General features: G+C 37.1%; 1 protein-coding gene across 2 annotated transcripts; it reads right to left on the reverse strand.

The window, feature by feature from the left end:
* Positions 1–2,933: 2,933 nt before the first annotated feature.
* PLPPR5 (phospholipid phosphatase related 5) lies at positions 2,934–117,399 on the reverse strand. Of its 2 annotated transcripts, none has more exons than XM_012769934.2 (6): positions 116,974–117,399; positions 72,662–72,794; positions 69,228–69,478; positions 33,605–33,781; positions 28,426–28,545; positions 2,934–7,295 (listed from the first exon to the last, which is right to left on the reverse strand). In XM_012769934.2, exons 1-6 carry the CDS (start codon positions 117,208–117,210, stop codon positions 7,263–7,265), a joined length of 951 nt encoding a protein of 316 aa, XP_012625388.2. In that variant the 5' UTR covers positions 117,211–117,399; the 3' UTR covers positions 2,934–7,262. The 2 variants fall into 2 exon arrangements, with proteins under 2 accessions (XP_012625388.2, XP_012625387.2); XM_012769933.2 differs by having other exon boundaries at positions 28,411–28,545.
* Between the last annotated feature and the right edge of the window lie 26,780 nt (positions 117,400–144,179).

Here is a 144,179-nt window from a genome sequence, read left to right on the forward strand (position 1 = left end):
TATCCTATTTCCAAATAAGGTCATATTCTGAGGTACTGAGGGCTAGGACTTTAAACATATGAATTTTGGGGGAATACATTCAACATATGGCAAAAGGAATCAAAGTGCTTGCTTGGTCTATTACCTAGAATGAAATTTTATATATATCTACTAAAATTTAAAAATAAATAACATGAGTTTATATCAGAAAATAAATAGTATAAGCAATTCCACGACAGCATCTAGATTAACCTGGATAGAAAGGTATTTAGCTTGGTATTGTTTCTATTATCCTTACAATGTTCCTGGAAATTCAGTGAATTAGAAAGAGCCAGCAATAGTGAAAAAATAAACGGGAGTTGAAAAACAGCAATGTTATTTTTTTAAATATATATTGTTAAAGTGAACAGTGTTAGAGTTTCAATTGATGTTGGCCCAGCTGTTCTGTGTATATATCTCCAGCATTTCAAGATTAGAACCAAGTATTCAGAATAAATATAAAGGCGTCTGAAATGATATGGATCTGATCCCAGAGGCTGTCACCATATGTCTTATGAATTTCCCATTTAAAAATACCTAGTTCATATCATTAGACTCATCTCGTATAATATACGAGTTGTTCTCCTGTAATACAAAGCGCTGAATCATAAATAAAACAAGCTAGCTAAAGGAGCTTGAACTTTTCCTAGCATTGAAGTTTCACTTTTAATCACTGCAATTTAGGATCCCAAAGGTTTAAATTTCATTTATAGTATTATAAAACTGTTTTCACATTGAACCACATGCTGAAATAATTCTCTGAGAGAGCAAACATTATTATTTAACATCTATTTGGGCTCTTGCAGATTATGCTTCAAAAATCTCATGTTTCACTTTTTACTTTTCATAGTGAGAGAAAAAATAACCCTACTTCAAGATATACTTACCCACAACAAATATATAATCATGGCCCCACTTTTGATGATCAGATGACCTTAATTTTAACCATAGTGAACCATCTGAAATCAGAAGTACAGCAGATAAGTCAGAGTAACAGCAGGGAAAACATCTATTACAAAGACCAAGCATTTCATTTTATAAAAGAGAAGTACAGTACACTTCAGCCTAATTGACTTAATTTTATATATATTAATAATAAAACCAGATTGTCTGTGTTACCTTGACATCCTTTAGTTCTTCTGCAGGACATAACTGTAGGAGATGGAATTTAAGGCAGTGGGTAGCTATTATGGACTGAATCGTGTTCCCCCACACAAATTAATATGTTGAAGCCCTAATCTCCAATGTAACTGTGTTTGGAGACTGGGCCTTTAGGGAGGCGTTTGGGAGGCGATTAAGGTTAAATAAGGTCATAAGAATGGAGCCCTAATCCTGTAGAACTTGTTTCCTTATAAAAAGAGGAAGAGACACCATAGATCTATCTCTCTCTCTCTCTCTCTCTCTCTCTCTCTCTCTCTCTCTCTCTCTCTCTCTCTCTCTCTCTCTCTCCCTCTCCTTTTCTCTCCTCTCCTCCTTTCCTCCCCTTTGCTGTCATTGTCTCCATTTGTGCCTGGACAAGGCAGGACAAAGCAGGGCAAGGCAGATGTCTGCAACTCAAGGAGAGGGCCCTCACAAGACCCCAACCCTGCTGGCACCTTGATCTTGGACTTTCAGTCTCCGTAACTGGGAGAAATAAATTTGTTCTTTAAGCCATTCAGTCTGTGGTATTCTCTTATGGTAGCCTGAGCTGACAAATACAATAGCAGACCTGAAGCAGGTGAGAACGTTTCTAGGAGAATTTTCAAAACAAGAAAAAAATGAGAATCAACAGTAGAGGGCAGAGAAAGCCTTAAAAAAGGTGAACAGAAAAAAAATCAGATAAACAATAATAGCTTCTGAGATTCTTTGTATTAAGGGAATAAACTCCCCTATATAGCTCTTTATAATTCTCAAGAGCTTTACTTAATTAGTTCACCAAAAAATAATTCATGTTCAAAATGCTTAGTGGATTAAATTTTGTATATTTATGTACTAAGTTAGAATGTGAGCAATATGATTTTATAAGATTGCTTAAAATCTCAAGCTCAAAAAACTGGGGGGAAAAAACACTTTTCCAGATCCCTCTTCCTCTTCTTCCAATGAGTACTCTAATACAAATACTTTCTATCCTTTGATATGACCAGTAATTTTTTATTTGGCCATGGAAAGATAAGTGACTAACAATCACAATAAAAATGAATCTAATAATTAACAGTCATTATTTCTTATTTCTCTATATTAATAGAAAGTATAGACAAAATTACTCTTAAAAAATAAATTTTACATGGGGTTTTACACATATACAGGGGTATGTATGTGTGTGTGTATATATAAACATTCATATATATATATGTTTATATATACATAAAGAGGAAGTTCTCCCTTTATACAGTACTGTGGGACCAAAGAGATGACCATGCAATCTGAAACTATTCCAAGTGATCTTAACAAGCAATGGGAAAAATTACAGTTAATCTGTTACTTTTAAACATTTTTGCCCAAACATTAAAAGCTCTCTTACTTACAGTTTGGAATGTATAGAAAAATGAAGACATAGCTAAGTTAATATTTATTTGGTACCCTGTAATTTAAAATAGAAACATTGAGAATTAAATGTTTTATTTCTTTGTAAAAATTTTATCAAGAGTAGTTTTATTATGGACTGAACATTTGTGTGCCCTGAATATCTTCTATGTTGATGATTTAATCTCCAATGTGATGGCATTAGGAGGTGGGGCCTTTGACAGGTAATTAGGTTTAGATTAGGCCTTGAGGGTGGGGCCCTCATGGTGGGATTATAGCTTTATAAGTAAAGGAAAAGACCCGAGTGCGCTTTCACTCTCTCTCCACCATGTATGTACACATCCAGAAGGCACCTTCATGTCTGCCAGCAAGAGGGCACTCACCAGAGCCCAACCCTGCTAGCTGGCACCTTGATTTCAGACTTCCTTGCCTCTGGAGCTGTGAGAACTAGTCAATCATGCACTGCTTACCGACATTCCGGCCAATGAGAGACTGCATATATGAGGGTGCTGGTCCCATAGGTCAAAATACCATATTTTTACTGTGACTTTTTGTGTTTAGATACACAAATCCTTACCACTGTGTTACAATTACCTACAGTATTCAGTACAATAACAAGCTTTATAGGTTTGTAGCCTAGGAGCAGTAAGGCATATCATGTAGCCTAGGTGTGTAGTGGGCTAGACTATCTAGGTTTGTGTAAGTAAGCTCTATGACGTTCACACAATGACAAAATCGCCTAACAATGCATTTCTCAGAATATGTCCCTGTCATTACAGCAATGCTTGACTGTATTTAAGCCACTCGGTCTATGGTAGTTTGTCATAGCAGGCCAAGCTAAGCCAAGTTCGAACAATGTTTTCTGTCACCTTCTTGTCATCTAACTTAGGGTATGGGGCCAGCATCCTTTTTCATGACTTGGCTAATTGTCATATTCCTTTGTAAGTTTGGATCAGTTACTAATATTTTGTCCTTTGCACTTTCAATGTTGTGAAATATCTCTAAGAGTTCTTTTAATGTGAAGTGATTTTTTTTTTTGTCGGAATCACTTCCTCTAGGACGTCTTCGTCATCACAACCTTTCCCCTCATTTATATCAATGTGCTCGCATTTGCTAAGTTTTTCTGGTTTCATGTCTAGAGTGTCTCAGATGGTGATGGTAGTGTCAGCATTTTCAAGGTCAGCTATGCCTTCTATAACTCTAGTTTTGTTCAATTCAAATTTCATTTTTGGTATTATCACCTTTTTTTTATTTGCTGCTGTTCCATTTTGTTTTGACCAGATTCTCTTTAAATCATGAATTAAAAAAAAAAAAAAGTCATGTGCATTTATTACTGGGAAACAAGAAGTCAACATAACCACACGCTTTGCTGAGTATGAAGAGAATGATAAATGTGCAGTGACCGGTCACTGGCAGACTCTGACAGAAGTGACATGACTGGTTACTGACCATATGTACATGTGTTATTTATACAGTGACTTGTGGACTGAAGAGCTGGCCGCAAATTGTGAGAAGATCACAAGGCATAAATAGAGTCATTGGGTATATTTCCAGGGCAACTTTTGATGCAACCAAAATTTAATACATGGTGCCATAAAGGCAGAAACAAGATAATTTACATCCATACTTTTGTGCTTTTTTCATACACAGGAGGCAGATTATATAGTTGACCATATACCTGCTCAGTGTCCCAAATAGTTTTCTGAGGGTTTTGATTTGGAAATAAGAAGATTGACAAGATCCCAGGATGGCCCAAGGGATCTGGGGTCATCGAGCTTCCCAAACAAAGAACTGGCCTAATCCGACCCACTGTGATCCATTTCCAAGCATTCGTCAGACACTCTGAGAATTCTGCCTTTCACACACATGGACGAGCATTCATTATTCCTTCACTCCCAATACAGACCAGCACATGGGGAAAAATCAAAATTCACTTTTTAAATTTAATTTTTTAAGATTTTATTTGAAAAATACAATACACAGCAGAGAATTATTTCCTCCCCTACTGCTCTTTCACAAAGGAAACTGTATGGTAAATGTAACTGAGATATTTGGCTAGGATAGATCCTGAGAAAAGAGAGGCCCAGTTAGAAGTGGAATAGACAAAGTCTGTCAAAGAAGTTTCACCTCTCTTTTAACATAAAAGAGCCTTTTAAGTTATCATAAGAATCAGATAAAACATGTGCAGAATTTCTGCCATGCAAACAGAGACTACTGAAATTTTCAGGTTGACCAATTTATGCTGACCTGGGCCCCAAGTAAGTAGAATAAAAAGGAGATGTCTTTATCAGAAAGATATGTGTTTGCCTGCTTTTTACTAGACTATCTATGTACATATTTACATATTAATATTTTCTTAAGTGTGTTTTTCATTATTCTCAGTAACAGCATCATGACTAAAGGCTCTTTGCTGGCTTTTACTTTATTCATATGTATCTTTTTTTTAATGAATTTCCTTCATGACAGGCTTATTTATTGCACAGTCTTGGGCCCATGATGTTTAAATATTAGAGATGATCTTACTCTGATCCTGGGTTAAATCTAGGCTTTTGAGGAATTTATAACTCCTGCATTCAGACCAGGTTTAGCAAAGTGCAATGGTACAACATTGATATACCACTGTATAGCCAAGGCTTCCAGTAGGAAAACAATCTTGCTTGGCTCCTTGGAAAACTGATGTAGAGTCAATAGAACTAATCGAACACTGGAAGCCTTACTGGTAATCCCACCTTCTAAAACATTATGATCATCGCTTTACTTCCATTCTAAGTAAGTGAATTGCACATTGCTGTTATTGCCTAAAATGTCTTTAAAGAGGGTCAAGGCATTAAAAGCTTTTTCATGTTCTAAATTCCCAAAAGAATTGAATTGCTATAAAGGTCTGAAATGAGTAGATATGTGGATTTATTTATTTATTTATTTTTAGCCTTCATAGAAATGTTTTAATTCCCACAGTGATGGAAATGGGCAAGTAAGTATTAATATATTTTGAAAGTAATGGACAGTCTTTGGTTATATTTATTTGCTGATTTCTGTTGAAATTACAGAGAAAATTAGAAGTTTACTTTCTTTAGTACTGTCAAGGTTAGGAAGATTCATTTCAGTCAATTAACTACTGTTTATATAAGCCAAAGTCACTGGGGTAGGTTTGAGGATTGTAAAGTGATTGTTGAGGAGACTGCCTTCCTTCTATCACGGTGATTTCCATCCTTAATTCCACGTGCTCAATGTAAGGTGTGCCCCTCGGCCCTCGCCTGAGTTGGGACTGGGGTCTGGGAGTGAAGGCAGAAAGAGAGATGCTGACTTCAGGCTTCACTTTTACAAAGGGCTTCACGTCTGGACCCTCGATGTTCACTATTTTTAAAAAGGTTTATAAATAGGTTACTATGTATTTGTTTATTTAAAAAGTGCTCATTCTTTAAACATAAACATTTATAATACAGCACAGCTTTCATAACTCTATTTTGGCATTTCCTCATTTTTTAGACCATAGGTAGTTGCCCAGGACTCTCCTGACCTCTGGAAGGCCTCGATGTCCAAAATGACACGGCAGCTGTGGTATATTTGAAAGGGAAACGGGTTTTGGGTCAGACAACCTGAATTTAAGTTTCAATGATGCCTCTTCTAGTTTGGGGTTAGGCATATTATTTACCCTGTCTTGGCTTCATTTTTCTCATCTACAAAAATAAAGCCATCCTCTTAACATTTACAGTGGGCTTAAACGAAATACTTTGTAAACTATAAAGTACTACACGAATGCAAAGTAAAATACATGAACTATATTTTTAGCATTTATATAATTCAAATTATGTGTCAGGGTGTGGTTCTTTCCCACTTTAATTACGCAGCCTATTGACTAGTAAAAAAGCCTCAGAATAGAGCCTTTGACAACTTTCGAGACACTGTTACCAATGGAAATTTGCTCAATAATAAGGTACCAGTGCAAGATTTACTCACTTGAACTATCCTAAATAAAATACTGCCTGCATTCAAACCTACAAGTTATCGATTAAACCACAATTGTCAGGAGAGGAAGTCCAAATAAATAATTTTTAATTATGATACATTACTTATTACAGTAAAAATTGGCATTTTTCCCCTTCAAAAGCAGAAGCACCAGTCTTAGAATGTATATAGTATGAATGATATTTAAGTGAAATATAGCATAATATAATGTGCAAACATTATTTTAGTACTTTCTAAAAGTAAAGTAATTTCACACACTGAAATCTGTTAGAATGGAAATAATGTCATGCTGAATAATAAAATAAAAACCCCCATGACTTTCAAAGTCCACTTCAAATTAAATATGGCATATTGTTGAATAGATATATGAAAAATTAAAAAAACTTAACTAGCCCAAAATAGAGGGTTTTCATATACAAATATGATTCATGTAGTGGTTTCTTTTAACATAGGTACAGTGATTCTGTGAGAAACTAAAATGAATGTATTATTTCAGAATTAATTTGTTCACCCGATCATCACATTTTTATTGAACACCTACCCTGTACTAGGCTTTTCAGTAGGTGCCAGGGATATGGAAAAGAACGACACAGTCCTGCCCTCGAGGAGCTCACAGTCTAGGGGGGGAAACAGATAGGTTGATGTTGATTTTAAAATTATAAAAATTATTAGACAACTATATAAACTTCTTTTGTAATCAAACAAACTTTGGGTGTTATGAATGAATGCTAAAAAGAGATGATGTCCAATGCAGTGAGAAACCATCTGCTTCAATATCATGTGACTTCCGCGAAGGCGGTGATGTGGTTCTGCAAAGAGAAAAAAGAATTACAAAGTGAGAGGCTTGGGAAAATTGGCTTTGTGAATTAGTGACTGCTCTTACAAATAATCATTAGCCCATATACTGTATGTTTAAGTTGCCAAAACATACAGCGCTCTTAAACTAAATTCTGTGTGTTATTATATAATTTTAGCTGCTAATTATATATTTTATTTAATACTCTTAATTAACCAAAGAGATTAAAATGTTATACCTGCTTTATTCAAAATTAACACTGAAATTTGGAGAGATAAAAATGGCAATGCCAGATACCTTAATATTCTGTTCAGTGTTAATGGAATTTTAATGCTGCATATTAGAGTTTCAGATTAATTGCTCCCTGTGAGACAGATGGTGTAGAATGAAGTGGTGAAATGCTCAGACTGAAATGGCATTTGCTAGTTGACAAAAATCTACTTAAACACTTCATTTCTGATGCATGAATCCAGACTCCAGACTGCAATCCCTGTTGTTTACCTCTACCATAGAATTATTTACAGAGATTTTACATTTTTTTATAGCAATGGAATTATTTACAAAGAAATTCTGTGGAAGGGTTAATATTTAAATAAATTTAGGCATGCAACAGGTCCTGTCATAGCTGCTGAAATACTGCAGTGAAAAATTGATTTACATAATTAATCATGCTACCTATGGGATTATGTCAAGCTCTAACATGACAGACAGTCCTACCAAATAACAGCAACATTACAAATGGATTCTACCATCACAATACCTGTTTTGAATGTTTTTTGTAGTAGTTTTTGCATATGAAGAGTAGTGGCTCTTCACGTACAATGATATCATCAATAGAATTTCATGTAATGAATGTATGCCATGAAATTTTTCAGTGCACATGTAGCTCTTTTCAAGTTAAAGTGTTTTAACTAGTTAAAACATATTTAAAATGTGTGTGAAGAAATAAAAATTCATTTTCATTGACTTTAGGCATATTAAACCACACCAGGAGAATATCATTGACTATAGTTTAGGACATTGTTTTCTAGGCTTAAGCCACTCAATACCAGAGAAAAACAATATTAATAAAAATAAAATCGGTAGTGAGCAGACATGCTGGCTTTTTCCTTAATGCCTGATAACACTTTAGAAACTTTAATTTCCCATTTTAAAAAATCCATAATAAAAATGTCACGAAATTCAACAGCTCATCTCTAAGTTTTCTTGAATTCTCCTTACAAAAGCACAGGCATGACTTTAGGACAAAGAAGACTTGTCAGAGTTATATAATGCACTATGATTGAATAAAAAACACAAGAACTGTGGAAATAATACATCACAGTTTTATTTCCAGTGGCCCCATAGGGGCTTGGAACCAGTGAACTGAGAAAATGCAATTTGATATAGAGTGTTTCAGCACAAAACTGCCATAAGCATTACACCTCTGGCCAGGACCTAGCACAAAATAATTGCTGGAAAGATATGAAAATAGAAATTGAAGATGAATCGGTCAGTAGCAACTGGTGGGCAGAGAACAAGTGAAGAAGGGGCAGTAGAGAGAAAGGAAAAGATATAAACAAAGAAAAGGGATAGTGTCCCAAAGGCCCATGCCTTGTATTCCTGTCATTGACCGAGATAAAGAACAGTCCACAAGGCTCACTAAATTTGCTGAAGATGACCTTAAGGGGACATCCATCACTCTGGAAGGTAGAATTAAATACTAAAAGAGCTTTAAAAAGCATAGAAGTGATCAGAAACAGCCTGCCGATGATCAATGCAAAGCTTCACAGAAGCAGAGGAGAAACCATGCTTAATAAGTGCAAGCTGGACAGTGGGACAAAGGAGTGATGACTGTAGGGTGACTACATCATCTATCATCTCGCCCTGGACATGGGGAAGGGGAAAAGGGGTGCTATCAATACACAAGGACAACAGGCTTAAATAAGGACTGCCCTACATAAAGATGTAAGGTCACCATATGCGATGGTTTGAATGTGTTGGAAACACAGTGCAAGTGTTGAGAGGTGGAACCTAATGTGTGGTGATTAGGCCATGCAGGCTTCTGCCCTCAAGAATGAATTAATGTCATGATCTCAGGAGTGGAGTCATTATAAAAGGGCAAGTTCAGTCCCCTTTGTTTCTTGTTCTCTCTCCCTCACTCTCTCTTTGCTCTTCCACCATGGAATGAGGCAACAAGAAGGCCCTCTCCAAATGCCAGCCCCTTGATCTTGGACATTCCAGCCTCCAGAATTATGAACCAATACATTTCTGTTCCTTATAAATTACCCAGTATGTGGTATTCTGTTATAGCAGCACATAATGGTCTAAGATACCTTAAAAATGAGGCACAGAACATGTAGGTGTGCTATTGAGATGAAGAAAATACTGGAATTCAGTCTCTACATTTAAAATTACGTGCTTCTGTGGCCACTTCCTTTCACTGCTCATAAATTCCAAACCATATTACCCTTTTCTTCATGCCAAATCATTACCACGTTAAACTATAAGGGTAACAGTTTGTTTCTAGACTAACTACATTTCTAGATCCCAGTGTTCTGTGGAAAACTCCTGCTGTTTCCCCCCCCCCAATTAGCACCTTTCCATTTCACAGGACATTTACTTTTTTTTTTAAATTTTTTTTTATTTTGGCATATTATGGGGGTACAGATTTTAATTGTGAGATAATTTTTCCTATTTACTGGAATTAGAAGGATCCTGCTCCAGGCTCATCATTTTAAGGTGGTCGTGGTTAGCAGAGAGATAAACACATGAAAATAAGACACTGAAGTGACTTTCCATAGGGAAGAGAAAATTAAGGGGAAATTTGATCGTAGCACATTCTAAGCACATGAAAAGAGTACACAGAGAGGACAGGGACCTCCTGTTCATTTACTTCACTGTCTGAGAGCAAATAAACCTATATCATAAATGAAGTAGATGGATTATTTATTTTAGTAGGCTTTAAAAAAATAAGATGTATTGTATTCTAGCACAGGGGTGATTTTTCTCTGAATCTAGAGAAGGGACAAAATAATTATTTAAGGTTCTTCTTGTCTATAAGCCTCTACAATTCCATATTATACAATTTATATTAGTAAGGTATGTAAATGCACAATTTGAAACATACAGATGGCATACTTCCCATGCAGGAAGCTATGATATTGTTTATTCCCCACCAGCATTTTTCTCAGTAATATAAAAACCAGAATTGCATTTAATATTTTCAGATCACTTATCTTAAGAAATGGCCTCCCTAGGAAGCAAACTAGCTGACAAAAGGTTTCTCTTTTTAATCTGGCTGAATTCTTAATATTCACTACTAGAGTTTATTAGCAGATGCTAGTGCAAACATGCAATAGGCAAACCAAAAATTCCAAGCACAAAAGTTTAATTCTGAGTCACAAGAAGAAACTGGTTGTATAATTTATCAGCACACTTCCTGGTACTTTCTACAATCACACATACAGAGGTTTATAGTGAAGATGACAAAACTTGAGTCCAAATATTAAATAGCTGAAGGTTAGAATATGCTACATGACTTATCCATTAGAAAATGTTCATTTAAGTCCACAGCAAACCAGGGAGCAAAGTACTGAGTCTAGTCCTTGAGTGCAGGTGTTCCATGGGAAAACAAGTACTTTGTTTCTGAAAAGTTGTTCTGGATTCTTAAATTTGGTAAATTCTAGAGTGTATTTTGAAAACTCCAAGTTCTACTCTAATATTCATTCTATATCTCCACTCATAGGAATGATACTCTATAATTTTAAAATATGTTTTTAAAACAAAACTGTCATATATTTATGACATAAAACCTGGTGATGACTGTAACCTGACAAGATCTGTCACTCACCATTTTCCTTTGAAAAAATAGAGGAAATGCAAAAAAAAAAAAAAAAAAAAAAGAACTCTAGGGAAGTGTTCAGAATTACAACTACAGGAAAACAAACAAACACACACAAAAAACAGCCATTATTAACAGCTAGTTAAGGAATGCACAGTTCCCGTTGAGTGAAAAATAAAGTGTATGTGAAAGATTAATAATAATAACAGTAACAACAATGACAGGCTCTAGTTCCTAGATCCCTTTTGGTTGTAAGGGAAACCTGCACAGAAGGACACATTTTTCTGTATTTGCCTTAGCTTTGCAACCCAACTCCACACCAGTGCGCTCCAGCGCACATACGTTTATTGCCTTAATTGAAGGTGTTCACAGTGGCTTATTCCCATTATCCAGCTGAAGAGCCTGGCAAGACAGTCTTTAAAAGGCCTTCCCTGTGAATTTTCTTCTTGACCATTCTCAGCAGGTTGGTTTCTGGACACCTACAAAATGTGTTTTACATATCATTTAAATATTCATTTAAATATCGACTTAATTTACTTAAAGCACTAGTTTATTTCAAGTTCTATGATGTTATATTGTTAGGACAAATGCTGAGATTAAATATTGTTCCAGTTCCATTCTTTCAAGATGGTTGATGATAAAAAGCTTTTGTGTTAACAGCAAGCTGTCAATAATCAGCTTAGGTTTTTAACCTAAACATAAAATGAGTCTGTGCACATGATGTCTTTTATTCAATGATTTATGTCTTTAGCTCCACACATAGCTGTGTAGTACTGTGGACTTTGCAATCAAGTAGTTTGCATATCAAGTGTTTGAATGAGGGCTCCATCACAACTGAAATTTTCACAAACAATTTAACCTTTCACAGGTTCAGCTTTCTCCTCTGTAAAATGGAGATAATAATCCCTATTTGAATGAGTATTTATTAAAATTAAATGAGTTTATATATAAAATGGTACCTATCCTTACTCTAACATATCTATCTGCTCGTCATTTATAGTTGCTTATAAAAGCCACAGAAAGAAGCTAAAAAAGAAAGTTAAAAAAATAAAGAAATTCAGAAGAATTTTTTAATAATTAATTGGAATTTTACAAGTAAAGCTCATTATTTGTTTCTTTGATCAAAAAGTACAAAATTCTACCAATCTATATCTCTAACAGCCAAACAAACTTTAAAACCAAAAAAATGTTTCTTACAAAATTGGTGCAAACCCATTTGGTGGCAAAAACATGACTGTTTTGCTATGACTGAACTGATGAGGTAATTTATGTTCTGTTTTGCTGCAGAAATATCCATCTTTGATTATAAATTGCTGTCCAGACCATGCTTGTGTAACAGAATACACATATTCCTAAATATAAAATACTTTGAAATCTGAAAAACATCTGGCACTAAGGAATTTGGATAAAAAAATCATGGTCTTATAATTAAAATAATAATCTTAATGCTATGTAGATGAAGCCTACATTTTTATCAGGAAAAGATAGATGAATGCCATGATTCTGAATGTTGTCCCTTGTTATTTTGCATCCATTGTGTCCTTTCAGGAAAGAAAAGATAAAGCATAGTACATGGACTATGTGCTCCAAGATTCTCCTTTGTCACGTGAAGTCTTCCTTCTGATAGGTTGTGAAGTTGCTGAGTATTTTAGTAGTGTCAGAACCATGTAATAAGAAATTAGTGAAATTTAAGCTTGAAGCTATGAAATTAATTGTGAAAATCACATCAAGCAAGTTCTCGTAAGAAGTTGGTGATGTGGAGACATAAAAGCTAAAATGTGACAGAACCACAGTTCTCTTGGGAAAGAAGACTTTTTGGGACTATTTATTTCTTTATAGTGGTTCTGTTTCAGTTTAGGGTTTTATATTAGTTCAGAGTTTTGCTTCCATTCAGAAAATTCCCTTTTGTACTGTTCAGAGAAAGGGGCTAAGAGCTACTTTCTGAAAGAATCCTTTCTCCCCCAAGAAAGGAGAAATCTCTAGGCAGCTGTCTCTGATAAGCTAATTAAGCCAGAGGCAGGCCCAGCTTTTACCGGAGCATTAGCTACAGACCTCATGAAGTATTTCCAAGTCCTGAGAAGCCAAAGAGGCTTAAAGTTTTCCACACCAAATCTTTAGGGGCACTGGTTCTCTACTGTGACTTCATGTTGGAATCACCTGGGAGCTTTAAGAAACTACTGATGCACCCCCAGAGACTTGGATTTAATTGGTCTGAGGCATGGCCTGGCTGTTGGAATTTTTAAAGGCTCTCTGATGATTCTAATATTCAGCCAATAAGCTCTACAGGCCCAGCTGGATCTAGGCCACGCGTTGGCTCCATATCCAAATCACCTGACATGCCTGATGCAGTACAGACCTCCAGGCCCCGGCCCAGGCCTACTGGATCAGAGTCTCTTGGCATGCAACCCAGATATTTCTGCTTTTGCAAGTGCCGCAAGTGATGGATTCCCTTTACAGCAGTCTGAGTACTACTGCCTAAAGCTGCAGAAAAGTGATTAATGGAGTAAGCCTTATCAGGGATATAAAATCAATTCTTTCTTTAAAATGCTGTCCTTTCACTGGTATAAGACTGCCTTAAAAACCAGTCAATCTGAGTGATTCTAAAAAAAAAAAATCTTTAAATTCAAACCTTTTGGGATCAAATGCACATTATATGCCTTGCTTAGAGCTTCACAATGCATAAGTTGTTGAGAAGGCCGGCAGCAAGGACTCATTTCACTTTAACTCAATGTTTTCCAAATGTATTGATATGAAACTCCATATAATTCTATCAATACTAATGTGTCTGTGTTATTTGGTGGATGTGCAAATTCATGCACTCTGTCCTCTTAACCTCCGTAAATCCAATGACTTTCCTGTCTACCACACTTTTATCCCACATTCACAGCTCTATTCTCCACCATCAACCCTATTAACAATATAAAACCCCAGTTTACCTCCTGCCATGCCTCCATCACACTACAAGGCTTCTTTGGCCATGTACTACTTTCCTGACTGCTAATTTATCCATCCCTTCCAGTCTACCTCGCTCCTTATGAATTCTATGTCTCTTCCACTCACCTTGGACCCCATGGTTCATCAGTTGAACAATCTTCAAGAGCACTCTCAAGTCTGTTGCTCCTGTGCCCTTATCTCACCTGCCAAACAAACCCTTTGCACAAGCTAGTCCCTCTATCTGGAACATTCTTCTTTCTCCCCTTCTCTTGGCTAATGGTCCTTCAGATCTCCCCTTCAATGATGTTGCAAGAATTGCCCAGTTTAGACATGTCCCTCTCTATTTGCTCCTCTAGCATAGGCATCCCCAGCCTCTTCTGTATATGATTACATTTCCTCTCTCCCCATCAGCTGTACCACACTGCTTCTTATATGGTATCTGTTATATGTTTCATTTATTACAAATCTGATGATAAAATTTCACTGTGCATAACAACCAATGATAAAGGTAACTCATCAGTAAATTGTACCAATGCTTTGTTTTATACTAGTATTTTGACCTATACACTTGAATTGCTTTTAGTTATTTCGTTTTTCTTTAACTTTTTAAAATGCTTTAGATTTGCTAAGAAAGCATTCTGATGCTACTTTATAGAGAAGAATCAGAGAATGTGGATAATGGACCCAACTGCATGATAAATTCTTGTCTAACCGGTAACTGATTAAAGCTCCTCATTTAAAAACTTTCCTATTTTCACCAAGAGGCGCCAGTTGGTAAAAATCTGAATGATCCAGATCAAGATTCATTTCAGAACCATTCAAAATCATAAGGCCCATTAGACATGACACAGTTTGGAAAAGTTTTTATAAAAGTTAATATATATTTGCCATACAGCCCAGCAATCTCACTCCTAGGTATTTATCCAAAAGAAAGAAAAATATATATTCATAAACAAACCTGTACATGAACGTTTATTTCAACTTTATTCATAATTTCCAAGAAATGGAGACAACTGAAATGTCCTTCAATTGGTGACTAAATAAACAGATTGTGGTACATCCATATAACAGGATACTATTCAGCAATAAAATGGGGAACCCTCCCCCAAACTACTGATACATGTAACAAAGAACTCAGACTCAAAACCCCAAAAGGCTACATCCTATATGTGTCCATTTATATAACATCCCTATAAAGACAAAGCTCTAGGAACAGAAAGCAGATCAGTGGTTTCTAGAGGTTGGGGGCTAAAGGAGGGATTGACTACAAAAGGGAAGGAAAGAACTTTGGGGAGTCATAAAAACGTTCTACGTTCTATAACTTGATTATGGTCATTATATGACAATATACATTTGTCAAAACTCATGAAACTGTATGCCAAAAGTGGATAATTTTACAGGATGTAAATTATGCCTTAATAAACCTGTATTTTTTTTTAAGTTAGGACCACTAGCCATGGCATGAATCAAGTCTTAAGGCAGCCAGCAGGTATCTAAAATTTGGTTTTTCAGTTATTAAAATATTGTTCCAACATTTGATTGTTTAAGTGACAAAAGAAAAATAAATGTATTGAAAAATATTCAAAATATACAAATTAAAATGAGTTACTTATAAGATTGGTGAAGATTATGAAAAACAACTATTCTCCACAGAGGATATAAGGATATGAATCAAACCAAAAATTTCAAGAGTATTCATCCTCTTTGTGTCAGCATTTCCACTTCTATGAATTTATCTTAAATTATTAGTTGACCTCACAAAGATATATATATTTTAGGGATATTCACTCTAGTATTATTTATAATTGTGGGAAATTGGAAGTGGCAACAATCTTCTGTGTTTAACAAATGTAATGGTTAGATAATTTATATGCATTATAGCTTTTTAAAATATAATTTTATAACATTATATAACACAGTGATTATGAGTTTGAGCTCTGAAGTGATCTTTCCATGAAAATGGAAAAAATTGGTTCCATATTATTATTTCAGGATACAGACCAGTTTTGTGACCTTGGGCATGTTACTTAACCCCTCCATGCCTCTTTGTAAAAGGGATATAATACACACTCCAATGACTACTATACAAACCAAAATGCTATTTTATGTGTGAAATTCTCTGCATAGTTTCAGGCTCATATAAAGCTCTAATTGAAGATTAGCTTTTACTGTTAAGTTTGATATGACTATTACATTTACTGATCTGTAATCATACCTATGATGCAATGTTCTGTAAGCGAAAGCAGAAAGAGGATATATAGGGAGACATAGACGTATTATTTATACACAAACCCATATACACATTCATGGGTCTGGAAGCCTATTTTAAAAAAATGTTTCCAGTGATTACTGTAATGCCATATGGAGACTTCCTATTCGTTATTTGTTTTGCTTACCCAGGTTTCAGATTTTTAACAATATAAACAGATTATTTATTAATTGCTTCTTAAAAAAACAAACCAGGATTGTTTCATAAGACTGTGATCTTAAATTCCTAATTTTAGTCAAATAAAATTTCACATTTTTTTTTTTTTTTTGCAAAATATTTTCATAGGATTGTGGTGTTGTGATTGCTTTTGAAGTCCTCAATAGTATCTCCAGGATGGTCCACCACAGGCCAAGAGATCGGAGAGAAGAGTGAGTGAATGCTATGGGCAGTTTCCCTTGTGAAACTAATTATGTGTGCATTGGCAATGATTTTTAAATCTATCACCGTTTATTCTCTTCCTAACTAATGACTGAAAGAATCACATAATTTAAAGATGTAGTCATCAAATCTATATTTATTCACACAAATGAGATGAGAAGGCTTCCTATCTATATTCAAAAGTAATTTACTGAAAGATTCTTTTATAAAAGGCCTTTCAGATAACTGGGGTAAAAATCTGGCTTTTATTCTTCATGTAGCATATTATAATTCACAAACAGTGTGGAAAAATAAATACCGAATATACGGGAGCACAAATAGGAAAATGACATATGGCAAAGTAATAACAGAATGTGCCAGTATTTTTAAGCTAAAATTGTCGATGCCTGTTGGAAATTTTTGAGTTTCCATTTTCAATTTACTCTTTTAAAATGCAGTTAAATTTAATAAATGAGAACAGAGTACGGCATGTAAACATTGACTTACTTCAAATATTTTTTTGTAAATGCTCAAATCTTAGATTAAGGAAAAATGCCTAAAATATGAATATATTTAGTTCCATTAACTATTCCAATATCTAATCACTAATAAGGTTGTTTTGACAAGATCCTATATAACATTTATATTACAGTTCAGCAGCTCTGTAAAACAAAGATTTGCACTACAGAAAAGCAACTGAATCTTAGACTGCCAGAGTTATTCACACAAAACATTCTGAAACCTCAAAGGAATTTATTACAGGGAGCAGGGTAATGTATAATCATATTTGTCTTGGCAAGAAACCATAGGATTGTTTTGCTGTTGCTATGACACAAATGTATGCCACATTTTATACTATAATATTTTCTGCCACATGTGTTATGTATGAAACAATCTGTATAAACTTTCAAATCCATGAAATATTCGTATTGAGTTATACTAGTCTGATATTAAAAAAAATCCCATTAAGGGAATTATTATTTTTTCAGGAGGGAACTATAATATGCGTGAAGCACCCACTATGTGCCAAGAAGTTTATCTGTGAACTGTTAATTCCAACAATTACCCTGCAGGGGAACCATCATTGTATCAATTTTTCAGGTAAGGAGAGGAAGAGTGATTTGTCTAATGCCATCTAGTTATTATGCAGCTGAACCAGGCTTCAAACCCAGGATTTCCAGTTGCAAAAGCTGAGCTCTCTTTCCACCCACCACTCTTCGTATATTTCAGTTCATGCTTTACCTTGACCCCTGTAATCTTATAATCTGCAAGTGTCAATGTAGATGTCAATGCTTATGTTTCCCTGGGTCACTGTGAGTTCTCTTAGAACTGTCCTATTCGTATTTTTCTTTGCAGTTGCCCTGAAAATGTTCATCTAGAATAGCACATATTCATTATGATATTTCTAGATTTTTGGAGCTGTCATCACCACTTACCACTTTCATTCAGCTGATGCTTCTGTTATGAAGCGTGGACTTTTACATTCTGAGCTTTCTTGGGTAGTACAGGCTAGTGAAAAGTCCCTTACCCCAAATATAAAACTGGAATCTTATGAACATCTTATGAACTATTCCTATCATTACTTTCCCTTGCTTGTTGGCAAGAGGGAATTCCCTTTGGTTCAATTGATTAAGATCGTATCAGCCTAAGAGAAAATAATGCCTGGGTTTAGATGGAAAAAAATTATTTTCTCAGAAAGCCTTTTCTACATTTGGCTTTATTCACTTTAGCTGTCAAAGTTATCCCAAATAAGCCACGAGTGGCTATAGTGGCCTGTTGTAACTGCTTTAACATTAATTCTCTTTGGATCTATTTGAAATATTCCATTTTCAAACAAATTCTATCCATCCCTAATTTATTTTTAAATAATTTTGTTCCTTTGCCAGATAAATTTTCCCTTTTCTCAGATTTTCTGTACGGCATCAATTAACATCAATACCGCGTACATTATTTCCATGTGCTTACCTATGCCAGTCTCAATGTCGGTACTGGTCCTTACAGTGAGAACAAGCAGGGTCAAGCGAGAGGAAAGAAGAAAAGAGCTCAGTGCTTCGCTGTTGGGATGAATAAAGTTTGACCTGAGAGGATCCTCTGGAAGGAATGCCAATGTACACGGTACCCATTAGTTATGAGCAAGAGAAGTCTCTGAAGAACGCATAGGGAAATGCCATAGAGGAAGGATCAGCATGTTCTTTGGTGGTGGAGAGAGGAATGGGTTTCTTTGTGACACCCTGTCTAACAGCGCTATTCTACTGTAAATCATGAGGATAGCTAATAAGTCCTCGGAATCAACACTGGAGTGAAACAGTCTTTTCCAAGTGATAGTTGGCCAGTCAAAATGGCATGATGTGGCTTCATTGAGATCTAGTAAACATCAAACTGGATTTCTTCAATAGCCTCCCAGAATTTTTTGTTGTTGTTCTGTGTTACTCTCCTTTAATTTATTCTCCTTTCTGAACATGCCATTTCCTTCCATAAACTCTTTAATGGCTCCCAATTCCTTACAGGGTGAGAAACAACGTCTCAATATTGCAAAAAAAGACCCTTCAGGAATTTTCATCCAAAGTGACAGAGAGGTTCTCCATGTATTTATTTCCCAGTTGTATTTGATCTCTAATGATTTGCCAACTCATGGGCTTTATCCATTTTTCAATTAGGATGTTTTATATGTTACAGACATCAACTCTTTGACATGTGTGTTGTTTGTATTTATACTTTGCGATTGGCCTTTTAGAAACTCTTTTAAACTACTCTTTGTAACCTTTATTTTTCAAAAGTCTTGAACATTTTTCTAGTTAGCAATCTAAGAATGAGGCGGTAATACTGAGTCCCTCCTATATGAAATGTGACAAACCTCATACCTCTATATTTTTACCAACTCCAAATCCTAGGTATTATTTAAGGTTTCTATCTCATTTTGTCATTTTACATTATTTTCTTTTGTTACATATTTCTTTAAATAAAATTTATAATTTTGTACTGTTTCTGTTACTGTATTTTATCACAGCTAATTCTAATTAGCTTTATATTTAAATGGTTTCCACTCTTTCTACCAATTCTTCTATATCATTGTTTTCCTAATTTGATTTCTGGATACTGGTATATAACTCACTTAGTTGGTAAACATTTCTGGTAACTTTTCATAAGTAGTACAATTCTTGAATTCTTATATAGTTGATTTTTTGTGGTTATTTGAATACTTAAATGACCTTTTGGGTGGATAGAATTCTTATGTCACAAATTATTCCTTGAAAACTCTGAATACATTACTTCATCTAGGATATATCTTGCATCTCACATTATGAAGGTACACGCCTTAGGCCAGCATGCTATCAGTATTGAGTAGGTAAACTACATTTTCTGCCTTGGTGTTTATATCGGTTTTCACTAGATATACTGTATAATAACCTCAAAAGCTCAGTGGCTTCCAACAATAAATATCTATTTCTCCCTCATCCTACATGTTGGTGGCCAGGTTCTATGGATCTGCTCTAGGCTATAGGTTGGGTGCAGGTCTGTTTCCCCTGCCTTTCTAATTCTGGCGTCCAGGCTGGGGGAATAGTACTTATCTGGAAAATGGCCTTCTCCTGCAAGAAAGGGAAGGACCAATAAGGCTGGCAGAAACTCGGGATGGCTCCACCAGTTTCTGATTGATAAGGAATATATCAGGTCTATTCAGACGTTACTGACCAACTCCAAAGTACTTGGGCAGGAAGATAGTCTGCCTATGGAAAGAGGTAGATAATAATTGGGAACAATACTACAAAATACCACAGAATTTATAGGATTCTTTCCTCAGTTTTGAAATTCAAAACTTTCACTGAGAAAGATCTACTTTTTTGGTACATGTTTCAATTTTTACCTTGTATCTAGTTAACTCTTCTAGCTTAAAAGATTTAAGTATTTATTTAGAAGTTTTTCCTTCAAGAATCTCTCTGAATTTTGCTATTGCTCCATTTTTCCTCTTCTTCGGGACATATGATGATTCATATGCTAGGTCTCTGTGGTATGTCCTCTGTATCTATCATCTTTCCTCCAGCATCAATTTAATTCTTTTGTTCTTTCATTACAAAACCTGTCAGTAACACAGCTGATTTGACGTTCTCCAGTGTGGATTTAGTTCTTTATGATTTCTGGTGTTGGTTTAAATCCTGCCATGGCATTATCTGTTTTCTTACATTACTTTTTTGATTGTGTAAACTATCTTTCATCTCTCACTTCACATGTTTTCTTTAATTTCCTTGACTATGGAAAGGAGATACTATCTACAATAAAGTTAATTAAATTTCTTACATTTAATCTTTAAAAAATGTGCTATCTCTTGAAGTATGTCTTTCCCTCTCTTCTGTGTCAAGAAATCATTTTAAAGAATTTAAGTTTTTGTCTGATTATTCATGTTTGAAACAGGATAGATTTAGCTCAGTTCATTTTCCTAAAATGAGTGGGAGAGAATTCACCAACGATCTCTTAACCATTCCCATGAATAGTGAGGGAATCCTCTACTTAGATCTTGAGTGGAAGAGCTGGAGGATGCAGTTTTGTGTCATCATATGGACGATTTACCAGCCTGAGTGGACTGTGAGAAGATGCTGAGACCATGGGCATTTCCAAGAAGGTCACTTTGTTTCTATATAGTTTCCTTCATTCCTATGTTTGTTGAAATCCCAGAAAGACTGCTGTTTAGTTTAGTCTAACTTCTACTCCATGAGGATGGTGCAGTCCTTGGACACAGTTTTTGGTTTTGTTTTTTGAATGAAGGTGACTCCTTCTCCAGCTGTAGGGTACCCACTGGGTTTAGAAAAGGGTTTAGAAAAGGTTCATCTGGCAGGAACCCATATTAATGAGAACCCTGATCCGAGGATAGCTTCTTGTCTGAAGGCTTTCTGTGGGTGAGCATTTGCCTGTTTGCTAACTGTGTCTCAAATGGTGTTGGCCCCAGGGGTGCAGCATGCTAACTGGAATGGGCTCCTCACTCTCTTAGACACTGCTCCAGTCCCTCATCTTCACTATTTGAAATTTTGAGGTATTAGTGGGACTCTATAGGATTTTAGCTATACCCACAATATAGTACTTCTTAAATAGCAAAAAAAGAATTTAATTGTTCTTTGGAGGATTCCCTCAAAATAGATTTAGTTATACTATGTCTAGTTGAAATGCCAAAATTTTACTCTATCTAGTTCTCACTCTTGGTGACACAGTTATTGAGATATTAATCCCTACTTTTTTTTTTTTTTTGCTAATATAGGAGGTTAAAGATAAAGAAATGTAAATGCCTCCACCCCACCTCCTGGAAGGAGAGTCAGACCTTTGTTTCTTTAGACTCCTCAGGGTGATTAATCGGGTCTTTGTGTTTTGGAGACATCCTGAAGACAGTAACACTGAAGCTTATGGTTGAGATACATGGGCCCTTGAAGGCAGGAGCCAGAAAAGCAGGAGTTTGAGAGGAAGGGGTGGTGTGACCTACGAAGAAGAGATTTGGCTCCCTGGATGTTTGGGTTGGTGGGAGCTTTGTGGATCCTATACATGAGAGGCATCTGCACACAGCTCGTATGCAGTGCCGCGGGGCCCATGCTATCTAAAGTGGAGAAGGCTGTGGTAGCAGGGAAAGCTGGACCCTGGGCGTGAAGGCCTGGGAGCTACCACCTAGATTTCCATGCCCAATTTGGTAGAGAAAAGAAATCAAGCACTTTCAGAAAGATCATGTGAGTCATAAGAAAGGAGCACAGGGATTTAGATTATCCTGGTGAAATTTAGCCAAGGGACTTTGGTCAATCTGAACACATTATTTGTCAATAAAATGAAGAAACATTAGAACCACTTTAGAAAACAGCTTAAGAAAATTAAATAGTTTCTTAAAATTGTAATTTTTTAGTTATAAAATTAATCATGAATAGTAAAATATTTTGTTATAGAAGGAAAGAAGAGAGAGAGAGAAGAAAAAAAAAAGAGAGAGGAAGAATGAATTAGGAATACAGATAAAGTCATGGTGCCCTATCTCAATTGCCTCCTTAGGTTTAAGTATTGCTCTGGCTTGTGTCTGTTTCTCTCTCTCCTCTCTCTCTCTCTCTCTCTCTCTCATCCACATGCACCTTTCTAGCCTACTAAAGATAAATAGCTTGTGTGGTATTTTAAATAACTGTTTTCATTATACATATACATACACATTTTATATGTCTATATAAAATTTTTTAAAAAAACTTTACAATATATATTGGAAAAATTTCCACATCTTGATCTACCTCATCTATCTTAACTGTTAAATGGTAATAATAATTATAGTTGGCAATTATTTAGGGTTTCACAGGTGCCAGACACTATTCTAAGTGCTTTACTATTAGCTTATTGAACCCTCATACTGATCAACTTATGAAAGAGAATACTGAGTCACCAAGCACCTTAAGAGTTGCCTAAGGTCAAAATTACCCAAAACTCCCAGCCAGTCTGCCTCCAAGACCTGTGAGCAGAAGCACCACATATAATGTACTGGATCCCATTGTACAAATGTGCCACAACTGATTTAGCAATTCACTACTGATGTACATTCAGGCTTTTCATGATTTGATATGACAAACAGCCATAAAGAATTTAGTGGACATTGGGATATAATGAGCCGGTTTCCACAGATGACTAATTCTTTTCAAAATCCAAATGTAATGAATGTTCCAATTTACTTAGCTTTCAGAAAAATCATGACTTTTCCTAATAAACTATGGTAATTAACTATATGACAAACTCCCTGTAATTAAGGGATAAATTGCTAGCATAAAAATAAAGAATGCTTGCATGCTATAATTATTCTGTAGCTTATAGTTTATCAAACATGTGCTTTGAACATAAAAGGTTATGTAAGTACATAACTTCTAAAAGAAATCCTCTACCTTCTCCACACAAAAGTGACAACCAGAAAAGGGTAGTTTGGCATAATAATATTGTAACTATCGGGTATGCCTGCATCCCTTACACTCCTCGGGAGGCCAGCTTCGAGGATCTAATGTCACTCTCCAACTATCAGTTATGAAGATCAAAGTACTGGGAAGAATTTTTCAGGACATGAACAGAAACTTTTCAAAAGAAGACAGAATAATGGTCAGCAAACATATAAAAAATTGCTCAGCACCTCTAATCATTAGGGAAATGCAAATCAAAATCACAATGAGATATCATCTAACTCCAGTAAGATTGGCCTGTATCAAAAAATTCCAAAGCAACAAATGCTGGCGAGGATGTGGAGAGATAGGAACCCTCTTATACTGCTGGTGGGACTGCAAATTAGTGCAGCCTCTGTGGAAAAGAATTTGGAGATACCTCAAACAACTACAAGTAGAACTACCATTTGATCTGGCAATACCACTATTAGGTATCTACCCAAAGGAAAAGTAATTCTATAATAAAGACATTTGCACTCAAATGTTTCTGACAGTACAATTCACTATAGCAAGGATGTGGAAACAACCCAAGTGCCCATCAATCCATGAGTGGATTAAAAAATATGGTATATGTATACAATGGAATAGTACTAAATTATAAGAAACAACGGTGATCTAGCACCTCTTATATTTTCCTGGATAGAACTTGAGCCCATCCTCCGAAGTGAGGTATCACAAGAATGGAAGAATAGGCTCCATATGTACTCGCCGTCAAACTGGCACTGACTGATCAACACTAAGGGGCTCACAAAGTAGTAATATTCTTTGGGGGTAGGTGGGTTGGGGGTGGGTAAACTGACAACTAATGGACGCAGTGAGCATTTTAGGGGGGAAAGGGCACACCTCAAATCATGGTTTGGGTGTGGCAAAGTCATAACATGTAACTAAAATGTTTGTACCCCATAATTTCCTGAAATAAAATAAATAAACAGATAAATAAGTAAAAGAATTTTGCATTTACTTGTTTACTAATATGAACTATTGATGACAATAATACAGTAAATCCTCATTTAATGTTGTTGATAGGCTCTTGGAAACTGTGACTTTAAGCAAAATGACATATAACGAAACCGATTTTACCATAGGCTAATTGATGTAAAGAAGAGTTAAGATCCTAATGCATAGTCGTGGTCACAAAAATGTCACCAAACTTCTAAATAAAGACCAAAAGACTTCAAATATTAAGCATTGAAACAAATGTGACTGAAAGATGAAAAAACACAAGATTTACCCAATGATGATAGTTCAGACTTGTGAGCGGCCAAAGCCTATCCCAGCAGCTCAGCGCACGAAGCAGGTGCCGACCCCAGCCAGAACAGCTCCCGTCACAGGGCGCACTCACACCCGCACCCACGCTGGCCACAGTGGGGCCATGCAGACACGCGGTTCACCTAACCTGCAGAGCTTTGGGAAGTGGGAGGAAACTGGAGCACCCGAAGAAAACCCACACAGACCTAGGGAGAACATGCAGACGGTGGCCCTGGCCTGAAGTCAATTGTATTTTTTCTCAACAATGTTGGAATGAAACATGTTGAATGAAATGATGAAGTGATGATATTCAAGGACTGCTGTGTATTTACTCCAAATACTCCTTATTGTGAAAAGAAAAGGAGAGAGCTCTTATAGGCTTCCCTTAAGTGATGTCCTGCCTTCCTTTCTGGCTGATGAGCACCAATGCATATCTCTCAGCAGCAGAGTTCCAACAGGAAGGCTGAGATGCATCCCAGCACCTGGCCCCCATCTTCCTGTGGTTTGCGTGAGTTCAGGGCAAACAGCATGCGCTGCCAGGGAACAGAAATGGAAAGACAGAAGAGGAAGCTGGAGCCCAGCAGGGTGTGGTGCCAGAGCACCTTGGTGAGTAAGGGGAGAATGGAATCAGGTTCTCACCATCTGCATTCCCTAACTACAGAGTGAAAGCAAAGCATAAGAGTTTGACAAACAAACAAAAAAATATTAATAAAGAACTTAAGAAACACTCAACTCCAGCAATTTATAGATTCCAGTAGAATATTTCTGCATTTACCATCTACTACGTTAACACTGGGAATAAAAATGAGCTATTAGCATAAAATCAACAATAGGAATTTTGAAATCATCTAATATATAGAATGCTGTAATGGTATATAAGAATATTAGGTAATACTAGGAAGCTACTAAAGAATGCTCATGCAAATAAATATGTTAAAAAGCAGAAGATTGTGATTATTATTAAAGTTAATATCAGAGGTATATAAGAGAAAAAAACTGTTATCCTGACTATATGTTTCAAAATGTTTCAGATCTCTTTCTAAATTCCACTGCTTTCTATCCTTATTTATTAAGTTAAACATGATCTAATTTTATACATATTATTCAGTTTTTATTTTATTTATTTATTTTTGGGGGGACAGAGTCTCATTCTATTGCCCAGGCTAGAGTGCCGTGGCGTCAGCCCAGCTCACAGCAACTTCAAACTCCTGAGCTCAGGCAATCCTCCTGCCTCATCTTCCCAAGTAGCTGGGACTACAGGCATGCGCCACCATGTCCATCTAATTTTTTTCTATTTTTTGGTAGAGACGGGGCCTTGCTCTTGCTCAGGCTGGTCTTGAACTCCTGAGCTCAAACGATCTGCCCACCTCGGCCTCCAAGAGTGCTAGGATTACAGGCATGAGCCACCACACCCGGCCTATTATTCAGTTTTTAAAACATGTATTTCTCATATAGGTATGAATCTCAAGCATTATATTGCATATTTTTTCTCTGCTGCTTATCAACAATGTGTACTTTTGTAAATTACTTAACCATTTGGAAGTCCAGTTTTCATAACTGTAAAATGGAGACATTCATTGTAATAGGACATCAGCTAAGCTACTATAGAAGAGAAATTAAAACAATTCAATGGCTTAGAGGAGAAAGTAGCTCATTTCTTTGTTAGAACCCTCTAAGGCGGGTATATGGACTCTGTTCCATGAGCTCATCCAGAGACCCAGGCTGGCAGAGTAGATCAGTCATCTTACAAAGGTTGCTCCAGTCAGTACTTTTTCCATTTGGTGAGAAAGGGTAGAGAATATCCAGGGCAAGAGTCTTCAAAGAGATAAACCAGAGGTTACACTTCCCTTCTTGGCCACATAGTTACACCAAAATGCAAGGCAAGCTGGGAAATACTGACTGTAGCTGGGTAGTCATAGGTGTAGCTAAAATTGGGGGATTCAATTACTACAGTGAAGAAGGCAAGAAGGAATACTGGTGGACTATTAGCAGTTGTTGCCACTATAATGAGATCCAGCTTTAAAAATTTCTGTGAGGATTGAAATTATAGAGCATAGATATGTTTTGAAGGAATTGATATAAACCATCAACACAGTACTTGACATATACTGATGATCATTAAATGGTAGCCACTATTAATATTTGTATAATTATTATTATTTAGTACTATATCTATCTATCTATTATCTATCCTTACCTGAATGCTCGAATTTCCTCCAAAGTATCATGGATAAGTGATTATTTAGCTATTCTGGAATCTCTATAGTAAAAGGAAATTTCATCTCTCTTAAGGCTGCCATTCTATTTTCAGAAAGTTTTTTTTCTTCTTTCTAGTCATTATTTATCTTCTTATATTCATTTTCCTTCTTTTGTTGTAATTGTGATCTCTGACACTCTCCAGAACACATCTCTGTCATATAATAGTCTTTCAGATACTTGTGGGAAGCTATTGCTTCTTTCCTGAGTTTTCTTTTTTGCTACACTAATCATTTGTTTTGTTCCTCCAAAAGTCCCTCCTAATGTATGACATTGAGTCTAGATACATCCATTCACTCATTTAACAAATATTTACTGAGTGCCGGCTATTCCATCAAAGCCCATTTTAAAACTGTATTGTCGAGGTCAGTACACAGTATTCCAAGTTCGTTTGACCAGAGCTATAATCCAAATATGACACATTTCCTTTATTTCTAGTTAATTATTGTTTCTTATTGCAGTCTCTCAAGAATTTTTATTCTTTATCCAATGCATTATCTCTCACAACTTCACACCATGTGAACACCCGATTAGCATGAAACTGAACCGTTCATCTAAGATATTGATCAAAATGTGGAAATGAACAAGCCTGAGGAGAATCTCTAGTAATGACCTTCTGAGCGGTCATTTAACTAGTTACAATTCACATAACTGCATCGACATTTAGCAAATATCCTAACTGGTTCACAAAAGTCTCTAGAAAAGTTTTTGTCAGGTTTCTGTGCTCACTGTCATGCTCAGTGAGGCCTCAACCTGCTGGTCAAAGCGCCACCTGGTCTGGCTGCATTCGTCCCAGCCTGACCCTCAGTACCTCCCTGACTAGGAGAGCACAGCTGGTGTTCTCCTGCTGTCAGGACTTTGTACATCGAGATTCAACAACTATTTCTTGAGCCCTGATTGTGTGCCAGGCATTGTACTAGGACCTAGTACTTTCTCATAGAAATGGAGCATGGAAGAAATGGAATATATTTTGTGAAAAATGTATATATTCTCAAGTAAAACTACCTTATTATTTTACTTACATGCATGACCAGTGCACAATGTTCTTTATTTAGAATCTATGACAAAGTACTAAATGGATTCTTTGTATACGTGCTCAGCTTTCAAATGAGGGATACAAAGAGATACTGTAAATGTGATATGCATTTTCCTAAGGTGATCCTTTCAGTGACTAAATTCTTGCTAAATATCACATTAGAATTTGGGGGTTAAGTAAATCAACAAAAACTGTGCAGGCACTCTCCATATATGAACATAAGAATAATTATTCACTTGCTCTAGATAATCACGTTTTAGGATTTAAACTATGAATCACCTGTACAGATGTTACCTTTTCCAAAGGACTTTCTACTCGAGGGATGCTGACCATTGGCATCTGTGCCAGATTATCCATGTGTATGTGCTCATTTTCTGGTTGTCTTCCTTTGAAATTGTTTACCACGCATACGACCTAAAATTTTAGAAAACAATTACAGTTAAATCGAAACTGTGCTCCCTGTGACTACCATCACCCTTTTGAGGAGCTTAATAGATATAAACATGTAATAAAGTATTAAAATTATTTACATATTACTTACATAAATTTATATCCAAGTTTATCTTGTGTAAATTTTAATAGCTACTCCAATGCAGTTATGTTCAAGAAAATGCATCAAATAATATGTAGCTCAATTAATGACAATTTTATTATTCTAAAATTTTCATTACATTACAGTCAATGCTCAAATCTATACAAAAATGACATCATAACCTTATAAAAATTCATAGCCAGCTAACCTTTCCCTAATGTGGCTAACCTACAACTTAATTTAAATGATAATTATTTTCCATTGCTTCAATATCATTACATTCATAATAAACCTTCTACAATTGGCAATCTCTAATTTAGTAGCATCCCTTTAATTAACCTAGTTTATCATCTATTATTGTGTCCTATATATACTCGGCATTTCAACAATAGCTTTCTGGGGTTACTACTGAAATAGAAGACCTTTTACATAAAAGAAATTGACCCTTGTTTCAATTGATTATATCCCATAAGTGACAGAATTTGAACTAAACCAGAGATTCTCACACTTTGGTATGCATAAAAATAAAGTTCCAGCGTTGTTAAGAAATGCACACTCCTAAACAGTCCCCTAAGGATTCTGATTTAGTAAATAAAGAATGAAAATGCATTTCAGAAGGTTCTGATGCAAGTGGGTCATATTTTAAGAAATAATGAGTTAAACAAACCAAGAAAATTATTTTCTATATTAACTGGTAAGGTATTCTTGAATTTTCTTTTTCTGGGTTTTATATTATATTATAAATTGAAATACAGACCTTACAGTTACAACCTAACATTCATTTCACTAAAAAGCATTTAATATACAACTGTATATTCACATTGCACACTGTCACAAATGCTCCATTAGAAATCTTTTTCTTTAGTAGGACTCATTACTGAATATCTTCAAAGGCCAGTTAGATCTTGGTTACTCTCTGGTTTTTAAATGAATTTTAAAATCTTCAAAATAATAACACATACTATGAGACTCTATGTCAGGAAAATATTTCCTTGCAAATTGTTACCTACTTCTCCTTCCACTTCCCAGAAGAATTAGAGACTGCAAGCATAGGTCAAAGCCTGATGATAACTAGATACCTCAACTTCACCACTGCCACCAAAATCTTTAAAGTAAGGAATGGTAAGGGCTTGGCGATGAATACATGATAAACCTACTAGTAAATAATGTTGCCAGCTTCATGACCCCACAAAAGACTAATAGATACTGATTGCCCTAGAAATAGGGTCAGCAAATTTTGTCTGTGAAGGGAAGATAGTAAATATTATTGGCTTTGCAGGCTTATACTCTCTGCAATAACTACTCAACTCTTCCCTTTGGTGCAAAAGCAGCCATTGGCAGTTCACGAATGAATGAATGTGTCAATGTGTCATATAACTTTCTTTCTAAAATAGGCAGCATGCCAAATTTGGTCTGTGGGCTGTACTTTGGTGACTGACCAGTGCTCTAGAATACAAAGGATGTAATCAAGAATTTTAGCCACAATAACAACAATGAAACAGTCAAGCAGTTTCACATCTATTCCATGAAACACACACACACATGTTCCTACGTTTCCCTTTTCATTGGTATTATAAATTATTGGAAAATTGGGCAGATGGAAAAATGCTAGTAATTCTTCTGAAGTAAAATTCGTTGAAATGAAATAACTATGTACATAGACATATGGAACTAATGGGATGAAGAAAAGTTCCTCTAGAGTTAATATGGGCTTCTGAAATTAGTATAATTATGTTTTATATTATTTAGCTTTGAAAAACTCTTTGAAAGGCTGATCAGTTATCTCTTTGCCTTAATTACAGGTCAGGATGATACCACTGAAGCAGCTGAGAATTCATATGTGAAATACTTAAGCACTTAACACATAGTTGATACTTACTAAACAGTATCAATTAGCGAAATGATGATTCTTCATTTCTCTTATTATTTAAATTATTATAGGGAAGAAATTGCCAAAACTTCTTTAGAATCATATTACATATTTAATAAGTCTTGTCTGCTAACATTCACAGGTATGGAACTGATTTTCTATTAGTAAAGATGCTGATAAGAAAAAGCAAGGAAACCTGGTTTTTGATCCTGAGCATTCCTGAGTCTATATGTTCTTGGACAGTTCTCTGGGTCTTAGTTTTCTCAATTAAAAGTGAAGATATTTCAATAGATCACTAAGTTAACTTTATTTCCTGGGTTGGCAAAGGTATGACGAATTCAACAAAAATTAAAAACTAAACTCAAGATCTGCCCATCCCCTGCCCCCCCTTCAAACCTCTATCTTTTTCTGGACCCTCTCAAGGAGAGGCAACTCTCCCGACCACACACACACACACACACACACACACACACACACACACACACACACGCCTCCACTCCAATACAGTTTCACAAGGCTGAAAAGCTGGATTTATCCTTTATGACTCTTATACTTGGCCAATAACTGAATCTGCTCAATTTTACTTTCTAACTATCTTGATCTCTAGATATTTTGATTTCTCATATCTGCTCCATTCTATCTCCACCACTAACTCCAGGGACTAAGCAGCCAACACCACTACCTCTTGCCTGGATTCCTGCATAGCTTTCTAAACTGTCCCTCTAAATCCAATCTTGGCCACTCCGATCTATTTTCTACAATGATGTGAGAATGATCTTTCCAAATGTAAATTGAATTATGTCATCTCCTTAAAGCCATTTGGAGCTTGGCTTTCCATTTCTATTAAAGTGAATCTCTGGCCCACCTTCGCAGCCTTCCTTGTCTCAATTCCAAACGCTTCTGTTCCCTTTCACTTCCTGCCATTTGAAATCCTCCTCATCCCCGCTATCTCTGATGCCATATCCAAGTGGGCCACTATCTCATCTCAGCATCATTTCCTTATGGAAGCCTTCCCTGAACTCCTAGCTGAGACAGTTATTTTGTTTCTGTTTGCTTTTTGCTCATATGAAACTGTAATTCTTTTTATCAAAGCACTTATCTCAGTATGAAATTATACCCTGAGTAATATTTTGATTGACACATGTCTCTTCCAAGGCTGTAAACACCATCCTACTAAGATGATACTAATAAATCACCACTATCCATATATTTTTCTTTTTCCAGAAGGGATAATAAATTAATCTGATCATTTGATCATGTGTTCACTTCCTCTCTTCCTTTGTGGCAAATGAAACATCATATTGCATGGGGTTAAATGCATGGGCTTTGGGGTCAAACAGGACTAGATCTTAATCCTGGGCTCTCTCGTGTACTCATTTTATGAACGTGGGCAGGCTACTTAATATAATCAGGCCTTAAGTTTTTTTCCTGCAAAATGAGGACAATAATAACTACATCTCAAGGAGCTGTTGTGAAGATGAGTTAATGTAGTAAAGTGCAAATAACTATTATTATTATTTTATATATATTTTAAATACATGACCAGCTATTGTGGTGGCTTGATAAACTTGAACTATTCTGCCTGACATTGTCATATATACCATTTTTGGAAGTGTTTTAAAGCAGAGACTTTAATAAAATAATATTAATCGATCTATAACTATTGTTCAACTAGTATTTTGCTAAGCATGAGGATTCTGCTCTCTTATCTGAAACGAAATGCACATGGGATAAGAGTGATACATTTAAAATAGAATATATTTCCGTATTATACGGTAACAGAAAAGACTGAGAGAGTGGTAGAAATTCAGGAAAATGAGAGAACAAGCTAATCAGAGAAACTTCCTGGAAAAATTAGGACTTATCTGAGCCAAATCTCAATTGTGTAAAGGATTTGAAGATAGTCATCAAAGGTGAGGACCATGATACCCAGTGCCTTCTCTGTACCAGGCCCTTCCTACACGTGGGAGTTCACTTAACCCTCAAAAGGGTTCTGGGAAGCAAATTAAACAGTACTTAATTCACCCATTCATGCATTCATTCATTCATCAAGTATTTGCTAAGTATTTCCTAGTCACTACACAGTGAACAAAAAGCAACACAGGACGCGGTGCAGAGGTGAGATCATGATCACTACTTTACTACAGGAGTTTCTAGAGGAAATAACTTAGAGTGCCCAATACGTAAATTGTACTCCAACATTTGGTAGCTGGAAAGGTTCGCATACGTTTTTACTTACTAGTTACAAATATTAACCAGTAAAAGGTGGCTGAGGGAGGAAAATTACATCCAAGTAGCAATTTAGATATAATCAAAATGTAAATAAAACATTTCTTCAATTATAATGCATCGATGTAAAAATATGTCGTGATTTGCAGTCTACACATCGTTTTTTCCAGGCAAAATGTTACATACCCATACTTATAGAGGACCAATGCACATCAAAGTCAGAGTAAAACATATTTTCCAACAACCAAAACCTATGGGAATATTCCTAGGAGATTTAATGAGAGTATAGATGGCATGCTTACTTCATTAGAAGTCACTGTGTATGCTCTTCACTACTTGGTAAAATATGATTTGACATGGTAAGGTCTTGGTAACTGTTGATGAATTTTTAGTTCCTGATGTGAAGTGGCTCATCTCATAGGTGAGGTTACCTGTTAGAGAGTACTGTGACATGGGGGCTCATGAAAAGGACGGCAGGGAGTCACTAGGGTACTTTGTGATGCTCCAAATACTCCAGAACACCAACTACTCTCAGGAAATTTTTAAAATCTCCTAACAACCCAATCTCAAAAGCTATCTGGGGAGGACTGGGTGTGTTCAGCCATGTTCCAATTTATAGGAAAATGTTTATATTTTTTTCATCCCCCAACCTGACTTTAGGCAGAACATATGAAGAGAAGAGGAAGAAATGAATAGTTTGATAATATATGCATATATATTTAATATGTATATTATTGTTTGATATACCACATTTAGACAGTGATGCATACTTGTATTTTCTTATAGGTGGTTATGCAAATTTAATTAAAAATCTAATCACATCCAAGTAACTTTGTACTTACCAGAAATACTGCTATAGATATTCCAACCAGAAAGCCTGCTATCACATCTGACCAGTGATTTCGATATTCTGCTACTCTGTTGAGTCCAGTAAGAAAGGCCAAACACATTAAGCCCAAGCACAGAACTGGCTTAGCAAGTCTGGTTCCTTTGGCTTTGATTGTGTTGGTAATATACATCTGAAATATTAAATAAAAAATATGAGTTTTCATGAAGGTATTTCCTTTATATGCATAGCATATTTTATGTATGTATACATAGAGAAAGAGAGAGAATTATATATGGCTATATGGTTCAAATCATTAACCATAGTTTATGAATTATTGAAGAAAATTCTTAAAGTCGAACTCAAAAATAGCAATTATTTAACTTTATTTACTTGATATGGCAATTTCTTACTAATGGCCAATTTTATGTAACATTATTAATCATCTAGGAACATTGAGTATAAATATTCCAAGTGACCCTTTTTGTTTTTACTTTTACTGTACCTATTCTTATTTTATCTGAGTTTTTATTTTAGAACAATCTCAACAATATTGTGAGAAGGGGAAAACTAATGAACTGTTTTAATGTTTACCGTTGTGTATGCCATATTGAGAGAATGCATATTTGATAAAACCTGAATTGTGAATATAGCTACAAAAAATGAAATGGAGTATATTTCTACCAAATAGATATTACTTTGAAGAAAGAATAGGTTCAATACAGTGCCAAGGTTTGCTTTTATGCTGTTATATGAAATTGTGGAATCACTTTAACTAAATTTTATCAGCCAGAATTAGTACAACCAAAAACTTAATACAATAAGAGAAATGTGTCAACTAAAACCAAAACAAAACAATGAATAGATACCTATGTTTTTGGTATCTTCACATATGCTAATGAAGAACAAATAGTGTCAACTGGTTGCAGTGAAAGAAATGCCTCCAGATTATGAGTCACCATCCTCAAGAGAAACTTGGTCCTTCCTCATATGATTTATTCTGTAGCTCAGTTGCTTATTTAAACCATGTATTACTCTATCAGCAAATCTGTTGACTGCAAGTGGGATGCGTCAATTATTATTTCATGAGTAGAGTAATTATAAAAGAGTTGGCTTTGACCGCACAATCAGATTTTATGGTATTAATGTTAGTTAAGAATCTGGTACTTAATATAATATACTCAGAAAACATAATATAACATAACATAACATAATATACTCAGAAAAATACTGAGAAATGCATATATACAGTTGACTATTTTCCTCAGTTAAATAAACAATATATCTGCTTAAGACAGTAAACCAAAATCAAATTATTAGTCCATAGCAGCCATTTTGGTAATTATCTTCTCTCTTTTCTTTTTTTGGACAAAGTTTTCCAGCCAAGTTCTAGCCTTTTGCAATCTATCTCAGGGCCTAATACTCCAGGGGAAAAATAGAAGCTTAATTGTCTCCATTGTGGCCCATGACCTTCGGAGCTAGGTCTGTGTATTATAAACCTGTGCTTGGAAGAGCTTAATAATTTCAGTTATGAAGGATAAGTATACATGAGAGGGAAACAAGAGGAGATGAAAAATAGAAAATGATGCTTTTACCATTCATAGAGAAGGTGTTAAAGAGCTCTGCCTACATGAATAACAAGGTGCAGATATCACTCCATTTCAGGTTTCCAGTGATGCAGCTAATAGAGCAATTCCCCTTGTATGACGAGTACACGTGAGTAGAGAGTGAAATTTGGGCTGCTTGTGAGATTTTCTTTAACACAGCTATAAGGTTGGTTAATGATTTCTTACCTTTGCATTTATTCACATCTGCCAAAACTCTAAAGATATCCTATTCTCATTAAGACAAAATAAATGTGGGATGATAAGTGAATAATATTAATACTTTAATATTAATTATAGCTACCATTTAATGAGTGATCACTGTTCAAGGCAATGTAAAACAACTCTTTAAGTTAGGCATTATTATTACCTTCATTAGGTGAAAAAATTAAATCAGGATAAAGTTTATTATGAAGACTATGTGAACTTGATGATGGGGATGGCACTTTTGAGAAGGGAAAGATGTAAATGGAAGTAAGGGGAAGGCACTTAGGTACCTCTTAACCTTCCTTCGTTCTTTCTTTATTGATTTCTTGCCTGGAGGAAATGGCCAATGAACATAGGCTGAGTATCAGTGAATGCAAGAGGGTTGGAATTAAAGTTAGGAGAAAGAAGGCCACCATAGGATCATAGGGGTAAGACTACATTTATCCTCTGCTATTAGGGAGAAGTAGAAAGTAGTGTTAAGTGTGATTTGTGCGCAAAATCTCCTAAAGAATCTATATGGCTTTGGAAAACATTTGCCTTCCTCTCATCCCCAAAAGTCCTCTCAGATACAGCCCAGCCCCTATATGTCCATCTAACCTGTGGCCTTGGGCTACAACCTTCTGAAGTTTCTCTTGAATTTGAGTTGATTCCTCAATTGCAGTAATGACTCAAGCAAGGTATATAAGGAGCCCAAAGACAGTCTGGTTACAATGAAAACTCATGAGGAAGCTTCCATATTAGGAATAGCCTGGAAGTTGGCTTTTTTTCCAACAGATCCACACATTACATCCAGATCCAGAGTGTAAAGTGAACAGTGACTGAATTTCAAGGGTTATAGATTTAACTTTAAGGCAGATTACAGTAGTACTTTATAACGCACAGCTTTTTCTAGAGCATAATCAGTTGGCATACATTTCACAAGAGAAAAATTAAAGAGTTTTCACTTGTACTCAGCAACTCTTTAGTATTTTATGAATATAAGTGCCTTTTAACCAGTCTAATTGTGTTATCTTTACAGGAAGTCTATTATTTCTCATTTGCAGAAGAGGAAATTATGGCATAATGATCTATTAAGCAAGTTGGATACAGGACAAGAATTGATTATTTATGCTTTCTTGGTTTTTAATTCACTTATGAAACCATCTAGGATAACCAGATGTCAAAATGTAGCTAAAATAAAATGCAAACAGAAGGGTGTGTAATTTGGGCAGGATGATATTAATATTTACTCAGTTCTCTAGGTCAGTGGATGCTCACCATATTACAGGACAACCTATTTAACCATTATTAGTAGTCCTTATTCATCCATTCTATCTTAGTGCAAATACCTATTAGCACTAATATACAGAAAGCCAAAGCTGATCATTTGCTCCCTGTTAATAGCCTGGTGTATTTTCTTCTATACTTTTCTCTTTGCTTATACAAATATATACAATTATTAACACATATATAAAGGGGTTTTGTTTACTTGTTTGCCTTTACTAAAATATAATCACAATGCCCTGTAATGTGAATTGACTCATTTGTTAGAATAAATATCCAACTTTTGGGTAAATTGAGAAAGCAATGTTCTATTTGTTAAAAATACTATTATAAAAATAAAAACACACAAATGTTTGTTAAGCACCTACTATGCACCAGAGGTTGAGGTAGGTTTCTGCAAAGAGGAGACCCCAAAGGCTAGATCCTGAAGGATGAGCATGAGAGTCACAGGCAAAGGGGAAGTGGTGAGGGAAGGTGTCCTAGACATAGGTGACAGCAGAGGTTATCCTGCTCTGTGTCTCAAAGCACTGCTTGTCCTCTCCCAGAACACTTGCCAAAATGTATTTATTATTTATTTTTGTTGTTTCCTTTGCTAGACTGAGGACAAGCCAAGTTTGGGTTCTTCACGGTCAGCCCTGTGTTTAGCACTGTGCCTCACACACAGTAAGCACTCAATAAAGACTAGAATTACTAAATAAAAGAATGAATAAAGAAAAAATGCAAAGGTACAAGGGAGAGAGAATAGAATATTCTTCATAGCACTAGTCACTATCTAAAATCATGGTCTCCATTTATATGTACATATGTTTGTTCTCTCCATTAGAACAGAAACTCAGTGCTCTATTTGCAATGCATAGAATGCCTTTTACATAATAAGAATTCAAAAATTACTGAATGAATAAAGCATAAATGGCATGCTTAAGGAAAAGTGAATTCTTCAACTTTTATTGTCTGTAAGTACTTATCAGTATTGGAAATTCTCTTGCATATTTTCTTGTTGTCTGCCTCATGTTGCCTGGAGCAATCTCTGGTACAGAATAAGCACTTGTGATAGGAAGAATATCACCCCCCTAAAGATGCCCATGTCCTAGAAACATGCGAATATATTACCTAAAGACAGGAGTCCCTAAAAGTACAGAACATTCCCTGGCTATAGCCAGTGAGAGATCTGAAGATGCTATGTTGCTGCTTTTGAAGATGGAGGAAGGGAACACAAACCAAGGAATGCAGGCAGCCTTTAGAAGTTGGAAAAGGCAAGAAATAAATTCTTCCCCTAGACTCTCCTGAAGGGATGCAGCTGGGTGACAACTTGATTTTAGCCTAATGAGATCTATGTTGGACTGATCTACAGAACTCTTAAGATAACAAAGTTGTGTCTTAAGTCACTGAGTTTGTAGTAATTTGTCATGGTGTCAATAGAAAACTACCACACTCAATTAATACCTGTTTAATGTGTGAATGAACGAACATATTGAATTTTGTAATAACATTCCACAGGATGAGATAACAGGCATAGTGCTTAGAATATCCACTTTAGAAACAGAAAGATCTAGTTTGATTCCTAGCTCTGCCACTTACTCATGAGAAGTTTTTCAAACATCTAAGCCTTGTGCTCCCTATGTATAAAATTAAGTGACAATTAGAATGCTGACATACCGTGTTGTAAGGATTAAGTGCCATAGTATAGATAAAGTATTTAGCACAAAGTTTGGTCCACAGTGAATCCTCAGTAACTGCCAGGGTCAAGTCAAGGCCAGACTGGAGAACACAACGGGACCAGGACCTCGATTCTGTGGGCAGTGCCTGGCGAATGGAGTAGACCTAGTGGAGATCATTAGGTTTACGGGGGCATTTGGCCTAACACCTGGAGCACTTTGTTCCTTCTCTCATTTTCATGCTTCTTTCACTTTTTCTGTATGTTATTTCGTCATCCCCCACCCCTTTACATCCTCTATTTTAAGACGTTCACTAATTATTCATTGGCAGGTGATTGTTATGTACTCTCTTACCATTTGCCTCTTCTTTCCTACAGACTAGATGGCCTCAATTCCATCCATCAGTATGGGAATGACTTAGTGGTCAGATCCCTCAGTAGCTTGGACACTAGTGCTTTTGACATTTGTTAGTCCTTCTCCCAAAATTCAACCCATTGGGGCACATATCTTCAGTGCAGCTGTTGACTTTCCTGGATTGCACCCTATAGTCTTCCTCATTGATCCATATCTCATAGTCAGTTTAGGATCAGATTATCTTTAAACTCATTTCTGAGTTTTGACAACTTTAGTTAATACAATCTAATAAAGTACTAGGTTTGTTGGTTTTTTAAATAACCTCTTGACATTATTGGTCATATTGTTTGTGGTCTACTAAATCCTGCATGACTTCCTCACAGGAACTGATGCCCTTTCAAGTTCCCCTTAGCCTGGACCCTTAAAATCATTCTCAAAAATAAAAGAAGTTTCTTACTGTTTTCAAAATAATATCCCACCCTGTCAAGACTATTCTGAACTTTTATATTAGCATTTATCATACTAGTATTCTCACTTCCAGCCTGTAACTAGTCAGCTCCAGACAGATCGCCAATAACAAGATAGCAACAAGGACAGAACCTCATGACACTCCACTAGAGATTGTTTTACAAATTGGTACAGTGACATTTTTGTCCAAAAATTTTTTGGACAAAAAAATAAAAAAAATTCAGGGGTTCATTTGTTAAGCCAACTGTGCAGTGTCCTGAAAGTCTAATTATTGTGCCCACACTTGATATTTTTATTCACATTCATAAATTTGCCAAATAGTAAAATAAAGGTGTCAGGGGTATATAACAGAACTGTGATGCAATGGTGAACTGTACCAGACAGATTGGTGTTCACATAATTCAAACCTTTCAGGGCTGTCATGGGAGTTGGAAGTCATGGTAGTGGTGGTGCAATAAATGGCAGTATAGTGAAGTCACAAATTTTAAATACAGTACTGTGGTCTAGACTATGTAAAACCTGTAGCTACTCTAGTTTGCACAACTGACCTAAACTTCATCATGAGCACCCATCTTACAATGAGCAGGAACAAGATGGGCAAGGGAGGAATTCTGAATAGAGGCACAATTGCTCTCAGTTTCTCACCGCTCCCTTCTCTGGCGGAAAATAAAAAAACACTGGGGAGACCTGCAGACCTCATAGCCACTATGGGAAGGCAACCCACCAGCCCTCGCTGGCCACCACTACCATGTGCGTGTCCCACTGCATCACTGGTGCCCTGCTAACAACCAATACTAAAGTCCTTGTGGCCCCATGCTGACTGGGTCCATCTAGACTCAAAGACTATAAAGATTCTATCGTCTCCAGCACATCCTCCTTCTGGCTCCTGGCAGCTGACTGCCCTCTCAAGCTCTGCTGCAGGGTCCTCGGGCTCTCACGGCAGCTATCGTCTCTGTTGCCTGATACCTGCTACAGAGGCACACTGAGAGGAGCTCTCCCAGTTTTAGGAGGTGTCCTTCTGCTTTCTGTTATTTCTACAATGCCTCTGGAGTTTCTGTTATCCAGTGACCAACTTCCTTCTCAGAGTTTCTAACCTAAGGATGCTAATCCACATGTGCACATCTGCCATTCTGTCCTTCCCTCTCCTCCAATCTCTCACTGCCCAGGCCAGGGAGGACTCCCTTCCCCTCCCCTAGGTTGGTGGGTACCAGCCATTTCATCTTGCGTTCTCTTATTGGCTTATAATCAAATACGCAGGTCTTCAAATTTTGCTTTTGGTATGGAAAAATAGCTTTGAGATTTAGAAATTCATATTCTTCTCTTGACAGAGCTAGCTTCATTTTACTATTGACGGTAAACACTGTCTTCTTTTTCTTCTCTTGAGGCCTTCTGTTCTCTGAGGCACTGAATCTAATATGGCAGCCACTAGCTAGCGTAGCTACTGAGCACTGGAAATGTGGCAAGAGCAATTATATTAATAGTCCTAAATTTTTATTTCTGTTTGATTTTAATTAAACATTTCAAAACTGGCACTTCATTAGTTTATTAAAAAACTTTAAAATATGCTTGGAATAAATTTTGAGTTTGCACATTTACTTTTTACACTGTAAATTTTATGAAATTCAAATACGGATCAAGTATTTCAGATGAAAATTTAGTGTCTAAATTGAAATGTATTGCAAGTGTCAAATTTACACTGGATTTAGAACACTTTGAAAAAAAGGAATGTAGACCTTATTACTACTCATTTTTATATTGACAAATGTGGAAATGGTAATATATTAGATATACCAGGTTAAATAAAATATATTTTAAGAATTAATACCACCTCTTCTTTTTTACTTTTTAAAAATGTGACTATTAGAAAATTAAAAATCATATATATGGTTCACTTTATATCTCTATTGGACAATGCTGACATAGACAAGAGTATCATAATTCAAAGGGGTATGAAAAGTGATCAGTGAATATTCCAAAAAGAATATATCCATTTTAGCATTTATCACTACTTCACTATTTTTATTTACTATGTTGGTTGGAATGGGGGCTAAACCTAAAACCATTTTTTAGGCCACCTGTGCTTTCTTAGACAACAATTATCTTTTTATCTATATCCATCTTTTATATTTATTAACATATTACCATTTGAAATAGCACATATGCAATAAAACTATATTGGTGTGGAAATACTTTAAGTTTTCTGAGTATCACATTTAGTCAATTATTTTCAAGTTCTAATTATCATAACAGCAATCTTTTACAAAATTTACTTCATCAAAGCTAACAAATTGCTTTATATTTATTAATACCCTTTATTTACTAATCTAAATTTACTGGGAGATTCTGTATTAACTCAGGATAAACCTAGAGGAAAAGCTCAGCTTTAGGAGTTTAATAATCTGGGTTAAAAGGTCAGTCTACCACCGATTAGCTCCATTACCTTAGACAAATTACTAAACTTATCTGAGTCCTAGCTATATCATTTTAAAAATTAAATGACAATGTTCGTTCGTAAGATTTAGAACAGTAATCCCGTAAGAAGCACAAATTTTAGTATCGTCACATGGCATCTTGAAGATTTGTGTTTACTTCGCAACTAGAATAAACTAAAAGGATTGAAATGATATATTTAAATGAAAACTACACATTTGCTGGGAGAAATAATCAATTTAATTGCCTAACTGACCGGCATGGGGATAAAGGTCCTGACCGTATTTGAAAATCAACAGTGAACTTCCATTTTCTTTACAATATCCTTGATGGGCACCTAACAAAAGATTACATCATTAGGAACATAGAATTTATCCTGTAGTTGATGTCCTTGAATGGGCAACACTAACGAGTCACAAATGTGATGTAAGTCACAACAACCTCAGTGTTCGGGACCAGCTGGTACATGCAGTTAAGATCTGAATATGCTCAGTAACTCAGCTGCCCTCGGCACAAAGGCCGATTGATGGCTTGGCTGTGAATAACAGCTCCTTCATCCCTGACACATCTACCTAACCCCTAAAGTGTAGCCTGGGCTGATTTCACACGGAGACTGTGTATCTCCAGTATGACACTCCCCTCCACCAATAAATATAATGGACACTTGGCACTTCATCCATCAGCAAGAAGAATGAAAACACTTTTATTTGCCATGGTCATCTATGAAATCAAGAACCACATAGACTGGCCATTTAACATTTGTTTCCAGATATCAGATACAAATGAAGATGATATTTACATAAAGATAAGCTGTTATCCTATTTCTGGTTCTGAATCAAAGAAAAAAAAGCTACATAACTTGTGAGGAGTTACCTGCAGGCACAAGATATTTGATTGCTATAATTTTAATAATTCCATCATCTTTAAGATTTAAAATTTGCTGACTAGCAAATAAGGAACTATGTAAAAGACTATTCTGAAAATCTTTCAATACTACAAAAATATGCACTAGACTGTTAAGTTAATTGAAGGATCATACTTGGTTTACCTTAAAGGCAAGTGAAGAATGTAGAACCTGCAAAGCTATTAAAATATGCCAATAAAAAATTTAAGTTTAATGTCAGGGACAAGAAATTACTGGTGAAACAGTGAAAGCATTAGTATCTCTGATTAATCCTTAAAAATGTTTGAATTGGCAGTTAAATCTCTAGGACTCAAATTATTTCTCAGACTTTCTTCAGTTAAGGAAAGAAACTCTAATTAATGATGACATGATAATCTACATATGAGGTCTGTCCAGAAAGTATCCAGCCATTGTTAATAATAATATAAGGAGAACGGTTTGCGCGACATTGATGTAACCTGGCCGCCAAGGAGAGTGGACAGGACGGCGCATGTGTGAACAATGACGCCTTCACTGTGCCAGTCAGTGGGGCGCTAGACACCGTGGAGTGCGCACGTGTACTGTGTGGTCATTGCATTCAAAATGACTGAGTAGAGCAATGAATCTGCATCGAATTTTACATTAAGCTTGAACATTCCTCTGCAGAAACTATTTGGATGATTCAGAAGGCATTCAGGGATGATGCAATGAGTGCAGCACAAATGAAAGTGTGGCACAAATGCTTCAAAGATGGTTCGAGAATCTGTTGAAAGTGATCCATGTTCTGGAAGGCTTCGCCTGCAACACTCGGAACACCTGAGAATGTTGCACGTGTATGGGCCACAATCAACAAAGATCAGTGACTGACAGTGCAATAACTAGAATCTGATCTGGGGATTCCTAAAGCTACTGTGTCCAAGATTTTGATGCAAGATCTTGGCATGAAACATGTCCCGGCAAAATGTGTTCTGTGGCTTCTGCTACCAAAGCAGAAGGGACATTGTGCTGCATTTGCTAATGACTTGCTTCAAACCACTACCAATGAACCAGATTTCCTCAAGAAGGTCACAGTCAGAGATGAATCGTGGGTCTATGGCTATCATCTGGAGACGAAGGCCCAGTCGTGCCAATGGAAGTTGCCAGGTTCTCCACTCCCGAAGAAGGCGCGGCAAAGTTGCAGCAAGATCAAGACCATGCTAACTGTGTTTTTTGACTGGGAAGGTGTTGTCCATCATGAGTAAACTCCTCCAGGCCAAACAATTAATAAGGAGTACTACCTCAACGTTCTTGGGATGAGAGGCTGAGAGATGCAATGTGACAAAAAAAGGTCGCAGCTACGGGCAACTAGTGATTGGCAGTTTCATCACGACAACATGCTTACCCATGCATCACAGCTCATGCAGAATGTTTTGGTGAAACATCAAATCACCCAGATGGCTTGGCCCCCCTATAGCCCACATTTGGCACCCTGTGACTTCTGGCTTTTCCGAAAACTAAAATCACCTTTGAAAGGGAAGAAATTTCAGAATGTCGATGAGGTTCAGGAAAATACAATGAGGCAGCTGATGGCAATTCCACAAAGAATTTTGCAGAGTGTTTTGAACAGTCGAAGAGATGCTGGGAGAATTGTGTGAGGTCCCAACGTGCCTACTTTGAAGGTGAGGCATCATTGTTCTATGTCCTATGTCTCTTGTACCTTGTATCTTCTTCAATAAATGTCTCTATTTTTCAAATTACATGGCTGGATACTTTCTGGGAAGACCTTGTAAGATTTCAGTGTGATCTACACTATATATAATGCATCTATATATCATACAGACTTAGAAAAAATTAAATATTAAGAGCTGGATTCCAGATCTTGAGATATAGTCTTAAATTATATAACACGAGAAAAAAACTCATATCATACCTTAAAAAGATAAATATAGTATGGCAATGAGGAAACGAAATGTGTGGCACAAGGCATAGGCACCCCTACACACATACACACACACTACACAAAGTCTCATGGTCATTGTGGGTATGTATGAATAGAGAGCATGTATGGGTTTGCAATCATCAACAAAGTACTTTATCAACTCTACACTTTAGGATATTCTTGACCTCATTCCTACCTCTCATCAGTACATAAATCAGGGGATGGGGAGAAATATTCCATATTGGGGTCTTAGAAGTGCTCTTCTTTCCCCCCCTCTCATGGCTTGAAATTTTCCTCCCACACTCCTTTCTCCCTCTATTTTCATTCAACTAAAAGTAGCCTAGATCCATTCCCATTGTATTCCTATCCTGCTTTCCAACTTTTTCACTTTGCTCCCTTTCAAGAAGAAGGAGGAAGGTGGGGAGAATGAACCCCTATAACCTCTCTTCTCCCACACCTACCAGCTTCTACCCATCACACTTAAGCACTCTGGGTTTAAGGCATACAAGTTGTCGAAGATGTCAAAAGAGATCTCTCTGCTACAGCCCCCCACCTTGCACCTCCAATCACATCCCCCACTTCCGTTCCAGCTGTTGGGGGAATGGGATGATCTCTTTCTCATTTTGCTACCAAGTATTGTGTATGTAACTGTTATAAAAAGAGTTATAATTTTTATATTAAAATAATTTCTTTTTCTCCTTTGCTAGCTTATGAGGTATAGAAATATCCTTTACTCTTTGTAACCTCAGTGCCTAGCAAGGTGCTTGGCTCCCTGTCAACAACTAGCTAATCACAGTGAAAGTTAAAATTCGCAGAATGCTTACTATGTGTCAAGGACTGTGCTAAGTGCTTTACATGGACTCAATCGAGGAATCCAAATAATTCCATGACTTTGGTACTTAGCAGTAGAGGTAACTAAGACACTGAAGGTTAACAAACTTGCCCATGGACTTCAAACTAACAGGAGATGAAGCAGGGATTTCAAATGCAAGCCGTTCGGTTGCAAATGTTATGCCATTATGCCCTAACAAGGGATGTTATGTGCAGTGCAGAAGTCAGGGGAATCCTCTCTTCCTTGGCCTTGGAGGTTGGGGCAGGGCTCAGCAGTCTTCAAGTAGAGGTAAGAGGATGCTGAAAGGAGGAACTGGGGGAACTGAAAGTGAGTCAGGGTGTCAGACTGAAAGCCATGTGGGTGGCGATGTGGGTGAGCACAGAGGGGAGTGGTAAGAATTAGGCCAGAAAGGTTACCTGAGGCCAGGCTACAAAAAGCTTTGTGTGTCAAGCGAAGGAATTCTTATTTCAAGGAAAATGGGAAGCCGCTAAAGGGAAGTGAGAAAATGACAAGAGTACACTTGAATTTTAAAATATTGCTTTAGCTGAAGTGGTTCCAAGTGTTGGATCATCACACCCTGCACTGGAGTATCGGCTGCAGTCATGAACAGACTGGAATGTTTGGGAGGTTGAATGGGTAAGAATTGTTGGTTAATTAGATGTGTGCTTGTGTGCGCCCCTGAGCTGAACTGGATGGAGGTCAGGAGTAGAAGTGGAAAGTGCAGTGAGGGAGGAATAAAACAGAACTAGCCTCAGGCCTCAGCAGCAAACAGAAGCTTCTAGGCAGGAAATCTATATTCCCACTTGGAGGGGCAATTATGTTCAGACATACGCCAAGAATCAAAACATTCTGCCTGTTTTCTCATGGAAGCATTGTATCCCATGGTAGTCCTATAGCACAATTAATAATTTAAGTACATAATGGGTTAAACAGGCATTGGAAAGCTGAGCTAGGTACCAAAACTCCATGCGTGGCATGACTTTCATCAGGTCACAGTTTCAAACAATTAAGTTAAAATACTGACTAGACCTCCATGCAGACAGCGGTGATGTCTGTCTTGCCCCCTACTTTGTACTCAGCCCCTAGCACAGTGTTACTCAATGAATGAACGAAATGAACATCCGTCTTTGGAGAACTGGGCTTGTCTCTATATTACACTAGTGATATCTAAGTAGAACAAAAATATGTACAAAATGAGTATATCAAATTCCACAACGAACAAGCTAACTCTGTGACTGACCTTTCAGCCTTATGTGTTACTTTAGCTATTGTTAAAGTGTGTAGTAGTTATCATATTTTGGAAATAATCGCCTAGAAGTTGTACATTTTCTAAGAATCTATTTATTTTTTGAAAAACGAATGCATTTGACAGGCTGAGGTAAAATAATTTATGTTTCTTCTTCCCTCTTCCCCCTGAAGTAAGCATTCACAGTAGGTGGCCATGTGGAGTGGATCGTGTCCCCAGTAGAATCAGGGCACCTGAGCTCCAGGGCTAGCCTGCCAGTACACTGGGGCTTATGATGCCACGGGAGGGCCTTTTCCTTCCTGAGGCTTAATTTCTTCACTGGTCAGATTTGGAAAGTAGCAATGTGTGCTTTGCTACAGCTCCACGGTCCCTTTCTGAACCCCTGAGTTGAGAAGTATTCCAGAGTTCAGAGTCCAGAGTTCAGAACTTTTTCAGAGTTTAGATAATAGGATCCATGTACTACCCATGACATGATACCCACAGCGTGGTCCGATGTTGCACCCCACAATAAAATTCACATTTCTACCTTAAAACATATGGATATTCAAATAAGTAGAATAGGTGAAGAACTGTAAGTAGCCTCACATTAATTTGCCCAATGAATTCGGGCCAGATCATGTTTTTTTTTTTTTTTTACTAACGCAAAAACAAACAAAATATAAAATAACCTGTGAGAGGGCTTTTTTAAGATTTCAGAATTAAGAATAAAGGATTATGAATCTGAGCTGTTTTGAGGACGAGTTAAGATAATGAGGCTAAAAGACTGAGTGCAAAGATGAGGATCTGAGCTTCACATAACCAACGCCTGTGTTGTAACATCTTGGCAGTTTCAATTATGGCATCAGGAAGGCCATGACTCTATGAAACAGGGAAGGGTTCCCACCCAGCTTTAAAAACTGAGACAGTAAAGACATGTTGATCACTGAAATAGCAGCAAAGTATTTGTTGATTGGGAAGTCCTTTCCTTGTAAAGGGGAGGCCAAGGTTGGGATTGCATTTGATGCAGGTAGTGATGTGGGCAAAGGCACCATGGGGTATGGAGTGAGGCACGTTCTGGGAGAAGGGAGTAGATATATCTTGCTAAAGCTGGTGAACTGTGTTGGGAAACCTAGTTTGGTGTTGCAAGTTATGTGAAGGAATTTGTTACTTATCCAAAAGGAGAAGGGGTAGTGTCCCAGCTGCTTGAGGTGCTAGAGGAAGGTGTGTCTGGCAGGTGGTACAGCATGAGCTGCAGGGGAGGAAGAGGGAACACAGGGATTCTAGGCTCTCACCATTTTAGCAGAATCAGGAGACACGAAAGACAGAATCAGGGGAGATGGAGGTTTAACTGTGCTCAGGGGATAAACCTTGATGAGAAACAGAAGAAATCATTTCATAGGTCTGTTGTCCCAATTATTTTGCTTTGCTGGGACTTGGAGCTTAGGTGACTGCGGGACACAGCCGAGGGAACAGAGGCAGGAGTGTACTTGCAGACAGGTAGGAGCCAGTGGATGCAAGTCTGAGCAAAACAGAACAAGGACAAGACGAAGCAGACTGTATGTTTCTTGACAGATAAAAAAAAAGATTTCCCTAGAATACCCACTGAAAACATAGTATGTGCCAGAAAAAACTATTGATTAAAAGCTTAAAAACAGCTTGAGGCTTCATGAGAGATCTATATATAATTCATTCATTTATTTTCTCATTCATTCATCCATTTTCAATTAATATTTATCATGCCTTTATACTGTGTCCTGGATAATGTACTTGGGCTAGGTACATAGAGCTTGGGCCAGGTACAAGGAAGTCTATCATTGCTGACCTCAAGGAGCTCTTAGTCGAAGAGAAAAGAGAAACATGTAAAAAGGATTAATTAATAAGAATAACGAGGTTTAGGTTCAGGAGCAGAAATCACAGAAAGAATTCACAGAAAATAGAAGTCAGATTGATCGATAGTTTTTTTTTCTAGGCCCCAAGTTTAAACAGATCCTTTCCTTGCCTCAAGAAAAAATTCATGCAATAACCAATGCAGACCTGAGGAGAAGGTTAAGCAAAGCTTCCTGTGGGTGTTCTTTTTATGAGAGAGTGAAAGATGAGGCAACAGGAGAAGAAAGAGGGAGTGAAAGGGAATTTTAGGCAGAGGGAAAGACGAGATACCTTGTGTAAAGAGATGGTTACAAATTCACTCATCTTAAGGGCAAGTCAGGTAATATAAATGAGCCCCGTTGTCCCAGTAGAGAAAATGCCAACAGCAAAGGCATAATGATGTAAGGTTAATGGCCCCAGCCTCATGCTGAAAAAACAATGAGAGAGAAGGACTGAGGCCAACGGGAGAGAAAACTGGCCTTTTAGAGGGGAAGCAGTGTTCTCCCTCCAGTTATTGCCATAGGGAACAAAAGTCCAACCCACCATATCACTCATATTCCAAAAATAAGTAGGCATACAGCTCTGATACAAAATTTATCAATTTTAAAAGCTTGGCAAGTAATTAAAAACTTTAAAATGTGCTAGACTAAAGCATCTGCTGGTTGGATTAGGTATGCATGATTAATTCACCTCTCTCAAGGAGTGAACAAGGGCATGATAGCTCACAGCGGGGTAAGTAAAGTAAATCCTTACTGTTTTCAGAAAAAAGTTCTAGCTTTTAGGTATCAGAATAAGGCCCTTTCTGATGTGGCCTTTGATTGTTTCTTCAGTCTTATCCTATCCCTCCCTCCCAAGAATCTATGCTGTAGCCATGCTAATCTGCTTATCATTTGCTCTGATTTGTTCTCTTATTTTCTCTCTGACTCCTTATAGTGGGTTAAGGAGTGGACCCCAAAAAGATGTGTCCAAGTCTTAATTATGGGAAATGTGAATGCTCCCTTAGTTCAGAGGTGTGGAACTTTTCATGTTGGAAGGCTGTATTTATTTAGCTATAATCATATGAGGTCACATTCAAGAAACTTCAATTAGATATACTTAAAAATGTACATTATTTTGTAAAAATCTAACTCCTATGTACTTAATAATTTCAAAAAATTAAAACTATTTGTTGATTTTAAAGTTAATAATCTTTTATTGACTTTGCTATGTCTACTTTTCATTAAAAACATTTGAATATTTGGTTGCAGAATGGAAGTCCACAGTTTCAGTTGATCCTCTAGATGGGTATCAATCATTTGTGACCTTAAGGACATCTTGATTTGGATTAGGTAGGAGAATGCAGATTCACATCCAATAAGTGATTGAAAAGCAATAAAGCATTTTTCTGGCATGTTGCCAAAGGTGTGGGTATTTTACTGCATTTTTCCATATTTCGATTGGATCTTTCTCAGCATCAAACAATGACTTTAAAATGTTATCTACTGAGAGCTCAATCAGTTCCATCTGTAGTTCTTTAGGTGCCTTGGTGAGATCAACTAGGTGAGGCTGAAATGCTAATTTGAGTGCGATGTCATTTCATTGTATTCTCCAATTAATAGGTCTATAACAGCCTCATATTCTTCAAATGATTCACATATGTCATCCTGCTCATCAATGACCTTTGCTAACTAGGGAAAATGTTCATCCAAAATTTCCTTTTGAAGAAGTATTTTGAAAAAAGATAGCTTTTTTTTGAAATGCTTGTATTTTTTGCCACTTATCATGTAAACTTAGTTTTACCTTGTAAAGAAATACTGCTGTCATTTTGATTTGACATGATATCACACAGAAATGCTGCATTCCTATGGAAATCTTTCAGTAATTCACATTGCTGATTCTGTTCTTCATGAAATTTAACTATCTCTTCTTGCAGAGATAAAATTTTGGCTAACATATGTCCCTGCAATAGCCAACACACTGAATACCTCATACAGCAACCAACAATGCCATATTGCATTTGCATCAATATAGTTAACAATACCTATAACTTGTTGCAAAATGCCACTTAAAATAGTAGCTTTAGCACAGAGATTTTGCTGATGCAAAGATACAATGAAAATAAATGAGAACATTTGGGTCTGTTAATACTTTTTTGATCTGTGCAACAAACCCTTCATGTTTTCCTGTCATGGAAGGTGCACTATCTGTAGATACACTCACTAAAGTTACCAAATTCAGTCCAACTTAATGACATTTATCTTGAAAGTTGTTGAAGATATCTAGTCCTCATGTTCTGTTTGCAAGAATGCCCAAAGTGAGTAACTCTTCGTAGCAAGGAAAATCTTATGTTATGACCTGAATGGAGCATAAAATCTATGCCGAGTCATTAGTATCCATTGATTCTTCCAAAACAATTGAAAATATACACTTGAAGCTCTGACTCAAGGGCAGAGGCCATATACATAACCTTAATATTTGTACCCCCATAATATGCTGAAATAAAAAAATAAAATTAAATAAAATAAAAAAGAAAAATATACATTTTCCTTTTGAAGTTATCTGTTAAGTTAAAAGTTAATTCACACTCCTGATCAGTTATGGCTCTCCTTGAAAAAACAGCTGTTTGTATTAATACCTTGAAATATTTTCAGGGTCTAAGCAACCTACAACATTGACAGTGCATTCTTTCACAATTTCCACATCACTGAATGGCTTCTCTTTTTTTCCTAGAGTATATAAGCTACTTTATACATTGCTTCAATGGCATTACTTCCAGGTCTTATTGCTGCTTAAAGAAAATTGTCTTTGTTACTGCTTTTCATCTTTTAATTTCTGCAACCTCTCACCCCTCTCCCTCTAATTTAAAACATTTGTGTGTGGTCCTTATCAGTGTTACAATAATGATGAACATTGAATTTCTTTAATGCTGATATTGCAGTGTCACAAAGCAAGCAAATCATCTTATCTTTAGCAGAAACCAGATAATATTACAATTATTAATCCTCATCAAAAAATTTTCTTCTTTCAATGTTCTCTTGGTTTTCTTTGACATGATGGGCTATTAAGCAGACAGAATTAAAAAATACTGTCAAGCTGTGCAACTATTCACAAGTTCCACTTCAAACAGAAACAGTGCACCGTTCTCAAAAGCTGATAACAGACTGGCATACTTGACCTCCACAAACTCTCGCCAACCAGCCTAGTGTGATAGTGGTGCCAGTGAGGCAGGGGTGGTTGTGGTGGTGGAGAAGTTGGAACTAAATTATGAGCATAGCAGCCTTGAATTTAGCCCTTAAGGCTTACTAATGTTCTAATTGGGAGGATTATTCCATTGAAACTTATTTTTAAATACATTCACTTAAAAAATAAAATAAAAATATAAAAGATGATCAAAAATGTATTAATAAAAATACAACAATCTGTTGTGTAAAATTTGGTTCAGTCAAAAGGCTGTACTTAAGAACCTAGAAGGCCACATGTGGCTTTAAGACTGAAGATACCTCACCCTGTCTTAGTTGGAAAATGAGTCTTTTCAGATAAGACTCATTGTAATTAAGTGAGTATCTTAATATGAGATCATTCTGGATTGAGGAAGACCCTAAATCCAACAGGAAGTATCCTTAAAAGAAGAGTAAATGTGCAGTAAAAGGCCACGCGAATGTGGCCCTGTGGAGGCAGAGATGGAGTTATGCTACCACAAGCCAAGAAACACCTGGAGCCACCAGAAGCTGGAAGATGCAAGGAAAGACTGCCCCCTAGAGCCCTCAGAGGGAGCTCTGCTGAAAACTTGCTTTCAGATTTTGAGCCCCCAGAACCATGAAAGGATAAATTTGTATTGTTTTAAGTCACCAAGTTTATGGTGCTTTGCTATAGCAGCCCTAGGAAACTAATGTACCTCCCAACCACCTACTACCCTTGCCTGACTCTTGCTCCCTGAGATATCACTTCTGTCTCCTGAAACCTTCTGGCTGTCCCATTACCCCGTGCCCATCTATGAAAGCACTTAACTAAACACTTTATTGGTAATGTTGGGTAGTTTTTGGCCTCCCACCCTCAAATGCATCTGGGTGTTAAGCACCCTCAGTTTGTCTTTGAATTCTCACACTTCCTACATGCTCATTAATCACTTGCTAAATTGACAAATAAGTGAATCAATTGTTATAGTCAATGTTTTGGAATTTAACCAACTTATAATTGTTTGATTTTATAGCCTACATTTCTCCTCTAACATGCAGTCTAAAAGTTAAAATTGATATAAAAATACAGTGAAATCAAGATTTATATGTTGAGCCCTTTTAGAAATCTCTGACCGGACATTGAGATAATTGATGACAGTGAAAATGACTGAAAAGTCCAATCTAGATCTTGAATGTAAAGGAACAGATAAAGGTCACTGCTGAAGAAAAATCCTGGGAATTGTGTGTGACTCCAAGGTGAATACAAGTCAACAAGATGATATGTATGTTTGTATGTTACAGGCTGGTTGTTATAGGTTGTTATAGTCATGATTGCATGTTATAGGCTGGTTATATCATTTGTAGGACCCAGTGCAAAATGAAAATGAGGGGCCCTTTGTTCAAAAACCAGGTAAGAATTGCAAAACTGTGACAACAGAGCATTACACCGAGCATGAAGTCCTCCTGAGCAAGGGCCCTGTGTGAGCACAGGCTACACACCTACGGAGCTGGGCCTGCATGACATAATCTGCATTTTAGAAAGTTACTTGGGAAATTACACAAAGAATGAATAGATTACAACTGGCAAGAGCAGAAGCTATTAGGACATTTTTATTAGTAATCCAGGAAAGCAATGATGAGGGCCTGAACTAAGTGGTATAGGTGGGAGTGGTGAGCAGCTTTATCATCCTAAAATAATACTTTATATGACTGTTCACCTTTACTGTTTAATTTTACCTATTTTAATTATATTTGTAATAACTCCAAAGTTATTATCTCAATACCGTAGAGTTTCATGAAATAAAATTACCCAATAAGAAAATTTTATGGGATAAGGAAAACCAATTATAAAAATAAGTTAAAAGTCCCTGTGATTGTATGTTAAAAAATAGCCCAGGTAAATTAGTAGGTATCATTGTAAGTAAGTTAAACTTAAAAGCAACAAATATGGTAACACAAAGGCCATTAAGAACACTTAAATATGAGAAATATGCCTCCTTTATGTGAAGTGGCTTCCTTCAGTGTTCGTTGTCTGGCAGGTGCACTATAATTTCTTGCTCACTCTTTACTAAGAAGCCAACAGTGCTAGAACACTACATTATGCCACGGTCATGTGCATAGCAAAGGACCATGCTGGGAATCAAAATTCTACTCTCTTCCAGGAAACTACAGAACCACCAGCTACCCAGAACAAAGTGCCCAAGGGAAGGGACCTAGATTCTGCACTATCAGCTACCCCAGAGTGTGTACTTTAGTATACTGGCTGCAAGGAAGAGGCAGTAGAATGGAGCAGTTCAGAGAGTTACACTTGGGAGGCATTCAGGATTCAGATCCCAGCTTCTACAATATACCAGCTACCTGACTCTGGGTAAGTTATTAAGTTTCTCTGAGCCTCAGTTTTTTCATCTTTAATTTGAAATTATAATAGTATCTATGGCATCCAACTGTAAGGATTAAATGAGATTATATAAAGCACTTACTGCAGTACTGACACACATAGTAAAAGAAATGACTTATTATTCAACTGTTCACAAAAATATAGTGTATAGCTTTTTGAAAAATAAGGGCCAAAAGGTCTTACATTTTAGAGCTGCTTAGAATGCGTAAAGAGCATTCTGAAGTTGGCTGCCAACGGGCCCAAAGCTGTGCTGTACAGGATGCTGAGGGTGTGGCCACATGCAGCCATAGACCCAGCTAGGGACAAGGACCCACCAGCCAGCATCTCCAAATCCAACTCAGTTGCCTCTATGTCCAAAGGCACGTTAGGGGTATTTAGGATTGTTTATGGGTATGAACCAGGACCTGTGATCTTCAGGATGTGCATGGATCTCCTTTAGGCAGTATCTCCAACTATGAGATGGGTTACGTTTTCTCAGTTGAGGTTAGAGTAGTGAAGAGGCTCAGTGGGGTGATACAAGGGGTCTTACATTAATAAAAATGCCAAGGTGTATCCCCACTACCTTTCTTGGCTTTAATAGAATTTTCAGACAAAATGCAAATGCTTAATTTATTTGAGGAACTAGACCTATTTATTTAAAACAACTGACCCAGTGCTCTGTGTAGGCACAGACTCTAAGTGCTTGACTATTCTTTTCTGCATCAGTATACTTAGAGATTATAAATTTATTAGGGAACAAGGACAAACTATCTATTGAAAACTTAATTCCAAATAATGAGTGCTTAATATATGGTTATAGTTCTTTGAACCAATCAACTTACTTTTCTAAATCTGCATTATCATTCACACCCAGGCTGGCATTGTCATAGCTATAATGAAATGGCCTCTAGCCTCAGTGAATTTATAACCCACATGAGATCAGAATATACAAACAACAACAAAACCAGGCTAATCTCTCAGTTTTTTAAGTGCTACGTTATCAAGTCTTCAGAGATCAGAACATAGGCAGTGGCATACAAAGGTTGGGGAGTAGCAGCAGGCTGACCCAGGTGCAGGCAGAAGGAGATGTAATAATAAAACCAACTAAATGTCTATCTGCTCTTTATTATCTTCATTCTCCGGCAATTCTAAATGATACCAGTGATAACATACTCCTGCCCTGCAAAATCTTTTGTTGCCAACTGAATGCTTTAAAGATGACTACTATAGTTCCCCAGGCCCTTGCGTCCTTAACACTCTCCCATCAAGAGGTGGAGTCAAATTTCCCTCCCTCTGAATCTGGGCAGCTTTGTGGTTAGCTTGTAACCAATAAAATGCTACAGATGTGACACTATAAACTCAAAAGCACATGAATTTATCCCTGCCTCACTGGAACACTGGTGCTTGGAGTCTCGTAAGAAGCTGGACTCCCTGGGGCTGCCATGCTGTGAGGAAGCCAAGACGTGGAAGAGCACGTGTAGGTACCCTCATCTTCACCTTCTCCCAGCCCAGGTGCAGAAAGGGGAATGAACAATCCTTCACATGATTCAAAGTCCCAGCTAGCAAGTCATCCTCATAGTCAAAGATTAATTTTCCCAGTTGAGACCAGAAACATCAAGAAGAGAAAAGAGCCACACATGCCTTTTTCAAATATCTGACCTGCAGAGTCTGTGAGCATAGTAAAATGGTGGTTTTATGCCAAGTTTGGGATTGTTTGTTATGGAACAATAGTAAATGGATCATTAGTCTAGGTTGAAATAATTGTTGCAGTTACTGTTGAGTGTTAATATTTATGTAAGCTTCAAATAAGCACGTTTTTATTACATAATCTCTAGCAAACATTGTATTATATGTGGAAGTTAATTCAAAGGATGCCCAGCTATACATTTATCCCCTGGCGGACATGTGGACTCAGCTATGCATGTCAGTCCAGAGAGTAAGTTCCCAAAGTTTGGGAACCATCTGTGGCTTTGTCCACAGTTAGTGTCTCCAACCCCTGTCATGCTGCATTTAAACAGTAGATTCGAGAAGAAAACAAACAACATGACAGCATAGTAATTATAAAGATGAAGAAAAAAAATTTGGGCTATTTCAGTTCTTCCAATCTACAGGACTACTTAGAGTTGTTATTTACATGTAAACCATAAAACAATAAAATAATCTGAATTCAAAATATAGTATTTTTGTTGGATAAGTACAAACTTTAGTTCATACATGAAATAGCATACTGAATGTTTACATCTTTAAAATGAAGATATACTTATATCTTATATAAATATAAATATTAAAATATATATTTCATGTTTTTCAAAAGTTAAAAATATGTATATAATATATTTTTAAAATATATGATAATATTTTTATATATTCTTATTTTAGGGCAAACATGGATCAATAAGATAATAACTATTATGAACACACAAAAGCTATTACTGAAAATAATTTGTCTATATAGAGGAAGGAATGCTAAAAATGATTTGCTTTGGTGTCAAATATGCTAGGTGCACTACTGCAGATGGAAAGATTAATTTCAATGAACAAGATGAGACAAAACTTGAAAAAGGAGGGCAACCTTGAGCTCATGTGCAAAGGTAAAGAGCATTTTTTTCCCACTGTTGCATCTGAACTTCCTTCTGATTGGGAAATTCCTCACATGTATTATCTCCTACATGGGAAGCTTATATTCTGTCCCACCACCAAAGTCAAAAATATCTGGATATGGCCTTCCTCAAAGCCCTGGCAGGTACACGAGCCACACTCAGTCAATCAGATACTCCTGCAAGTGACACAAGGAAGCAGGTGAAACGAAACATTCTGTCCACTGTCAGCTGCGGTGGCAGCAGCACGGATAGAGACAAGGAGAGGAGGTGGCAGCAGCGGACAGAGTCTGCAGTTCCAGCTGTGCATCCTTGCCATACCCTCCTAGGGTCTGAACTTGGCTGTGGTTCCCGCTGCTCAGGTTCTATCAGTTCCCACTCATTCCTTGAGCCTTGTTTTTTCAGCCTCTCCTTCCACTTTATTTTGCCTAAATCAGCCTGACTCGCTTTCTATTATTTGTAGTACGGAACTCTGATCAATACATAAAAGGGTGAATACAATTTTGACCAGGTAATCATAGGGATCAGAGGTACTGGAAATGTTGCGGGCTGAGAGAACAGCAAAAGTGGTCTAGTCTGAACCAGTGGTCTGGGGTGGTGAAAAGTGGCCCAATATAGACCAAGTTCACAAGAAGTGACAGACAGCATTACAAAGTGACGTGTCCAGGGCAGGTTGGGCTGCCACGGCAAATGGCACAGGCTGTGTGGCTTAAACAACAGCAGTTTATCTTCTCACAGCTCTGGAGGCTGAAAACGGGAGCTCAGGGTGCCAGCACAATGGGGTTCGGGGGAGGGCTTGCTTTCTGGAGTGCAGATGCCACCTCGCTGCTGTGTTCTCACGTGCCCAGGAGAGATAGGAAGGAGGCTCTCTGGTGTCTCCCAGAATGCCCCACTCCTCATGATCTCATCTTACCTTAATCGCTTCCCAAAGACCCCATCTCCAAATACCATCACTTGCAGAGTAGGGCTTCAACATATAAATTTGGGGGGACACAATTCAGTCCGTAGCAGGAGAGAAGACAGTTTTCAGTCAGGGCCAAGAAGATTTTGTGTGCTACACATAGGAGTGTAACCCTTGAAGTGCGAGTAAGGGCAGGCTATGGAGAGCTTTTATACAAAGAAGGACTTGACTCAAACTCACTTTGCAGTGGCAGAGTGCAGGGCAGACTTGGGTGAGGAAAGGAGTATGTTAGGAAGCTTATTTAAGGGGCTCCTGAGATAGTCAAGGCAAACAACATAGAGAAGCGAAATGCAAGCAGCTGAAGAACATAGATAAGTGGAAAAGACAAGTCTGGCTTTGAGAGAGATTTCAAACGTGGAACCAACAGAATTAATCAGACATCTGGATGCGGGGGTGTGGGAGAAGGAGGAGCTGAGAATGACTCAGAGATTTCAGGCTCGGGTAACTGGGAGGGTAGCAATGCCAATAATCAAATCAGGAGACACAAAAGCAGGAGCTGGTTTGGAGCATCACGATTTTGGTTTTTGAAATTCTGGGTTTAAGGAGCTGATGGGACACCACAGAGAGATGTTCAAGTTAGGAATAAAATCTGGAGCTCAGCAGAGAGGCAAAAGCCAGTGAAGGAGTTTGGGGGTTCACTTAAGAAGACATGGAAGTGAGAATGCATGAGCTCACCCTTGGGAGGGAAGAAAAGAAAGGCAAGAAGAGAAACTTGGTAAACACTGGTAGTGATTTTCTGGCGTTATAATAAAGCACTTAATGAAGTAGGAAGCAAATTTGGAGAATATAACATCTTCAGTGTCTCACAAAGAGAGATGCTGAAATAGGAGGGGATGATCAAGAGTATTGTTATTGAGATGGCACCAAGACAAGGACCTAAAGATGCTCTTGATAAGGTCTGAGGGATAAAGTCTAAGGAGTAGTTTTTTTGGGGGGGCGGGTGTTGGTCAAGTGGAAGAGGCAAAACCCATGTTGTAACTGGTTCATAAGGTGAGGAAGTGTAAATTAGCATTCTGAAAGTTACTTTCAGAGATGGAATGGTAGCCCAAATTAACAGAACATTTTTATGTGGCTGTTAGGTTTTTTTTTGACAGTGGGAATTTTAGCATGCTCAAGGAAAACATATTTCCCTACAATGTACATAACCCAATAGCATACGTCCCTATATATAGAAAGATGCCTGATTAATATATTTGACAAAGGGAAACAAGCAGTACATACCCTGTAAAGTACTTAGCACAGGAAGCACTCAATAATAATTATTATTATTTTTATACTCCAAATTCATATATTATTATAGAGGGATTTCTACTTGTTATTTGGAGTCCTTTGTTCCCTTTCCAAGATTTTCTTTAAGTGGCATAAACAAGCAAATAGCTTGAAGCAGAATGTGTTCATAAGAAGGTGGTAGCTCCTTTTATAATACAACAGAAGGGGTGCCAAGAAATCTCCTTGATTTAACTGTATCCGGAATTTAGAAGGCGTTTGATGACTGAAATTACAGTGCTATAATTTTTTCCTATATGTTAAGGCACATAAAATGTAAATATCTTTGACACAAGGAGGATCAGAGAAGATAAAACATCCTACTATTAGTCTCTTGCTATGTAGTAGCTAATTAGACCCTCTCTGAGATAGAACTGAATGAAAGCAGCATGGTAGCCACAGAGGTAATTTGCTCTGGCCTCCACTCAAGAAATATCATGCCACTGTGCTGTACGGAGAGCCGTGAGCTGAGAGATCCTACCTGTAGCACATTAGATGATAAAAATTCCCTGCTTAGCAGCTCCTGGAAGCCTGGAGAAAGTGAAGGTTTTATCTAAATGAAGCTGAAATGACTGAATTGTCATGGCAAATGGTGGAGGAAGGAATTGAAATGCCCAGGGAAGTAGGCCTTGATGGAATGTACATACCGTGTGAGGCTGAGGGCTCACCTGAGGGTTGTGTCATAGGGGGTGGGTAGACACACCATTCACTGTGGCATTAGGAGTGTGCTGGTGAGAGGGACACCAGTGTCACTCAGAGGTTCAGTGGGGCCTCTTCTCTCAGGGTCAGAGCTGATGGGGAGAGAGGCTGTCACAGAGCTGGGTCCTTAATATTGATGGGGATTACGGAGCTTCTGAAGAAAAAGAAGTCAGACGCCAGTGCTTAACCACCAAAAGCATGCAAGTCTTTACTGTCATAACAATGCACAAGGCCAGAGTGACAGTCAAAGGGACTTGACCCACAGAACATTTTAGAGAGCGGTTATAGAACACAGCATCCTCTAGGGGCAAAATAGATGGGAAGCCAGTAAGATTATTTAATATAATTCATCACAAGAAAGTAAGAACGTACGAGCTGAGGGTGGATGGCGCAGTGCAAAGCTTCAATCTTTTGCACAGTTTCCAAACTTGAATGGCCTCATTGACTGAAGAGACATCAGGCCCCCAGAGGGAAGGACCACGCAACACTCCAGAGGCATATATTGTACTGGTTTCCCCAGTCCTTCCCCAAAGGGACCTATGACCATTTACTCAGGTGTCCATACACTGGGGAGAATAGAATACCCAGATATTTTCGGGACTACTGGACACAGGGCCTGAGTGAACAGTAATACCTGGAGACCTGAATTGGTATCATCATGGCACCCTGTTAGAGTAGGGACATCTGGGGACTGGCTATAAATGAGTCCAGGCCAAAGTCTGGTTCATGGTAGATCTAATATATCTATGAACACACCCAGGGGTCATTTTCTCAGACTATGAAGGTATAAATGTGATAGCTAATACTTGACAAATGGAATAACCCCTCATTGGGGTAATTTAACTGAAAGCTTCTGGAACTGTATCTTCTGATTCCCTCCAAGATAGTAAATCAAAAATGACTGCATTATGGGAGGGAGGATGATGAAGATATAATGCCACTTCTTAGAATCTCAAGAACATAGGGGTAGGGGCTCTAATATTTCCATGTAATTCACTCGTCTGGACAGATCCTGAAGAATAAGTGTAGACCACTGACTCTTCAACCAAGTGATAGCGGCTATTGATACGTCCAATATGTTCTTTTCTATCTTAGTCAAGAAAGAGGATGAGAAACACTTCATGTTTGCCTGGAACAGGCAACTTCTTATATCCTGGTTTATGCCAATGTTACATCAACTCTTCCACTGTCTGCCATAATAGTCTGAAGAAATACAGGCAATTGGAAAGTCTTACAGTTTGGCTGACTTTGAGCGTTTATATCAGAGACAAGGTAAACAAGATGTGGCTAGCACACTGGAGGCCTTGGTAAGACACAGGCATTCCAGATTTTTGGAGATAAACCCTACAATATCCAGGGGTCTAGGACATCAGTGAAGATTCTAGGGGTCCAGTGGTCAGGCTAGACATCTCCTCCAAAGTAAAAGACAATGACTGCATTTCGTGCCCCTACCACAAAGAAGGAAGTGCAGCACCTGGTAGGTCATTTCAGGTTCTTAGCAAAACACACTCCACACCAATAAATACTGCTTTGGTCCATACACCAGGTGCTATGGTCTGAATGTTTGTGTACCCCCTCCCCCCAATTCAAATGTTGAAATCCTAACCTCCTAGCGATGACATTAGGCAGTGGGGCCTTTGAGCGGTGACTAGGTCATGAGGGCAGGGCCTTTATGATTGGGAATAGTGCTCTTATAAAAGAGACCCCAGAGAGCCAGCTCATCCCTTCTGCCATGTGAGGACTTGGTGAGAAGACACCATCTATGAACCAGGAAGCAGGCCTTCACAAGATACTGCATCTCCCAGAAACTTGATTTTGTACTTCCCATTCTTCAGAACTGTGAGAAACAAATTTCTGTTGTTTATAAGATATTGAGATTATGATATTTTGTTACAGCAATCTGAATGGATTAAGGTACTGGGTGATGTGAAACGCTGCCAGTTTTGAGCGGGACTGGAGCAGGAAAGGACTCCGCAGCAGGTATAGGATGTAGGGTAAGCAGCGCTGGTGCCTAGGCCATGTCATCCAGCAGACGTTACAGTGCTTGGGGTGTCAGTGGTGGGGAGACATGCACTCTGGAGCTGTTGGCACGCCCCCATGGAGATTCACACTGCAGGCCCCAGGAATTCCGGAGCAAGGCCATGCCACCTGCAGCAGACAATTGCATGTCTTTTGAAAAACAGATCAGAGCATGTTACGGGGCCTGGCAGAGATGGAATGCTTGGCTTTGGGATATCAAATGACCACACATTCAGAGCTGACCATTAAAAGCTGGTCTCTGTGAGACTCCTTCAAAGTTGAATTACCTACCATGGAATTCTACTCAGCTATAAGCACTGCCAATGCTGGTTATGTTATTATGTAGCTAAGTATTGTACACTGCAAAGAAGTTAAAAATAACTCAGAAATTGTCATTTTAAAAAGCAATTAAAATTCTTTAATCTTAAATGATGTGCAGAACATAAAATATTAAAAATCAAGGGCCATGAGAATAAAATATGCATTCACTTAAAAGCAAAAGCACAATTAAAATCCAATAATCAAGACTATGTTACTTTTAGTGCTTGAGCTACTTGGTCACCTGGAAAATAGGACATGAGCAGGGAATTTCTGGAGTACACACTTTTTCAAATACCTTCCTGATTCATATTATGCAACATCCAATTAAAATCAACTAACAAGTTTTCTTCACCTACTGTGTGTAAGGCACTGCACTCAGAGGATAACATAAAATGTGGCTATCTTCTCTTCAATGGGGGCACATCCCAGGAGGTAGTGTGATGTGAGAGTTCACCTGTTGGCAGTGGGGTCACAATGACCTGGGTCACGTTCCTGGCTCTAACACATACTAGCTAAATAACCTTGGACAAGTTAACTAGACTCTCCTGTCCTTAGTTTTGTTAGCCATACTTTCATTTGAGCCACTCTGAAGATTAAGGCAGGTAAAGAGATAAGGCACATAAAGTAACTAGCATGATACTAGGCCAGTTGTCACTTTTCAGTAAATCGTAGCTGGAGACAGGGATTTTACATAAAGCAACAGAACTGGATACTGCAGTTGGGCTTGTGGACTTGGCTACATTTTACCACAGTGTCTAGGTAAGCTGGTGATGGGGCAGAAGCTTGAGGAATACACCACAGTATTGGCTCTAGGTCTGGGTCGGACTTTACCATCTCTGTGCTCCGTGAGAGAATGCTGAGGGAGTCCGAGCAGCTCCAGTCTGGACTCATCCTGCCATGGCTCAGCTCTGGGCAGCTCCCAGACCCCTAGCTCATTCTATCCCTCCAAAACTATGAATTTCATCTCATCTGACTCTGCTCTCATCAGCACCAGGGCTCCCAATAAGTACCAGCTGAATCCAAACCCTGAGATTCTGTCTCAGGATTTTCATTTTATGTCTGAGATTCTGTGACAATCTCCTTAAAAAGCTTCCCTTTACTTTTAGTGTCTTTCCATTTTAATTCCTCTTTACTCTCTCCCAGACCATTTTTGAGCTTCAGAAGGAGTTTATATCAGTCTGTAGAGGCTTGATGCACTGTAGGTATTCAATATATTATTTACAGAATTGAATTAAACACAATCACTCTGAAGCACTGCTTCTGTGATGTCACTTCTCAGTTCAGCATTGCTTGCTAACTCAAGTCATGAAGCCTTAGGTTGTTTGACAAAGCCTTTCTGATGTATTTACTCTTGCTAACCCTTAAATCCCATAGTTTCCCCACATATGCCCCCTCTTTGAGGTCCCCTCCACTTCTCCTTGTTTCAGTGTGTCCTGCTATTGCCTTTGCTTCTTCTTTTGCCCTTCCCTGGGCAAAAGGGATTCTATTCAAATCATGTGCATCTTCAAGACCCATCCCAAGTACTGCTCCCTTCAGAAGCACGGCCATGTGATGCTTGCCAGCAGGGACCGCCTCCGTCCTGGATGCTGGGTCACACTCACTGTCATTAGCAGATGCTCTAACAATCATAGTCCATCTAGAACTTTATTATGTACTATCCTCAGGGCAGACTTATCCAGTAGGTAGATTAGGTACAGTGCCTCAGGCTCCAATACATCTAAGGACCCACATGAAAATATCTTAATTATTTTCTTTTGTTTTTTTGAGACAGAGTCTCACTCTGTTGCCCAGGCTAGATTGCCGGGGTGTCAGCCTAAGCTCACAGCAACCTCAAACTCCTGGGCTCAAGCAATCCTCCTGCCTCAGCCTCCTGAGTAGCTGGGACTACAGTCATGCGCCACCATGCCCAGCTAATTTTTTCTATTTTGGGTAGAGATGGGGTCTTGTTCTTGCTCAGGCTGAACCACCGCTCTCAGACTTAACTTCTTTTAAAATCAGAAGGTAAAAGTGAACTTTTAGGTTGAAGAAAATGTTTAGTATATAGTATTTATAAATTATTTTTATTGCAATGCAGTTGTAAAATCTAATTTTTCATTTTGTTTATAGTGGAAGAGGCCCATGAAGGCATGGTACGTAGGGCCTAAGAGTCAAAATGCAGCCCTGTCGTATATTGTCCTATAATAGCAAGTCATTTTTTCTTAATTAGAGTATTCAAAATGCTACTAGAAATCCGTAAGCTGGAGTTTACTAACACCCAAGAAACCCCAGTTATTAATGGAATTCTGTGACACACTTTTCAATATTTCAAAAGCCTAATAGAATAGTATATTTACTCCTAAGCCCACATGAACCAACTAAAATGTCAATGCTCTTTGATTTTGGCTGGAACTACAGTAAATTAGTTGGCAACACTGGTGATTTCATGCTGCTTAGTGGTTCCAATATGTTGCTGAATACATGGAAATTTCCGTGGTGTGACTGGAGAACCAGACACCATTATAAAGCCACATGTCCATCACAGAATACCCAAATATAAATGTCATATACAGAAGCCAGGTAAAATTAAGGTAAGGATGCTGAATATACACGTTTTTAATCATTTGCTTGACTGCTTATTACCATCCAAGACATTTTAATAATTATATGTCTACAATTCCAAAACAGTGTTATTATATTTGTATTACTATGCACAATTATTTAAGAATTGCACCCAAGTTGGGATGGGAAAGTAATATAATAGAAGATTTTAAAACATGGGGTTTATGGAGGAGTGTGGGGGCAGGGAAGCAGGGTAACTGAAGAAAGGGTCCATGGTAGTGGAAATATTGGAAACCTGTGGCTGCTTCACAGACATCCTCTGTACCTTCCCCTACCTGCACCAATAATGCATGGCTGAAGGCTCATAGGAGAAACACCAATCAACTAATAATAGTGGTTGCAGCACCAGTAGTCACAGTAGTAGTAACGCAGTCACATTATGAGTGCATGCTCAATAAATATTTTTGATGTATTACCTAGTAGACATTTAATCAAATTTGCTCATTTGAAATTTAGAGCACAGAGACCTTACACATTTCAGCACTAGATTACTCCTAAGCAGGGAAGCTTGAGAGCAATGGCTTTCTGATGGCAGCTAGATCTCATTAGTCAGTGAAGACACATGCATGAAGGCAGCCCAGAGCTTTTCTGTTTTACCCATCCAATTCCTTCCCCTTCAAACACAATCCCTGACCAGCCTCATGAAGTCAACTGCTACAAGTAAACTGGCAAGCATTTCCCAAATCCTTGAACCCTAGAGTGAGGGCTGGCTCATGCCCCTTTGTAGAATGAGGTAAGAAGTCTCTAAAGGGGAGGTGGGCAAACAAACCCCAGTGAGTCGTGCTTATTTAACCCTGTCTCAGTAGCTGGTGAGCAGTGTTTGTTGCACATGAGACCTTGTGAGCTTATTATAAAAGATGGCTGTGTGGGAAGTGAGAGTGGGATGATGCCAATGACTGGCCACCAACGAGGAGTGGGAGAAGGAAATGATATTTTAGAGATCCCCACTAATATTCTGGAAAAAGACTGCAGCAAATTGTTCAATGTCCACAAATTCCTCTTGTCCTAGTATATTCACCTCTTTATCATCTGACTTTTCTGTCTTCCCATCTATAGGTGAAGTCTATTTCTCCACCCTCAACAATCTGGGCTGGTCTTGGGATTTATCTGGACAAATAGAATATAGTGATGGTGATGTAGAAGAAGTTTAGGAACGTCAAGCCTCAATATGCCTTACAGCTTGGGCATTTTCCCTCTTGGAAGGTGACTTTGAGATGCCATTAGAGAAAATGACATGTGAGAAAGACCCCTTAAGAACAAGAGAAGCCCAACTATGCCAGCTATCCCAGCTGAGCCCAGCCCCAGACAACTGGTCAACCAAATGTGACCCATGAGAAAAGCAAGGATTGACTAGCAGGGAAACTGTAAGTCAACCCACTGAATCCTGAGGATAAAAGATTATTGTGGTGAGCTTTAGGGTGGTTTATAATGCAGTAACAGATAACAGAGACAGAGGCCTACACATGTAGCTGGCCCTTCCTTTTTTCTTTTTTAACATCTTCAAAAAGTCTAAGGACAGAGTCGGAAGTGACCAAAGGGGACCATTTTATGTCTGTTTCAATGATTTATGAAGTTAACAGGAAATTCACCAAATATAATTTTTCATTCTCAATGTTGAATTTCACTTACTTTTAATTGGAAAATTTTTTTTACCCATTTCATGTAAAAAGAAATACCACAAAGCTAAATTTAAATACAATTCTAATGTAAACACTGAATTATAAATTTGATGGTTGAGCATTAAATAACCTTCAAAATTTTTTCCTAGGAAACTAAAAGCATTTGTAAAAATAGGAATAGGGATTTTTTTTCCCTGAAAGTTCTCAGTAAAGCAGAAGAAAGCTCTGTGATCAAATTATCTAGAAAGCCTTAATTAAAGTCAAATGCTAAGGGTGAGTTCAACTTCCTCAATTTTATTTTCTAATCCACATAGAGAGGCATCAGAGAAATATTCCTCAGTTCTTATTTATATATTTCATGATAGGGCTCATTTATTCTTATTTATGAGTTTACATATATTTATAACACCAACACCAAATTAAATAAATATATCTCTAACTAAATATAGCCATAAGACCATTTCTTCAGAGAATATTAACTACATGGCTATTTACCTACTCATCATAATTCTGGCAAGCGTTTCATGAGATTGCATTAGTTTGAAACACCCCAACATTTCTATTATAAAGTTTTTCCCAAGGTGTCTCTAGCAAGGCTGGGAAGAAATGTATTTGTATATAAGTTCAAATATAACGGACGAACCTGACTGTAAAGCCTACACTTGCAGCAGGAGTTATATTCAGAGTTGCCATAGCAGCCACCCACACTTACACACACACAGGGGTGGTGGGAAAAGAGAGAAAAGCAGTTAGCAGAGAACAGAATCTATTGTTAAAAAGACAGAGGTACCCATCAGTGTAATTACAAGCAGGAGCCTAATGTGTAGTCTGAACCATTGTTTAATGAGAGAAGATTTTCCAGTGTTGGAGTGTTTATTAAATTATTTTTCTCTAAACGAATCTACCATCTGCATCTTTGGCTTTGAATTTTACTGGATGCTGAGATTATGCAAGAGGAAGAGCAAATTCAGATGAATATGCACACACTAGGGCCAATATGATTTAATGTTTCCCTCTCTGAAACATTCAGAAGCATTGTCACCAGAAAAATTTGTGGCTCTATGGATCTGAGCAAGTTACTTCACTTTCCGAGTCTCCTCATCTATAAAATGGGTATAATAATAGTATACACTTTAAGGAAATGTTACAAGAATTCAATAAATTAGGACAAATAATCAATTATTAAATGAATAATAATAATGATAAATAATTTTACTAATACATAAGAATTAGTAAAGTATTAAATAAGTTAGTAGAAGTGAAGCAATTGGTGCTTGATAGACAGTAAATGCTCAATTAACTTTTGCTATAATAATAATCGCTATTCTTTTTATTATTAATATCTCCAAGTCTTTATTACAGTCTGGAACAGTATCATTTATAATTCAAAAGTTGCTAAAACAAATGCATGTGGGTGGCCAGCAGACCAGGAGCAAGACAAGATGTTAAGATTTTTCCAGTACATAAAAGAATAATGCCTTCTCCCACACAAATGCCTTTGAAACACTATTTTGCCAGAATAAAAAGTCAAGTATATTACTATAGTAGCATATTCACTGCTATTGGCAAACATTGGTTACACAGCAAAATCTAACATCTATTAGTGCTAAAATATTCATCTATTTGGGGTCAGAGAATATTCCAGAATTTGTCTCCCATCATTGGCTTCAGTACATATTTATATACAGATATTTGCAATTCATACCCAGATACAAATAGAAACATCGGATTTAGATATGATGGCAATGAATGAAAAGTATTCTGCGATTTCTGATTCACTCAAGTTTTAAATCTCCATTTTAAGGCTGAGTGCTTCATATTCTAGCAGATGCAAAACATGTAGTCAAGCAACTTAGTGAATAGGGAATGTATAGGTTAGCATATTTTATATCAGGCCCAGAGGTACCTTAGAATGTGAAGGAGAAAGCAAGGCTGATGGGCTAAAGAAATCAGGAAAATTTAGAGGAACAGAGTTGAGGAGCACAGTGAAAGGGCAAGGAAGGAGTTGCAACAGACAAATTTTGCAAAAGTCAGAAGGCAGTGGAAGAAAGAATGGATAGGATAGAATTGAATCCTTAACTCTATAATAATTTTTTTAAAGTCTAGATGGTGAGGGATAGAATTAACTTGGCTTAAAAACTTTAAAACTGTTAAAATGCATCTCTATGACCTCTAAATTATCCTGCCATTGTAAATGTTATGCACAATGGTATATTTCCCCCCTTAACTGCCCTTCTATTTAGTAATCTTTATTTCCAATCCCCAGTAGAGATGTCATAGGGTATTGCTATATATTCTCTCTGCCTTTAGTGATACATTGAAACGATTGCATTGGAAATATTTCCATTATCAAATAGCTCTTTGAATGTAAAAATAATCCCGGGAGTTTTTCCAAGTCATTAGAAATGATCAAATTTGGTTTTTAATTGGTCCTGAGTCTTTACAGATCTCTTGTCAATGAGATGAAATTGGAAAGAAGTAGATACTGGCACCCTGAAGAGTGGGGTGAAGGAGATTCCCCCAAAACATTTAAATTCTCTAAACTTCTTACTGGAGTTTGGGGAAAAGCCTACAGAGAACACATCAGGAATCCAGTTCCACAGCTGCAAGGCACATCCTGGTGATGGAGGGAAAGGCTGATGACAGCATCGCTGGAGTCAAGAGTTGCCTGCTTACATTGCTCTTCTTCCTACTTCTGCATATCGGTGAGGCACTCACTCACTGCCACCGAAACGTCCTAATATAGCTGTACTTGGGGCCTGGCTCTTACCACTGAAATAATGGCAAATACTCAAGCATAAAGGAAAAAAAAAATAATTTCTAAGGACATTTTGGTTAGTTCTATGAAAAAATATTAAAACACTGAGTGAGACATTATGATGATCGAGTTACCAACAACAAAAGAGTTTTCTAGAGAAAGAGTGCCTCCTTCTCTACTCCCACCAGGGAATATGAGAGCTTGTGTAGGCAGCTAAGCATCCTGGGTCACCCTCTTAATTGTGCCTTTACAAGTTCATGGGGAATGCTGCAGCACAAATTTGTTTCCATTAAGTCCTATTTAATATAAAGACAAACATATTCTCAAATGGAAATGTTAATGGCTATATTTTTTTGATACAACAAACTACTCACACATAATCTCATGAGAGTCAACTGACTTAATTTTATTCACAGTACAAACAGCCACTATTAAAAATAAATTAAATGGCCTACAGAAAGCTGTTAATGTCCTATAAGTGACTTTCATTATGGGAAAAAGTATTTCCACATTAGAAGAATTAATAGATACATAGACTAAAGCGAGTTTATAATCCTTACTTACTGTCAGATACATAGCTGCATAGACACTGAGAGCTGCTTCTTTGGATGGAAAAGTTTTCCTTGCTCTCATGATAAGATCTGGGTTGCCGGTGCAGGCCTCTTCCCCGCTGATGAACTGTGTATACTGCTGGCATCCAAGGGCTGTATAGTTGGGCTTACACAGGGCAAGGAAATGTGGAGCCAAATTTCCTGTAACGACTTGACCAGCATTTACAAAGATATCTGTAGCAAATAGTCCAAATGCATAAATTCCTAAAGAAGAAAACAAACAATTTTAACCCTTTGCTTTTTTTTTTTTTGTATTTCAGTATATGATAAAGCAAAATGGAAATATTTTAGAAACCATAAACTATTCCATACACATATACACATGGTTCTTTTCATTTCAGTCCGCCCTGGGCTTTCTAGAGTGATGGGAGTGGTAAATTATTTAACATATTGAGCTGTTACCACGGGCTACGTTTTCCTGTGTGGCAGGTTTATAAGTCAGTCGTAAGATAAACAAAGAAAAAATATTCTAAGACTGTGTTTTGGGTCATGCAATATTTTATATGGAGACAGGAATCTCTTGAGAAGGTATTGTCTGTCATGTTCTTTCATGTTAGCAATCTTTATTTTTCCCCTACTTTTGAAAATATTTTTTATCTCTGTAACATAAAGCAAAGTAGCTATCTCTCTGAGTATGCCTCTTAAACTCATTCAGACTGATATTAACTCTGCTGGAACTACCAATTAGCAGTAAAATCCAGGGCCATCAGTTTTCATCTAAATATCATGGAAAATCTTAAGTAAAGCAGAATGCATTCAGATTAATCTCTACCTTGCCTTTAGAAACACATTTTTTAAAAGTCACAGAACAGCTAGTAATTTAGTTCCACCTTATATTCTACAGGTTGGCTTTCCATTTATCAAACTTGGGGAAAATTTAGTAAACAATAAAGTAATCAAAATTAAACTTTTGCAATTACCTTTATAGCCGTAAAATTTGTTTTGGTTGTCTGAGGGTATAAAATTAAGTGCTAGATACTTTTTTCTCCTTTTGTAAGGAACTTGTCAGTTTATGTGAATACCAAAAACATTTCCTATACTCAAAGTCACTGGCCATTATTATCAAAACTTATTTTTCTACTTAGACAGGCAAAATAAATTATTTGGTATTAATTTCAATTAAATTTACAGATATAACCTTCAAGGATATGGTACCAATGTAAAGAAACTGATTCTTTTATAATTTGAGGAAGTGAAAGCCATCAGAATTTTTTAAAACTATAATGAAATAATACTTTACACAATAGTTTATTAAAAGTTATATAATTTTAAAACAATTAAATGCTTTTCTTCTTAGTCATATATTTCTGATTTTTTTTTTCCTAAGCTTTTTTCATCATTACTGGATTTTGTATAGGAAATCACCATAAAGGTTGTGCAGGATCAAATAATTTTCTAGTATTTGATGCATAGCTTGCCTTTAAATTTTTAAACTATTATGCAAGACTATAAAAGGTTTATCCACAAAACCTGCATATAACAGGACTCTATGTGTATCCAAATGTCAATGAAACAAATACATTAGTTCTCTTTTCACCTAAAAATTCTAAAAGGAAACAATAAGAAGCTCTGTCTTTACAACTCACCAGCCTTCCATGAGTCATACAAAGTAAAGGTTTTCAAAAACAGAAATTTGGGAGAGGCAGAGAAATGAAAGAGAACTGAGATCAATAAAAATGTTAATGTATAAAACCTCTCCTGAAATCTCATGGCCAATTTTGGGAACCTAAATTACAATTCTTTTTTATGTGTACTCCTTTGAAATCTAGGGTAAGGTGTACTCATTTCATTTAACTAAACCATTCTTTTTTTTCTGGTGTAATAGGTTTTCCTATTTAAAATAGAGAAAAATATTTGGTAAGAATATGGAAATGTCTCTTGATACTTGTAAAGTTCCCAAATGTGTTTTAGAATTAAAATGTCAGTGCAACAGGCCCAAGGCCAATATTGTAGTTGAGTACACAGATAATTATTAAAGTGAGATTTCATGAGTGTTTCTACTCTGCTGACCTCAAGACTAAAGTCACTATAAAGACTGGTGTGCTATCATGCAGTAGTGCTTTGCCTACAAGCTTCCATTTTATTATAACTAGAAACATACAAATTTTAAGGGAATAAGAAAAAATGCAGCTTTCCTAAATGTTTTATAAAATCATATAATAAGTGAGAAGCATGCACAGACTTAAAAGCATACTTTACTTTGAGTCACATATTATTTAGAAATATGTGCATAAATGCAGGAAAATATTTTACTTAAATAGGTATAATATAATTTGCTTAACAAGTATTTAGGAAAGCATCAATTTCATTAAATCCTTTCAGGTTTGAGTATATTATTGATTTTGTTATTAAATGACTCTCATACTAAAAGAAATAAGTTAAGAACACAGTATTGATACATGTGAAAAAATAATTTTTTAAGGTTTCATATAAAAGTTATCCCTTCAACAGGATAAATGAGGGCTTTGGAGCATATAACAGGATGGCGAGAAAAAGAACAGTCTTGAAAATGAAGACCTTTCATCTTCAGAGAGATCTGAAAGCCCGATGACATCTGATCAGTCATTAATGGGTTTATATATAGATTAGGTGATTTATGCTTAATATCTCCAAATTCTTCATCTTGACCCCTTCCATATGAGAAATATGTTGAGGAGTTACAGTATCCTTAATATATCTCTTAAGCAATTAAGAATTTATCTTAAATGTTATTTAGTATATACATATTTTTATCTGATAAATCCAGGAAACAGTAATTTATATTAAATTTTATTGTGCCAGTTAAAAAGTTTATCTAGGCCAAGTTGCTATTGAATTGAAATGATTTTCAATAATTCATCGCCGTTCATATTTATTATTGCTAGCATGTGAGATTGAAAGCTAAATTATCAGCGAATCTTGTCCTCTAATGAAGTCACCAATACACTTTTGATCAAATAAACAACAGCTCAGAAGTAATGCATGGAGTGCTCCACACAGTAATTAACAAATATAACATTTCTTCTCTTTGCCAGACTATTTTTCTTGCCCTTTATGATATCCAACCACCTATCTAGATTATCATTTCCTCAAGCATTGTTTCTGAAATTTCAATAAATATAGTAAATCATTTCTTTTAATTATGTAATTTTTAGTTTCTTTAAGCATATTAAATATCCAAGGGCAGTGTTATTTTTTCCTTAATGTAATGTGAAAATGACATCCTGAAGTGGGGTCCTGCGACATTAGAAAGTAGGATGTAATATTTATTTTAAAAAACAAAGGAAAACAGTTCAAAGAAGAGGCTACCTAATATTTGCATAAGTTATAATTTTAGGTCATTTTAAAGGTTAGCTTACACATAAACATTGTTTCAGCAACAATAAAAACAATTTAATGAATACACACCAAGAAATCGGACAGTTCGCCGCACCAGTGGGTTTATGTAGCAACAGTCTCCAGTTAAAATAGTTTTTTCCTGGTTTTCAAAATCCCTTGTGGCTAGTTGTAGGCAAAACACAGCAGTTTCTCCAACTATTATCTTGCAAGGAAATAAAAGATTAAAAATATTAGAATATAAACAGTATAAGTGTAAGAATATTTTTATTTAAAAAATGCAAAATGTTGTTCCTTTGATGTAATAATCTCATGTAAAACTGAGTCATATTTGATTACTTATACCGTTTTATTATAACCTGGTCCCTATGTAGGTAAAACAAATTTCTCTCAATTCCAGGGAGTCCTAAATTGATAAATTATGAACAAAAATGAATTATAACATTTTTGTTTTCTAAAAGCCTTCATTAAAAATAAATAAAGTATCCTTACTTACTTTTGGTATGTAACTAAATTCCATGTATTATTTTTTAAAAATTAAGTAACTGTGTCTTGTTTAAATTTGACTCTGCTATAGAATTCAGAACAGATTGTCTATGCAAATAATTTTGAAAGGATCTTATACAGATCTTTTGGCTTTATTTAATACCATGAACAACAGAACAAGATATAAGATAAAGAGAAAGGAACCTGGAGCCAAAGCATGTCCAAAGCATTGTTAGAGGTTTGTTTTTAGTATGTTTTGTTCAATTTAATTAAGATGCTACATAGGGAGAAATGCTTTTGGGGTCTCAATGAAAAGTGATATATCTATGATTACAAGGTATTCAAAATAGCAAGTGGGGGGCAGATAAGGAGGAGAAGGAGATCACAGGAGATTAGATGTTTGGCCTATTTTTACCCCAATGTGAAGACAGATTAGAAAGCATCTCTTCATTTTCATCCTTCTTTCTACCTCCTTTTTTTCCTTTCTTAATATACCTCTTTTTCCAAGTAGACCAGAGTTCATGGTTAAACTAGAAGGTGTTTAGGTGTTTAATTTTTCTAAATTAAAAAAGAGACATATCTAGTGAGCTATGACAGAATTAGGAAGGACTAGAACTTCCAAATTCTTCCTGAATTTTAACTTTGGCTCTGGTGAAGTAGAGCAGGTGTGTGATAAAACAGTTCATCCAGCCAAAGGAGGCACAAGGATTATTTCTCCTGGGTATGTCATCTGGCAGCAGGGCCCTACGAGAAAGTGACAAATAGACAAGCTGTGTAATTGACATGTTCTTATCTCCCCTTTCCTAATAACTCTTTCATGTCCTACTCTTTTCTACTGCCCCTCGGAAAAAAATTACCACCATGATGCTTTCTGGGTTTTCAGATTCAACTTCTTCCGGGTCTGTTTTGTCCTAGAATATTCCAAACTCTAACAATCCACCATCCACTCCACTTCATGAGCTGACTGGTTCCCCACCTGACTGCTGCCCTCTCCACCTTCCCTTCTCCATAGCAGCCTCCCCTGGGTCTCCACCCCACAGCACCCTTACCCCATCTTAGGCTGTGAACACATTAAAAACTTCCTAGAATGCAGCAGGTACCCAATAATTCTTATTGAATGCATAAATAAATCTCATCCTCAAAAAAATACGTCATCTTTAATAGATCAGCTTTGCTTTTGACATTTTGCCTGACTTCGAATAACCAGCTTCTTCTGCCTTGTTCCTTTGATGAAGGATCTACTCCATACCTTAGTTCCTATAACCAGATCCTGTAAGTGACATCCATGCCCTGATAACTCCCTTAGTTACCATGTTCCTGACAGACTAACAACTGCCTTGTTTGGGCCACTTTTCCCAGGGACATTCTTCCCATTGGCTTCCCAGTGCTGACCTCTTTCCTGCACCCCAGCATATTTCATGCTTCCAGTTTTTCTGTTTGTGTCTTGGGCATATCTGTCCAAACAGTGTCTCAGTCAACACTGTTTGGCTGCCACTACAAGGAACCCACTCAAACTACAGTAAGCAAAATAGGGAGTTTATTCTAGGGTTACTTCCCTCAGAACCTAAGGGAGGGGTGGGTTGGGGATTAGATCCATGAATGGAAAGTCCTCGGGAGTCCAGGCAACAACTGCTTCCATCTCATTCTCCCTCTTCCCTGGAGTGACGCTGTGTACATCTCAGATCCTCTGTGTACATCCGACTCATTCTTGCCTTTCTGGAAGCTAGTTCCCCTGCTTCTTAGCACACATGGTTTCCCCAACAGTCTCCCCAAACCTTATCTTGAATGTGTCAGCTCAGCTCAAGGAAACAGTTCAACTGATAAGATTTACCAAACCCCAATTCCCAGGGAGTTTGGGTTGAGATAGGGGTCTTTCCTGGTCCAGTGAACCAAGGTTACATAGGTGGGTCATGGTATATGAAAACTGCCTCTGTGACTAGAGAGGGAGTTCTCAAAAACAGAGTTGCCATGACCAGATACCTACTTCAAATTCCCAACCATCATATCTCAAGGCTCCCCTTGCTGTCTCTAGGCTTAGCCCCCAACCTCTATCTTTTACAGGAGTTTTCTCAAATAAATCTCTTGCATATCTTCATCATATTTGCTACTGGTTCCAGGAAAACATAAACTAACATAGCACCAAAGAAAGACAGGGTGCGATTGTGACTACAAAAGGGAGGGGTTGCTATTAGGCAAGTGTAGAGGATTCAGAAAAATCTCCAACCAGAAAGACAGTGTTAGGAGAGGAGATAGACTTGACCTCAACAAAGACTAAAGTAGATTGAGTTTGGAGGCAGAGGCACATAAGCAGCACTTGGTAAATGCTAACCATTATTATAATCATTGAAAAAATTATTGGTAACAAGAATATCATTAACAACAATAACAATGTTGTTATTGAGGGCAATAGCATTAATATACAGTCTAACTTGTATATGTAATCATATGTAATTGATGGTATTGCTATTAATAATTGATATTCTTATTTACTCTTTCTTCCTAAGCTTAGCGCAGTACTAGATACAAAGCAGGGACTTTTCACTCTATTTTTCTCCTATTTCTCTGTCCTTATGACTTCGCACCAGGTTATATTGACTCTAATGCTTACATTTCTCTTTTTCTCTTGAATTTTAAATAGAGGCTGTGGTCAGTGAATTACCAAGCTAAATTCTATACTCTCCAGTATTTTATTTTGGCTCTTTTTCTTCTTCTTCCAGAAGCCCTCTAAGGGGTCCTCGAGGCTTTGTCATCATTCCTCTAAGGCTTTTCAACCTCTGCTCCTCTAAGGAATACTAAATATGTACCTTTCCCCTGAACTCCAGATGCAGGTACCCATACAATAGCAGTATCTTAACATGCTCAGATCTACCTGTGCAAGTCCTCACAGCCTTCCCATCCAACATCAAATCCCAGCATCCCATCCCAAACCTCCTGCTCTTCCATGTCACCTTGTCAGTTAATACATTCATCCTCTACTTGGATGCTCAAGCTAAAACTCTCATGCCCTGACATGTCATGATGATGCCTTCATTTACCTCATTTGCTTCTATCAATTGATTTTTATTTATTTTGGTTTTTAATTGACAAATAAAACTTGTATAAAAATTGTATATATTTATAGTGTACAATATGAAGTTTTGAAATATATATACATTATGTAATGGCTAACTCAAGCTAACTAACACATTCATTACCTCACATAGTTATTTATTTTTTATGGCGAGAACACTTAGAATCTACTTTCTTAACAATTTTTAATTATACAGTACATTGTTATTAACTAAAGTTACCATGTTGTACAAGAGATCTCTTGAACTTACTCTTTCTAGCCAACTGAATCTGCATCAATGGCCAAATCCTGTTGATTTTATATGTCAATTGTATTTCTAATATGATCATTTTTATCATTATTCCCATTTTAAAATCTAGTTCCTCTTTGCTTTTTTCCTACATTTAAAGCACCCTTGGAACTCATGTTTGTGCTTCTATTTTTCTCTGCTCTTCAAATCATTACTGCCAGATTAATCTATTGAAAACAAATTTTGAGCAATCCAAACTTTCTATTTATAATTTTTAGTGCATCCTCATAGCCTGTGGATTAACAGGAAATTTTGTAAGAGATCATTTACAACTGAGCCTAAATCTATCTTTTTCAGCTTCTGCAACTCTTACATAGCCTTCAGACACACTGTGTTCTAGTCACAGCTAAACATTTTCATTTGCCAACATACCAGGCATTTTCATGCATCCAGGCTTTTATACTCAGTCCATGGCTTACTATAGCTTGGTAGACAGGGCATTGTTCTGTGCTTGGGACATGATTTAATGCCTATTCTATTGCAGCTTTATGTCTATTCCTGGTGCAATTCATCCCTCCCTGCTCTGTGTTCCATTGGCACTTTGTACCTTTATTATGGCAATTTCCGTGTTTTTATGGTATCAGTAACATCTGTCTCCTTCACTTCTCAATTGAGAGCTTCTCTGAGGCAGGGATCGTATAATGTTTATACCTTTATACTTTGAGTATTCAAGCACCGTGACTAACAATAAATGTGAATACTGCGTGAATGAATAAAATCCAGTCCGATCTACCCATTTTAGAGATAAGTAAACCTATCCAGAAAGAGAGAACTAAAACATGCCTGAGTTGCATAGTTACTGACATAGACAGAATCTCATCACAAGTTCAGAGCCACAGCCTCTGCCTGGGAACTTGCAAACTTTTCCTCCAACGTTTCCAAGGTAATGTTGCCAGGTCAGCCCTGCTCTTCACTTACATTTTACAGGTTACGCTGGAGCTTCCCCACATTCCTAGCATCTCTACAGTTTTAGAGGGTAGGGCACGGGCACAAAGCACCTCACTGGGACCTTCGCAACTCCTCTTGTGTTCAAGAGTAAGAGAACTGAGTATAGAAAAAAGACTTTCCGGATCCTGTCAGCACACATGCCAGCGTTCCAACAAAGACCAAAAAGTTCACGCCATCCTCTCTAACTCCACTGTTATTGTTCGAGATTCCCTTTCCACTAACATTTCTTCATGTCTTCCCTGCTCTTGAGTGGAACGGAGGACCTAGTGTTTCGGTCGCTTTGTCACCCCTTGTCAGGAAGGGGTCCTTAATTCTGGACACGCTGGCTGCCATTCTCACTAGATTCCCAAAACAGCTCTTGGGTAAAAAAGTATCGTTGGTTTCCTTTCCCTTCCGGGGAGTCGGGGAGGGAGAAACAGGAGAGCACAAGGGCATGGAAGCCACACACGGGGCTGCTAAAAGCTTTGTCACTTCATGGTTTGCCTTGATAAAATGTCCTTTCTCCTGTGAACTAACACATGAAAGCTGTTTCCAGAGAGAGTTGAGGTGGTGAACGGCGTTAACCGAGATGGGCTGAGAAGGAGTACGGCCCCCACTCCTGCCTGCCACAGGCACCAGCTGTCTACAGGTAGTGAGTGAAGAGCGGGGAGGACACCTGTGGCCCTGGAGGGGAGCACTAACTGGCCTGCCTGTATCAGCCTTTCATGGAGGTGCTCCTCCCCCACTCAGCAAAGCTCTCTATTCACCGGGACTTGAAAGAAAAAGGAGGAAAAAAGACCCTACTGGCAGAATGTAGGGTGGCACAGTAAGTGCACAGCTGTCAACCCTTACCTCATGTCTCCTGCATCTTCCTTCATCTGGGCCCACTAACCTTATCCCATCCCCACTCCTCCCTCCGCCACGAGAGGCAAAGCCCCTGCCTGTTCCCCACTTCTATAGGAAGCCCTCAAGCAACCTCCATGGAAGATTAGCGACTGTCAACCTGATGTGGAAGGTTTTGAGATGCCCACCAAGAGCTCAGGGGCTGATCCTGAACAGCCCTCGCTGCTTTATCTACCCCACGTGTCTGAGCAACTGTGCAGTTCCTGAGTCACAGTCCCCTCCCACTGCACCCTGACAGTCTGCCTCCTTGGGGGCAAGAGTTCTGCTTCTAAAACTGCCCGATAGAAGCCCTGCATAGCACTGACACACCTCCCCAAATCTGAGCGCCACATTCCGTATTTACAACCCATCCCCTTATGGGGTCACTACATTATGTTTCATTAAACTCGGTGTTGAACATGATTAAGCCCTCAAACTTAGCCTGGCCTAACAAGCTGGGCCTACACACTACCCCTTCCTAATGATCCATCTAAGTATCCCTCCTGTCTTTGATGACCGATTTGGTCGTCAAATGAGCCCTGATTTTTATCCATTATCCTTTGAGCCCTGATTTTTATCCATTACTTTGTTTGGCAGTGAGTAAAAAGCCTAATCTTGCTAATGAATAAAAACTTACAAAAATGCAGTTGTGAATCATAAATCGCTAGGTATAAATGTCTCTAGTGTAAGTACATAACTTGGCTCTCATACCTCAACTCCCAGAGGCTGACCCTTTGTTATCTATATTCCTTAATGACAAAATACTGAAGTAAGCTTCTTTTTGGAAGGTAAAATCATTGTAGATGTTCATCAAATGTCAGACTCCAAATAGTTTTATGTTTACATTTATAAGGAACCCAGTTAGAAATTCTTCTCTCTTCCAACTGGTGGTGAGTCAAAGATTTCTATGCATCATTGATTTGAAATTGGCACAAGAAAACCATTTCAGATGTAATGCAGCAAAGTAGGGGTCATGCAATCAGTGTGATGGTGTTTGGCATGCGGCTCACATCCTTCAGATATATGTGAGATAATATCTGAAAAGCAAAGTTAATCCATAATAGTCACGGGTCACACTTAAATTTTAAACTCTAATGTGTGAAGCCCGTGAAATGGGGGGTGGGGTTATTTGTTATAGCAGCTGGAACTTGCTAATCTCCCTGTTTTTTTTTTTTTAAAAAATAGAGAGCATATCTCAGTTTCAAAGCCTTTAGCAAAAAACAATAACTGTCTAGAATTTAAAGACAATCATTTTTATTATATTTATTATATAGTGTCCTTTATTTATCAAGTGATATTGGTTTTCCATTTATGGTAATGGTATGAAATGTTCTTTTATAATAGTTTGCTGGTAAAGTGAATCGATTTAAAGAAAAATAAGCGATAGCTGAGATGGTATGCAGTTATGACAGAAATCATAAAGGCTATGCCCTCAGAGGGAAATTTGGGAAATAGTTAATGTCTAATAAAAGATAAGTTACACTGACTGAGGTTTACTAGGTTTTCAGCATTATTCTAAGTGCTTTGCAAATATCTACCAATCTTCCAAGCAACCCTATGAGGTAACTGCTGTTATTAAAATCCAGTTACAGATAAAGAAAATAAAGTATAAGGTAACTTGTACGTGTTACTAGTAGCAGTTGGGATCGTGGCATGTGGCAACCAGGAGGCTCAAACACCAGGGAAAGAACAGTTTGAATGAAGTGGCAGGCCAAGGGCAGCTTAGATAGAAGGATCAAGAACTGGATTTAATCCTTTGAGTCAAGGTTTTTAGACTTTAAGAGACACTTGTTAAAATACAGATACCGAAATATAAGAAACACATGAGGCTGTCATCCCAACCATTGGGCGAAATAGCTTCTTACCTCACTTTTCAGTTGGGAAACCAGTGGGAAGATACTTGTCTATTTTGAAAGCTCTATAGGCAATGGTTCTCAACTGTGGTCCCTGGACAAGCAGCATCAGCAACAGCTGGGAACTTGATGGACATGCACATTCTCGGGCCCCATCCCTACTGACTCAGAAACTCTAGGGGTGAGGTCTGGCCATCTGTGTCTTAACAAGCCCTCTGAGCTCTATGAGATATGTCAAAGGGTCTAAAACTCCTTTTTTATCACACATTTTAAATTTTTCAGGTATATTTCAAAAGGGATTTTTAGATATTTATTTGAACAAGTAATTATTATGTACTTGTACTGTGCAAAGAGCTATTATAGGCATTGTACTGAAGGGTAGGGTTATAGAAAGAGAGGTTAAATGAATCCTAAAATAAAAAGCAAACCAACACTCTCACTTTCCAGCTATGTCAAGGGAGACTTGAGGAGATGAAGCATCCTGAGAAGTATGGCTCAGCTAATCTGCACTCAGCACCCACCGGGTCACTCACGTCCTCTGCCTCGGAGTTTACTGAACTGCTCGCTATGGTCAAGTGGACAAAACCGTCAAAGAAACATGCAACCAACCTGCCAATGCAGATATATGCACAAATAATACTAGTGAATGAATAAAGAAGAGATGAGATCAAGGGTAACTGATGACTGAGAATTGAGTGTGCAAGTGATCAAAACTTACACAAAAAGGAATTTACTGTTCCTTTTTGGAACACTCTTGCAGGAAGGCATTCTGTCCTCTTCAGTCCCCTCTAAGTAGTGTAGTCAATATCAACCCTCCAGGGCCTGAGGATCTGAGAACACAGGTTGGAAAAGTACTGCCTAGAATGTTTGTCCCAAGCACCGCACTTGTCTCTCCAAGGCAGTCTAGTGAGTCTGAACTCAAGAACCAGAATGCAAGGGGGTGAGTGTTGGCTTTATCTCTCATTAGCTGAACGACCTTAGGTAAGTCATAGAACTTTGTTTCCCCTCAGTGTCCTGATCTATAAAACGTAAACAATAGAAATAATGTCATCGTGGGGATATCGTGAAGATTAAATGAGTTGTTACAAAATTCTGAGAGCAGGGACTGGCACAGAGTAAGTATAATGTAGATTGTAGCCATTGTTAGATGACATTGGCTCTGCCTAGCTCAGATCTATGATGGTTACTGTTTGTTGTAGGGAGTAAGGGAGTCTGGGATGCCTAGAACAGGATAATTGGGCTGTTTGATAATTTGGGGTGATGCAAAAGTCCCGACACTTTCAGTGTGCATGTGGATAGAGGGTCAGTAGGAGGACCCAGAAAAAGGAGGCAGGGCCTGCTTAACCAGAAGGGATAGATTTACAAACCATGAGTGTTCTTTCCTTCAATGGCCAGAAGCTTGTGAAAACCATTTAAAAACACTTTGCTAGTTAAAATAAATGCTCCTGATTAAACTTTATGTGATCTTTGTGCTTTGCCCAACCATTCATATAAATGTAGTGAACATAAGCTATAAAAAATGGATTATAAGAACGTGGGAATACAAACACATTTTGTATACTTGTTTTGTTTTTAATTTTAATACATCAAGTCAATGCCTCTATGGTCACAGTTCTGCTGAAGGCCAGCACTATTATAATGTACCTGCTATGCTTCAAAAAAGGTAACCCATCATTAATAAAGATTGGCACACAGGTTATCAGCAAGCTTTCCAGCTCTTCTAAGTCACATGTTAGAATTAATTCCCCCTCTTCTTTATCAACAATAAAAAATCGACATGATAAAATTTAAATTCTCTTTGGGATTTTGGGATGATGGAGTTTTTATAAATAGGCCTTTGAAGCACAGTAAAAATTAACTGTCCCTACATCACTGCTTCTCAAATGATATTTAGCAGGATGTTAAGTGATATTTTGCAGGAAAAAAAATAATTCCTGGTAAGAAAAATGAGCTGAAACCTGTAAACTCTAACCCCTCCTGGAAATTCAAATGCATATTAGTTCCTCAAGATTCATAATTTCCAGCAGGTCCATGATGACATTATTTCATTGTCTTCATCTTATAGATAAGGGCACAAAGGCTCAGAGAAATTGTATTATGATTTACCTAAGGTCATTCAGCTAAGACATAAAGCCAGGACTCAACCCCTGCCATCTAGTCTGGAATTCAACTTGACACTGTAATATTTTATCATTTTGCTCTATTTGGGGAAGAAAAGTCTGGAAGCTAAAGCTTTCTTGTATGACCTTCTAAGTTTATGAGTATAAATTCCTCCCAATTAGGTTTCCTGCATGAACCAAAAGCATGACAATCTGTTCACTGTTACCTTTACTGCCCAGTGTTTTCCAAACTTATTTGATTTTAGAAATCTATATTCTAGGGACAATCATACATATTGGGTAGAACTTGTGTTCCAGAAACTCGAGGGACAGTAGGTAAAAGCAAAAGTCTTCTTCCTTCTTAGAGGAGAGAAATCAGAATTTAGGCAAGATTGACTAGTATAGCTATAAGAATTAGAGGTCTTTCAGAAAGAAAAAGTAAAGCTGAGAAAAGCTGACTTTATGAAGTGGCAATGAATTCATTCACCATTTCCCTGATTATTATGAAGGGGAGAAAGGAAAATTTAAAACAAAAGAGAACATACATCAATTCGTCGCACAATGAGAGAGAAAAATGTTACCCTAAAAGGAAATTTAGGTGGGAAATGAAAAATGCATTTCAGTAGTGTTCTGAGATTTATGTGCAGCAGCAGGTGGCTGGGAGAAGATATTGGGATTTATCTGACCTTTCAGACCTACAGCTTAGAAAGAATAACATTCTTTTTCTTACAGTACAGAAGAGCTATACCTTCCCTCACTGGACTTCCTTGGAGTATCTGCTGACAACTGTATCCGGGAGAATTGCCAGGGACCTGAGCCAGCGGTGGCTCTTCATCTGTGTCTGGGAGCAGACAGTAAATTCCACCTCTTTTTCTTGTTTCTATCTTGTTTTCTTACTCCTCCCTTTTTGTTCTTTTTTGCTAGTTCAGAAAATCTATGTTGCTGTATGGTTGAGATATGTCTTTGGCTCCAAAATATGGGTTTCTGTTGTACAACGGGACTGAATTATTAGTGGTCACCTTTAAGTGCCCTACCGCTGCATTAAGGGAGTATGTATTCAATAGACTAAACCGTGATACTCTGAGTAACACTCTTCTTTTCATGAAAATAGCCTTTTGAGGTGACAGCTCTGCCAGGGAAAGTATTCCTTGCAATTTCAAATTCATCATACAGATCGTTCCCTGGAGGCCATCTTCTTCCGGGTTTCTTGGCTTTCATTTCTCCCAGCTTTAAACAGACTGCCACAACAAATGTCTTTTAAGGCCACTCATTTTTACTGAAAAAAAAAAAAAGGACTAGACATTTGAAGGACTTTATTTTTAAAACTCTTTCACAGGAAGAGTAAATGTTGATTACATAGGAAATCCTTATACTTTACCAAGCCATTAAAAATGTTTGATGAGAATGCACAAAGAAAAGCATGATTGAAACCCAAAAATAAATGAATGAGATGAATTTTGGAACGTAAACTCATTTTGCAGTCTGGTCTCATTTGCACTCAGTATAAGTGCAACTTCCCAGCTTACTACTCACAGTGTATTAGGAAGAGATATAATTTAAATGTGAAATCCTAACAGCTCTGAATTGGTTGAATTTATTAAGCAAGCCAATTTATAATGCTTTCCAATATATAATGGGGAATACATTTAGAAAATAGATTATTTATTATCACAAATGAATTTAATTTCAGTTTATGATATATATATTTATTATATAAATTCATAAATACATTCCCTTTTATTATCATTTTAAAAAGTGGCATATAGCACTAACCATAGACCAGGTACTGTTCTAATATCTTACATATATTAATTTGATTTGGTCCTCACAACTACCCTATGAGGTAGGTATTATTACCCCCACTTTACAGATAAGGAAACTGAGGCACAAAGAGATTAAGTAATTTCCCCAAGGTCTCATTGTGGCAGACCTGGCAGTTTGACTCCAATCTTAATATTATATTAATCATAAGAGATTTTTGTAGGAATGGAATCAAAGCACTTTGTAAGATACATATTAAACTGCTTTATCACTCAATGTCAAATTTAACATTATAATATTTTATTATTTTGCTTTATTTTAGAAAGAAAAGTTAAAACATTTTTATCTGAACTTCAGCACTTAGAGATACAGTTTTTTCCAATTAGCTTTTCAGCATAAAGCATAAGCATGGAATCTATTTTTTAAGCTAAATAAAGCCAATACGTTGCTCTTACAAATAATTTCATTTATTCAAACGAAGAGTAGAATACAGAGTATGGTGGGGCTGGGAATATTAATTTCTTCAGTGTTTTCCCCTACTGCATCTTATTTTTAGAATCAGCCTGCTTCTCCAAAATGCTTTTGGAAATATTGGTGATGGGGCAGTTTGGTGGGAGGTGAAGAACGTAACATGATTTCAGATAATATTAACAGGAAGTTCATTTAAGAAAAGATAAAGTTTTGGGAAAAAAAGCCATAGATTCATATTATTTTTCAAAACAATAATGATTACATATTTATTTGCAAACATCGAATGGCATACTAGAAGCTTAAACAACTGATATAAAAGCCTTTCTAGTGATTCTAATTGTTCAGGGGGGAAAAAAGTATGAATTTGGAGCCCACTATCTCTTTCATACATAGCTTACAAAATTTCTATGCCATTTTCCTACTACCCCTCCTTGCAAAATTCAGATTAGCATTTCCATTCTTTAAATGTGTATGTAAAAAAAAATCACTCTGAGATAAGAATCCCTGACTTTTACACTTGGAAGGAAATCAGTCTTATCCAGTCTTTTCATCCTTTAGGATGCTTGTTGGAATGTCCAAATCATGCATAATCTTAGACTCTGCTTCTCTAGTGAGTCCTATTGTGGGCTGACAAAATATCGAGAGTCATCAGATCTCTGCAGTCAGCATGAGTGTTGCTGAGAACGGAAAATGCCAGCTGCAAGCCCCCTGGCACTGAGGTCCATAACTCTGAGTGGCAATGCCCAATGAAGGCTTTAGAAACAGTTTTCCTCTGTTCTGTCCTTTCTGTTTCATTCAGGAACAGAATTAGTCTTTCTGATCCTTTTATTGTGAGGAATATTTTCATGTTAATAGTGGCTCCTTCTCATCTTGGCCCAGGCTGTGCAGGGGCCCCTGTGGTCTCCTCGCTGGAACCATCTGTATTGCTGACGGGTGACAACACTTCAGAAGGCTGAACAAGCCCCCATTTGTAGAGTATTGTATGAACTGCTCTGCTATATTCTCTGACTTCCACCTCTGACTTAACCATGGAGGATCACGAGTGATGTTTGTCCTGAAAAAACCCTGGATCGGAAGAAAGAAAGTCCTTCCTGGGTATGAGAAATGAGGATTCTCATAGAGCTGCCTCTCTTCCCAAGCTCGCCTGGGTACTACAGGACATTTCCAAATCACAATTTCTTGACCTATTGTTTATCACATTTCACAGCTGGCAGACATTTGAGAATTCTGCAATTCAATATCAAAAGGGAAATGTGTAATAGATATTTGAACTCCTATGAACATTCGAGTCCTAAGGGACTCAAACACTCAGGAAATAATAAAAAAAAAATTCTCTTAAAAAGCAACAGAAAATAATTCTACTTAATGAGCACTTCTGAGCAGTTTGCTGGCCAGCAGTTTTAGATGACTCTTAAAATCTCAATCAAGTTTTCTTTCAAAATCTAAATTATAATCTCTCCATATAAACTTAAGCAAAATAGTATTAAAATGAACCTGCTATATGCAGTGCTGATACTTTTTAAAGCCTATTTGACATCAGTTTGTATAATTGATGACACCATTAGAATATTGAAGTAAATTAAAATTCTTCATATCCTGAAGTAAAACTAAAACTCTATTTAATAATTATTGATTGGACTTAAACTTATATAAGTAGGAGACGCTGCTGTTTGCCTAATCAATGTTAACTATATCTCTTCCTCAAACAGCCTTGATTTTGTTCAGTTATACACCTTCTTGTATGGCTCTGACCTTCAGGGGCTTCAAGGCCATCCTCCACCTCAAGGGATGACTGATTTGCCAAGTCCTATGGCCCCGTCTCCCAATCTATGGCTAATTTAGGCCTGAGTATGAGATGAAATTCTGCCCAGTGAAGCATGAGGAGGCTTCTGCTGGAGATGGGTGCTTTTGAAATAGAGGTTTCCAGCTTTTAAAGGCACTCCCAGAAGAATTTTTTTTTTCTGCTGGAAATCGTAATGTTTGCATATGATTTCTAGAAATAGGGTGGCCACTATGCAATCACCAGGAGATCCAGCCAAGAGCAGAACAGACACACATTATGGCACAGTAAACAGAGAAGAGATACCTGGATCTTTGATCTGTTGTTCAGACATTGAATTAGTTATTTCTGAGCCACCCTAACTTAGCACTCCTTGCTGTGTGGCATAAGAAGGTTTCCTAATTGTTTAGATGTTTAAGGCAGAGTTTTCTGTTATTTGCAGATTAAAGTAAGTTAATTGACACAAGGACCCTGAACATGTGAAGTATCATGGAAGATTCAAAAATATACAAATAGCTATACATAAATACAAATAACTGCAATACCATGTTGGTAAATGTAGAAGCTGAATGTAGGAAGAGAATACATTAAATTGGTGAGAGTGGGTGTGAAAGGAGTAAGAAAGTCTTATCAAAGTTGATGTTCTTATAGGGCACATGGTTTGAAAGGATAGGGTTATGTTTACCACAAGTAATAGAGTGGTGACTGGGAAATAAGATTGAGAGAAGGAATAAGAGAAAAAGCTTTACGGGAAGGCTGACCATATAATAAATTATATGATAAATCATCCAAACTGCTACACTTTCAAGTGTGAAGTGGAAAGCTTAGTAATATTGATGCAAAGACCACAAGAACAAACCAGAACTGACCCAGGAAAACCAGGACATATGGTTACCACCATTATAGTGGTACATATAATAGTGGTTATATGAATGTATACATTTATATAAATAGAGGAGAACATATATAAAGTCTGAGAGGAGTGGAGGCATAGGATGTCCTTGAGAAATAGTAAGTGGCTCAATTTGGCAGGCATGCCGACTAGATATGAGAACCTAATGGGAAATTACCTTGGGACCACGATCTAAATGTTTTGGGATCCAGGTGAGAAGTTGGTACTTAATTTTGTTCACAGTGGGAGGGGTGAGAACAGACCTGTCCTTCAGGAAAATCAATCTGGAAGGAAGCAGAGGAAACTAGAGAGAGGAGGTAAAAAGCCCGGTGAGTAGCTATCATAGTAATTCTTTCCAGGTAATGAACCAAGTTTAAAGCAGTGGGAAACTTTTGCTTAAAAGGCCATGTGCAAATAATGAGGAGGGGAGAGCACACGGAAAGAAAGGCTCCAAAATCAATTTTGAAATCACCTACATTCAGGGAGTGGGAAATAAAAAGTGAAGCAAACAAAAGAAACCAAGCACGAGTGTCAGGAAGTAGGAAGAAAATTATCCTGTCATGGAACTCAGGAGAGGACAGACTTTCAAGAGGGGGATCTTTGGTGCCACATTCAGTGTTGCAGGGAAGTGGAGGCAGTAAATGCCCAAGCAAGGAGGTTGATGGTGACCTCCAAGATAAAGCTTGACAGTGATGAATGCAGAAAACTTTTTCATGTTGCCTTTACCTTTCAGAAAACCTTGTTAGTTGAATCAATGGAATAATTCTCAAAAAACAAAAAAAAGTCTGACATCAAGTCACTTGGCAGTGGCTTTGACTTAAATGAGGAAATCAATTAGTTGAATAGTAGAAGGTGGAAGGAACTCTGAAATGATTACAGGTATTTCATCCTATTTCCTTCTTAGCTCCACCCTTCCCCCCATCCTCTTCACAAAGGCAGAGGTGCTGTGTGTATTTCTTCCCCCCTGGTCCCCAGACTTTAAGTTCAGCCCTCCTGGATCTCTGAAAACCCCAAACTTAGGCAGGAGAGAATAACACAGCTATAGAATAAGCTGTGATTCACTATCAAGTCTTCTTCTCTGCTAATTCAGGTTGAACATTCTGGCCTATTTTTGAAAACAAGATTTATGCATTATCCTGAAACTCAGCTTCCACTTTGTACCTGATTTCTGTTAGCTGATCCCTGTTCCTGAGTTTCTGCTTTGATCACCTATTTAGTACCTCAGTCCCTCTAAGGCTGGGACTGTCTGGGACTATGGTTCCCGTTCTGTCTTCCAGGTACTGGAGTTTTGCTGCTGCATCCTATACAGTAGCTAACTAACTATTCTCTTATTTAGCAACAGATTTTCTTAACACCCACCTACTCCTGGATTCCTGGGAGCTATGTTCTGCCCACCTACAGGACATGCCACTACTCCCCACCAGGCCTCCCTGATGCAGACTCTTTCCTGGAATACCTGGCTTCTGTAACTATTCCTCCTAGTGCACATGTTCTACTGTAGAGCCAGATGCCCAGAGAACTTTCAGGGGAATCTACTCTTCCATTCCTTTACTGTGTCCATGCCTCAAATGCACCCATTTCTTGCTGACCGGGTCTTGCTGACTTAATGCACACCATTGGGTTATAGAGTGGGTTTCTGGCCTCACCCAGTGCTGGTGTATGATCATAGGTTTTTGTTTCCAATCCTATCTTTGCAAAAAGCATGAGACAAGTAAACTAGAACCAGAGGAAAACAGATTTTGCATTGTTCCCTTCCTTCTAATGACAGAAATCACAACACGTGATTCATGTCCTTGGAGATATACAGGGAGCCCTGAGAAGCACTGATGCATACAGATGAACTGAAGCCTTTTAAGGTCGCTGCAGCATATTTGTTGCCAATACTTACAATATGAATAAAGTTGTCAAGAACAATAGTTTGGTGACAATATTTTAATTAAAAATACAAATATAGCCTACATATATTTGGTGATAACACAGTATAGACTTCTCCCAGTATCCATCCAGCCCGATCTGATGGCTCTGATAATCAAGCACAAATACACATGCTTCTCCTGACACATGTATTTGCCTGGAAAAGGGGGAAGCTGGACCCATAGACATTAATATCATCAGCACCTTTAATAAAAGTGAAGACAAAGAAAAACACTTCACATTTCCAGCAAATTAGGACACGTGGACCTAAGCTCTGCCACACGGACAAAGGATATGAGCCATCGAGGGGAGTCGTGGACAACATATAGGCTAATATTTGCAATTTTCCCACACAATTTTCCGACTACATTGTGAGATCCATGAGGACTTCCTTTTCATTGTTTAATCCCATTTCTAGCAAGCTGCGTGGCATGCAATAGATACACACTAAGAGTTGTACAGATTAATACATAGGTTAAACGGACCATGATAGAGCCAGTGCAGTTGTGGCTCCAGGAAACATATAGGCCTTGCATCTCCTGGGCACTTGCTGCCATGATGTGTGCTGGAGATGAGATCATACTACCCCCCAAAAAAGAAAAGCAAGAATGCCAAAATGATGCCATGAATAACCTTTCTCGGATAACTTCTTTAACATATACACAGAGCTAGCAAAAGGAAGAGGGGGTGGGGAGAGAATCCACACGCAGTAATGAATCTTTTCCTCCCACAGTGAGACACATGGAAGGGAAATCTGTAATATGTTCCGATCCAAATTTAAGCTTCAAAAATGTTCGAATATTTTCGCATCCTTCTCCATTTCCTAACCTTGATGAAAAGGGTATTTGACAAAAAAGGTATTTTAAAAGTCATATTTGAAATAGTAACAGTAATTCGAGTGTGTGTTAATCTCAGAAAACTTTAAAAATCGATTCAGTTGTATTAATATCTTCTGAAGTATAGATCAAAATGGTGCATATCAATTCAGCGGCATTTCCTAAACTCATAAAAAAATAGATTAAGAAACTTCTAAGTTTCTCTAATTAATAGTAAAAAAAAGATTTCTAGATCTGCCCTGTCCAATGCAACTGCCACTAACCTTGAGCACTTGACTACTGAGCACTCAAAAGGTAGCTGATCCAAATGGCAATAGGTTGTAAGTGTAAGATTCACACTGGATTTTAAAGACTTAGTATAAAAAATAATGAAAAATAACTTATTAATAAATTTTTATATTGATTACATGTTGGAATGATATTTTGCATATGCAGGGTTAGTGAAATATAATATTACAATTAAAATTTATCTGTTTTTATTTTTTTAATGTGCCTACTAGAAAATTTAAAATATGGTTCATATTATATTTCTATTGAATATCATGGGTCTAGATTCTATTTTTATGTCCCCTGGCTTATCCTAGCTACAGATTATTGCTCAATAATCATAATTGCTCAATAGGTCCTAGGTTTTATAAGGAGCAGAGCAGAGAGGGCTACATGGGTATCATGGACATAGACTTTTGAGGCTTTATTTCATATGCATGTCTAATTGATTTTCTAAGGCAGAAATATAAAATTAAGTGTGAAAAGAACTTTTAGAAAACTTTTCATCATGTTTCTTTATTACTGTGTCTTGGTCTTTAAAAGTTTAAATGTCCTTTGATGAAGACTCCACCAAGCAATTGGGCATACATTTGTGGATAGGTTAAATAAATTCATATAAAACTCTAGTTTGTTGTATGGGTACTTTAATCATCTGCCCTGACATTTGTCATGTTGCTGAATTGCATCCAGCTCTGGCATGCCAATCACATGTGAGGTCTAACCTGCAACAATCAATTTACCATCCATTATTCCTACATATTCTAACTGAAACAGATTGTAAAGGAATCAACTCATTTTGTACTTTCAAGTTTTTTCTATTTTCCTGTGTGAAAGCAATGTTGTCATTGTTTCTATGGGCATGTGCTAATGTATCTAGAATTTCTAACCCAGCTTTTCTTGACTGTGATTTTTTTTAACCTATCAATTAAGATTCTTAAGTGACTTTTTTAGAGACATAAGTTATGGGAATGCAGCAATTTCAATAAATTCTTCTCTTTGAACTGTTTCCCCTTATCTAGGTCCTCATCCTGAAATTATCTGAACATACCTTCTTCCTGGTATGTTTTTAATCATAGTTTAGTTTCCCTATAGGTAGTAAACTGATCTCTGATATTTGCTTGGGAGGAAAGTTTATCCTCTGGTAGGAAACTGGCTTCTTACCTAGAGAAGGTTCTTATAGAAAATTCATATCATTTACAGCATTAAAATATACATATACTATAGGAAAGTACCTGCAAATCAGTCTTATAAACCAAAAACCAAAGAAAACAAATGACAGTGGCATGGTAGAATAACAAGAACGCCTACTCTTTCAATATGTCCATGCATAACCCAATCAAAACTACCTCTGGTGGTATAATTATGAAATAGATCATGAATGTAACATTAGACAAAAGTTCTGAAATCTTTTGAGAGCTCCAACTTTTGTATGTCAAAAGGAAAAAGGTAAGAGCAGATATGACTTTTAAATTCCACTAACATCCACAATGATGTCTCAATGATGAGTTAGTGACTCTGAATTTTCTTTGTATCACTAGATCTTTGCTCAGTTCCTGGCAAAGGGAAGATTATCAACAAATGATTACTGAAGAAAGAAGAGAAAAAAGGAAAGGAAGAAAAGGAGGGGGAGAGGATGGAGGGAGGAAAAGAGGGAGGAAAAAAGGAAAAGAAGAAGAAAGGAGAAAAGGAAGGAAGAAAGGAAAGAAAAGAAAAGAACGGAAGGAATGAAGTGCTACATTGTCAATTGCATATTTCAATTGTTCAAATAAGTGCTGCATTTTCAACTGGCATCTCAGCCATTTTATCTTCATATAGAACTTTTATCCCATCCTCTAATCCTCTTCTTTTCCATTAATGACAGTTTGGTGTTACACATAAATTATTGCTCTTTTCAGTTGTTCATAACTTTCCTTCTCCTTCTACAAACTCCCTAACACATCAAATAGAATGAAGTGGAAGAAGTATGCTCCTTCTTCTCGAAACTCCCCACGGACTCCTGGAACACATCCCTTGCTGTCACCAAAGAGTGACAGAAAAAGAATGGGTTTTGGAGCCAGGCAGACCTTCTGGTTATAAATTACTTAACTTTATGAAAATTATATAATGTTTTTCGGGGTTTTTTTTGAATCTCAGTTTCTTCTTCTGCAAAAGGATAATGATAATACAAAATGATAGAACTGATGTAAAAATTAAGTTACCCCCTCCCCCAAATTGTTAGCATGTGCAGAAGCACTAGCTTCTATACAAGAACACCTCCTATAAGGAAATGAAAATCAATGAGGTTAAGTAACTGGTTCCATATTATACTAAATAGTAGTAGAAACAAGATCCAAACCTGGGTATACTTGATTCTAAGACTGCCTCATGAATCAATATTAGTTCTTTTTGCCTCCCAACCAAATCCAAACACACTTGACAGAGTAACATGGAAGCATCCTGTCATTGAGTAGCTAAAATGCCATGTTTTCAGAGAAGGCTTCTCTATAGCCTGAGTTCAACTTGATTATTTTCTTTACTGGGCTACTGTGGCATTTCATTTAATATTCATTTATACAGCAAACAGTGACAGAACACTTCCCAGGCCCCAGGTACTCTTCTAGGTACTGGAATGAGTTTTTGAAATTTTAGCTTCTCATTTTATTTCTGCATGCATCTGAGTCCTTACATAGATTATAAACTTCCTAAGGTCAGAAAGCCCTTCTCGTTTATCTTCACACCAGTTGCCCATTTCTTTACTCACTGCAAACCTTTTAAATGAAGGTTTAAAATGCCAGGGACACATTCTAATTTAAGCTCTGGCACTGTTATGGCTGCATGACTGTGAGCAAATCTAATTTTTCTGAGTCTCAGTTTTATCATCTTTAAATGAATATAACATCCCTGGTCATGTGATTATTATGAGCTATTCTCTGAGTGATAGAACACTACATACATGTAAAGGGCCATGTTGTTGCTATTGTTGATATCACATTATTATTTAATATATAAATACCAGAATGAACGTTCTGTAGATAGCTTCTGCACTAGCAACTGTAAGGTCAGAAGGTTGGTTCCACATAAAGGCTTTTTAAATTCTATTACCTCACATCTGTTGTTTAGACTCTGCCCATAATCAATTTCTGACCACCGCCCTCCCACGCCTGAGTTGTGGATTGCTGCCTCCTGACACGGGTTCCGGGCCTCTGACTGCTGGTGATCCTCACATGGGCTGCCAAGCCCTGCACTCCAGACTGTGTGCCTGGGATCTCACTTCACCTCCCTGTTCTGTCCTTTGCCCCCTCCTGACTTTAATTCTGACTGGTCTGCTTTGTCTTACTCAGGTGTGCTTGTCTTACTCAGGTGTGCTTGTCTAACTCAGGTGTGCTTGTCTAACTCAGGTGTGCTTGTCTAACTCAGGTGTGCTTGTCTAACTCAGGTGTGCTTGTCTTACTCAGGTGTGCTTGTCTTACTCAGGTGTGCTTGTCTAACTCAGGTGTGCTTGGCTTACTCAGGTATGCTTTCCTCTACTTCATCACCTCTTTGCTTCCTGCATACTGCCCTGCTCTGCCCACCTCCCAGCATCCCGCTTCCATGATGTCGCCTCTTCTGCAACCCTGGCCCAGCACTGCTCTCTGATGCACAGTGCTACCCTATTAGAGCTGCTTGTCAGAAGCCTGCCTGCCCACAGTCCAAGCAGTTATCCTTGTCCTGGCTTTCCTGGTCCTAAAATATACCACTGGTCTCCCCGGTATCTGTAACCAAGCCCACGTAAGGCATCAGAGTTGCTCTAGCCCCTTCTTATGTTGAAAGAAACAACCCAAATCTTGTGGTCTGTCTGAATCTCCAATTTCTTTTTTCCTATGCCCAGCTTTCCTACTTATTATCAGAGCTTTCACTGCTTCAGCTCCTTATGGTTTGGTCTTGCCATGCCATTAACCTGATTGCTTTCACATGCTCCCTTTGCAACCTTTAATGTGTTTCCTCTTTCGAATTCCTTTAAGTTCTCTAAGTGAAGGAAGCCAAGACACTAGTACATTCACATCATAAAATTTATGCAAATCCAATTAATCCAATCAAAGCTTGTTTGTGTAAAAGCTTGTCTTATGTGCTCTTTTAAGTCATTTCCCATGAATGGAAATCTTAATTAGATGACTAAATTTAGAAGGATAGTGCATCTTGCAAGAAAACTAAGCACATTTAATCCTTAATTCTATAAAGTGGAAAATCTGAGTTTCACCTAACAAAAATAGTACTGTTTGATTCCACATAAATTTCAACCAGTGCTTCTCTGAAAGAATTTCAATATTATGTTCTCAAACATTTAGAGCAACATATAGATGAATACTTTTCACTTTAACTTCCAATTTATAATGAGAAGATGGAAGACATTCCTTACACAGGTGAACATACCTGTTATGCAATTTAGAATATACAAATCAAGATGACTTAATTATAGAAGCAAAACATAGCCACAGTAATAAAAGTAACTTGGCCTATTTAAATTTTTTACATTCCCAACACAAACTTTCATAATTATACAAATTGTACTTAACTTTATCATTGTCCATGATGCAAATAGTGATTTAAAATCACACAGTACATGTGGCACAGCAGTTAACTTCTTAGTAGCTATATAATTAAAAATGTATTCACTACTGTGTATTTTCGTTTGAATGCGAGAAAAACCTAATAATTCTGGAACACACGTGGCAGCTGAGACCCCTGTGCTAAACATTGCTGTAGATTCCTTAAACTATAAAATGATATTCCAATTTTTCACTTTAGTTTACTAAATTAAAACCAGTCACCCAACTAGAATTACTTTTGTGAGATAAGTAGATTTAGAAATCCCATTTTGCAGATAGAGAAAGTGAGGCTAAGAGCTTAGACTGTTTATGACAAATTTACCTCTTTAAGCTGGCAAGGGAATCTTGAATTTAATCTCTGATTAGCATTGTAATATATTTTCCACTGAATACTCTTATGTCCCATGCTATATATAACTTCTTATTCCAGACATTCTTGTTCTTCCATCCACCTGCCGAATTTTCTTCAGCCTAAATGACTTTGCGTGTTATTTGTTTGGAACACCTTTCACTTCACCAACTAGCTAACATTCCCTCCGCTCGGAAACCTTCTCTTTTCCATCTTCCTCACGCCCCCAACACCCCCAGTTATATATACCTCCATCAGAATTAGTTAAAATATACTAAGATAGAGATCTTTTCTTTCATCTTTGAATACCTAGAACCCATTACACACAAAAAGACTTGTCTAGGAACTATTTGGTAAATGTTTCCTAATAAATATATAAAGGAATAAATTAATCAATACTGACTTAAGTAGACTTACGTCACTGTGCCTTAGCATGACTGTTGGTAAGCCATTTCATTTTCACCCATTTGATAAGAGGGGGAGCTAATTTTCATTTGCTTGACATGTTAATCTAATTGTGAAATCTTGAATTTCAATGAAAAGTATCCATAAAAAATAAAATCCTAATTTCATTTTCCTTGTTCTGCCTGAAGTTAATTGAAGTTGTAACTGATTACCTGCCCAAGCAGCACTGAATCTTCCTTTACTCATTAATGACAATCTCTAAAGGATCACTAACTTTTATCACTAAGGAAAGAAACTCTTTTCAAAAATAGTTTCATGAATTGAGTCAAATGTTTCAACTCTCAATCTACAATTACTGACGAAAATGTACAGAGTATGACTCAGAGATCCTGAGTGACAAGGAAATCACGACTCATCCCATTTAGAAACTCTGCCAGCTATCTGAATGCAACATCAGAACAATATCAAAAAAGTTTTCTAATTTTATCACATATACAAATTTCAGATGTAAAATGCACTGGTGTTGTTAGGTGACATTTATAGGAGCCCAGGGGTTTTGACCGAACTCCTGCCCTTGACCCAACAGATCACACCAAAATGGAGCTACTCCTGCTGAAGTTCCACACCACCAAGCCAAAACTCACTTGTCTATCTGAACATCGAGAAGTCAGTAGAGAAAGGGATGACCAAATCCCCAAACAAGCCAGTTTTAGCTGACATGATAAAGAAGACCCTCTGCTTTAAACTTTACAGGGAAAGCAATTTTGAAATGACCAATCCACTTTTCCTTCTCTGTTTCTGCTTTCCTCAGCTCTTTTGTCCATAAGCCCAACCCCCTTTGCTCAGCTCATCAAAACATTCATTCTATTTTACAGAATAAGGTGCTGCCCAATGCTAGAATAGCAAATAAAAGCCAATTAAGATCTTTAAACTAAATGTGTTGTACTTTTGTCTTTTAACAGGCTGGCGACCACAAAGGGTCCCAAATGACACTCCTGACAATTCCCAAGCCCTCCTGAGGAAAGCAAGAGAGGTGAGGCTGACCCCTTCTGAGGTCCCCTGTCTCCCTCATGGAGTCCCTAGGGTTGTAATTTCCTCTTGGGTAAAACTTTGCTCTTTTTGCATCAAGCACCCCAATCTTACTGACTTTCGAATCCAGGGTTAGTTTGTACTGTGAGAAAGCACTTAACCTTGGGGACGACACCAAGGGTTAGTTCTTGCTGTGACAGCACGCATGACCTATGGGTTTGTAGTGGCTGACAAGTGACTGGCAAGAGCCCCAGTTTTAAAGGTAACTGACAGCTGTTGCGGTAAGTTGTTATTACTGCAGGGAGCATGACCTCCAGTTTTTTCAATCTACAGGTATTTGGGTTCAATTCTCATCATTTCTTTTTCTTGCACAACTTAGGTAAGGGAGGTTTCAAGTGTCCAACTGGGTTATACAGAAACTAGAAAAATCACCGGTTAAGTTAGTCAAATGGCTCTCAAAGCCAAAGCTACACCTTGATTGATGGGCCCAGTCTGAGCACTTGAGAGGTATTAGAGCAACCCACCACCCCAAAATAGGACTACCATGTTAGGATAAGCTGGACATGGAACAGGGGAGCACCTGCCAGCCTCAAGACAATGTCCATGCAACGAGATACACTGCAAAAGCATTACGTGACCCAACCCTGTGGTCTTTTCCTCATAGTATTTTATCTTGGCTCTGAGAGACCCAAGGTTCAATGTAAAAGTGGATCCTTAATTTCTAAACAAGTATGGACTCAACCTTCTAGCTATGCCTACTATCTACATGTATAAGTATTAAGCTCTGAAAGCTGACATAAATGGAAAAATCTTACTAGAGATAATTTGGAATTAAGATGGCCATTATGTGGAAGGTTCCAGTTGAACAACATTGCACTTTAAGAAATGAATATAAAAATGAAGGCTCTGGAATTAAGCCAACCCAGGGACACCTGTGATGTGCAGAAGCTTCTAAAAAGATTTCAAAATATTTTATTGCCTCTTTTAAAGACTCCTTTACAAAGGTAAATGAAAAATTTAAGTAACTGATAAGAAAACTTGAATCTGCTAATGTTTTCACTTAGTTATTATCCACCCTAAATGCAAAAAGAAATCTGAAATGTTTATAAAGGTCAGACCCTCAGGTCAAGCAGGTTTGCTTCTCTTTCGGAGGTGAAAAAGTCTATGCTGAGTCCATATATACAAAATGCTTTATTTGCCCTATTGGTTAATGGGATCTGCTCTGAAATGAGTAATCTAGTTAAGAAACAAGGTAAATTGAAAATTCACCTCAATTAATGACAGAGATAGTTTCTGATAAATGTGTTGTTAGGTGATTTCATCATTGTGCAAACACAATAAAGTGTACTTAAACAAACCTAGACAGTATAGCATACATTTAGGCTATGTGGTATAGCCTATTGTTCCTAAGCTAATTTAGTTGCCTATCCAACTAAATGGGTCACCAGTATATGTCTTTCTGGCATTTAGCTGGCTATTTTGGAACTCTTTCTAAAACTTTTAGATCTATAAAGAAACATCACTTCAAGTTCTTATAGTGGGAGAGATCATTGGTCTAAACAAGCCTCACTTTTGACCATTTTATCTTCACTGGGCTTCCTATCTACTCTTTTCTTTGTCTAGGATGAATGGGCTCTTAGAGGAATAGGTGATGGTCTGTGACAAGGTCTGTGTGGTTTGGTGAAGTCTCCTCTCCTGTAATAAAAGTTAATCCTCCCTGGTTGCTGGAACTTCCTGGTAAGAGGATTAATAATAATTGAGTTCCTTTGGGAGGATCTCTCTTTAGGCAGATAAGGGGAATTCATAAAGCCCTGTCTTGGATTGCTGTTTTACAAATGCCTTTAGCTAAAAGTAATTAATACAGTTATGCACCGCATAATGACAATTTTGTTAATGACAGACTGACTATACCACCACCATAACCACCACAGTATTCCCATAGGTTTAAAATGAAACTGAAAAATTCCCATTGCCTAGTGACATTATAACCATCATAATATTGTAGCATAATTAATTTTTTATAAATTTAGTGTAGCCTATGTGAACAGTGTTTAAAGTCTACAGTTCATGCAGTAATGTCCTAGACCCTCATATTCACTCACCACTCACTCAATGACTCACCCAAGGCAACTTCAAGTCCTGTAAACTCCATTCATGTTAAGTGCCCTATACAGATGTATCATTTTTGATTTTTTACATATTTTTACTGTACCTTTTCTATATTTAGATATGCATATACTTACCACTGTGTTGCAATTTCCTATAGTATTAAGTACAGTAACATGCTGTACAGGTTTTTAGCCTAGGAGCAATAGGCTATACCACATAGCTCAAGTGTGTAGTAAGCTATACTGTCTAGGTTTGTGTAAGTACACTTTATTGTGTTTGCACAGTGATGAAATCACCTAACAACACATTTATCAAAAAGTATCTCTGTCGTTAAGTGATGCATGATTATATACTAAAGTGACATATTTTGGGGTAGCATTTCCTGAACTTCTTCAATAGCTAGTTTTGTTTAAGGAGCAATTCAAGCATTATTATTAATAATGAGTAAATTCAGAGATATAAATGGGATAAAAGTTTACAAATGAATGTGTCATAGTTTCAAAATTCTTTTTCAGTAATTTGAGCTCTTAAAGTCATGTTATATTAAATTAAGTAACATATTCATGAAATGTCTGAGTCATTTCTAAGTAAGCTAAAATGCTGAAACATTAATAGCTGAACATAAGTTTAAAGTACATATACTTCTGCATCTTGTTTTATAGGGTATATAGAAGCTAAATATGTTTGGGTCTGTTAGTAAAGATGAAAGAATTGTTCTATAAGAAAACACATTTCTAGAAATCATGAAATGTATATTCATAAAATGTTGGTATATGAGAGGCAGTTCCAAATTGCCTACTTCCTAGGCTTTTACTAAAATTTAAGGTCACTAAAAATTAAAAATTCTAATAATATATAGTAATTAAAATTACAAATAATAAAGGAAACAACTCTGTATGTGAGGGAAGTAAGGCATGTTTTATATAGGAAGTTACAAAGTATGAGGATGAGCTTTTGTTGAGAAAAAAAGGAGAGTAATTTTCGTCTTAGAGTGACTAGATGTTCCAAAATGAGAAAGAGGAAAAGTATAGGACAAAAACTGAATGGATATAAGAGAAGTGAAGAAAATTTGGGGAAGATGAAACTTATGAAAGAATGTGTGATAAAACTGGCTAAAATTAGAAGGGAATTATTTATATTTTTCTGAAAATGGAGCTCCAGTATCAAATGTTCACTGATGCAAAACCAGAATTTAGTGCACTCTGTTAAAACAAGGTTTTCTTGGAATGCTGATCTGCTATTAATAGGAAATATTAAATGGTGTTTTTATATCTTTTAGGTAATTGGCTAGAAAACAAAGATTATGTGTTTTATTAAGATGATTGCCTGTGATTCATGTTTTCTTTATTAGATCTTTGATTACCTGAGAAGCTAAGTCTTCTCAATATTAAAAGAGCTAAAGTCTTTTTTACAACTATGCAACTTTGCATATTAAAGTCTTTAGATCATCAATCTGGTTAACTAAATGACTGTTATATCTACAGTGACCTGTAATATTGTTTCGATCATGTGTCTTTTGATAATGACAAACTTGCAAAAATCATATTCTAAATTAAATCTTCTCGATCTTGAATTAACTTTGGGATTTTCCAGTTGAGCTCCTGAAAAGCACTAAATGATATAGCTCTTACCTTGTATTAACAAAAGAGAAATATTAAACTAATTAGGCTTAGTTGATATGTTAAATTATATAGGAAGCATTGTGAAATAATAAGTAATGTTAAACCCTCCTTAAGTTATATTTAGGGGTATATTATTGATATAAATGTTCCAAAAAACTGTATGACATTCCTAAAAATCAGAGGTGTTATCAGTCATAATTCTGTTTTTCATGTTAAAATGTTATATACCACAGAAATAACCAAATTTCCTTGCAAGTTGTGTCATTATCATAACAAACTCACATTTGAACTTTAACCATGGCCATTTTAAGTCCTATTGTTCACAGTTGATTACTTTATTCTGATGCTTTCCTGAAAGCTTTTTACAAGCAATTATAATCATAAAGTTTTATTATATGTCTTCAAAGAGATTCATGGAAACAACTCTGGCAAATATAGTTTTTCTAATAACTCTGAGATCAGACCATTAGACTTGTTACAAATTCCATAACTAATGAAGAAATTGATGGGTTCATGGAACTGTTAACTAAGGACTAGCAGAATAAAAATTAATCACATGAGACTGAATAAACCGATAAAGAAGAATGGTAAGCTTTTTAAAAACATTGTTGGTTCTTTTGATGTTTTGCTTTCTGATTTAAGAAAACTTTTTTCTCTCTAAGTTATGTATAACTTAAAGAATTTTGGTAAAGTATACTTCTGTGAACAAAAATTAAAATATTTACTTCTCTATCTGATCTATCCAGGATTTGCAAACTATTCATGAGCATTCTTATTTTTATGGCAAGATAGTTATTTACACAAGTACAATAAGAATCTGTTCAGGATGCAATTAGAAATATTGATAGTACCAAGGCTTTGATTGGATGTCATACTTGAGAATGTACCCAGAATGAACTTATATATATTGCAGATAAAGTCTGAAATCTGTTTTGGCTTGGCTCTCTAGCCTTGAGAAGTTTTTAAAGTCCAATCTGAGATTCCTTGTCCAAAGTTCCAACAAAGCAAACTTAAAAAGAGTCTATGTGGTCAATCACCATTCTTACTGTGCTTCTGTAAATAATCAGGCCAAGTTTAATGAGACTAGACTTATTACACAAACACACTGGTCTCACTCTGACAATCTTTGGTATAAATGGGGGTAACTGTAGAGACCAAACTTATGTTTCTAAAGAAAAAATATAGTACCCATGTTATTAGATTGTAGCCCTGTTCATTGATTTTTAAGTTTTTATTGTCTACCTATAGACTGGATTATATCCTGAACTCTTCTAGATTCCTCCAATAACTGGCAACAACTTTTCAATTAAGAACAAGAACTGCTCTGTTTCTGAAGCCATATAAGCTGAAGTTGGACAATTCATTGTAAATTTCAAGTGACAAGTCTCATGCTTAATGTGTGGGCCACACAGAGAGCTCACCAAACCCCTCCATACCATAACCAGAGACGACATTCAAACTACAAACCAGGGCAAGAAGTTGATCACTTCATGCTGTGGACAACTTTTCCCAAAACATCTGAACAAGACTCCCCAGCATAATGATACTCTTAGCCTTCTTAATTTTTCCTTGCTTATGCCCACATTTTTCTCTTGAAAGTATAATGCTATAGTTGGAATTTCACAGTCAGTAACTCTGTGGGTAACTTGACAAAACGTTGGCTCTGTCATGCCAAATCCAGACTTTTACATGACCTAAGGAATCCCTCAGTCCACCCAGTAACTTTAGCGACATCCCTGAGACAAACAACTGTTGTTCAAATTGCACCAGTGGTCCCTTTTATAGAGTAAGAATTCTTCTCACTCCTCTTTAATTTAACACATACCATGGCATACCAAATTACCTACTAGCTCAACAGCAAAGAGTCTGCATAGTTGCTAACACTTCTTATTGCACATGAATAAACACATCAAGTATTATAGGGACTCAGCTGCAAAAAAATTAATGAACAGGCTACTTGGTTATAACAGACTCTTCATCTGGCTCATTCTTTGATCTACTCAATTTTAGTTGGTTTGGTTCATGGGGACCTTGGCTAAGAAGCATATTCCAAACACCTGGTATTATTCTCCTGATAGTCCTAAAAGTAGTCTTCCTAGTATGGCCTACAATCTTAAGTTTTAAATGTCTGCATGCAGTCATCCAACAAATACCAAATGGTCTCTTTTTGTCTGGAACAACAAAAATTCAATTGATTATGAGGACACTGTAACCTATGAATGGTGTGTTGAGACCAGAAACCCAGAACGCTAGTAACAAAGTAGTGCTAATGCCCTGCTGAGAGCATGACCAAAAGGGTTAGTAAGTGTTAAATCAAATGAATAGGATGAGATCGACTGGGACTGAGCTCCTGCACTAGACCCAACAAATCAAACCAAAACAGAGTCTCATGCTAAAGTTCTACATCCCCAAGCCAAAACCAAGTTGTTTATCTGACCTTCCAAGAAATTAAAAGAGAGATAATAGCCAAATCCCCAAACAAGCCAGTCTGAGCTTTCATAACAAGGAAGTTCCCTCTGTTTTAACTTTTACAAGGAAAGTAACTTTCAAACAACCAATCTACTTTTTGTTCTCTGTTTCTGCTTTCCTTTCCATAAAACCAACTTCTTCTGTTCAGCTCATTGGAACCCTCATTCTATTTTATAGAATGAAGTGTTGCCCAATTCTAGGATCACAGATAAAAGCTAATTCAAGTCTTTAACTTTGTTGTAATTCTGTTTTTTGACAATAGTTTGATTTACAAAATTGAAAGGAAGATGATCTGCTCTTAAGTCACCTCATTAATTTCAGAGAAAAAATATTTAAAAAGTGTATGAAATATATAAAATGTCATACTTGATACAGAAAGAACACATACAGTACCACATAAGTGCTTAAGTACTGACAATTTAACATTATGAAAATATGTATAATTAAAGACATGTGAAAGTGAAATACTAGTTACAGAGCCAAAATATGATGATGTTAAAGATTTTTAAAAGAAAATAATAAGTGTGTGAAATATTCTCCATTTGAAGTAAATTAGATTTCATTTGGACTGCTTTCTACATAATTTTGATTAAATGAAAAATTAAATGAATGAAAAGGGGAAAATATTTGAAATCAGTGAAGACTGGGAAATATAGTAAAACATTAAAGACTTAGGTTTTGGAAAAATAATTTGGACTTTATAACCCATCTACGAATGGGTAGTGCACCTAAATATATTTTATCATAAAAATTAACATTTATTCAAATGCCCAGGAAATTAATAATAATCTTAAAGAAACAAGAGTTTCTAAAATAATTTTAATTTCCATTAATTCTATTATTTTAAAATATACAAATAATTACTTATATTTATGATTTGAAAGGCATTATGTTAGGCAGGATGTGGTCAGAGACAAAGATATACAAGTTGTATTTGCTAGTCTACAGGAATTTACAATCTTTTGATAGCCAAAATATTGTATGTAATTAACTATAATGTGTTATCACATAGTATACAAGATACAATTGGAAGCATTTTAATAATCATGTGATTCCAAGATAGCAAATTCAATTAGAAGAGGTTGCCTGGAGTACTGTTTTAAGGATTAGAAACCCAGATCAGTCTCAGCTAGAGGTGAAAATGCCATGATCTCTTAGCAATGTTTGCTGTGGTCATGGGAGTGGGACTGGTTAAGAGCCATCATACAATGGTTAAGAACATAAGACATATTAAGTGCAGTCAGATGTGAGTAGCCAGAATGGCTATGCCAAGTGAATCTGAAGATTCTCAAATCCATGCTATGTGAATTTGAAGATTCTCAGTTCAAGAAAGGAAGAGTTCAAGAACTGAAAACAAACAAACAAACAAACAAAACCCACAAAACTTCAAACACTGAGAAACCACCAAGATTGTTCCATATAGCTTCAAAAGGTAGCACTTCTTGTACTATCCTAGATGGAGCTGGAGCCCATTCTACTAAGTGAAGCATCCCAAGAATGGAAAAACAAGCACCACATGTACTCAGCAGCAAATTGGTATTAACTGGTCAACACTAATATGCACATATGGTAGTAACATTCATTGGTGTCGGACAGGTGGGAGGGGAGGGGGGGATAGGTATATTCACACCTGATGGGTGCGGTGCGCACTGTCTAGGGAATGGACACACTTGTAGCTCTGACTCAATGGGGCAAAGGCAATATATATAATCTAAATATTTGTAACCCTGTAATATTCAGAAATTAAAAATAAAGGAAAAAAGAACAAAAAGGTTGAATGAGGCCAACAATGAGAAGATTTTGATACACAGACTTTATTTCATTGGAAGGTAGAGTGTACTAATAGTCAGACTCACTTTTTACACAGAAAGGGCTTCCTGGGGAAGCAATGAGTCAGTATCCTGCCCCAGTTGGAGTTCAAACCTTTCCAAACCCAATACCTAATGAAACAGAGGCCAGAAAAAAATGACTTGACTTTCTCAAGGGCTAAGCGATAGCAAACAAAAGAGCAAGGAGGAACACTTAGGTACCAGCCTGTCAGGCCAGTGAGTCACTGTCATTTTGTTTGGCTTTCTCTCCAACAACCCATCCCACACCCATGGCTACCCTTCTCTTTTTGGAGGGTGTATAAGATAAGGGAAAAAGACTATTATCTAAAATGGAGTCTATAGGGGAGATAGATCAGTGTTGACTAGAAGCACCAAGGAAAGTGTTATGAAAGAGGGGGAATTGGAACTACCTAAATTAAAGGATGAGAAGTATTTAAATAGATGGAAATGAAGAGCAGGGAGAATACCATAAATACAGCACCGCACAGAACTGCTTCTCAAGTCACTGTTGCTTCCCAGGAAACAGCACCAGGATTGGACCAAATGCTTTTGCTATTATCCTGAGAGTATTCCTAAGAATAGATAGTGTCCCCTCAAAAATATGAGTTAAAAATACAAATATATAAATGTCTATGCTTTTCTCCTAAATGTAATTCTAACACTGAATAGTTCTTCCTTGTCTCTAACTAGTTGCCAAACCTTAAAGCTATGACTATGTCTCAGGTGCAGCAGATACTCTATGTTACTAATAGCTATATTGTTATGTTATATTAAAATTATGCCATAAGAATTCAAAATCTGCACATCAAAAATGGGTAGATTTTTGTTATAGCCACTTGTAGCAAGTTTTAAATATAGTTTTACTTTTCACCTGAAAAAATTTGATGTTAGAAACATAAAAGAAGCATCATAGAGCCAAATGACTTGGGAATTAAATGTTCTTTTTCCTTGTCTTTTGCTACCTCTTTACTATCACAGATTGAGTGTTAACTGTAAATATAGTATTCAGTAAAAAGTTTTTGTTGTATAAAGTCACACTATCATAATAATCATAAACTCTTCATCTCTCTCTTCTAATTAATACCCCCTAAGATGGCAAAAAAATAACACAGCACTAGTGATAAGGGCCATCCCTGTGTAAAAAGAACATAAGGAACCATTCTGCCAACATATGTCACTTCCTTACTGCTGTGGGGTCATGGATTCATTGCTTAATCTTTCTGTGACCTAATCTGTAAATTGAGATAACAATATGATCTACTCACAATGTTGTAGTGAGGGCTAAATTAATTAATATGTGCAAAGTACTTACAAAAATTTCTGATATATATGGAGTTCCCCATACATATTAGTTACTTGTGTATTTCCTTATTAGTTGTATAACCTTGGACACATCACTTAATCTCTCTGGGTGCTGATTTGAAAATTAAGAGACAAACCTATATGATCTCCAAGTCCTCTTTCATGACTACAAATTTCTAGCTATGAAGAAGCATGTTCTTTCACATTGGATTCATGAATCTTTTTCAAAAAATGGAATTACAGAAAGAGACTGATAGCATGGCTTGAATAAAGTGTCTACTGGATTCTCATATCTGTATTCTAGACTTCACCCAGGAAAAATAAAAAAGGGAACCCCAAGCAATCATGTGATGAGGAGCCAGAGAGAAAAGAAAACAATGGTCTCTTTGTAAAAGACCGAAAAGGTTGTCACATAGTTTTGACTAAGTCTCTTCATTCATTTTAGTAACTGAGCAAACCCAACTCTGCAAAGGCACATGTGAAGCAAGAGGCCATTGTCACCTGCCTAAGGATACTGTTTCATTTTTTTAATTAGGAATGTCAAGAGTTAATTTTTAATTACTAGATGAATCCTTTAGGTCCACTATCTCTCTCCAAGACTGCTCAATTTTGGTGTCTGTTAGACATGGCATGGCGTTCTGCTTTGATAAGATCTCTAGAAATACAATATGTTTCTCAGTGTGAAAAGTGCCTGCATGCACCCCAGTGTGAGAAAAAGCTAAATCCGAAATGGAGATTAAAAAGTAGTTTCTGCTGTCACTATCAAAAGTACCCTTACAAAAGGGGATCATTGCACTAGAAACACAATTTCCTCAGCATAGAGGTTCTGGTTATATGAACACAATTCCTGCTTCCCTTGGAGAAGAGATGCCACAAGTCATTTTGGTAATATGTAGATATGTCAGGAGTACATTTGTGCTTAACTTTGTGCCTAAAATTTCATAAGCTTTTTATTTCCTGATATTTATTTGAGATATCTGAAAAAGGGTCAGGAGGCTGGGTTTTGATCCTGTTTTTAGGATTTGGAGCAAACCCACTTAACTTCTTTAAGCCTTAATTTCAAGGTATGGTGCACATGGAAGATGTTTACCAAATGTCTGTTCAAAGAAAGTAAGTATGAGAGACGGAGGGATGGAGGTAGAAAAGAAGAGAGGAATGAAGGAAGAGAAGGAAAGAAGGGGAAGAGGGAGGGAGAGAAGAGGAGAGAGAATGAAAGCATAAAAAGTTTCCTCCTTTCCCCTTCTCTGTTTCAGACTTCCATTCTTTCTATACTGTTTCAATTCCAAGTGTTTCAGATATTTCCATACCATGCCATGCACAAAATAGGTCATCAATAAATGAATGAAAAATTCAAAAGACTATAAAAATATGATTGTGACAATAAGGCAAATAAAATTAAATCAATTCCACAATAATAATAATTATTAAGTCATCCATTAGCTAACACATTTTGAATGTCTATTCTAGAAATAATGAGGATAAAGAACATCCAGTTCCTAAATTATGAAGTTTGTAATTTACTTTAGAACACATCAGTATAATCTGTGTGATATGAATGCACCAGTTTATGAGCTAATTCTAGGAATGATCAGCTAAAATGCTATCCAAAGGCAAAGTGCTAGGTAGTCACTAGCATATTATCAGAGAGGTCCCACTCCAAAAATGCTGCTACAAATCTTTCTGCTATCTATATGTTCACCAACACTGATTTAATTAGTATTGTGGAGGTAAAAATTTTTCATTGATGAAAGTTTAATTAGCATGATGAATGCTAAAAATTGACTCATTGGTGAAATCACAGATTTTCAAGCTATGTGGATTAACTAATAGTTTGGAGACACTTCCCAACCTTGAATGAACAGAGATAAGACCCTGGTGAGGCCTGTACCCTATACCTCAACATCTTATTTTTAATGGATCCAGAGTCCAGCCCTTGATTTAAAAGGATTTCTGCTTGGAGCATGTCAACCCGGGAACGCAGAATCCCACCTTTGCTGTGCTGGCTCTTTCATACAGAGTTTCATAGACCTAAAGCCCCTCAAGGACAGAAAGCTGGGAGTTCACTAAACTTACAGAACAGGGTATGTAGGCTATTTTGCCCATTTGAATGAATGATTATTAAATGCCTGTATGTGTAGCAGAATTTGGTCTGGCACTTCATTTCAAATTCACTATAACTTCATCACTACAAACTTCAGTTGTTATCTAACAAAAATAACCTAAAAGTTGGGCATGACAAAATTGGCTTGAGTCAGATTACAATATCCTGACTTTGAGATGATCAAATCTAGTGGTGGAAATATAAATAAAAATACAATATAAAAATTAATATAAAGTTGAATGCTACAATTTATATAAGATCTGAAGGGATCCTAAAGGAGAATGTAGCTATTTCAACTGGAAGACTCCAAGAGATCTACACATAGGAGATGGTGCTAGGTCTGGGATATATCAGAAGGTTCCAGAAAGTTGGATTTTTTTTTTAGTGGGGGAGGTGGCTGGGGAAAGCATTATAGAGGTTAGAATAAAGATAAAAATGAATCCATACAGGAAATTACAAATTTATTAAATACTAAATTTAATAAATACACACACACACACACACACTACACATACATACACACTCTTTCACTTACATATCTCTTAGGGAGAGGTGCCCATCAAAAAACTGTCTTTTGAGTTTTAAGTGTACCTGGCCTGAAGAAAAACCTCTAGAATTCTGTTTTTACAAAAAAAGAAAAAATGGTGATTTTACTGACAGTGATGCTCAAACTACATCTGTCATAATAAGACTAAAAAAGTAACCAGCCTGCTGAGTGAAAACTGGCATTCTCATAAAAAGTTTAAATAGTACTGAATATAGAATTCTATTTCCCATATTTTAAAATACCCTCCATCAAAATGATATTCCTTATGATCTTCCAAAGTCCATTCTCCTACCTACAGGTTAAGATCATAACTCTGACATGAGACTATGTCTTCTCAGCCTGGATGGATGGGAATGTTGAGCTGGGAAAATCGAGTTCTACTGGCTATTCCTCTGCTCTTAGTAATCAATGAAGTTTTATCTTTGAACATAGATCTAAATACCCCTTTTCATGTTTGGTTGTAACTGAGCTTATATATTAACAAGCATATGGATACTGTAAAGAACATATTGATGTACAATCAATATGCTTTAACTCTCCCCTGTCTTCTAGGAATGCCATCATTTATGCTATGAATCAAATTAGTGGGCAGCTGCAGCCAACAGAGCATTGGACTTGAAGTAATAAGTTCACATCCTAGAAGTGTCATTTACCAACTGAAGCAAATTGTGTTACTGCATATACTATCTGAAAGGATTAATGTGAAGAGTAAATGGTTTACCTGATTCATTCAACAAAAATGATTAAGTACGCATGATGTCATTTTGTTCTGCACTATCAAAAAAATTATTAGCATTTATGCTAAATGAGAAGCTATCATTTATTGCACACTTAGTACATGCATATATTTAATTCTTATAAGATATGTTAAGTATTATTATCCCAATTTTATAGGTTTTTTAAAAACTGAGGTTTGGAGAGGCAATTTTATGCATTTTTTTCCTGAACTTTTGAAGGGCTAGGAATATATGCCTTACTCATTTTAGAAGCCCAAGGAATAGCACTGTACCTATTATATAATAGATACATTATCATCATTCAAAACTTTTACAAATAATGTCTTTTGGCACAGTGCAAATTTAAAAATTAATATGATACAATGCATACTTAACAGATGGTATCAGCCATGCTCCCTGGAAACATTATTTGTTTCAATTTACAGAAATGAATGGGATGATTCTTTATAATAATCTTGACAACAGTCAGAGCTTATTGAAATATTTTGAAAACAGGATTGTGCATTGGAGTAATTGTCCATAATAATTATTAGGAGACCATTTTATACTGTTGGCTTTTTATTTTTGCACTTCTTTCTACAGGAGAATCAGAAAATAAGTATAAAAATCTTATTCATTTTTCCACACCACAGAGTATTAGGTTGGCAAAGTAGTGCTGCCAATAGTGGTTACCATCCCAGTGGCTAGGAGGCTACGCGGCCCATGTCACCAGCTCACATTATGTTTTTATTACATGTATGAAGTGATTTATTGTCTCCAAAGTGCTTTCTCATCCATTTGATTCTCGCAACAAAACTGAAAGGTAGGAAGGAATAAGTCAACATTTTCCAGATATGGTAACTCGAGAGAGAAACCACATAGCTAAAGAGTGATAACGGGAGATGAGGGGCAGAGGGAGAGAAGGAGAGGGCAAAAGGGAGAGAGGAAAGACAGGGAGAGGGAGAAGTAAAAGCTAGCTGGTGTTCTGATTCCTCAGACTTTGCTTTCCCCTCAGCATCACCACCTCCTTAGTAGGAAAGGAGAGGGAATAAATGGGAAAAAAGAGACAAAGAAGTCTGAAGAGAGGAAGGGAAAGAGAAAGGGAAAGAGGGAGGAGTGAAGAGAGGATATAAACAAATGAATATAAATAAGACTAAGTAAAGCAAAGTTCTAAAAGACATAAGGAGTTTAAACAGACCCCAAGCCCCCAAAAGAGTAGTTCTTAACTTTTAGGGGATCTTGATCATCTTTGATAATCTGATAAAAACCACAGAGGCTCTACTATGTCACATGTATATACATACATACAACACTTTACAAAAAATTTCTTTGCATTCACTGCACCCCTAATCTGGTTCTAGGTCTCATTTTAAGAAATGTGCCTTAAAAACAGGTAGCTTCACCTCTCCCTGCTCCATGGTTTGCAGATCTAGAACCAGTGGCTGGTTCCACATAAATGCGGGTGCCTATAGCACCGTATCCATGTGTGCTACTGAGATAAGAGGCATGCCTTCCAATCAGAGCAGAAATATTTCTGAATCCCTTCTGCTGCTTCTCACTTCTCCACATTTCCAAGCTTAATAGGAAACAAAACAATTTCCGACACCACACATTGAGACTGTTATCTACAATGGAACACAAAGCTTCCCGTCAAATATTGAAATCAAGGATAAAAGGTGTGAGAAAATGTTGACTCTCTTGGTATTGAATCACTATGACTAAAAATCGTTAAAGATCAATTAACATTAGAATAAATGTGGACAACAAAAGAATTAAACACATAGGCTTTGGCGACTCTGGCACTGTCATTGTGCAACTCTGGATTGGGCATCTAATGTCTTTACTTCCAACTCTCCTTCATAATTTTATGGTGAAAATTAATCATATTAATGAATTTAAATAAAGTCTGACATATAATAATGTCACCAAACTTCATATTTTTTTATTTATAAAATGTATTTAATGATAGACCCTATGTTTAAAGAAAGTACTATCATGGCGAGCATTAAATGAAGCAATGCATTAAATGTACCTAACACAGTGTCTGGTGTATAAAATATGCATGACAAATATTAGCAATTGTTAGCCCACTTGCAGAAACAGGAGATATCAAAAGTAGGAATCATTAATTTGATTCTCAGAACAGAATTCTGATGAAGTTCTGCTTTTCTTATTATTCAGACTCCCAATTTGTGAAAGTGAGTAGACTGAACTACGTGGCTTCTGCCCACCTCTAGTATTGTACCAGCCTCAGAATCCATGAACAAACAAAGGTATATTGCTAGGAACTTTAAATAGGTTTTCCTGATTAATCATCACAACCTCAAGAGGCCTCCACGGAGTTAACACTTAGATAGCTGGGCCCAGCTCTTACACGTGTGTTAAGCCACTGCATACTCATAATAACCCTGAGAGGCTAGTACTCATATTGTCTTCATTTTAAAGTTCAAGAAACTGAGGCACGGAGAGAATAACTGGCTCAAGTTCCCATCGCAGGAAAGTGGCAGATATGGGCTTCAGACCCAAGCAGTCAGCCCCCAGAGTCTGTGATCTTAATCTCTACATGCATACACCGACTCTCTAAGAGGTGTGTGGCTTTATGTCCAGTTCATGAATAAGAAAATTTTGCCCAAGGTTACATGGCTAGTAAGTGGGAGAAACCAGGATAAGAATCCAAAGATGTCTGAAACCCACACGTGTGCTTTTTCTCCTACACCTCACAACTGGAGAATGTTCCAGGAGTGGGGATACCCAAGATAAGAGGATACCCAAGGTAAGGTTTTGAAGGAAAGAGGTCTATGGCACTTTAATCCAATGTGATGGGGGTCTGGGTATGAGATGCCATTCTGTTGTCTGTAAAGACCTTTTCCATAATTAATGATGCCGGCACCCTTGGGATAGTAGCAGTAGGTACATCCCTCAAATCTGAGCCTGAGGGTCTAGAGAGAGCTTCCTGAGGATGCAGACATAAAGAATCAGGATGTACCTCAACCTTTAAACCTGCCCCACTTGGGGTCAGGGGCCACCTAGATTGGTACTAGTTTGCTTTATCTGTATTCTAGCTCTATGAAGATGTGACCTAGTTTCATCTCCTTTAAACCACTTGTGTTGCTCAGAGGTCTAAGGAACAACAACTGCTAATGACCACTGTATCCAAATTTAGGGAGCAGAACCCATTGCCATCCCCAATTCTTTTAATCAATGAAAACCAAAGGTCACTAATTAAATTTATATCTGTATGAATTGTATGTGGCACTTTGGCAAGTGATATATGGATGAAACTGAATAGTACCTGTTTTCAAAGAGTTCATAAACTATGCCATCTATGTAAATAAGCCCAAATTACAGGTGTTTTCTGAAAACACAAGGAAAATAATATTAGACAACACAATACAGACTTAGGAATTATTATCTTATACAGATATTTTGATCATAAAAGACTCTTACATCCTACTGCCCTAAAAAATGTCCTAAAATACCACCCATCAGACTTTGTCCCTGCTTAATTCCTAACAAATTGAGAAACAATTTTAAGCCTAGCATTCCAGGTGCCAGCAGTGTGACCCCAGCCTTCATATTTAGCCATATGCCCTTTCCCCCCACATACCACTCTTAAAAACAAGACTAACCCATTGCTGTTTCAAGAGTATAGCCTGCATTTGCTGTCTCCACTGGGTTGTTCACAAAGCTGCTTCTATGATGTCCTGACTCAAATTCCACGTCAGCCTCTCTTTCAAGATACATCTCAAATACCATCGTCCCCATGAAGCCTTTCCTCACTCCTCCAGGCAGAAATTATTTCATCCTCTTCTGAACCACGAGAGGCCTTTGCAGTATACATATATATGTATACATGTATAGTTTTTATCATTGTTATTTATATTATGATCTTTAATGTGTTTACCTAATTTCCCTAATTAGGCTGCAAACTCCTTAGAATCAGTGACCCTGGTTTACTTCTAAAGTTGCCCTCATAACCTCTACTCTATAGATATAGTGATTGGAACATTGGAACTAAACAAACATTTACCAAATTATCATTTTACTACTAATAATAAGCTGCATGATACAGTGACCACTTATGGAGTATCAACCATAGGCAAAGGATGACATTTACATATCATAAATAATTTGATATTTAGAATCCTGAGACTTAAGGCAGCAGTGTCCAGCCTTTTTGGTACCAGAGACTGGTTTCATGGAAGACAATTTTTCCATGGATGGGGATGGGGGAGGTGGGGTGGATAGTTTTGGGATGATTCAAGCACATTTATTGTGCAGTCCAACCTCTCTTCTAATGATAATCTGTATTTGCAGCCACTCACCAGCGTTGGCATCACCTGTCAGCTCTGCCTTAGATAACCAGGGATTAGAGTCTCATAAGTACTCAACCTAGATCCCTCACATGCCCGGTTTACCCTAGGGTTCGCCCTCCCATGATAATCTAATGCCACCGATGATCTAATGATCTAACAACAGGTGGAGCAGCGGTGATGCCAGCAGTGGGGAGCAGCTGTAAATACAGATGAAGCTTCGCTTGCTCGCCAGCCACTCGCCTCCTGCTGTGCCACCCAGTTCCTGGCAGACCATGGACCAGTACCTGTCCACAGCCCCAGGTTGGGGACCCTAGACATAGGGACTTGAGGCTTAATGAGCTTAAATAAATTTTTCAAGGCTACATAGCAAGTAGAGTTCCCAACTCTTAACATAGCAACAGAGTATACTTTGGATCTGAATCCAAATTTTTAGACTCCAAACCTGAGCCCCCAAGTCAACACTATATAAAAGTGATTAAACTCAAAATATATATTGACATGCTTGAAGCTCTTACTCGAGGGGGGAAGGGGGCATGGGCAATATATGTAACCTTAACACGTGTACCCCCATAATTCACTAAAATAAAAAAAAACTCAAATATCCTTTAACCCAGAAAAAAATAAAAAATAAAAACAAAGCAAAATATATATTGTTTTTAATTTTCGGATAAATAAATTAAGCAAATATGAAACAAATCCACAGGTTGTGATAGTAAAGAAAGATACTACTTTTCAAAATTACTCTCAAAGATTAGAAATGAGTTTAAGAAATTAAATATATACATATTTTATACACACACAATGAAGAACCTTTACAATACAAGAAATGTAAGAGATGAGGAAAGAGACTCTTCAAGGCATTTATTTAGAAGAATGATTTATGAACTTATGAGTAAACTGTAGAAAAAGCATAGACTTGGGAATTTGATAGACTGGAGTTAGACTTCTGGATGTAATATTATTAGCTCTGGACCTTGGACAAGTTACTTAATCTTTCTAAGACTCAGTTTTCTCAAATGTTAGACGACAATAATAATAATTGCTTTCAGGAATAATGCAAACATTAGACGGGTATAAAGTGTATAGAACATCTATTAGAGTATCCAGAATAAAGTAATAACTCAACAAATGATGAGTACTATTCATAGTATTATTAACACTATTATTTTATGCCACAGTGAGTGTACTGAGCCAGTGTTCTTGAGAAAAATAGAGGGGAAAAGCTGCCATCACTGTTCCAGATCTTCACATGGTGACAGAGTGTGCTATTCCTAAGAGTAGAAGGGAACACACAGGCCCACAACACAGCTATCCTCCGAAACCCACTTTCTTCTCTTTTAACTGACTCCCAAATCCATTTTCTTGCACCTAAAGAACTGAAAGTCAAAACATGGAAACCAAGTAGGATCCTCCCTTTGAAAAAATCTATCCAATTTAATTTTCAATGCTTGCCCTATCAGGCATCTCCCATCCTTCAGAGAATATGCTATTGGAAGCAGAGGAAGTATCATGGCATTTGGCATCAGTCCTATTGGCATACCAACACCATACCCATCTTTTTTGTTTTCGGATATTTCTAATTCATTTTCTGAACCTCAGTTTCCTCAAATGTTAATTGGAGATAATATCTCCTGGAAGGGCTGCTAGGAGAAATTATGCAACTGTGACTATTCAGTACCCAACACAGAGTATGCATTCAGTAGTGACTCATTCATTCCCTTTCTCCCGCCTAGGTTCCCCCTAAGTGGAGAATCATCAAGACCTCTGGGCCAATATGTTCTTGTCTCTAACTGGCACCTGCCACATGGATGGATGGTTAGGATCTGAAAAGTGCTATCTCATTAAAAAAAAAAAAAAAAAAAGACACAGAATGGTAATTACCAAAGGATGAGTGACAACCACTTTTGATTATGGTTGTGACCAAACCACTGACCTGAAAGTGACAGGCTTTATTTTCTTAAAAAAAAAAAAAAAATCTGAGCTAGATAATCTCCCAAAAAACATGTGTCTGGAAACCCAACATCTGCAGAAAGTAAAAAGGGTCCCCCAAAACAGACCAATTCAAATGGAAGAGAGAGAACACAAACATGAAACTGGATTTAGAGTTTCTGGCAAATTTTAGCAAATTACAATATTAAAAAAATAAAGCACAATATTTTCTGGGGCAAGGTCTAACACATTTCAAACCATTATGCTAGAGCTAATTTGAAGTCAGCTATCACAGTATGTGTGATAAAGTTACTTTGAAGTGATCAAGAAATTCATTGGTTTGTTCATAGAATTCAATATTGTGTGTTAGGAGTTTTTCATTATTTTGTAACTTACAAAGTCATTTGCCCTAAAAATCAAACAATATATGAATATCCACCCTAATGGATACAACAGATGTTTTTAACATTCATTATTGCAATTTACACATTCAGCTACTGAAAATAAAACTTCATTTTCCCTTTCCTCTTCATTTTCTGATGTCTTATTTGTTATCTATTGAGAGACGGAGAATAAAAGAGAGAGAGAGAAATCACAGGAAGGGAACCTCCAATACTTTGTCAATATGAAAGGAACCATAATGTAGCAGGTTTTCTAAAAGAAACACAATTCTCCTACAAATAACTTTGCATCATATTCACATATGTAAATTAGTATGTGATTATCCCAATATTTACATATGTATATGTGTGTCTGTATAGTCATATATACAATATATAGCCATACAGATAACACACACACACACACACACACACACACACACACACAGAGTGCATAAATCCAAACAGCATTCTCTGTAAGGTTCTAAGAGAAAAGGACTTAAACTGCCCAAGGAGCAGAGCAGCCTTTAAATAAATCTGAAGGGCTCCTGTAATTGAGGCACAGCTCCTGCTTTTCAGCAAAGCACTGCTGCTGAGGCCTCTTCATTTAGAAATTCTCCAATTCTTTTCTATCTATTTGTTCCCCGGTCAGCTCAGTCCCAGCATCGGCACTTTCATCTGATAGGGAAGGAGGTGGTGAGAGAGAAATGCGCGCCGGACCCGGGAAGTGGGAGTCCCTTGCACACCCCAGCAATTGATCCCCCTGTCTCCTCCTCACCGGCGCTGCTGCTCGTCTTCCAGGGGCAACGGGAGAGGTGGCAGGCAGTGAAGCAAGGCCACAGAGTGGATGAAGTCAAGATTCACCCCAAAAGCTCACCTCCTTCCCAGCCCAGACCCCCACCCATCACCTCCTGAGGCTCCCCGCTTCCCTTCCGTCCTCCTTCCAGTCACCCAACACTGCAGCCACCGCAGGGGGTGCGGGGGTGAAGTGTGGGGAGGGCTGGGGGCTCCCTTCGCGCCCACCCCTTCCGCGTCCTAGAATGTCCTCTGGGGAAGGGGCTGCAAACAACTTGGAGGAACTTAGAAGGCAAAGGCTGCGGCGGCGCCCCAACCTTCAGCGGGGCCTCAAGCCCGAAGGAGAGGGGCGCAAGAAGGGAGTTGGCGGCGAGGGCGAGCACCCGGGGCTTACCACGAGCACGGGGACGCCGGCGGCCAGGGAGTAGAGGAGCACGGGGGGCACGGCGCTGCTGTCCTCCGGGCCCGGGTAGGGCTTGCGGTAGGCGCTGTCGTGGCAGAAGAAGCCCTGCACGTTCACAGTGAACGTGTCCGTGTACTCGAAGTAGTACGCCAGCATCACCGTCCCTGCCATGATCACCATCTGGAAATAGAGCATGCTGCTGGTGAGCGCCGCGGGCAGCAGGGGCATGCACGCCTCCCGGGCCGGGCCGAGCCGAGCCGAGCTGGCGGCCGACGCGCGGGCCCCCTCCCCGGTCCGCCGAGGCAGCCACCGGGGGCGCGGCGGCGGGGGCGGCGGGAGGACGAAGCGCGGGAGGAGGGCTGGAGCCGCTGGAGGAAGAGGCGGAGGCAGGTCCGGGTTTCGAGGCGCGGGCAGGCTGCAGAGGCGGCGGCTACCCCCGGATGCGCCCCCGCTGCCTCGCCCGCCCCCTGCCCGCAGCAAGCGCCGCCCGCCCGGGCGCGGGGTCGTGCGGGGGGGCGGGGAGTCTCGGACGACAGGCAGTGGCCGCTGAGCCCCCGCACGAGACCATTCGAGAGACAGCAGCGCTGGGTCAAGCCCCCAGGCCAGCCCGGAGGAGGCGGCGTGGGCGGACGGGGTGGCAGCACCTGTACCCCTTGGAGGGCGGACGCTGTGGAGCTAGAACAGCTCTTCGTGGGGGGTAAAAACCAAAAAAAAGGGGGGAAGGGAGGCAGTAGAGATGGAGCTTCTAGAAACTCCCTTCCGAAACACCAGCTGGGCGGTTTAAGAAACCCGCACAACGCCTGTGAAAATGGTGCGTGGACGCGTCTTCCGAGCGCAAACCCCACCGAAGCGCAAAGTGCTGGATGCGGTGCCGCGAGTTCAGCCGGTGCGTGCGGCCGGCAATCCCTTGGATTCCTTAACCCCGCGCAGGACAGGCGCCCAGCGGTGGCTTCTAGGCATGGTTAGAAAAAATGATCTCAGAGGATTTTAGATTCGGGGTTTCTTTGCCTCCCCTCCAGCTTCCCAGGGCTTTGTATGTAAAAGCACAAAAATCATAGCTCAGTGGCTCCGGAAGCCTCATCTGTTGTACAGCGGCCCCGGCCCCTTCCTCTTTCCTTGAATTCTCTTGCTCATCTTCTCAGTCTCCTTTTATTAGCTGGCTTGTGAGACGAGGCATTGCAGATTCCTGAGACCCAGCGGTACCAGACGCCAGGGAAGGGCTATTTGCCATATCTTCCTATTTATTCCCTGAGTTCCAGGGAACTGCAGGGATTCTTCAAGGGTCAGGTGAAAGGAGAGGGAGACCAACGCAAGCTCACAGCACATGCATACAAAATACACGCATCCGTGGGTATCCACGCGTATGTGTGGGTATGTAAGTGGTTATGGAACTGCGTATATGTAAAGAGCCTGTTCTGTGATGCCAAGTGGGTACCCCGCATGCAAGCTTAGTAAGTAGACTCTCAAGGGGCCCTTCTTGGAACCTGTCACTGCTCACACCCTCCACACCCGGTGGGCAGGTAAGGGGTAGAAAATATCGTGACAGTCCTGCCCTCTCATTAAAACCTAGAATCACCTTAGCAGGTTTGTAGAATGTTAATTCATTTTCAGGGATTGTAGCTTGATGATTTTTAGAGGCGGGTCTTTATCATCAGGAAAGAACAACATTGTTATACTAAAAAAGGCATTTAAATTTGGCAAATGATTGGTAGTTCGGAGTGCAATAGTGGCAGTGTGAATTTCTTTCATGTAGAATGGATACTATGTATACCTCACCCTCCACATTCTTATATACATCATTCCACAGCTAATTACTTAGAGCAAACTGGATAGATAACACTAGGCAATGTGTTTAGCAAGCAATTTTGGACAGTGGGAGAAAACTGTTCTTTAATGAACAAGAGTGACTTACCATATTATGAAAATGTAACTACTACAGAGATACGTGGTTTACAGCTTCATTCAGAAAATCATTCCAAGACTGTAAGAGTGTTTTAACTGCTCCTTTGGTTCTAAATAGGAATAACCTAAACCTTCCCACTTAATAGAATTGTTGTTAGAATTGTGTTTAATTTGTAAGGGTAACTTATTTGTTCAAGCTAATTAAAATGTGCATTATTTTCAAAATTAACATGCACTGTAATGCACTGCGAATGTGTATTGAGTGTGTAGTGAGTTACTGGTCATGTAACAATGAAGGCTCCTTGTCTCATTCACTGCTCTATCCTAAGCATGAGTAGTGTGGGGCACATTGTAGGTATTCAATAAATATTTTTTTGAATAAATCAATGAATTTACTCCTTTAAGAACAACAGGAAAGTGTTTTCACATCTAAAATTTATCCCAGGCTAGGGAATCACAATTTTCACGTCTCTGGGCAAACACAGCCCACACACATAGAAGTGTGGTCACACTGACATAGAAAGATAAGTTCAGTGTAAGAGCAGCGACTCTGGTACTGCCTCAGTTCTGATGCCAGCTCTGCCATTTACCAGCTCTGGAGACTTGACCGAGACACTTGACCGCTTTCTGCCTTAGGTTCATTGCCAGTAATACTAGTACCCGCTTTGCAAGGTTGATATAAGGAGTAAATCATGCTTAGTTCATTATATCTGGCACAAACTGTAAACTTTAGCTTCTGGATGTAAATGTACCTAACCTACCTTAAATAAGTCAGGTCATTTCAAAATCTATCACCAGTCACTTCCTTCTAATATTATTACTTAGAAAATGATTCTGACTGTACCCATATTTCTGTAGATGTGTACTTTTTTATAGATTTGTAAATATTCTGTCTTCTCCTTCAGCAGCTATCTCAGGAATAACATTATGTTCCTTCGGAATTCTAATATGCCCCCTATTTATCTGTTTTAGATGGTCAAAGAATGTTGTTGACTGATTCATGGTTGGCTAACCATCCAATGATTAAATTCAAAGTTATTATTGAACCTTAACTTATGTTATAAGGACACCACTATTAAATTCACCTTCCATGAATATTTGAGCAGACTAGATATTCATAGAAATGGTTTAGGGTGGATGAAAGAGTATAAGATATGTGCCTTGGGCTGATTCCTTTACTGTCCTAAGCCTGAACTTCTTCAGGGACAAAATGAAGTAATTTTTCTTAACTTTAGGCTTATTTTAGCAATTAAATAAAAATATGTGAAGTACCTGATCCAAAGCAGGCACTTATTTAGTGTGTTTCTTCATTTATTTTCTATTAAATCGCTTAAGTTAATTTTTTCCCCAAATACATCTTTTCAACTTCAAAGAATCCTTTGGAATCCTGCCTCAATTTTTATTTAAATTTCTGGCTCTTTCTAGATTAAAAAAAGCACTACTAATATATTTCATCCTTTGGAATCCTGTCTAAATCTTTAATTTAATTCTTAGGCTTGTCATTGTGCTTTCAAATGCATTATAGCAGTCAGTCTTTCTTAACAAAACATTGCCCTGTCCTTCAAACTCTCCCTATATCAGCTACTACCAAGATAGATAATATAGTTCAAAATTGGGAATTTATAACTTTGATTTTCCAACTTTCAATAATTCATATTATATTCAGATGTGCATGACTTAACAATGACTCCCCCCCACACACACACAATGTTTCTCCACCATAAAACATGACCTGAGAGAAATACTGAGACAAATCTTGGGGGAATCATTTATCAATTCTAATACATCTCCTCTGTCCACCCCAATACTATGTACTCCAATAAAAACTAGTAAGGTGCTAGATGAGCATGGAAAGATATCTATATGGTTTATAACTATTCTTCCACTGAAGAAAGATGTACAAAAGATCAAGGTGGAAGGGGGCTTTCTTTATGTTGATAGCAAGTAGAAGGACAAACTGAATAGTCCTTGGATAGGCAAGCATTGAATATTTGTGGTTGGCTGCAAAAGTGAATATATTATTCCTACTCAACTTCAAAAACCTAAGGTACCTGCTAGAAGGGTTCAGAAGATCTTTACCTGGCTCCTTCAGATAAATACCAATTGAGTTCCACACAACAAATCTTTTATTATTGAGCGAGCTGGATTGAGACTTTGTGTTAAGGGACAAGGATTTGACCTTTATTGGTTTATAGACAGAAAGTTTTTGGCAGAGAGATAACCTGAGCATTTCCAAAGTAGACACAGAATGTTAAATGTTGATTTCAATGTGTTTCAGGTAACTAATATATAAGGCCAGCCATTTTTTTGAAATTTTCTCATTCTTTGTGCAAACACAGAGAAAAATAACATTATCCTCAATGCATAGTTGAAGTGGTAGAATATGCAGGATTCAGAAGGTTTTTATGTAAGACCAATTATGGAAGCTTCTACAAAAGAATGGATTCCTCCTTCAAAAACCAACAACATCTATATTCATAATGCTAAATCTGAGCTAGAGATGTTTACAGAGATCCAAGAGTGTGAAAAGTTAGATAACTTCGCACTTGTGAGGAACTTTGAATATTAACATCAAGATTGTTGGATTTCAGGAGATTAGACTTGGAATGAGATTTTTTTTTTTAATAAGCCAGGTAACTACTTTCAGAATAAGTAAGAGTATTTGGTATGTCATTCTAAAACTATTAAAAAGCCTGCAAAAGGCAATATGTATTAATAGCAGCTCATTACAGAACTAAACCTGGAGAATGAACTAAAACACACTGGTCTACTAACTCCCAGACTAGTTGATATAGAGAACATCCCTGAAGCTTCAATGAGAAATAGCAGATAGAACCTGGTTAACTCAAGAAATATCGTGCTTAAAGACAGTCTCATAAATTCAAAGATACAACATCCTCAAAGGCAAATTCAATAGAAGTAGGAACATTTGGAATTACACCCTTATCCACTTCTTATTGACATCACGGAATACCACATCCTTACAGAATGATTTGCAGTGCTTGATTTAGGGGATAGCTGCTTTCTTAAGAAAACAGGAAGAAAAACAGCTAGGGTAATAATTTGAGTGTCTATCGTTGAGGTTCCAGCTGTAATGGGATGTTTATCTCAAAGGCCAGATGCTTCTGACCTGGACACATGTAGTATTTAATCTTGGGACCACTGAAATGTTTTTAAAGTGCTTTGCTCTGTGACTGTATTACAGCTTATTCTGTTCTTCTACATTTACAATATTTTAAGTTTTCACTTTCAAAGCACATATTAGAGAATCTAGTTATATTTCACTGAAGGTACAGATATGAAATTAATGGAATGAGTGAAAAGAACCAAAATTATTTATAAAATATTAAGGCTAATAAAGAATACAAATATTTCATATGTTATAAAGGGAATGCTCCTATATTAAATTAAAAATTTTAAGTTAGCAAAAGTTAATTGGAACATGCTGATAATCTTTACTATGTAACCCGGCAATTACTTAGCCTCTCTGAGTCATAGTTTGCTCATCTATAAAATTGTGTTAATGAATCTTCACTATGCAAAGATTATATTTATGAAATGCTTCATAAATATTAAAATATTAAATCTTCATTAGAGAACTTATAATGAGGAGGAGAGAAAGCCTAATCTAAGTAGGTCCTGGGTTCTCTCCCCACCATTGAGTTCTAACTCACAAAAACTTAGATTAATCACTGCCTGGTCTGTTTCCATGTCTGTGAATATTAGATTGTTTTGTTTTAATTGTAACAATATACATAGTTTTGTTAAACATAAATCCATGGATCCAGAATATCAGGGGATGTTGCAAAATATTCAAAGTCCCTGAGAATAACTTTAAACAATTACTAAAGAAAAGGACATAGGTGTGTGTCTGTGAAGTATGCTGATAAATCCAAAGGGTTGGGGACTCAATAGATCTAAATTTATCTACCAGAAGAATCATGATTGTAGGACTTTGTTCAAGTTTTTTTAGTTTCTCAGTATCTGCAGTTCTAAAGTAAGAATAATTTTGCCTACTTCACCAAGGTGTAGTACAGAGCGTAGGCCATCCACAACAGTCAATCATCGTTACTGGTCATTGTTATTCTTCACCACACTGGCATGATTTTTTTTTACAGCTGCATCAGCAAAACTTTCATTGATCCATTTGGAAATGTGCCTGCATAAAATCCTGCTGAACTATCTTTGTAACTTCATGTTTCTTGAAGACACCTGAAAGTCATATGTACTATGATAAATGAAGACCATCCTAAACTAAATCATGAATCCTGCTAATACTTTGAGAAACAAAGATTCTTTAGCAGTGGTATGGAACTCATGGGCAAACGGTGCTCATGGCAGCTGCAGGTCCTTTTTCAAAGATCAGCAGCTTGTGAATGCTACTCAGCATTTGTCTGGCTGTCCTTCAGGGTACTGTACTAGGTAAATGATTGCAATAAAAATATAGCAGAAACTAGACCAAATGGTTCTTATGGTTCCTTCTGTTGCTATTTGGATGATAATCATCTATTACTTTAGCATCTTTAAGAACTAGGATCAAGAGCAAATGAACATAGATTGAAGTCTGATAAATTGATGCCTTCCAGTTTGATCTTTTTGCTTAAGATTGCTTTTTCTATATGGGGTCTTCTCTGGTTTCATATGAAGTATAGAATTATTTTTTCCGCAAAAAATGATGTTGGTATTTTAATAGGGATTGCATTGAATTTGTAGATCACTTTGGGTAGTACAGACATTTTAACAATGTTGATTCTGCTAACCCATGACCATGGTATGGTTTCCCACCTGTTTATATAGTCTGCTATTTCCTTCCTCAGTGTTTCATAGTTCTCCCTATAAAGGTCTTTACCTCCTTAGTTAAATATATTCCTAGGTATTTTATTTTCTTTGTTGCTATTGTGAAGGGTATTGAGTCTTTGATTTGGTTCTCAGTTTGACTGTTGTTGGCATATAGGAATGCTACTGATTTCTGTACATTGATTTTGAAACCTGAGACTTTGCTGCATTTGTTTATCAATTTCAGTAGTCTTGTGGCAGAATGCTTGGGGTTTTCTAGATATAAGATTGTATCATCAGCAGAGAGCAATAGTGTGACCTTTTCTGCCCCCATTTGGATGCCCTTGATTTCCTTCTCTTCTCTGATTGCTCTGGCTATGACTTCCAACACTAAGTTGAACAGAAGAGGTGATAGAGGGCAAACTTGTCTGCTTCCAGATCTAACTGGGAATGCTTTCAATTTTTCCCCATTCAGCAAGATGTTGGCTGTGGGTTTGTCATATATGGCTTGCATCATTTTTAGGTAAGTCCCATCTATGCCTATTTTGTTAAGCATTTTTATCATAAAAGGGTGTTGAATTTTGTCTATAATAACTAAAACAGCACGTTATTGGCACAAAAAAAGAGAGATAGACCAGTGGAACAGAACTAAGAACCCAGATATAAAACCATCCTGATATAACCACCTAATCTTTGACAAAGCAAACAGAAACATACATTGGGGGAAAGAATCCTTATTCAATAATGGTGCTGGGAAAATTGGATAGCCACATATAGAACACTAAACAGGATCTGTATCTTTCATGTCTCACAAAATCAACTCATAGTGGATAACAAACTAAGGCATGAAACTAGAGGTAAATGTTGGAAAAACTCTTATAGACATTGGCCTAGGCAAAGAATTTATGAAGAAGACCCCAAAGACAATCACAGCAACAACAAAAATAAATAAATGGGACCTCATCAAATTAAAAAGTTTCTGCACAGCAAGGAAACTATCACAGGAGCAAACAAACCATTTATAGAATGGGAGAAAATATTTGTATGCTACACATCTGATAAAGGGTTGATAACTAGAATCTATATGGAACTCAGGAAAATCAGCAAAAAAAAAAAAAAATCCAACAACCCATTAGAAAGTGGACAAAAGATGTGAAAAGAAACTTTTCAAAAGAAGATAGACTAATGGCCAACAAACATATGTAAAAAATGCAAAACATTCCTAAGCATCAGGGAAATGCAAATCAAAGCCACAATGAGATATCACTTAACTCCAGTGAGAATGGCCTTTATCAAGAAGTCCCCAAACAATACATGTTGGCATGGATGTGGAGAGATAGGAACACTCATACACTGCTGGTGGGACTGCAAAGTAGTACAGCCTCTGTGGAAAGTAATATGGAGATACCTCAAAGAGCTACAAGTAGAACTACCATTTGGTCCAGCAATCCCATCACTGGGCATCTACCCAAAGGAACAAAAGACATTCTATAAAAAGGACATCTGCACTAGAATGTTCATAGCAGCACAGTTCACAGTTGCAAAAATGTGGAAACAACCCAAGTGCCCATCAATACATGAGTGGATTAATAAACTGTGGTATATGTATACCATGGAGTTCTACTCAGCCACAAAAAACAATGGGGATCTAGCATCTCTTGTATTATCCTGGATAGAGTTGGAACCTGTTCTATTAAGTGAAGTATCACAAAAATGGAGAAAACAAGCAACACATGTTCTCACCATCAAATTGGTATCAACTGACTTAACTGACCAATACTTAAGTGCACATATAGTAATAACGTCATCGGGTGTTGGTGGGTGGGAGGGGGGCGGAGGGGCTGGGTGTATACACACCTAATGGGTGCAGGGTACACCGTCTGGAGGATGGACACAGTTGAAGTGCCAAGTCCAGTAGGGCAAAGACAATATGTGTAACCTAAACATTTGTACCTCCATAATATGCTGAAATAAAAAAGAGCTAATGAACAAATCAACATTCATAATCTTGGTTAGTAAAACTCTGATTTATTCATAACTGGACTCTCCACACACTGGAAGCTTCATCTAAGTGGAAAAGTTTTAGTGGTAGTATTCTGTACACCCATTTTTGGAAAAGAGGTAAACCAAGACTGAGGCTGTTACATCTCTTCAGTAAACTAAGGGTAGCTGTGAGAATCAGAGAGGTGCAAGTAAAATACCTCCCCCTGTTTCTGGCATATAGTAGTCACTAAATAGTATTGTTGTTTCCAAAAAACAAACATATTTGAGGCATTTTTTCATAAAATGTCCAGAGTTTATGCTACCATCAGCACTCATAAAATCAATCTCCTACATCTTTACTAGTACAGTAATGAACAGTGAGAGCTAAGCTTCAAAATAATGACCTCCGTGTCAGACCATCAAAGATAAATGCAAGATAGTCAGCACGCTTTGATGACTAATTTAAGAGTTCTGACAAAAAAGGTGGAGGGTTTCTATTAATAAAGCTGTGGTTCCCCAGGATACTCTATTTTATGAGAATTTTATGAAGTTAATTAAGTTTTTACTATTCATGTTCTTCTATTTTTATTGAAGATCTATATAAGCCTATTAAACAAGTCATCAGTGACTAAAAAAACAAATGAAAGTATTTTATTCTTATCCATTAATTAAATTGAAATATCATTACACACTGAAGCACTGATTATAATAATGGTATCATTGATAAAATATAATTAGTAATACAAATTTAATAACAGTGATAATCAGAAAAGTAAGCAAAACCATATGCACAGAGAAATGTTTCTCTTCCAAATACCCCAACTTTCTTTCAGATGATTTTGTTAAATATCCCAGTGGTACAGTATGTAAATATTTATATATTTTAGTTTAAAACTTTCCGCTACTTATTATCTTCCAATTCAGCAATTAAGACATTATTTTCTTCCATTGAACAGAAATTATTTTCTTTGCTTATAGTTGTAAACTCTTGGGGGTGGGGAAAGCCCAGTTAATTTAATAACCCATTCAAGCATGATGAAATTTAGGGCAGGAAATCAAACCAGAGCTTTTGCACCATCACTACAATAGAATTCTGAAAATCATCTGAAATTTTTCTGATAAAGGACCCTTGAGACAACTGCAGTTTGCCCATCTTTGCATTCCTCATGGCACAATGCCTCACTCAAAGCAGATGATTAGGAAACTAGATAGAGCATGAAGCAAGCCTGTTTTTCCTAAATCCATTATCATATGCAAAGATGAAAAGCCAGAAGTGAACCTTCTGGTAATCTACTATTTGAATGCCATTCATCTTAGACAAAGAAACCAAGTTCCAAAGTAGCTAATTATCTGAGTTAACTTCATGGAAGAGAACCTCAGTTCCCTAATTTCCAATTCATTTCATTGTTGTTATTTCTTTCAGTGAGACAAAGTCATGTTTTTTATCATAAAGTAGCTTAGTTCTTTTGACTGAGTGTATCTATATCTATTAATATTATCTTTAGCTCTATCTAAATGACTTTGGGAAAGGATTCCAGGCATCTCCAAAATCTAGGTTCTCTGAATCTTAGTCCAGGTGTATTGTTTCTTTATATACTACCTGAATACTATAAAAATAAACATCAAGGAATAAGAGTTTATGTGGGAAAATTCACAGTTTGCATAACAGGCCTGATAATAATGTGTATTTGAGGTTGGAGAAATAAATAGGAGAGCATATACAAACGTATTTTGTAACTTGTGGTACAAAAAAATCTACCACAGTCGTATTTGCAGTTTCACATTTAAGACCGGTTAGCCTCAAAGAAATGATTGCTAATGATGGCAAAGTGGCAAAGTGAATTTGGGATAGAATAGGCAAAATACACGATAAGCATAGGACCTTCCTGTGCTGTTACATCACGCAGTATGGAGGCCTCAGTTAATTTAGAGCTTCAGTCTGCAGACTTTAAAAAATAACCTATTTGTAATTCCAAAATAGTATTAAACTACTCTTTTGGAAGTAGAAATGGTGCCATCAGGGTTGGTTTCTGGTGAGGTCTCCCTTCCTGGCTTGTACATGACTATCTTCTCTATGTGTCCTCATATGGCCTTTCTTCTGTGCACAGAGAAAGAGATATCTCTGGTATCTCTTCCTCTTCTTGCAAGAACACCAGTTTTTTCTGATTAGGCCCTAACCCTTATTACCTCACTTAGCTTTAATTACCTCCTTAAAGGCCCTGCTCCAAATACCATAACACTGTGCCTTCAACATATGAATTTAAGGGGATACAATCCCATCCATAAACACACCCATTTCTCTCTCAAGTCAACATCTTAGAATATTTTATTAGGTGGAACCATATAAAATTAGCATTTCTATATGTGAAAGACAGTTAATCACTGACAACTTCAAATGGAGCAACCTATATAAGGTCACTGCAGGTGTATGCTTTATTGCTAAAATATCCAGGTGATGATCTGATAAATTATAACATTAGGAAATACGAAACTATTTGTACTTATTTTTATTTATTTATATTTTGAGACAGAGTCTCACTCTGTTGCCTGGGCTAGAGTGCCGTGGCGTCAGCCCAGTCCACAGCAACCTCCAACTCCTGGGCTCAGGATATCCTCCTGCCTCAGCCTCCTGAGTAGCTGGGACTACAGGCACGTGCCACCACCCCCAGCTTACTTTTTCTATTTTTAGTTGTTTGGCTAATTTCTTTCTATTTATAGTAGAGACGGGGTCTCGCTCTTTCTCAGGCTGGTCTCGAACTCCTGAGCTCAAGCAATCCTCCCACCTCGGCCTCCCAAAGTGCTAGAATTACAGGCTATGTACTTTAATGATGTCTATGCCTCCCAATCTGATAGATTTCCAGCCGAACTATTTAAAGTTAAGTTCGAGACTAAGTTAGTTTTTATTACCTCATTGTAAAAGTCAGGAGTTAAAACTGAATCAATGGCACATAACTTTAACAATTTACTTGGCAAAACAACTCCACTAAAGCTCTCCTTAATGTGATTTTCATACTATAAATGTTAGTGTCAAAGGACAGTCTTACTCACTTTTGTAGCCAGAAGTATAAAATGATAAGATATGGGGAGTTTGGGATAAGCACACTCATATTTTTTATCTTTGGGTCAGAAATTTAATTGCTTCTTCTTGCTTATGCTGATAAGAAAGCCATATGTTATGCTCCAGGAATTGCAACAAATCAATTACTGACAAGTAATGGAGTCCAGTATCAAGTGAGATAAGGAAATCAGCTTCATTAAAGGGCTTTACTAATGCTGTCCAGACCACCCAAGCCTCCTATGTATCTAAGTTTTGCCTCTTCTCCAGTTAGGTATGGCTGCATGACAAGGAGCAGATAAAATATACATCAATCATGTATCATCATCAGATTACATGGAGCCCCTGTTCTGCACGTAAACAAATTCACCAAATTCCTGACCTCTAAGAACTCACTCCGTAAGATAATCTTGTACTAGAAAATCATGCAAACCAGTATTTTACACTTGTCTAGAAACATATTCACCAAAAATTTACAATATGCAAAGATCTCTACTATGCATTGTACAATAGATTATTTCCCACCTCCTACCAAAACCAATAATTAAAAAAGTGAGTGTTATGAGTTTTCACACCTATAAATCTGGAGGACAAAAATTTCTGAAAATATATATTATACTATGCTACCTCAACTTTGTGACAGATGAGAAGAAAACAGACATGTTTTAACATGTCTGTTTTTTAACATGTACATAGTGGTAACTATGTACCACACACTTAACATGCTTTAATTCTACTTAATTCTTTTAAAAATCCTATGAAATAAATGTCATTACCCCCACTTTGCAAAATCTGAGGCTCAGGAGATTTTCCCACTTGCCCACAAATTCTTAAATAACAGTACTGATGTTTGAATCTAGATCTGGCTAGTTCCCAAGGTATTTCTATTGCATTATGTTGACAATTTTTAATACTTATACTGATTATACAAAGACCATTATACATATTAAAAGATATATATGAATAAACAAGCCATGGTATGTTTTTATAAGAGAATATTAATCAACAATACAAAGGAACAAATTCCATAATTTGATGGACCTTAAAAGCATTATGCTGCATGAAGCAAGCCAGTCTCAAAAGGTGACATACTGTACTATCATATATATACTAAAAATGTTCTATGGGCTGATGGAACTATTTTGCATCCTGGTTGTTGTGGTGGTTATCTGAACTATAAATGTGTTATAATTCATAGAACTTTAAATCAAAAACATCAAGGAAAAGGAAACATTTGAAACATGAAAAATTATAGAAAGATATCAATATATGAATATGACTTATATTTTTATAGTTTTATTCTTACATGGAAGGTAACACGTTTTGTGAGAGTTTGTCATCCCATATGGACAGATATATATTCTAACTTATTTGTGCTTGTGAGATGATAAAATACGATGCTTCAGAATAATGGAGACCGATATGTAATAGTCTTTCGAAGTTGGTGTATATAGATATATTTATCCTAAGGAATATTATGGACATCTCAGATAATGTGGTATTTGTATACCATGGAGTTCTACACAGCCACAAAAAACAATGGTGGTCTAGCACCTCTTATATTATCCTGGGTAGTGCTAGAGCCCATTCTACTAAGTGAAGTATCCCAAGAATGGAAAAACAGGCACCACATGTGCTCACCATCAAATTGGTATTAATGGATCAACACTTATGTGCACATATAGTAGTAACATTCATCAGGTGTCAGGCAAGTGGGAGGAGGGGATGGGCATATTCCCAGCTGATGGGTGTGGTGTGCACCGCCTGGAGGATGGACATGCTTAAAACTCTTGAGTTGAGCAGAGGAAAAGCAATATATGTAACCTAAACATTGGTACCCCCATAATATGCTGAAAAAAAATAATTAAGAGGAAGATGCCATCCAATAGCTGGGGAGAATGTAGATAAGGCTCTACTGCAATAACTCCTTCCCATGATAGTTGGTGGTAGGAATAGGCACCCTGTCCTAGTGATCAGGCAGAAGTGTACCAATTTGTGTGGAGAAGTAGAGGGCCAGGAAAGAGGCATTGGAACAAACCACATTTGTGTCAATGGAGCCTAGCAAACGGAGTTTGGGATGAGGCTGGGGCTGGTGGGAGGGGAGAGTGCCAGATGCAATCTGACCATATTGGATCGTGGCTCACCCTCTGACCACATCCACTGACCAATGTCCACTCACCACTTCTGACTCCAAAAGCTTAGTCATTGGATTGGCTTAGGAACTTGCGTCACTGAAGGTTAGTGACAGAGGCTAAAGGAGGGAGGAACTGGCTCTGTAAGTGGTTCACCTGTAGCTTCAAAAGGTTATCAAGCCTTCCCAAGAGTTGGATCATGTTAGTAAATGAGTTCGTGTATGTGAAAAGAATACTATAAACTCTAAGGTACTACAGAAGCATTAATTATTATTAATCTTGAAATCGGGAGACTGACTTAATGGAATAAATTGAACTAGAGGATTAACATCTGTAAGGTAACCAAAATACCAAATGCTCACTCTTTCAAATTTTGAAACACGCATTTCAGGTAAACATAATCCATATGCGCCTGCATATTGTGTAAATATTCATACTGCACATTAATAAAAACATATAAATGAGCTGAAATTGTGAATTACTCAGTAAAACCACAGCAGCCCATCTTGATCAGATTACCCTTTCAGAAAAATCCATTAAAATGTAAATATGTTAAATAAATCAAATTTGGGGGGATCAAATTTTCCAGGGAAGTGCAATCTGTTAGTAATATTGCATCTCTACAGAATTTCCATCTGAATTGTACTAATGATGTGCAGACTGAGAGTGCAATGAAAGAAAAATTTCTAAGACTATGGGCTTCAGCTTTAGCAGATGTTGTATGTTCTGACAACTAAATCAAAAGGAGATGGATAAAAATCTTTGCACACACTTTTCATATGTTTGCTAGGAGAGAGATATTCCATAATAAGCAATTCACAGGAGAAATAAAAAAGTACACACTACTTTAAAATAACATAATTCACATATATCAAAATATTAAGTATGTTTACAACTTAACATATTTTATCAGGCATACTGGATGAAGGTTTGAAGTCTGTTTTAACAATGACTTTCTCAGGCATGACTCCTCTTTACCCAAGTGATTCACACGTGATACTGTGGAGGTCACAGCTGATGCATCTGTGCTGCCAGCCTTCTCAAATGAAAACTGAGATTTACACTGAGATGGTAAATAGCTATTTGGTTTATCATCTGTGTTTTCTTCGAGCGAATGCTTAGTCTTAGCCTTTTTAATTCATCCAAGCAAGACTATTTAAAGCCACTGTCTAAGGTAATCAGTAGAGACAAAGTCTGCCAGACTATCAAAACATTGTTTGTTGTTTTGTTGTTATTTTTATCTTTTTGGATACTTTAGAGTCCCTGCATCCCTGACTGTATTCTGTGACTCCATTCTTTTTACTCTGATGGGGTTCTCAAACTTTGCTGCACGCTGGACTTGCCTGGGGATGCTTAAAACTCTTGCTGCCCTGGTCATATCCAATACGAATTATATCAGAATGTCTAGGGGTGGGAGCCAAGAAGTCATAGTTTTTTAATAATCCTTAGGTGATTCCAACATGTAGCAAAATTTGGGAACCGCTGCTTTGTGGTCAATCTGATGCAGAGCATCGTGTCTGATGCACCTCTGGCACAGCATGTACATTTGCAGTATAATTCAAAGAATCTAGCCTCAAGACAGAAAGTCTTCTAGCTATTGACGTTCCCTTGCACCCTTTTTTGCAGTAATTTCCCCAACACTTGCTCTCTCAGATAATGCAGACAAATGTCAAACCTCATTAATTACAGATATGCAAATCAAAATAACACCACCATATTGTGTTTTTTTTTTTTTAAAGAAAGATTGAACTACAAAAGACATATGCAATGGTGAAAAACCAATGTGACTGAGAATGTGCCGAGATGAACATTTCATATACTATCTGTCGCGCAGCCTTTGGTTCCCAATGGACTGCATGTGCACCTTCTATCCCTCCACCTTGTGAATCATTATACAAGCCAGTATTCACATGAGCCTCTCAATGTGCTGTCTGAAGCTTATCTGTTTCCCAGACAGTCTAGATGAGTTCCAATTGTTTTATAGGATAAAGCTCAAACTATTAGATCTGTTTTGCTAAGGCTTTCTACCATCTGTGCCCCATCTTTCTATCCAAAATATTAGTAATTTCCCAGTTCTCCATAATACTGTCTCTCTTTTTTGGCTAAGACGATCTTCCACCTGCCTCCCAAATACACCTGTTTCACTTCTGCTTTCCATTGCTTTGTTCAAAACTTTGAGGTTTTGAAACTCTTGCCAGAATTTTTCCTCTTACTAAAATCCAAACATATGCAAGGTTCCACAGTGCACTCAGATCCTACCTTCTCTGCGAACTGTTCACTAACCACTCCAGATCTATCATGAGTGCTCATTTCTCACTAAACCCAGAAACTGCTTGTGTCATTGTGACAGAGCTAAACAAGTAGAGGCAGATTTCCTTTGCGAGATACAATTTATTTCCCATTTTAGGCACCATTGTCTTGGCTTAATATGTCAATTTAGATCTAGATTATGGCTTTCTTAGCAATATCTTTTTTGTTCTGTTTCATTATGAATGTGATTTTTCTTTCTAAAGAAAGTTTTACAAAATAGAGAAAAAGAGAGGGAAAATAAGAGCCTGAGTCTAATTATAATAAAAGATTTTCCATGTTCTTAAAAATTTTTTGGTAATATTTTTATTTGCTGCATGATATACTGTTGAGTTGCTATTCCATAATTTATTCAAGCATGCCCTGTGGCTAGACATTTAATTTTACCCAAGAAAGGGAAAGTCGGTGCACATGCTGAATCATTAAGAACCCATAGAAGTGTGAATGAATGAAAGGCCAGAGGGTAAGAACCAGTTCATTCATGGGAGTAGATTATGAAAGTGACAGGAGAGCATGAGAGGCGAGCTGGGTCAGCCCTTGTGGAAACATGCTTTCTTCACACAGACTGGGGGGTGAGGCAGGTACAGTCTCCCGTGCAGACAAAGAAGAGAAGCTGGTGGGAAAGTCGAGAGAAACGAGCCAGTGAGAAAAGTAAATCAATAACAACCTGACGTTCTCAAGAAGGCTGGTGACTCTCACTTTATCTGAAAATAAGCACTTTTTCCTCTTTAATTTAGCTCTGGTATCAAAATCTCTCTTTTAGATCATAGAGTAAGCGAGAAGTGTACCAAAATAGAACACTCTAACCCAATTGAAAAGCAAAGTTTTAGAAGGATATATATATATATATATATATATATATATATATATATATATATATATATACATATACATGAAGGGACCTAGGCATCCCAATTTGGAAACCTAAAATCTCATGACAACAAAGCTTAATCCTGAAGTCGAAAGGTAGATCTGTAAGATTGCTGCCTCCAGGAAACGTGTCCTCTACTTCCTGGACTCTATCTCTCATTCCCCCTTCCCTTCCCTTTCCCTTTGGGAACAAATAACAAGGGCACAGACATTTTTATTTTTCTCTCTTAGCAGCTAAAATATCTTATGAATATGGCTCCTTTTTAAAGAATCCTATATCAGAGCAATTAAAGTTGTGCCAGATTCACCGACTGATCCAATGCCATGTTTTGAGACTGAACTAAGTAAGTCATGGGGCACATCAAATCCGCACAGCATGGGAAAAGGGCAAAGGAGAAAGTTAATCTCATGAAGTTTTTCATGTGGTCTAGCACTTGTCAGTGAGAATCAGTGATGTGTTATGCCCTCCGCCTTTATTTATTTATTTTTTGATGAGAAAGATGGAAACATTTCAACTGCAGAGTAAAGGAGTTTGTATTACAAACAAAAGGCGAACACAGTGTAGTCATTGACAAGAGTAGTTACATATGAAATCACTACATTTTAATAATGATTTTCTTCAAGCAACTTGAATCACAGAAAAATAAACTTTATTAACTGTCAGTTTTCATTTGTTCCCATTTTAAAAACAGTAAAATGGAGGTTTAAGAGGAGTAAAAGAATTCAACAATTGTCCCTGAATCGAGTTAGATCAATTGAAAATAAACTTCTTAACATAAAAGCTATGAAACAATTGAGTTATAGAAGGGTGATAGTTACTTTCAGGATGTGATAAAAATAAGATTTCTAACTTATTTTATGTTTCTTAGATGGTAGGGATTATACTAACCACCCTACTTTTTGCGTTATTACTATGAAACATTTCAACCATTCAGAAAAATACAGAAATAATATTTTTAAAAACATGTGACCCTGCCATTCTGCTTCAAAAATTATGGAAAATTTCAAAAGTATATATAATTAAAGAGAATAGTATAATAAGCCCTCCTGTCCTATTGCCCACCTTTGATAATTATCACCTTATTCTCAATCTCTTGTTATCTTTACTCTCACCCTCCATTCCCTCCAGATTATTTGAAGTATATACCCAACCTGTCAATTCATCCATAAATAATTCAGTATGTGTGTATACATATACACATATACATTTATAAACAAAATAATTACTCTTTTAAAAGACAAACCGAAAATAGAATAATCACACTTAATGATTCATATTAACTACTTAATATCATCTGATATCTATTCAGTATTCAAATTTTCCCATTCTCTCTTTTTTATAATTTGTTCAAATAAAGATCCAAATAAGGTTCAAATTTTGCAATTGATTATTATGTCTAAGTTTTACATTAATTTGTAGGTTCCCCTTCCATAAGTTTTTCCCTCATAATTTACTAAAGAATTTGGTTATCTAAACCATAGAGTCTCCATGGTCTAGATTTTGATAAATCTATCCCTGTAAGGACAATTAACATGTTCCTCCATCTTTTATATTTCTTTATATTAGAAGATCAATATAGATTTTTTGGTTTTTTTGAACATTTTTGCATGAATGCTTCATAGCCATTGGTATGTACTTTAAGAAAGACATAACATTTGTTTTTTTGTTTTGTTTTGTTTTCTTTTTTTCTATTAATGGTATTATCAAGAAGTGATGATTATTTCCTAGATCTGTTCATTCTTTTAGGGACTGAAAATGTTGAAATTTTGATTTTTATCATTCATTTATTAGTTATTAACTATAATACCTCCATAAAGAGGAAACTTCATCTCATCAACTATTTGGTTTTTCAATAGTACATTTATGTAGGAAAATAAGGATGAATTTTTTATTAGTTCCCTTTATTCTAGTTCCTTTTCACCAGTTTAAAAAATGAAGTGGCTTTCTAGAAACCAAAATGAACAATAAATGAAAAAAATTTAATATGCTAAGTAAAAATAAAAATAAAAAGTGAACTCCAAAAGTGAACAATATATACTTCAATATATTTTATGTAATACATGTATATGCATTTATATATAACATATATTATCATATATTATATATACTATTAATATACATTAATTATACTATTAATATGCTATAAAATTATATCATATAATATAGTATATAGTATTTATTATATAAATATCAATTATAAAATTAATTATATGCTATTGCTATATATTAATATATGATATATAATTATAAATTTATGAATTTAAAGTTATTTTATGTGTTTCAATGCATTCAGTTATTATTCTTGATACTTCAATCATCCTATTTTGGGCCAGTTGGAGACTCTTCACATTGATTTTCTGTATCCCTTTTTAAGCAACTGATTACAGTATCATAGTTAGCCTCCTTACTTCTGTTGTAAGATGTGACAGTTATCGTATGTATGATTGTCTTAGACCTAGAACCAGTTTTTTTTATTCCAAGGTATTTTGGTTCTTTTAAGGGGAAATGGTATTTAGAGACCAAAATCTGGTCAATTGCTACCCCGTTGGTCATTGTTTCTAGGCCTTTTCAGTGGAGAAAACTAGAACTTTTTTCCTTTTAAAGAAAATATGCCATGAGTTCATACTGACATTCCAATTCAAAGTCAGGAATTTAGGATTTGAACTTAACTTTGGTCTTACATCTGTACTTCCTTTCTTATGTGCTGAATATCTCGCTTCCCAGGGATACCAATATGATTATATATCTTCTTTATCACACAATACATTAAAAAACAGACTAATGATGTCAACACAACCACTAATAATATGATTACTGAAAAGAGATAAATGTTTTTATTGTGTTCCCCCCCCCCCCAAGGATAAGGAAGTTTTGTTGTTAATTTGGTTTTAGGGTATTTCCTGCTGGGAACATAGAGACAAATTCCTATGTTTTAAGGTTATTTTAAATAGTTCCTCCCTGTGTAGTTATGCCGTCAACCTGATAAATAGTCAAGTTCATTTGTTTCATTTTGCTTTTGAGTTTTAGGGATTATATTTTTCTTCACATTTTATTATATAGTTATATAAACTACTTACAGGATACTTTGAAAGAGAATTCTTTCTTGGTCAAAACTTGAGATGACAGCAGCCCTCGCTGACTTGTAAGAGACCCTGACCCAAGGACTCAGCTAAGCCATGCCTGAATCCCTGACCTATAGAAACTGTAAGATGACAAATATGTATTGTTTCATGCTGCTACATTTTGGGATACTTCTCTACTTGTCAATAGATTGCTAATACCCTGCATTTATTTTCTTATTCACATGTCTAGCCTAGTTTTCTATAAGATCATTGATACTTTTTTTTTTGAAGCTCTTAATATATTAGGGATATAATCTCTTTAAATATAACACAAATAAGTATATTCTTAGTTTTAAATTATTTTATTTCTATGTACTTCCAATTTTTCAATCTTTTTCCTATTTTTCTCAATTTTGAACATAGTAAATATTTCTCACTACCAGGTTATATAAAGAACTTACTGATGTGTTGATTCTATTTCTTGTATGGCTTTATTTATTACATTTTGATTTCTCATTCCTTGGAATTTATCTACAAGTTGCACTAATCTAAGACACTAAAGCATTATATAGCTTAGGTAACCTGGTATAGTGGAATCACAATGTTAGAAATTAAAAAGATCTGGGTTGGAATCTTAGCTCTCCCTTTATGTAACTTGCTGTAATCTTCAGCAAGTTATTTTACATCTCTCAGCCTGTTTTCATATCTCAAAAATGAAATAAAATAAATTTAAGGTACTTGGAAGAGCGTTTGACCCCAAATAGTTACTGATTCTATGTTAGCTGCTACTATTGGTCTTATTGTTAATACATACATTGTGATTCACCTGTTTTCATTAAACCTATGGGTAAAACTAAGCTGTAGCTTGCTGACCACTAATCCTTCCCCTAACTTTCATAAATATGTAAGCTTCTATGAACTTAATTTTTTTTGAAAATTAAGATTATTAATTAATAGGTCTATTATAGGATGTGTGTATATGAAAGAAAGAGAGAGAGAGAGTGTGTGTGTGTGTGTGTGCACGTGCACATGTACACACAAGACAGAAAGAGAGACAGAGAGATAGAGCTGTCTTCAAATCCCTGACTGTAGCCAAAATAGTTCTAATGAAATTTTCAAGGGTCACCCTAGCTTTCTTTTTAATTATTTTATTCTATTGTTATCTATTTTTTTCTTTTTTCTTTTTTTAAAGCAGAGCTTCTTGAGAATAGTGGATCATATCCACTGAATTGAGATTCTTATATCTTGTTTCTCTCTTAAGCTGACATTAATCTGGCTGCCCCATTGAAACTGATCTTTGTACATTCACTTAAATGCCTAGTTTTAAAAATCACATTATTGTCTTTATAGTACTTGACCTCTATGAGTTAGAAGTTTGACATTATTGATTATTCCTTTTTTCTTGAGGTTCTTCGTTTTCTTGATTTCCATGATGCTGCTCTGTCCTGGCTTTCTTCTCATTTTTTCGACTTCTCCATGGACTTCTCCTTCTCCATTGATCCCTTAAATATTGATATTTCCTTACATCTCAGATAAAGTTCTGAAAAGAACTCTTGTCTTTTCAGAAGACACAGACAATAGACTCCAATAAATACCCTATCTTTTGATTTGTATCCCTCTAATTTCCTATCCAAATTGCTTTCAGAGTGAACTTCCCAGCATGTGAACAGATTATGTCATTTCCTTGCTTGAATAAGAATCATTAATGTCATCTTCTCTTGGTATAATTTCCATTCCTCTATCATCTTTAAGATTTCAAACTCTTGTATGCTACACAAGCCCTTCCTGCTCCCCTTTTCACCTTTCTCTGCCCATAGCATGCACCTCCCTGTATGCTTGATGAGACGTAATCTTTTGGAAGCCTTCTCTGATAACTCCCATGGGCATTAGGACCCTTCCTGGTAGGACCCTCCCACATAGTTTTCTGTGATTATTTATCTTGTTCCAATCATTTTACTTTCTATAAACATTGTGTTTATTGTCTTATTCCCCCACAACACTATGCACTCTTTACAGCAGAGACTGTATAGTGAGGAAGCAACTTTTGGTGTTAAACACACTTAGGTTTACATTATGGCTTTGTCTTTTCATAGCTGCACAATTTGTGACAACTTAAACTCTCTGAACCTTGGTTTCCTCATCTGTAAAATGGTCAATGTACCATATAAGACTGCTATGAGGATTCAATGAAGCAATTCCCATAGAATGGGAAAATTCTTAACTCATAAGAACTTCAGTAAATTTGAGCTCTTACTACTATCATTTATGTTAAGAGAGAATTAATGAAGGAAAAATGAGAACAAGGGCAGCCTCCAGGGGAGGCAGTCATATCACAAGAGGCAGGTACAGATGCAAGAAAAGCAGAACTGGGAGCCTACAGGGACAAAAGCTGCAGGTCAGCAAGTGGTTCCCCTAAATAGACCAGAAGTGACAGTTAACCAGACCCAAGAGACAACTCTCAATTGAGGCTGAGAAGCTGGCTGAGAAGCTAGGTAAAGAAAAGTAGGACGCACAAGGCACGGTTCTCAGAAAAGTACTTTTTACATAGCTCTTCTGGGTTGAGGGATTTGAAGTTGTATGACTTTTTAGGCAGTATAAGAGGCAGTATTAAAAGTAGATTCTTGGTATTATAGGTTGAATTGTGTCCCCTCAATAGAATACACCAAAATCCTAACCTCTGATACCTCAGAATGTCACCTTATTTGAATGCAGGGTATTTAAAGAGATGACCAATTTAAAATGAGGACAATAAAGTGGCCTCTAATCCAATATGACTAATGTCATTATAAAAAGGGGAAATTTGGGCACAGAGAGAAACATGCATGAAGGGAAGATGACGTGAAGACAAACAGAAAGAAGACAACCACATGAACTGATGATATATCTACACACCAAGGAAAGGCAAATCTGCCATTAAACACTAGAAACTAGAAAAGGCAAAGACAGATTCTTCCTCTAGAATGTTCAGTGAGAGGATGACTTTGCCAGCACCTAGATTTCACATTTTAGCCTCCAAAACTGTGAGATAATAAAATTATGTTGTTTTAAGCCACCTAGTTTTTTGATACCTTTTACAGCAGCCCTGGGAAACGAATACACCTGATGATATAAAAAAAACAAAAACAAAAAAACAGCCAGTTCTTTAAGACTATGTAATATACATTAGGTGCTGTACTAAGTGCTTTTTCACTTTTATTTTTTCCCTGACTAATAAAGATTGTATATATTTATGGTATACAACATGATGTTTTGATATATGTGTACATTGTGAATGGCTAAATCAAGCTAACTAACCTATACATTGCTTCACAGACTTACCATTGTATATGGTAAGAACATTTAAAATCTACTCTCTTAGCAATTTTCATGTATACAAAACATCATTATCAATTATAATCACCATGTTTTGCAATAGATCTGAACTTATTCCTCCTGTCTGACTGAATTTTTTATCCTTTGGCCAATATCTCTCCAATCCCTACCTCACACCCCATCTCTGGTAATCACCATTCTACTCTCTAGCTGAGTACTTTTTATGGATTTTTATATTTAATCCTTACAGTTCTATGGGTTATGCACTGTTATGTACATTTTATAAATGATAAAACTGAGGTGTAGTGAGGCAACTTGCTTGGGATCACAGAACTAGTAAAAGAGAGAGCCTAAATTTGAACTCATTCTCCCTGACAGAGTTCAAGATCTTAATCACTGCATCCTGCTTTCTAGTGCATAAAATAGGACATCGTCGTTTTAATGCAAATATAGAACAAAACCCAAGTTCAAGGATATTGTCATCTTGAGAGGGACACCAGCATGATGGCAGAATAGGAGGTCCCCAGCTTGTGTACCTCCATGAAAACAGTGATCTGGAATCCATCCACAGACAAAAGTGCTTTGGAATCTAGGTAGGAGATTGTGAAACCCCATGGAGCTCAAGAACAAGAAGGGCTGGGCTGTTGTGAAAAGGCAGGAACATACTTTGGTAGCAGGCTCACAGACCATGATCTCAGCTATGAACCAGAAGTAGGTCCCCTGTGGACTCAGGTCTAGTCCTGGTTGACTGTGGTCCTGTCATCAGCCCCATCTGCCAAGGTACCTGGGAGGAGCCATGCCCATCTATGACCCTAATGGTGGGTCTGCCACCATTAGGGTCTCTATCCTGACTGAAGCAGCCCAGGGACCAAGCTCTAGCCCTACCCTACTATAGTCTGGGGGTACTCTTGCCCATCCAAGGATCTAGTGAGAGCCATGCTCCTCAGCACCCTTACTAACAGTGCCACTGAGTTTGGACCTGGTTGTGCACCCTGAAGGCAGCCCTATGACTTGGTTCAAGCCCTACTCAGCTGCAGTCTGGAGGCACTCTTGCTCACTTTGGGGACCTATAGGGAGCCATGCCTATTAGTACCCTCAGTAACAGGCTCACCATTCTCGAACTCAGCTATATATCATGATGCAACATTATGAGCTGGCTTTAGCATCATTCTACCATGGTCCCAGAGGCACTGCTCACCCAGGGACATGATGAGAGCCCACCCAGGGACCCACAGGGTGTCACACCCACCCATACAACATAACAAGCTTGCTCTCTGCAGATCTGCCTCCAGCCCTGCTTGACCCATTCCCAGAAGCTGTCCTATCATCAGCCTAGGAATTCAACAGGATAAGGTCTTAGCTGCCAAAACCAGTCTGTAAAGATTGGAAGAGCTGTTAGCTTCTACAAACACATGGGCACCTATACAAGGCTATATGGATTATGAAGACTCAGGCAAACATGACACTACCAAAGAAAACTAATAAAGCACCAGTAACTGATTCTACAAAATGAATTTCTATGAACTGCTGGACAAGGAATTCAAAATAATCATCTAAAATCTCAATGAGCTAAAGGAGATCAAATAGACAATTAAATAAAGGTAGCAAAACAAAACACGAACAAATGAGTTTTATAAAAAAATAGAAACCATAAAAAAGAACCAAGTAAAAATCCTGGAGGTATAGAAAATAGTGACTGAATTGCAAAATTCAATAGAGAGCTTCAACAGCAGACTTAACCACACAGAAGAAAAAAAATCAATGAAATTGAAGACAGATCATTTGAAATTAGCCAGTTAGAAGAACAAAAAGAAAAAAGAATGAAAAAAGATTAAAGAAAGCATATGATATGGGACCCAACAAGCAAAGCAACATATGCATTATGAAGATACCAGAAGGAAAAGAGAGCAACCTGAATTCAGCAACCCATTTAAAGGATCATACACCATGACTAGGTGGAATTTATCCCTGGTATGTGAGAATGGTTCAACATACACAAATCAGTCAGTATGATACACTACACTAAGGGAATGAAAGATAAAACTACCTTATTATCTCATTTTTTAATCTATTATGTAAAAATAATTAGCAAAATTCAAGATCCATTCCTGGTAACAACTCCCAACAAACCACATATATAAGGAAATTAACACACTAGAGACCAGGTATGAAAAGCCCACAACTAACATCATAATCAATGGGGGGAAACTGGAGCTTTTCCCTCTGGGATCCAGTATAAGGCAAGGATGCCCATTCTTACCATTTCTATTCAACATAGTACTAGAAGTCATAGCCAGGGCAATTAGACAAGAAAAAGAAGTAAAAGGCATCCAAATCAGATAAGTAAAATTATCTGTTTGCGGATGACATGATCAAATATGAAGAAAATCCTAAAGACTCAACAAAATAACTATTAGAACAAACAAAGTCAGTAAAGTTTTAGGATATAAAATCAACATATAAAAATTAGTGGCACTTCCATACACACACAAGTGAGCTACCTAAAAAAGAAATTAAGAAAACAATCCTATATATCATATCTGAAAGCATCACACTTACTGCTTTCAAAATACATTATCTAAACATTTGTACCCCCATAATATACTGAAATAAAAAAATAAACAAAATACATTACAAAGCTATAGTAATCAAACACTATGGTACCAGCATTAAAGACAGATATTTAGCTCAATGGAACAGAAGATAGACCCCAGAAATAAATCTAAGCATTTATAGTCAATTGATTTTTTACAAGAATGCTAAGAGCATAATGGAGAAAGGATAGTCTCTTCAATAAATGGAGCTGGGGAAACTGTATATCCACATATAAAAGAATGAAATTTGACCATTATCTCACACCATATATCAAAATCAACTCAAAATGAGTTAAAGACTTAAAGCAAGACCTGAAACCATAAAACTTCTAGAAGAAAACGTAGGGGGAAAAGCTCCACGATGTTGAAATGGGCATTGGTCTTTTGAATGTGACACCAAAAGATCAGACAACAATAGCAAAAACAGACAAGTGAAATTGCATCAAGGTAATAAAAGCCTCTGTACAGCAAAGGAAGCAATTAACAGGGTGAAAGGTAACCTACAGAATTGGAGAAAATATTTACAAACTATATATCTGATAAGTGGTTAATACCCAAAATAAATAAGAAACTCAAATGACTTAATAGCAATAAACAAATAACCTGATTAAAAAATTGGCTAAGGACCTGAATAGACATTTCTGAAATGAAGACACACAAAGTGGCTAACAGCTATATGAAAAGTGTTCAACAGCTCATCATTACTAATAGTTGGGGAAATGCAAATCAAAACCACTAGGAGATGTCACTATACATATACCTGTTAGAATAGCTATTATCAAAAAGACAAAAGACAGCAAATGTTGGTAAAGATGTGGAGAAAAGGGAACCATTGTACACGGTTGGTGGAAATGGCAAAGTCACTATTGCAACAATATGGAGATTACTCAATATATTAAGAATAGGTTTATAATATGATCCAGAAATCCCAATTCTGGTTATCTATCCAAAGGAAATGAAATCAGTATTGTGAAGAGAAATCTGCCCTCCCATGTTTATTGTAGCAACATTCACAATAACCAAGATATGAATACAAACAACCTAAATGTCTATGGATGGATGAATACATAAAGAAAATATAGTGTCAATTTATATGCTGGAATATTATTCGGCCATGAAAAAGGGAATCCTGCCACTTTCAACAACATGAATGAACCTGGAGGACATTATGTTATATGAAATAAGCCAGGCACAGAAAAAAAA

This window comes from Microcebus murinus, chromosome 2 (genome assembly GCF_040939455.1).
Source record: "Microcebus murinus isolate Inina chromosome 2, M.murinus_Inina_mat1.0, whole genome shotgun sequence".
Taxonomy (NCBI): domain Eukaryota; kingdom Metazoa; phylum Chordata; class Mammalia; order Primates; family Cheirogaleidae; genus Microcebus; species Microcebus murinus.

What these genes read in the sequence shown, in the direction of transcription:
- PLPPR5 (XM_012769933.2), bottom strand. Translation starts at nt 117,210, where the DNA reads ATGCCCCTGCTGCCCGCGGCGCTCACCAGCAGCATGCTCTATTTCCAG. An exon ending in GCGAACTGTCCGATTTCTTG is followed by an intron (nt 69,479 to 72,661) that starts GTGTGTATTCAT and finishes TTTCTTCTTTAG; the next exon opens with GAATTTATGCATTTGGACTA. An exon ending in ATGCAGCTATGTATCTGACA is followed by an intron (nt 33,782 to 69,227) that starts GTAAGTAAGGAT and finishes TTAATATTTCAG; the next exon opens with ATGTATATTACCAACACAAT.